At 46.1% G+C, this 140,187-nt stretch overlaps 1 protein-coding gene across 3 annotated transcripts; it reads right to left on the minus strand.

Annotated features, from left to right (window-relative positions):
- Positions 1–13,920: 13,920 nt before the first annotated feature.
- On the minus strand, positions 13,921–115,728 carry Pacsin2 (protein kinase C and casein kinase substrate in neurons 2). 3 transcript variants are annotated; one of them, XM_057792279.1, is made up of 11 exons: positions 115,590–115,728; positions 48,350–48,488; positions 34,168–34,324; positions 32,996–33,231; positions 28,569–28,724; positions 24,448–24,623; positions 22,511–22,631; positions 19,206–19,327; positions 17,345–17,467; positions 16,641–16,837; positions 13,921–15,426 (listed from the first exon to the last, which is right to left on the minus strand). In XM_057792279.1, exons 2-11 carry the CDS (start codon positions 48,407–48,409, stop codon positions 15,314–15,316), a joined length of 1,461 nt encoding a protein of 486 aa, XP_057648262.1. In that variant the 5' UTR covers positions 48,410–48,488; positions 115,590–115,728; the 3' UTR covers positions 13,921–15,313. The 3 variants fall into 3 exon arrangements, with proteins under 3 accessions (XP_057648262.1, XP_057648263.1, XP_057648264.1); XM_057792280.1 differs by lacking the exon at positions 115,590–115,728 and adding an exon at positions 79,070–79,173; XM_057792281.1 differs by lacking the exon at positions 17,345–17,467.
- Positions 115,729–140,187: the final 24,459 nt, after the last annotated feature.

Genomic DNA, 140,187 nt, shown 5'->3' on the forward strand with positions numbered 1-140,187 from the left:
AAAAGCTTCTATCAGGTGGCTGGAGAGATGGCTCAGAGGAATAGAGCACTGGCTGCTCTTCCAGAGGTCCTGAGTTCAATTCCCAGCAACCACATGGTGGCTCACAACCATCTGTAATAAGATCTGGTGTCCTCTTCTGTATTGCAGGATACATGAAGGAAGAAACCTATATACATTATAAATAAAAATCTTAAAAAAAAGCTTCTATCACACTCTCCTTGCCACTATGATAGTCTGCCCAAGCACGTAGATCAAGTGACTATTGATAAAACACACTGAAACTGTGAACCAAACAGCACTGACAAAAACAGACATTCCTATCTAGCAACTCCACTCTTGCCTATCTAATCACATTAGATATCTGTGCAACTATTTTCAAAGCAATATTACTAAATCATGGAAACAACCAAATTGCCAATTCCTAAATGAGAGGATAAAGAAAGGAGATGATGATACGTGCAGTGGGACTTTACTCAGCCTTCATTCAGATGAAGGGAATTTTGACCTCTTTCACATAAACATGAAGCATGAGAACAAATACTTGAAAGAGAATTAAGATGTTAAACCATGTGTTATGAACATTTATCACAAGAAGAAAAAACTGGGACAAATAAACTTGCACCAGCAACCAAATCTATCAAAATTTTAAAAAGAGACAAGAAGCCAGACAGTTGTGGCGCACACCTTTAGTCCCAACACTCAGGAGGCAGAGGCAGGCGGATCTCTTTGAGTTCAAGGCCAGGAATGAGCTAGTTCCAGGACGGGCACCAAAGCTACAGAGAAACCCTGTCTGGGAAAACCAAAATAAATAAATAAATAAAAAGAGACAAGAACATGACCATGCACTCCAAAATCCTTAGACCACAGTCTCAGACAAAACAGGATGACTGATAATCTTAAATGAGTAAGAATATGGAAAATTGCTACCCTTTCTTAATAACAACCTATTTAGCTATATGGCTATTTATCCTACCACACCTTTACAGTCTTTTTTAATTAATATTTATTATGTATACAATATTCTGTATATTCTGCCTGTGTGTATGCCTGCAGGCCAGAAGAGGGCACCAGATCTCATTACAGATGGTTGTGAGCCACCATGTGGTTGCTGGGAATTGAACTCAGGACCTCTGGAAGAGTAGGCAATGCTCTTAACCACTGAGCCATCTCTCCAGTCCTATAGTCTTTTTTTTTTTTTTTTTTTTTTTAAGTCAGGTGTGATGGCATGTACCTTTAATCCCTGCACCAGGAAGTTAGAGGGACGTGGATCTGGTCTATATAGTGAGTTCCAGGACAGGCAGCACTATGTAGAGAGAACCTGTCTCAATTCAAAGCAAAATTCCCAAAACAGTGTGACAGAAGTTTTTGTTAACAAAAAGGAAAATTATGTTGTAACTATCACTAGTTTTCATGTTATCATGTAAAAAGTCTCATCAATTTTTATCCTATGGGGACAAATGCTCCTTTATGGTAATCACATTGTGTCAATATTCCTTAAGTCCTAGCAACTACAACAAAAGAAATTGCTCCCACAGTTCTAAACAGCCTGTGTACCAGGTCCATTTCCAGAAAGGAATAGGGACAAGCCAGCTGCTGCAGAAAGAGGCACCAACCTGCACTCAAGGCAGCTGATGCAGACCTTGCTGACCTCAAACGTGACTAGGGTCCTTTTACTATTATTTCACTTCACTTCAGGGGCCCTATTCCTCCCACAATGGGGCTGTCTGCTCAGAGGGCAGCAACTCTGTCTGACATTCAATGTGGTGGTTTGAATGAGAATGGTTCTGACAGGCTCTTATGTTTGAATGCTTGGATTCCAGTTAGTTTGGGAAGGATTAAGTGTGACTTTGAATGGGTGTGACCCTGTTGGAGGAGGTAACACTGGGGATAGGTTTTAAGATTTAAAAAGCCCACACCAGGTCTGTCTGTCTGTCTGTCTGTCTGTCTTTCTGTCTCTCTCTCTCTGTCTCTCTCTCTGTCTCTCTCTCTCTCTCTCTCTCTCTCCATGATTTAGGATGTAAAGCTCTCAGTTTCTGCTGCAGCACCATGTCTGTCTGCTTCTTGCCATGGTCATGGACTAACTTTTTAAAACCATAAGCAATCACCCAATTATATACTTCCTTTTATAAGAACTGCTGTCTTAGGATTTCTATTGCTGTAGAGACACCATGACCAAAGCAACTCTTATATAAAAGAAGAAAATTAATTGGGGCTGGCTTAAAGGTTCAGAGGTTTAGTCCATTATCTTCATGGCAGGAATTATGGGAGCATGTACTACACAGACATGGTACTGGGGGAGCCCAGAGTTCTACATTTGGATTGGCAGGCAGCAGGAAGAAAGAGAGGCACTGGACCTGGCTTGAGCATTTGAAACCTCAAAGCTCGCCCCCAGTAACATATTTCCTCCAATAAGATCACATCTAATAAGTGCCACTTCCTGGTGATCAAGCACTCAAATCTATGAGCCCATGGGGGCCATTCTTATTCAAACCACCAGTTGTCTTGGCCATGGTGTCTCTTTTCAGCAGGAGAACAGTAACTAGGATATCTGCAGAGGTCCACAGTGTCAGAGTAGACTCAGAGTTGCCAATGCAGTCCAAGCCCTTGGTAAAGAGGGAAGACCTTCACATCATAAACATGTGAAACCACCAGCTAAAAGCTAAACAAATCCATCCACTCACACTTTGTCCTGCTAGGGGATTATACTGGATGTCATACCTGGTATGAGGACCCCACCTTCATGTGAACTCTCAACCTTGTATGGTGTGTACAAGGAACCTCCTTCTCTCTTGAGTGTTTACTCTGCACTCTTTAACTTCTTATAAGACACTGGAGGGAAAGGAATTGTTGCTTGGATATCCCACATCAGGCTTTTGTCTTTAATATCAGAACTTTATTTCTCCCAAGACCTCCACACAGGTCTGATAGAAAATGGCTCCTTTTTCCAGGTTATTAATTCATGAAAGATCACATTCTAAGATTTATTTTTATAGTTACGTGTATATGTGTGAATATGAATATGTGCACATGAGTTCAGGTGCCCATGGAGACCAAAACAATAGAGGCACTGGATACCCCTGGAGACGGTGGTCCACACAGGTGGCTGTGAGCTGCCTGATGTGAGTACTGGGAACTTATCTTGGGTCTTCATGAAGAACAGTATGTGCTCTTAACCAAAGCTATCGTTCCAGCCTGAGTGATGCAAGGTTTAAACCCTGCTTCACTGTTGGTCTGTCATTTTACTTGATGTCAAATCAACAAAATGCTGGGGCGTAATTGCACACGCCTTTAATCCCAGCACTCGGGAGGTAGAGGCAGGTGAATCCCTGTGATTTCGAGGCCAGCCTAGTCTACAAGAGCTAGTTCCAGGACAGCGAGGATTGTTAAACAGGGAAACCCTGTCTCGGAAAAAAAAAAATCAAGTCAACATAATACAAAAAAGCAAGGAAAGACTCACCAGATAAAACTCTAGTGAGCACAAAGTGACCCTGAGCAATTGATGAAAAGAAACATCCATTGGTTATGCTTGCCCCGTTGTGATTTTTGGCACTGCAGTCAAAACATACCTGAAATAAAATGGTTACATTTTGTTATATATTGCTAAGAATTAATTTATATTAACAGGATGGGTTATCCTATATAACACAACACACAATTAGCTTAGCAGCTGTCTAACATTCCCACTTTAAATTCTGATAACTAGGAAACATGACCTATTTGTTTGGTACTGTGGCAGCAAGATTATCCATCTCCTTCTCTGCCTGCTGTTTTCCCCTGTGCACCTACCTGGAACAGGCCATTAACTTTCAGCAATGACTTCCTGACTCCAGGTATCACTATTGCCATCTCCTACAGATGACTGTGCCCCTCATCAGGCAAGCCAAGCTGCTACTGAAGATAGGATGTCTACCCAGCAGACCATGGCTGATAAACAGTACACAGGCACCATGGGCTACACTATCTGCATCTCCAAAGAGTAGGATGTACTGTTTTCCTAGCCTGGCAACCTGGAGAATGTTACCTGCTACTTCCCAACACGTTCATGGTCTAGGATAAATACAGGTATATCTTCCTGGGGGTATGGACAAGCACACCCACATCTGGAGCTGGTGTGACAGCTACTGGCCTCTGAAGGCGCTCCCCATTTCACCTCCTGGCTAGATACTGTCAGAACTTCCTAGGCCGCTGACAGAGAAATTAGGCACAGACCCTGCCAGTTCAAAGGTCTGGGAGACTCTGGTGAAGATCACTAAATTAAATGGAATCTACTGACTTTAATAAAGCTTTGCCATCTCTGTTCAGGGTACCATATTATACTGCATGGAATAATTTAGTATATACGAGATAGCTGAGGGCATGCTGCCTGACACCTAGAACACAGACATGGCATAATTAGCTGATCACACAGATGGTTACGGCCAGTGTCACCTCCCATCTTGCTCACAAATGGGTAGATTCTGATGCAGTCTAAGGAGCTCCCATCTTGTATACAGGCAGTGGCTGAGCTCTTTTACACAGTACTGCTAAACTGTAAGAGGAAGCTTTTGTTTGAAATAATGTCTAACTCTGTAACTCAGGCCAACCTGAAACTTATTTAGCCCACCCAAACTAGCCTTGAACTTGTGACAGTCCTCCTGCCTTAGCCTCCCAAGTGCTGAGACGATAGGTATGACTCACCGTGGCATGCTCAGAAAGACTTCCAAAGGTTTGCGAAGCCTTCAAAGGCATGTGGTCCAACTTCTATGGCACAGGCAGGGCTGAAGAAAGTCACCTAGGTAGGTCCTCACAACAGAACCAGAACCAGGTATATGGGAAAGCACTCCACTATTAAATATGACAGATGAGAAATTCCAGTCTTGGTCCTGGTCAGATGTTTGGGAAGGAATCGTGTAAGGGAGGTAACTGTGACCATGTTTCATCATTGACACCTCATCTCATTACTGGAGAGTAATGGTATCACGGTGGTCTTCCATCACGAAGACCTAAAAGTCCAGTCACTTGTAGGATGTATTATGTTGTATTTACTTTTTTTTTTTTTTTTTTTTTTGGTTTTTCGAGACAGGGTTTCTCTGTGGTTTTGGAGCCTGTCCTGGAACTAGCTCTTGTAGACCAGGCTGGTCTCGAACTCCCAGAGATCCGCCTGCCTCTGCCTCCCGAGTGCTGGGATTAAAGGCGTGCGCCACCACCGCCTGGCTGTTGTATTTACTTAAAACCAAAAAAATCTTGTCTTTCTTTTGTAATAAGTGCCATTTCTTCTTGTACATTTACTTGTACAGCTAAATAGTATGTTCAGTCACATCCCATGCCAGGAATTCTAATGCAAAATAATATGAAAAGAAGAAAAGTGTCATCTAGGGTTTCAGAAATTTAAATTTAAATTTTGTGTGTATAAGTGTTTACCTGCATGTATATCTGGGCACCCCATGTGTGCCTGGTGCCCATGGAAGCCAGAAGAAGTTTGGGGTTTCCTATAATTGGAATTACTAAGGATTGTGAACCGCCACGTTGGGTGCTGGGAACTGGAGTAGCTACTACTCTTATCCACTGAGGCATCTCTCCAGCTCAATTTTTTTTTAGAACTTTAAACATTTGTAATAATATTGGGGTGGAAGAAGAGATGGCTCAGCTGTTATTAACACTGGCTCCTATCAGAAGACCTAGGTTTGGTTCTCAGTAGCCACATGGTGGGTCACAAACATCAAATTCCAGAGAATAGGATGCCCTTTTCTGGCCTCCATAGGCACCAGGCACACAGACATACATGCAGGAAAGCACCCATACATTTAAAATAAATTTTTAAAAATTTAAAAAACTGTAATGTTATAGCTATAAATTGGTTAGCATGTTTGATACATTGGCTTTGCACTCATGGCCCCAGATTGAGTTATCAACACAATTACTGTGCTGTATTAACAATACACTATTGTGTATGTAGTATGCACAGACGAGAGCTTGGGGTCTGTAAGCCACACCCTACACTACTCACCTCTTTAACATCCAGCTAGGAACCTAGCACAGAAATGAGTGCAGAGCAGGAACGTAGTCCCTCTGGGACACTGTCCCTTAACATCCATCGGGCAGTGGCTCTATCTCTTGTGCAATTTCTGCCTCACTTTTTACCAAGGTGCTAGGCGTGACCAGTGAAATGTGGCAAGAGCGTCAGGATACAACTTTCAAGATGGTAAACAGCGTACTGAAAGTCCCAGCACTCGGGAGGCAGAGGCAGGAAGATTTAGTTCAATGTCAGGTGGGTCTAAGTAGTGAGGCATTACCTTAAAAAAAAAAAAAAAATACTGGCACGACTTCTCTCTTCAGCGGGTCAATACTAAATAACCATGAATTGAAGACACTCGGACAGCTCTGTGAGAAGCTCAAGTGACCAGGAACTGGATCGCGACCAGCTCGCGCCTCTCAAATGAGGTGCCTTTAGCTCTTCCTGGGGAGACGCCACCAAACTCGGCTAGAGCAATGTGAGTGGACCGGACGTCTACCGGAGCACGACCGAGGGACCGAGGGTTGCTCACAGGCGTGGGCGAGCGAAGTCACTTCGATCCCGCGCGGGCGAACTCGGTCGTTTACAAACTGGCCGGCTCCGCCTCCCACGCCCGCCGCGCGGTCCCGAGCGCAGGCGGTTGAAGATGGCCAAGATGTCCTGATTGCCAAGGTCCCCCATGGCCACCCGAGGATCGACAGGTAGGGGGCCCTGAGAAGTCCTGAGAGAAACTGTCGTCGCCTCAGGGAGACCAACTGCCGACAGGTAGCGCGTGGCAGCAAGCTCCGCCCACGTCCCGCCCACACTCGGAGCTCCAGCCACTCTCTCCGCCCCTCACGCAGGCTGCATCTCTGGCCCCGCCCCCTGCATTACCCGCGAACTCCTCCTTCTGCTCCTTGCCTCCGGCTGCGAGCTTGGCACGCATAAGGTGCTCTGGTGCGCGTGCGCCAGGGAGCCCCGGGAGAAGTGTCTGGGGAAGTTGTGAGGTAGCTGACTTAGGTTGCTCCCCTCACACTGGATTGTCACTATTTTATTCTCAACTAAAGCTAAACCCTGAATCTGGTAGAAAATTGTTTGTTTGTTTTTTATAAAAGAGATTTTTTTTTTTTTTTTTTTTTTTTTTTTTGAGATAGGATTTCTCCGTGTAGCTTTGGAATCTGTCCTGGAACTCGCTCTGTAGACTACGCTGACCTCGAACTCACGGAGATTTGCCTGCCTCTGTGCTGGGATGAAAGACGTGCATCACCACCGCCTGGCTGTAGAGAGAATTTGGCGACTGAAGAGAAGTCTCAGTAAGAGTGCTGGGTGCTCTTCCAGAGGACCTGGGGTTCGATTCCCAGTATCCACATCTCAGGGGACATCACATCCTCTTCTGGCCTCCACAAGCATGCAGGGTACACAGTATATATTATATGTGTGTGTAGTGTATGTATAAATGATTTTTATTTGCTGCAAGAGTGCTTTGCATACACACACACAAATGAGGCAGCGTTTTATGTAGTCAAGGATAGCATTATGTACTCATAAACTCATGTAGCCGAGGATGAATTTGACTTTGTGATCCTTCTAGCTCCCCAACCTAAGTGTTGAGATGACAAATACACATCACTACCCCTGATGTTTTTTAATTAAAAAATTTTTCATGCAATATATTTTGACCACGCCCTCCCCAACTCCTTCCAGATCCTCCTCAGTTCTTCCCACCCAACTTCATGTCCCTTCTGTCTTGGAAAAGAAAAGAAAACGAACAACCCAAGATCCCCAATACAAAATAAAGCAAAAAGCCCACAAAAAATGCTATTGAGTTTGTTTCCTGTTGGCTACTGTTTTCTGTTAACTACTCCCGGGCATGGGTACAATCCCTGGAATGTGGCTGATATACCCAATGAAACATTAATTATGCAGGTCTGTGTGTATGCATGTGTGTACCCTGGGACTCCTGGAGCTAGTGAAAAGGAACTCAGGTCCTCTGCAAGAGCAGTAAGCTTTCTTAAACCATGAGCCAACTTCCCAGCACCCCCAAGCTCACCTAACACTTGGGGCTCCATCCCAGCCTTACACAATACAGGTAGCCTGAAGGTTGGAACTCCGGAGCAGGTGCCTCTTACCAGGGTGAGTACAGGGTAGTTGGAAAACTGTGGCCTCGGGTAGGGTGCTGTGGTAGCAGTAAAACAGGTTTGAGAGTCAAGTTCAGCACTGCCCAGCTGCAGCCCCAGTTCAGCTAGCTGCTTCCAGCATTTTCTTCTCTAGAGGTGCCATTTGCACATCTGCACTGCTCTCTTAACTCTTCCTAGAGACACATGTTATTCTCTCTTCACCCTTAGGGCACCGATGACAACACGGCTAGACAAGACATCAGACCCAAGGTCCACCCAAATCTAGCAGACCAAACCAGTGACTTCAATTAGGGTCACTGACAGGAGCACTGTGGTCGTGGTGGAGGAGGATAGAAAATTATCTCACAGCAAGTGAGCAATTATGGGCAGCACTGAAGAAAAGCTCCCACCCCCAGTAATCACAGACTGCTGCCCCAGCCCCTGGGAAGGGACTTGGCTTAATGGGCTCTGAGAAGTTGGGAGAAGTCTGGGGGGTCACTTTGTCAGCTGCACATGGGCCTCATGTGCACCGGCTCTTGGGGTTACTTAGCCCTCTCCCCTTCACCCGGGACTGAGACAGCAATGGCCTTTGTCATGCCCAAGGACAGAGAGAGTTTGACAATACATATAAAGGTTTAGCGCTGGAGAGCAGTTTCCGGTGAAGTCCTCCAGCGGCCTATGGCCCCCCATTTCCACTTCAGAAAATGGAAGACTGTTCAGTGACCAGTTGGTCCAACCGCAACCAGAATGAAAGGTGAATGTGTCTAGTCATAGACTGAATCCTCGGGAAGACACTACCAGGGACGAATGTTGAAAGAGACCACAGGACTCCTGTGTGGGTCAGACACATTGAGAAATAAACTCACTGAATTATGAGCTGCCTCGTTTGGCTCTGTTAACCTCTGTACTCTCAGGTGGTACACTCTTAAGACATTGAAAAATACAGTGATTTGCCAGGCAGTGGTGGCACACGCCTTTAATCCCAGCACTCTGGAGGCAGGCGTGTCTCTGAGTTTGAGGTCAGCCTGGTCCACAGAGTGAGTTTGTTCCAGAACAGCCAAGGCTACACTTGAAAACCTATCTTGAAAAACTCAACAAATAAACAAATTTAGTGATTGGCTGCTGGATTTAAAAAAAAAAAAAAGATTAGAAACTAACACCATTAGCCGGGTGGTGGTGGCGCACGCCTTTAATCCTAGCATTTGGGAGGCAGAGGCAGGTGGATCTCTGAGTTCGAGACCAGCCTGGTCTACAAGAGCTAGTTCCAGGACAGGCTCCAAAACCACAGAGAAACCCTGTCTAGAAAAACCAAAAAAAAAAAAAAAAAAAAAAAAAAAGAAAGAAAAAGAAAAAAAAAAAGAAACTAACACCATTACCTCTTAATGGTATGAACAGAATAGCTTCATTAGTATATTTGTAATTTGAGGCAAAAAATAATCAACATGAAACACTGACAGAAAACCCTGTACTTTTCCTCGGCGTGTGAGTGCATGCATGCACACTTGGTTATGGTAGCTCAAGGCGTTTCCCTAATAACTCTCCATCTTTTCATGGAGGCAGGGTCTCTGCTTTGAACCTAGAGCTAGCTCCCAACAGCTAGTCTACCGAGCAGCCTGCTCCAGGATCTGCTGTCTTCACTGTCTGAACGCTGAAATTATAGGCAGGCTGCTATGTCTATCCAACATTTTATATATAGGTGCTGGGGATCTCAACTCAGGTCTTCATGCTTGCAGAACAAATGCTTTATCCACTGAACCATTTTCCAAGACCCCAAATTCTGTCCTTAAGTGCTTACAACAGATGTATTTATTATCCTCAAATACTAAAAACAAACTAAATAGCCTTCAACTGGATGAATAAATCTGTTTTTCATTGGAAGTTTCTTATGCATAGTTATAGTTATCCATATGAAGGAACAAAGCACTAGCACACAAAACTACATGTGTGAATCTCAAAATAATAACATGAAAAGAAGACCAATTTTCCTTTTCATAAATATGTAGTATACATGTGTATGCAGGCTCACACGTGCAGATTGGTTGTATTTAAATATACGTGCATGTGGAGGCCCAACATTAACATTAGGATTCTTCCTCAATTGCTCACCTTATTCTTTGAGGCAGGGTCTCTCAACCAAACTTGGGTATTTTGACAGTTCTAGTCCAGCTAGTCAGCGTGTTCCTACCTTTTTTTTTTTTTTTTGGTTTTTCGAGACAGGGTTTCTCTGTGGCTTTGGAGCCTGTCCTGGAACTAGCTCTTATAGACCAGGCTGGTCTCGAACTCACAGAGATTCACCTGTCTCTGCCTCCCAAGTGCTGGGATTAAAGGCGTGTGCCACCACCACCCGGTTTACTACCTTGTTCTAAGGAAGGATTCTGCCTCTGCCTTCCCAGGTTTGAATTACAGGTGGGACGCCACACCTACCTGGCATGTTCTGGGAGCTCCGGACATCTTAGCTTCAATCCTCTCAATCACCGACCCGTGTCTCCATCCCCAAAGGCTACCTTTTATATGATCCTATTCATAATACATTTTGGAAATGGCAAGAACTATAAAGAGAAAATAGGTCAATACATGCTGGGCATGGTAGCTCATGCCTGTGAGGAAGCTGAGGCAGAGAGGTTGAGGTTAGCCTGGGCTACATAGATAAGACCATGTTATCCCCAACAAGGGGAGAGTTGTACTGATGGGCTCTGGAACTGGGGACTCTTGGCCTAGCTGGGTGACTTTTTTTTTTTTTTTTTCCAGACAGGGCCTATGTATCTAGAATTCACCACATAGATCAGGCTGGCCTCAAACTCAGAGAGATCCCCTTGTCTCTGCCTCCTGAGATTAAAGGTATGCACCCACCATGTCAGACTCCAAGTGCCATGGGAACCAGTGCATACAGGCAAGGGGCCCAGTACTGTGTCCTCCGAGGTAGGTGCTACCAGGCCAACAATACAGTCTAGCTTGAAGGAGCCTGGGCTATCATGCCTGATCTGAAGCTTACTGTTGGGTGGCAGCTTTTATACTTTGGTCAAGTTGCTTCTCGGTGATCCAGTCTCCTTATCAATACAATAAAGCTAACACTACCTAGTGTGCTGGGCTGCCATGAAAATTAAACAAGTCAGTAGATGTAAGAGTTTAGGATAGGGTATCACATGGAGTAAGATACAGATGTCTACTCCTAATGCTCCATCTTAGTGACAAGCAAAGCAAGGCCCAGGGAACTCCAGAGCTTTCTGCAAGGGCTCAGAATCCTGTCACACAACAGGATTCATGCTTCGGCACAGGATCCTGTCACACCCGACAGCAAATCCTAGCCACTTCCTAGATGGTGCTTCCTAGCCTCCTTTATAAGGGCACTAATCCTAAGACAAGGGCTTCCTTTGCCCTCACCTTTGCCAATATCCCAAAAACCATCACTGTGGCAGGATGTCAAAAAACAGGCATCAGAGACACATGTATCCTGTAGTGGTGGTGTTCTGGCCCTGAGTCTGGTACCCACAGGCTAGGCCAGATTGAGCTCGGCCTGGTATAGCCTGCAGTGTTTTGTAGCCATCTGTCTTGGCTCTGGTTCTTTCCAATGTAGTTAACTTGGGTCTGGTTCCATCCTGGCCCAGGACCCTTCTGCCTCTTTCTACTAGAGGGAGGACCACACAGGTGGGTCTGAGAAGTCGCTACCAACCCATTTATATGGGTGCCCAGGGTCCAGAAAGGGGCCTGTGTCTCCCTCCTGTAGGTATGGGGAATATGGATGGGGAGGCATAGAACTGCCCTGTCTCCCAAAAAGCTCTGTGGTATGGGGTCAATTGTCTATATTCTCTCAATTATGCTTTAAATAAACACTGATTGGCCAGTAGCCAGGCAGGACGTATAGGCATGACAACCACATAGGAAGTAGAGGTGGGTTAATGAGAACAGGAGAATTCTGGGAAGAGGGAAGCTCCCTCTGCAGTCCTATCTAGACACAGAAGCAAGATGTGACTATGCTGCTGAAAAAAGTACTGAGCCATGCGGCTAACATATATACTAGAATAATGGGCTAATATAAGTCATAAGAGTTAACAAGAAGCCTGAGCTAATGGGCCAATGAGTTTATAACTAATGTAGACCTCTGTGTGATTTCTTTGGGATTTAACGACTATGAGAACCGGGCAGGACAGAAAACCTCAGACAACAGCTCTGAGCGAGGTCTTGTGCAACAGAGCAAGGGGGAGAGTGCTTGACCTATGCAGAGATGATGGCGGTACAATAGGCAGCTCAAAGAGCAGGTGTTACCCAGGGAGCCAGCCTGGCACCCAGTCATTCTAACTGATCACCCTTTACAGAAATGAGGCTCAGGTACTTGCCAGGGTCAAGGTATTATCTGTCTGCAGTCCAGCTTGACCTCCTAATGGGGGAGTGGAGAGGGGAGAAAGGACTCGGATGCTTGGTACTGAAATTGGGGGAAAACAGTGTAAGGACCAGAAGTGCTTTGCCTCATCTGCCTATCTTAATATCTGGAGACTTCCAGAATCATCTATGACCAGGGACATTCTTGTCCCAGTAGAGGGCTGATTTGGCATCTTCCCAAGGGTACCCACTGGTTGTTCTATACTTGGGCTATTGGAGCCTAGTACACAGTAGATACTCAATAAATGCCAGGTGTGTATATTTATGAATAACTACTTCGTGGATAAATGAGTCCATCTCCTTTCCCATCAGGAGAGGCAACCTGCTCTATATGCCGTGTTGTTTGTTGTGTCCACGAGCAAGTCTCATCTTCCTCTCATGTGGCCTGTTTGCCCTTGAGCCATGGGGTCCTTTACAAACCTTCTTTACCCATCCTTATGAGTACGAGCAGTCCCCTATAGGCTTGCCCTAATAGCCTGGTATAACTCAGCCACACAAGCTTCTTAGGGCAGGGTAGGCCAAGCCAAAGCTCATGGTCCCAAATAGTTGTCATTAATCTGCAGAGACCTTTGAAGTCCAGTGTTTTTGCTCTGGCTGTAGCAGAACCCAACTCAAGTCAGGTCACTGGACCATGTTTATATTACAATAGGGAGGGACAGGGCTGGGCAGATAAGAGTTTTCTTTCTTTTGAACTCAGGACCTTTGGAAGAACAGGCAAATGCTCTTAACCACTGAGCCATCTCTCCAGCCCCTAGAATTTTCTTGTTAGCTCCCATGGAGCTCCTGCCCAGGTAGGGTCTGGGGCTCCCTACATTCTACCTAGAGTCAGCTTAGGGGCCCTAGTGCTCTTCAAGAGTAGTAACAGCTCTGATCCAGTGCAGGGGCTATGGGAGGCCAAGGGGATCCCAACCTGGGGGCTAGGCAAAGGGCAGCCAAAGGTAGTGATGGGTCCTGGTCCTCAGCCTATGTGATCATAACCGTGACAAGGACCTTCTATCTAGACTGGTCAGGGCTACCAAGTCCAGCTTTATTTCCTCAGTTGATCCCAATAGAAGACAGGGTTCTTGGAGGTTCTCTGTGCACCTAGCACCAGCTGGGAAGGGACCTGCACTGATCACATTACACCCAGAGAACAGCTATTGGGAGAAAACAAAACAGTGGCACACAAGGGTCAACACACAGTAGGTACACACAGGTATGGGGAAGAGTGGTTGCTGGTCTTGTTCTGTTAGGTCAGGGGAGAGAGTGGCACCAGGAATGCCCTCCACATGGGTGCCCAAGGTGCCTCAAGTCCTCAGTCTCTGGTGGCAGGAATGCTGAGACGTGGCCCTGAGAAGGGGTCCTGTGTACTCGATCTTGCCCAATTCCAGTTGGTGAGACCCAAAGGAGACAGGTCTCATCTATCAGCTGTGTGAACATGAGGGTGGATGCAAAGCAAAGGGTCTGTCAAACGCACAAGATCAACTGTTTATTGATTTTTTGTTGTTGTTCTAAAATACTACACATTTAAAGGAATTTCTAAAAGTTAAGGACTATAGCTTAGGAACAAGGATGTCTGTTGATAAGCTGTCATGACACACAGCCACAGTGCGACAGGGCACTCACGGCAACACTGAAGACACACAAGTTGCTGATGTGCAACACTGCCCACTGTCTGAGCTAACAAAATAAAGGCCCTCCCTGAGCTTATCCCTGGGGCTCAGGACAGTCCCATTGGACTTGAGAATAAGGGTACCCACAGGGATGTGTGCTGGGGGTAGAACCCTCTAACTCTTCAGTGAGTGGCACAGGGACTGTGCAGCCTGTGACAACTGCAAAGACCTAGGAGCTGGAGCTCTGGCCAGTGAGAATTAGTCTTCTCAGCAGCCTCCACTCAGAGGCCTGAGCCACATCTTAACTGAAAGGAGGCTGTCGGCCAGCCATGCCTGTGCCTCAATGTCATGGGCTTCAAGCAGTTGACAATACCTGCTGTCAGAAGCCACCAACTCTCATTTCAACAGTAGATGAACTTTATAGATCCTCTGATATCAAATAATATACACAGATATACATCAAGACATGAGTCTAATGTAAAGCATCTTAATCTATAGATGCAGCTGCTCTGAAAAGTTAGTCTTCTTTTAACTTTCCAAATCACTAATAAACTGTTAACTTGAAAAACTGAAGCAAGAATACAGTGAAAGTAATTTCTAAATACGGTGATGCTGGGGAATGCTGCATAACACTACCCCTGGAACTGGCACTGCCATTGACCCCTGCTGCAGCAACCCCACATCTGGACAATGCAGAGAATCGAAGACACCTTACATGGAGAACATCTCAGATCAATCTAGGCCATAATTTACGTGACTGGAAAAGCATATAAAAAAGTATAACTGTACATTGCCTTTAAATTAAAACCTCAAACTCTTTACTCAGAAAATGGCGTTGAAGTCTGTTCACTGAACTTGCAGGTAGGGACTCATCAGAGAAAACAATCAGTGGAACAAGAATCAGTGTGATCCATCATTGACTCAAGAGAGGCAAGGGCAAGAAGGTGCAGATCCATGATACAGAGAGCTGGTAGGAACAGGGAGGGGCTTGGCTTTTGCTGTTGGACCGTGTCTTCCTGTGCCTAGATCTGCCCAGATGTGTTTGGAAAGGGGCCAAGTCCAGTGAAATCACCAGCTCATCTGCCTTCAAACCACACCAGGAAGCCAAGAACAACAGAACCATCATCTTTTGCAGGTGGAGTGGATGCCTACATGGCTGCTGGGGGCGCTAGAGGTATCACTGCACAGGCCAAGGCTAACGGAGCTCCTGAATTGCCCATTTCCGTCTCTCCGCCAGCCTGCCCATGCATGGCCTGTCACTGGATCGCCTCGACATAGTTGGCTGGGTATAGGCCAACCTGGCCGCTGTCCAAGCGTCCCTTGCACCAACCCTGTTCATCCTCATCCTCTATCTTGGTCAGCTCATCTCCTGCAAGACAAAAAGAGGGTAGCCTCAGTGACAGGGCGGGTGACACTGACCACAGAAAGTCACCTGTGCATCCAAATCCTGTGTGGATATAGAACATGCTTCTACAAGAATCCTCAGAGGTTCTCCAGGGTGGAGGGACAGGGAGCCTCCTGAAGGTGGGACAAGACCATGGATATTTCACTACTAAACTGTACTCGTTGCTTTTGTTCCAGAGACCACTGTGATCTGAAAATGGCAGCTCTCAAAGTAATCCTGGAGCAACTAGCAGTCCAGGTGGTAATAGCACCAGCCTTGCACCTATCCTGTGTGCTCTAGGCTGCCTTGCTTAGCAACATGTCCCCATGTTTTCATTTTGTGTGGTGGTTCAAGGTATCCTCTGGCCCTTTGAGGTTCTGCTTCCTGAGCTACTGCTCGCCTGGCAGAGTCCTGGATCTTCTCCCTAGACAATTCCATTCGCAGATGAAAAGATTACCGAGGCCTGAGTGCTAACACACAAGGTGCCCAGAATGCAGAAAGCATGAGTGAAGGGAAAACTGTCTTGGCTCACAGTGAGGATATGGGCAAGGGTCTAAAAAGATTAGCACAGCAAAATCTACAGTAGCGAAGAGGATAAATGGGAGGACTAGTAGGGAGCATGAGATACCCAAGCTACACAGCTAAGAGGAGGGACAGAGTTCTGGATCAGGGATGGCATTCTAACTAGCCCCTAAAGGCTTTGAAGGACACACTTAAGTCACTATTGTCCTTTCTTATAATCTTGCTTCTAATGACAGGCTAAATTGCAAGCATGGCTTCTTGCAAGAGGATTCTGCCTAGAAAACCAGAGACAAAGAGCTAACAATGAGGTAAGTATCCAAGAGGGACTGTAGCTATAGTTTGGTGGCTTTGATAGTTAACCCTCTGCCATGGCAAAGAGGCAAGTTAACCACATAAACATCAGAACACAGAGATCTTAATATAATTAACAGCACACAGATACCTATAAAAAATAGCAGACAGTGAAGGGCAATGGCTAACAAAGCACAAGTCAGACAGCCTTCAACTGGCCCCAACATGAACAACACACTATCATCTCCCTGTTGGGACAAGGGATGTGTGAAGACCTGGCAGGGGGAAGGTACTGTAGTTAAGATCCACACATGAAACTAGAAGGAACTTTACAAGACTTTGAGAAGAAAAGACACCCAGGTTGGGTACCTGGGAAGGTCACCTACCAGCCTTGAAGCTCAGCTCATCGTGTTCCTGCCCCTCATAGTCATAGAGGGCCCGAACTCGCACTTCTGTTCCTGAGGTAGTATCCTCGTCAAATGGGTTAGAGTCCCCGTTGGCATCCGTGGACGAGAAAGGGTTGTTGGACTCATCGTCAGACCAGTCAGTAGGGTAATTCTGAGTCTTCTCATAGCTGCTGACACTGCAACAGAGAACACGACACGAGGCTCTCAGCATGCACAGGACTGAGGGAGGATATGAGGTCCCCACCCAGAATTCCTGCCCCAATGGCAGGTACAGCCAGGCCCCTGAGCCTTCATGCCATCCACACTCATCCTGGGCCCTAGAGAAGCTGGGGAGCTGCCAAAACCCCAGAGTAATGCCTGCAGGTAGACCTTGACCCCCTTCAGCAGGTCCCCAGCTTAGACTGCCTGTCTGTCTTCCTGTAGTCGTGCTGCTCAGGCCTTAAAGGGTTAACAAAGGACAGAGGAAAAGCAACCAAAGAGTGTTAGCTGTGCCCTCCCAGAGAGGTGGAGAGGCCTGACTGTCCCAGAAGGCCTGGAATGCAGAGGGCAGGTGCCCAGGTCCTGCAGGACTCATGCATTGCTGAAGTGCTGAGGGGTGAGACCCCAAGAGACCCCTGGATAGAAGAGAAAGGAGACACACAGAAAGCGAGGTGGAAGTCAGAGCGAAGTGTGTGTTCACCAACTTTTTGGCCTTAATGTCCTCCTTCTCACTGACGGTGCTGCCCGTGTCGTCCTCATCCTCGAAGGGGTTGTAGCTGGGCTGTAACTGCGTGGACTGGGCAGGGTTGCTCGGGACACTAAGGTTGCTATGGGGGAGAAAGAGAGCTTTCAGGGATCACAGTGTGGGGTCCACTGGGGGCCCTGGTGACTCCAGCTGCAGAAGATAGTGACAGACCCTCTAGAGTTATAGCAACTCCTCCCTCATCTGATAATGAGGGTGCTGTGTGACTAACAGATTATTTTAGTAGGATATGTGGCTATATTTCGATGTGTCACTATACTGCGATCATCTATAAGTCTACCACAGGTGCACAAGTACTTCCGGGCTCAGGGTTTCTCCAGTCTCCTATCCCCTCATTCCCACATAGGGCTTAGTCAGTAGGAAAAACTGATGGAGGAGCTCCTAGGAAGCAGTAGTCCTAGAAGGACTGTATTCATGGGGTAGCGGCCTCGCTAGCTCTCCAATGCTCCTTTTAACTACTAACTAGGCCAATGGCAGCTCCCTGGTGCTGGAGTTTCCACAGTCAGCACTAAACTTTTTTGCACACAAAGCCCTCTAGTGCTCTGGTGTCAAACCTTCCTTGTAACTTTGCCAACTATCTCCCAGCTTAGTGTTAAGCAGAGACACTAGATGCTAGGGAGCAGGCTGTTGGCGCTGCAGAGTGTAGAGCACTATCAGGGAGACATTACAAGAAAAACGTATAGAGTCACCCTGGCTCCCTCAGCTACAACTGCCATCCACACCAGTGGCCAGGGCTTTGGGCAGCATTAAAACTGAGCAGCTACCACCCCAGAGCCACCACAGGATGGTGGAAAACCCCTCAGATGCCAGAGTGACCTTGGCTGGCAGTGTGCTGGATACCACCTGACCCCTCTGCCCTCCTGGGCTCCTCATTCTAGCTGACTTTTCTGAGGGACTTGGTGCTGTGCACTAACTAGTGCATTCTCCACAGGATCTCCTCTGAGTCCCAGTTCCTTCCTTCCTACCCCTAGCCCTGAGCACACTGAAGAAAATGGTTTGGTTCTGAGGCTGAGACCTCAAGATAGAGCTCTCACAGACTCCAAACACAGTAGCTGAGCAGGGCCAGCCATGTGTGACTGGGGAGCCTGGGAGGGAAGCGCGCTTAGTGCCTTAGTTATACCCCAAGCCTATTAACTAAAACCTGAGCTATGGTGACGATTACCTAAGTACAGAACAGAGGCCTCTAGCCAAGTCCTACAGCACATACTTTGCAGAATGTTCTAACAACAACAGTTGGTACTCCTCCTATCCACAAGTCTTTTTAGACAATGAAGTCAGAGATTTCTGTCTTGAGGACAAGGGAGTGTTCTGTTCATGGTGCTGGAACTGAAGCCAGGGCCTTTGCTTGCCTGACAAATGATCTGCTACTGAGTTACACCCCAAGCCTCTTCAGAAATAACTATCACTACGTAAGGGGACATGTGAGCACTCCCCATTGTCCTGCATCTACTGGCACCCGAATACAGCAGTCAAGCCACTGGCATCATGTCTCTATCTGTTGTTTCCATCCAGAGCTGCACCATGGACATGAAAACAAGCAGTTAACACTAGCATCTCCCTTACCAGGACAGGTACAATGAGCAAAAGGCATTCTCTAGATCTTTCAGGAACTCCAGCAACAAGCAGAAAGAGAATCGAGAGATGCTTCACCCAGAGCTCAGAGTTCCCAGAATAATTGTTCTTGGGGTCTCTGTCCCATGTGGAATCATCCAAGTGTTCAAGCTGGTGGCATCCCAGGACCAGCAGATCCTCACTCCTGACCAGATGGTCAGTTTTGGACTGGAGCTGTGCCTGACGCTCACCTTTCAGGCTTGTTCTGCCCAGACTGGTCCCCTGTTTGGTTGATTCCCATTAGGGTGACACCATCAGAAGCCTTCTTCTTCTCTCTCCGGCTGAGAGTTCGATTCAGATCTGCAGACCACTCCTAGGCAAGCAGCAGGCCATGGGAAAGAAATGGGAGGCTCATTTCTGGGAAAGCATAGTGGTCCAAAATATCTGCTCAGCCAGCAGCTACCCACCTTGAGCTATTAGTAACATTCAGTCTTGTGGCCTCTGCTCTCCTGTTTCCCAGCAAACCTCAAACTGCCTCTTGGGCCTAAAGGCTATGAAAGTCAGTACCCATTTAACCACAGGACCCTGACAGGAAATAACAGACTTTATAGGACATGAGAGTGACAAAAGAACCAGGTCTGAGGCTAGGGAGGTAGTTCAATAGTAGAGTGCCTGCCTAGCATACAGGTAATCCGTATGGTCATGGATTCTACACACACACACACACACACACACACCACTGAAACATGCAACCATGGCTGATAATGCTTACTGTCCTGAAGAGCCTTCTAATCCATTCCCTACTCACCACGGCTCTTAGGCGCTATCACCCCACCATGGCATGGGCTCTGGGGGACTTGAGCCTCTCATGTAGGCAAGCCAACCCGGTGGGGAGCCTGAATGAGGCACACAGCTTAGTCTTTGAGGATCAAGGATCTTTTCCATTTATGCTCTAAACTCTAGGTCACAGGGTTGTCAGCTCTCTGAAGGGTCCTGAGAATGCCTGCCACATAGGAAAACTGAAGCCAGAACTACAAATAAAATCAGAGGCTAGGTGGCTATGGCATAGCAAATGAGACCGACAGGTGAGCACTGAATGATCAGGTCTCCAAAGGGGACCTTTAATCATGTTTAATCAGAGTGGCATGCTGGCAGCTAGCAGAGAAACATAGCGTTTGTGTCCCCACAGGTTTTCTATTTTCCTAACAAGGGACTTTCACCAACTGTTGAAACATATAGGTAAAAAGGGGGCTAGGTCTTGATTTTCCAGAAAAATCCTGCGGATTTATGCACTTAATGATTTCTTCTTACCTCCCATCTCCATTTATCAAACAAGTGTAATTATAACCCCGTGAGATGGCTGATCAGGTGAAACAGAAAAGCATTTGCCTAGAAAGAGTGACGATTCAATTTCTATCTCCAGAATCCATGTAAAGATGGAAGGGGAAAAACCAACTCTACAAAGTTAACTTGTGGCACTCTGGTGTGCCCCCACCCCCGCCACCACACACACACACTTTAAATTTAAAATTTTAAATCAAATTTGCTTTAGTGTACAGCTTTGTTCTATCTTACAAAATATTAAGGTCACAGGGCATTTTAGCTACATTAAACCAAGTTTTTGACTTGTCAGGTGGGCAAATAGAGAGGTCAAGAGAGATTAAGGTCCATAAAGAGTGGCTCATAGCCTTGGGCCACTGACCTCAATCCAAGTCACCTTATCTATTAATGGGTGTACTGATAGAAATAGTGAGAGAAGAATTCAGGTGGAATCTCAAGTTCCCCAAATGACCTCTGAATATGAGTGGACTCTCACAAGGCAGCTCTTGGGGACTGGTGGGATCAGTGCCAGAACCTTTGGAAGAAAGGACTAATGTCACCCTCTCTGCCCACAGAACTGGGGCCTCTACAGACAAGCGATTAAGTGGGCTGACTACATGCAGCAGGGAGCTTGGCAATCTATAAGTTAATCAAAAAACAGAAACTTACTTCATCCTTGTGGCATGAAAAATGAAAACAACTTCATTAGAGAAAGTCAGAGACAACCCGGCAACAACTATCAATGTGAACACAAGGAACACAGGAGGGTTGGTTCCCCAGCCAGGGCCCACAGAGTGGTCCACAGACTCTGGCCAGGGTACTCTCTCCAGGAGGACAATTAGCCCCATCTTCCTCACTGCTGCCCTCTTTGAAATAGTAACCACCCTGGAAGGAGCAGGAGACTATCACACACAACAGTGTCCTGCGCCACTCTACAGCAACAAGCAGACTGGAAGCGGAGTACGAGCTATGCCTCAGGTACCACTCAGCATACTTCTTCCCAGGGCTGTGCCACTAGATGAGCTGTTTCCTCTATGGCCACGCCTACTAGAAAAGTTCCTGGACTCAAGTGTCTCCTAGGGACCCTCACGGTCTGCAGCCTTTTGTCCAGTAGACAGATGCAGGGGACGCAATTTGGAGAAATCATATGAATTTCTAAAAAATGGAAGTGTGGGGGTGAGGACAAATACTGGTCAAAAAGGGCTGAGGAACTTGCAGGAGCCTAGGTCTATGTGACAATCTGACACAGATCAGGTTATGACTTTCAATAACCCCAGGTTGCTATTCCTACTTTAACATGGAAAAACTAAGCCACACAAAGGGGTAGTTGCTTGCCCAAGTCCCACTGCTGCTAAAGGGTAAGGACAGATGCAGTCTAGGATGTGGCTACTATCAGGCCAGAGAAGCCATAGCCACACTAGAGGCATGTGCCCAGTTTGGAAGATTCTTACTAGCAGTTGCAAGGTCAGGGCTCATACCACACCAAGTGAATGAGGAGAGAATGCCTTCCTTCAGAGAACATGGCTGGAGGGGCTTCTGTCCACTTTTACACAGCTGTCAGGGAGCTGGGTGGGCCTGGTGATCAAACCCTAGCCTAAAGATACACAGACCCTTGGATTTTGTAACATAAAGATACTAAGCACTAAGGCCCACAAAACCGGAGAACAGGCAAACTAACTTTGAGACAAGCTTCGTGGATTTACAACCTAAGGCAGGAAAAAGCCACCAAAAAACAGACAAGGAGAAAACCTCAGGGATATTGGCAGCACCTGTGGCCCAACATTTGGCCTGAGGGACAGACTGGTCACTTCAGTTCCTGGATACCTTGGCTGGGGGGTAAACACAAGGTTTTATCTGGGACAAGAGGGGATGCCAATGGTGAGTGACAGCAGCTGAGGACTTCAGATACAGCACTGGGACACTAGACACTGCCGCAGTCATGACTATTGCATAGACAAAGTAGGAAGTGAGAGCAACATTCAAAGCTCAAATAGAGGGGTAGCGGTCACTTCCCAGGTGGGGAGAGTTACAGGCATACAAAACCTCCTTAAGGCCGGGCGGTGGTGGCGCACGCCTTTAATCCCAGCACTCGGGAGGCAGAGGCAGGCGGATCTCTGTGAGTTTGAGGCCAGCCTGGTCTACAAGAGCTAGTTTCAGGAAAGGAAACAAAAGCTACGGAGAAACCCTGTCTCGAAAAATCCAAAAACAAAACAAAAAAACCCCCAAACCTCCTTACCTCAAACTGTGGCCAGTTCATGGCCATGCCTGGCCCATGGTTGGCTCGGAACCACCTAAGGTCCTCTACGGCATCAGCTGCTTTGATGTTCTGTTCCAGCTCTCGGTAAATGGTTTTGTAGCTAAATCAAGACAGAAAGGCAGATCTACAAAAGGCAGGGCCCAGCCATCATTCTCACAGCCACAGCAGGCCCTGTAGCCTGCATGATGGTCTCTGCAGTCTGCATAAATCTGTTTCCCAGACACAGGAATGCCATTCCTGGGCCGTCACATGTACAGATGTCAGACACCATCCTCCAGAACCTGGGACCCACTAACAAGTAAGTTTCACACCAAACCAGGTGGCACACTGAGACTTGCCCTGCGTCGGATCCTGGGAGTGCTGTGTGGGTAGCAACTGTGCAGTCCCACTGGCTCAGGTCATGTTGAGGAAGAAGCCATTAGAGGAGAATGTCAGAATGTCCCCTCCTCCATTGCTGTCAGGAGAGCTGGAGGTTTCCCTCCCCAAGTGAAAAATAGTCTGGGAGGAGGGCAGAACTACAAGTCCCAGTCCGGCCTCCTGGGGCAAGAACACGGTCTTGGCTGGACCTGATAGGTCACTTATTATCCACATAGGCGGGTCTTTACCTTTTCTGAGCCTCAATTTCCTTCAGTGCCGAATATCTAGGGATTGAATTGCATTCTCCAAAAATAATGACTGAAGTCTTAACCTCGGGGGGGTGACCTTTGCTGAAAACAGGGTCTTTTAGAGGTGAACAACTTAAAGCAGGTTCAGTAAAGCAGCCCCTTCATAAGGACAGCAGCCCTTATAAAGGAGGAGAAATCTATACTGGATAGTCAGGGGAAGATGGCCAGAGGACTGGAGAGAAGTGGGCAGCTGTCTGGAAAGCTGAGGACTGTGGCAGACTCCACAAGCTACAAGAGGCACTTCTAGCCTTCAGGGGGAGTGTGGCCACACCTTGGTTTTTGACTTGTGTCTTCTAGAACTGAGTGGCGAGCTTCCCTTGTTGCCTGCCATGCAGCCCAGATTCTGTTACAGCAGCCCTAGGAGTGACTACATCGTGTATCATCCCCCTCCCCGTGGCTTGGAACAGAGAGACAGGCTGTGCTGATTCAGGCACAAACACAGTGGAAGGTAGCTCACACATAGAAGAGCAGGACACAGTCCCAGCCCTGTCTCTTTTCCTGTCCCCTAAAAACTGTGTAGCAGCTCAGTTTCCTCATCAGCAAGATGGAGACAGTTCTGCCTACTTTCTAGGATGTCACAGAGATGAAATAATAGCAGAGCAGCCGTTAAATGACTGTTCGCCATCTTTTTAGAAGAGACAAAGGGGATGTCACTTTCTGCTGACAACAAGCTTTGACCTGACATTCATTTCTCAACGATTCTGCCAGACGGATGAAGGAAGTAGATTTCTATCCCATCATCTGTCCTGCTTCCTGGGTCTCTCCAGATGCAGGCACACCATGTCATAAGTCAAACTGGAGTGTCTTTCGTTCTGGCCTCCCCACGACCTACAGTCACCAAGATGTCAATGGTCAAGCTGGCAGCAGGGATGAGACAACATCTACAAGGGACTGTCCTGGGGGCAGAAGACTTGAGGCCTGGCCAATGCTGCACCAGCCCAGGTGGATTTTCAGAATGCTGATCTTGGCTGTGGCACCGGAACAGTTTCCCTTGTTGCCCAGACCCATTTTGAGCTGGCAACATCAAGCCCAACATGCCTGCCCTGCTTAAGCCTTCCGTGGCTGAATGTTGGTTCTGTAAATAGGCCCTCTGAGCATTCAGAAAGTCGTGTGAAAAGCCCTCAGGGTGACTGTCCCAACCCCCAAGTATGCCATGCAACACCCGAGTCTATTCAATACCAGCCTCCCCGTGTCTCACATGGATGGAATTTTTTTTTCTTTCTTTTTTTTTTTTGCCTCAGGGAAACTTACCTAGCCACATTGGACAGGTCCAAGTGCTTCTGAACTTCCAGTAGAACCTCCCGGAAGAAGCGCAGGCGCTTCTCTTCAAACTGCTGGCACTGCTCGAACACCTGCTCCATGTTCTCCATGTACTGAGGTGTGGTCTGATCAAGCTCCTTCAGGGCCTTCTCATATTTGTCCTTGGTCTATGTTGAAATTGGCACAGACAGAGGTTTGCTTCCATTACACCTCTGTTTAACCAAGGTGCCCCGTTGCTTCTCAGGCCTTCCCAGATTCCAAATGTGGAAGCAGGAGTTCTGGAGCCTAGCATTCTCCATCCAGTGAAGTCCCTGTTATTCTCCATGGCTAGTCACTCTCTCTAAGCCTGTCACTGGAGCCAAGTCCAAACAGGTAGATATGGGCGAGAGATGGTTAAACCAACACTCAGACGGGATACTGACTGGCTTATAAGGGCTCTAACTTCATCAAAAACTTCCCATCTGAATGGATTATTGGGAGGCAGGGCCCAGTTTGAAGAAGTCTCAGAGATCATGTCTCTGATGGATCTGTCTTGTCTCTCGATCCTTCCTTTCTGTGATGTTTCTGCCTGCCAGAGGTAAGCAGCCTTCTCTACCACATGCTCCCACTGTCATGGTGCTCTTATTTGCCATGTACTAGAAAGTACAGAACAACAGAGCCGGGGAGACCTTCCTAAAGCCTCTGAGACTGAACAAACACAAACTGTTCCTCCTTCAAGTTGTTTCTCATATATTACACAGAGTGAAAAGAACCGACTACCTGAGTGGTCAGGTGCCCGTGTACTGCTGATGGATACCTTCCAGGATGAAGTGAGGGACTAGAGTCTAAACACTGATTTGTCACAAGGTTTTACATAATGAGGCTATGAGAGCTGAAGACAGTAATTGGTATGCCTGAAACTACTTTTACTCTACACAAATGCACACACACTTTCAGGTAAACACCCAGGCCACTGGAACAACTTCCCTGTCTTCTTACATTGGGCAACAAATCTACTCTATCTACCCCAGGACTCAGACACCCCTTTCTGTACATTGTAAGGAGACTACTCTTCTGGGAACTTTTACTGACTTCCTGAGGCAGGTTCCACCCACATTTGGGCCCCATTCCCATTTCTGCCCATCTCTTGGCATCTGGTTCCTTGCTCTTTTATTAACTTAAAAATGGTCAAGCTGGCTGGGCAGTGGTGGCACACGCCTTTAATCCCAGCACTCGGGGAGGCAGAGGCAGGTGGATCTCTGGGAGTTCAAGGCCAACCTGGTCTACAAGAGCTAGTTCCGGGATGGGAACCAAAGCTACAGAGAAACCCTGTCTTGAAAAAAAACCAAAAAACGAAAAAAAGGTCAAGCTGGGTCCTCTATAAGGAAAGGTATCACTTATGCAAGAACATAGTTCCACAGACCCTCTGGCTACACCCTGACATCTTTAGCACTATCCTGTGCTCTAAACTGGAAGCACTGTGTAGGAATGCTTAACCCTACACATAAACCCTCACTCAGTACTGAGGAGCAGGAGCCTTCAAAGCACAAAGCTTCTAGAAGCCTTTGAAGAACCACAGACGTCCCTCTTACCGCATTCCCCTCTTCCCACTTGATTATACTGAGGCTATGTCCTGCCCACAACATTAAGCAGGGACCAAGCAGGGTCATCACTATTGAGAAAATCCACTAGCAGAGATGTACAAAGTTCCCAATGGCCCCTCAGAAATGCTGTACCCCTGATGTGATCCTCACTGCACGAACACTGCAAGATACATTTCCTGCCTAGCCAGGAAGGAAGTCTGTGAGCAACAGCTGTTGTTAGCTGGCATCCCCTCCAGCATTCTAGGGCTACATGGATCACTCAGGCTCTGAGACCACCTAGGGAGAGTGAATTCCAAAAGGGAAGTCACTACAAGTGTCTGTCTCCTTAACTGACACTTTCAAGTTAGACCTCTCATACTCTAGGTCTGTTCTGAGAAAGCACTGTACTGAGCAGAAGCACCTATCTCTGTATGGTGAAAAACAACAAGGCTTCTCTCCTTCCGTTACACAGAAAGACAGACACGCACATATGCATGCATGTGCTTTACTTTTCTTCTAAACACCTTCCTGGGCAGCAGATTCCCTGTGATCCTAACAAGTTCTTTAAGCATTCCCCAGGCCTTATGTTTCTTGAGCTCAAGTATCCACTCCATGGAGGTGCAGATCTCTCACCTGAGGCTGTTCCAAAAGTTCCTCAGTTCCTGACCCCCAGTGGGCTGTGGGCTACTTGAGCCACAGACCCTCATGGAGATGACATTTCCCCTTGCTAGGAGTGAAGGTTTTGAAAACAGTAGTGCAGGCTCTGGAGTCAGAATCCCTGCTCTCACATTAGAGAGCAGCCTAGTGTTTGTCCTCGTTGATCTTGGCTCCTTATTCACAAAGCAGGAATGCCTGCCATCACAGAATCCAAAGGGATGCCAAGCCTTATCAAGTACGGCAAGGGTATCAGGTAGGTAATCTGCTCAGCACTCCCACCTGACAACTGTTGAGACAAAGCCTGCTGTGAACCCCCTCATCTGCTCCTATAGACTCAGGCAGAAACATGGGACCTGCGCCATCACTTTTAGAGCAGTGGCCAGGGGAGTTTAGAAGTCCAGCCCCCAGGAACTTCTCAATGACAAGATGCCAGCTAGTATTTACTTTCTGTGACTCGGGGATCTTCGAAGTAAAAGCTCTCTCTGTACTAGTGAAGCACATCAGATTAGAAAGTGCTCTGACAAACTCATGTCCGTGTGACCTTCTCACTGAGATAGGACCACCTCACAGCAGAAGAGGAGGGCTACCAGGACATGACACTGGATATTAAGACGTATGTTCTCTCTCTCTCTCTTTTTTTTTTTTTTGGTTTTTCGAGACAAGGTTTCTCTGTGGCTTTGGAGCCTGTCTTGGAACTAGCTCTGTAGACCAGGCTGGTCTCGAACTCACAGAGATCCGCCTGCCTCTGCCTCCCGAGTGCTGGTATTAAAGGCGTGCGCCACCATCGCCCGGCTGTTCTCTCTCTTTTTAGCTAAAAGACACTGTTCTGTCAAACCTAGCTCCTGTAACCTCTGCTATTAAGGCTTGCTATTGGTGTGGTCACAGGACAACTGCCTCTCTCTAATGTCTACCTGATGTGGGAAGGTCATTTGTCTATCTGTTGATTTCATTGGTTAATAAAGAAACTGCCTTAGCCCTTTGATAGGAAAGAAACTTAGGTAGGTGGAGTAAACAGAACAGAATGTTGGGAAGAAGGGAAGTTAGGCAGACACCATGCCTCTCCTCTCCAGGGCAGATGCCATGGAGCCAGCCGCCAGGTCAGACATGCTGATTCTTTCCCGGTAAGCCACCACCTCATGGTGCTACACAGATTATTAGAAATGGGTTAATCAAGATGTGAGAGTTAGCCAGTAAGAGGCTCGAAACTAATGGGCCAGGCAGTGTTTAAATGAATACAGTTTGTGTGTTATTATTTTGGGGCATAAGCTAGCCAGGAGGCCGGGAGCCAGGTGGCAGGAACACAGTCGCTGCTTCTTCTACATCTACCTTCCTTATGAATTCCCAGACACACTCTCCTTCCAAGCTGCATCTAATCCTCAGATCTCTGCAGCCTTCCCTTCACATCTCGAACCTAGTCTGACCAGCCTTCAGCCACACTCTTCCCTTTTCCTTGGCTCCAGGTCTTCCTCAGTATATGCAAAGCTCCTAGATCTGCCTGGTTATGAAGAGCAATGGTCATTCTATGCTCTAGCCCTGGTTATGTGCTCATCCTCATTTCTGCACCCTGAACAAGCTGCTCTTCAATCTACCATCCCAGCTGTTCTCAAATGTATCTCCTGGGAAGCCACCCAAACTAACTTGTTCCCCTGAGCACAAAGACCACACTCTCCCACCTGTCTGGCACTTGGCTCTGTCCTTAGCTGAGGCAGATACAATGCCTATGCCAAGATGAGGCTCAAGTGCTCATCTGTAAGGACACGAGGACAAGGATGCTTTATTGTCATTTATCCTCATCTAGCCACCAAAACAAACAGTTCTAAAAGGCTCACTATGGGCTACATGAGAGAATAAGCAACACTGACCTCAACATGACAAAGTGAGGGTGGGGTTTACCTTCAGGACATCCTGCTTGCATTTTTCTATCTTGTCTTGCAGTTTCTTCAGCTGTTCGGGATTGAGAGATGGATCTGCTTTGCTGTTGGCTTCTCGAGAGATGGCCAGTTTCTCCTCTTTGCATGCTGTGTGGTGGGCTTTCTTTGCTGCTTCTACCTACAGGGAGAGTAAGTTCTGGATGCAACACTGTTGCAAGTTCAGGTCATCAAAGACTACACAAACTATAGAGCTGCATGTGCTTTAGGACAAGAGGGAAAGGCAGGGACAAAGTGTGCTTTGTCACAATAACAACTGGATGGAACAGGCCTCACTCTGTAAATATTTATCCATATGTGGTTCTAGGTACTGGGGACACAGGACAGAAGTTGACCCATGACTTAATTTGGAGATTTAAATTAGGTGGCCAAATGCAGGCATAATTAAATGTTGGGGTAAGTTGGAAGGGACTAAGTGTTATGGATGAAAATTAAGCAGGAGGGAGATACTGGGAACAACAGAAGTGTAGGGACAGAATTCTATAGAGAACAGTAGGAAAAAGGCCTGAGATTGTTTGGAGTAAAAGGAAGAGGTGTGGATACCCAAGAAAGCACATGTCAGGACAGCCAACAGAAGGAAGTTCCAAAGGAACCATTGCCTGGTGTGGTGGGGCATGCCTTTAATATCCAGGCAGATTTCTGTGAGTTCCAGGTCAGTCTGATCTACGTAGTGAGCCTAGGCCAGTCAGTTAGACCCTGTCAAAAAGAAGACCCTCGGTGGTGGTGGGAGAGAACGAGAGAACACGCTCACAAGAGAGCCCTCACATGAGTAAAATGGCTTAAAATGGACTGGCAGGAATGGGTCACAATTTCCGAGGATTCTTCTTTTGTTTTTGTGTTTTGTAGTTGTTTTGGGCTTTTCTTTTGAGAAAAGGGTCATATACAGTCCATCCTGGTCTCAAGGTCATGATACAGTCCATCCTGGTCTCAAGGTCACGAGCTTAGAGCAGTAGCAGTGGTTCTCAATTTTCCTAATGCTGGAACCCTTTACTATAGTTTCTCACATTGTGATGACTGTAAATCATAAAATTATTTTTGTTAGGATTGAGCCAGCGACCTGACGCAGAGTCAGCAATCTCCACCAGAGCTGGAGTGGGACAGCACAGCTACCTAGGACAGAGCGAACAAGCTCCACCGGGAGCAGAAGCCAGGAGCAAACCCAGTCCCGGGACACTGGTGGACAAGAAGAAGTCAAACTCTCACTGTTTGCTGATGATATGTTTACATAAGTGATCCCAAAAATTCTACCAAGGAACTTATACAACTCATAAACACTTTCAGCAATGTAGCAGGATACAAGATTAACTCAAAAAAATCAGCAGCCCTCCTGTACGCAGATGATAAAAGGGCTGGGGAAAAAAATCAGAGAATCAATACCCTTCACAATAGCCGCAAATAGCATAAAATATCTCAGAGCAACTCTAACCAAACAAGTGGAAGACTTGTATGACAAAAACTTTAAATCTTTGAAGAAAGAAATTGAAGGAAAGATCTCCCATGCTCTTGGGTAGGCAGAATTAACATAGTAAAAGTGGCAATCTTACCAAAAGCAATCTACAGATTCAATGCAATACCCAGCAAAATCCCAGCAAAATTCTTCAAAGATCTTGAAAGAACGGTACTCAACTTCATATGGAAAAACAAAAACTCCAGGATAGCCAAAACAATCTTGTACAATAAAAGAACTTCTGGAGGCATCACAATCCCTGACATCAAACTCTACTACAGAGCAACAGTACTGAAAACAGCCTGGTACTGGCATAAGAACAGACAGGAGGACCAAAGGAACCGAATAGAAGACCCAGATATCAACCCACACATCTTCGAACACCTGATTTTTGACAAGAAAGCAAAAAATATCTAATGGAAAAAAGAAAGCATATTTAACAAGTGATGCGGGCATAACTGGATATCAACATGTAGAAGAATGAAAATAGATGCACAAAACTCAAGTCCAAATGGATCAAAGACCTCAACATAAAGCCAGCCACACTGAACCTTATAGAAGAGAAAGTGGGAAGTACACTGGAATGCACTGGCACAGGAAACCACTTCCTTAAATATAACCCCAGCAGCACAGACACTGAGAAAAACAATTAATAAATGGGACCTCCTGAAACTAAAAAGCTTCTGTAAAGCAAAGGACATGGTCAACAAGACAAAAACGACAGCCTACAGAGTGGGAAAAGATCTTCACTAACCCCACATCAGAGATCTGATCTCCAAAATATACAAAGAACTCAAGAAACTGGACACCAGAAGATCACATAATCCAACAAAAAAAAAAAAAAAAAAAAAAAATGGAGTACAGACCTAAACAGAGAACTCTCATCAGAGGAATCTAAAATGGCTGAAAGACACTTAAGGAAATGTTCAACATCCTTAGTCATCAGAGAAATGCAAATCAAAACAACCCCGAGATTCCATCTTACACCTGTAAGAATGGCCAAGATCAAAAACACTGATGACAACTTATGCTGGAGAGGTTGTGGGGTAAAGGGAACACTTCTGCATTGTTGGTGGGAATGCAAGCTGGTCCAACCCCTTTGGATGTCAGTGTGGCGATTTCTCAGAAAATTAGGAAACAACCTTCCTCAAGACCCAGTAATACCACTTTTGGGTATAAATCCAAAGGATGCTCAATCGTGACACAAGGACGTGTGCTCAACTATGTTCACAGCAGCTTTGTTTGTCATAGCCAGAACCTGGAAACAACCTAAATGCCCCTCGATCGAAGAATGGATAAGGAAAATGTGGTACATTTACACGATGGAGTACTACACAGCAGAAAAAATACTGACAGCTTGAATTTTGCAGGAAAATGGATGGAGCTAGAAAACATTATTTTGAGTGAGGTATCCCAGACACAGAAAGACAATTATCACATGTACTCACTCATAGGTGGTTTTTAAACATAAAGCAAAGAAAACCAGCCTACAAACCACAATCCCAGAGACAATGAGGACACTAAGAGAGTCTTACATAGATCTAATCTACATGGGAAATAGAAAGTAGAAAAAGACAAGATCTCCCGAGTAAATTGGGAGCATGAGGACCTTGAGGGAGGGTTGAAGGGGGAGGGGAGATGCAGCGAGGGGAGCAGAGAAAAATGTAGAGCCCAATAAATATCAATAAAAATTTTTTAAAAATATTTATTTATTTATTATGTATACAATATTCTGTCTGTGTGTATGCCTGAAGGCCAGAAGAGGGCGCCAGACCTCTTTACAGATGGTTGTGAGCCACCATGTGGTTGCTGGGAATTGAACTCAGGACCTTTGGAAGAGCAGGCAATGCTCTTAACCACTGAGCTATCTTTCCAGCCCAATAAAAAAAAAAAAATTTTAAAAGGAGCAAAAAAATTATTTTCATTGTCATTTCATAACTAATTTTGCTACTGTTAAGAGTCTTAATGTGTGCTTTTTAATGGTCTTATTTGAGCTCTGTGAAAGGGTCATTTGACCCTTAAATGGGTTGTGACCCACAGGTTGAGAACCACTGGATACTCCTCCCAGCTCAGCCTTCTAAGTATCAGCAACAGTACGTGACTTCCAGGGTTCTAGCAGCTATTTCTCCCCACCCCCACCCTCTGTCTCCTACCTTTCCTCCCTCAAAGATACATACATACTTAAAAGTGACTTACATATTTGAACCAAAGTCATAGATTAATTTATTCTAGAAAAAAGAGAAGAGTGTAGTAATGGACCCATGGAGGGAAAACAGTTTCATTTACCAAGGCTCATGGGCAGGAAGAAAAAGACGGAGACGTGGTAAAAGTCAAGATGTAGAGAGAAGAACAAGCAAACATGAAGGCATGTTCTGGATGATTCTGAGCAAAGTAGCACAGCTCCTGAGAAAGGTGGAAGGGGCAGCATTCCAGTGAGAGGTGGAGAGCACACTACAGGCAGGAAGTGAACACACTGAGGTCAGAGTAGTCAGAAGACATCTACCAGTTAGTTAGCCAAGGCCATATAGGACTCATTGAGTTTGACTGGTGCTTTTGAAACAGTGGGGATCAATGTTGTATGCCAATTTGGGAGAAAAACCCATATAAAGAAAAGGACCATTCTGAATTAAACCTTTATACTAGTCCAAAGGTCTCCTGAATCTCTGGCACAGACAATTCTTTAGGCTGCAGAGAGAAATGGAGCTGGGTGAAAAGCATGAGCTTAAGGCTCTGCCAGTAATGTGAAGTTCTCGTCCTGTCTGCAGTCTATGATGAGCTGTATGGATTAAATTTAAAGAAAGCACATAAGGCAGGGTCTTGACCCAGAGATAGCCTGTTCTCCACCAGCTATGCTCTCTTGTGGCTAAGGTGAGTTCCTGGAAGTGTAGAAGGGAGCCCTGTCAGTGGAGAGAGGCACAGCAGGGCAAGAAAAGGGAGAGAGGCACCTCTTTCAGCTTCTTGGCCCAGGGCTTCTGGGCCTTCCGGAAGCCATCCTCTGCTTCCTTGGTCTCCTTGAAGCCTCCCATCATCTGTTTGTGAAAGGCTTCCTTCTGCCAGTTCTTGATCTTCTCAAAGTCTTCATTCATCAGTGACGTCTTCACTTCTAGGTGCAGCTCGCTCACCTTCTCTGCTTCGGACATGACAGCCATCCAGGCCTTCTCCACAGTCCCATACTGTGGTCCTGACACAGGAGAAGAATGTTAACTCGGTCTCTGCTCACAGCAGGGTTTCTGTCACCCCCATAGCTATCCACCTGGGAGCAGTCCAGCTACACACAACTTTTCTAAAGCCTTTGAGCTCTCGTGTGTGCGCACAGATATGTGCATGTACACGTGAGTAATGTGTATATTAGTTTCTTGCATCTGACTTCTATGTAGAAAGGAGTTGGGAATTAGGCCTTCTGTGTGCACAGTAAGTGCTTGTGCAGCTGAGCCAGCTCCCCTGTTCCCTCTGCGGTCTTTGAGACAACCCTTTCTGCATTTTGGAGATCTCACTTTGTTTAAGGTGGCCAGAAAAGGGTGAACTCTCTGAAGTGAGTTGCCAGCCTCTCAACCAAGAACTCTCTTGCTCCCATGACAGCCCAGGATTGTGAGTGGCCTCCCTCAAGATGGAACACCTTTATTCACTCCCATGAGCCTAGAGGATAATAGTGTCAACAAAGACAGGACAGGGAACATCTTGTAGTCCCCAAACCCCACTCCTCACTGGCTCAACTCAGATCAGAGACTGCTGGTTGCTGTGAGCACTTCAATGACGACGCAGCTGAGTTTCACCCGTTTCACCAATGGCTTTCTTCTTGTCCTTCCTACCCAGACCCCTTATCCAAAGTCCTGATTAAGAGTTCCCCTCCTGAGCCTTGGGGAATAAGAACAAGAAGGGAGTGAATTGACATAGTGTCCCTATACCATCCAGATATTTCCACATGGGCCTGTGTGGTTTCTCTTTCCTCTCTTCCCTCTCCCAGCACAGACTTCCTTCCCTTCGGCTGAGGACAGTCCTCTATCCTACAGGCACCCTCAGGCCCTCAGCAAGATGCATTCCTAGCCCACTTGTGAACAATTCATCAGGGGATCCCCGGAAAGTGAGCAGTTAGTACCCATGCCCAGGGTTACTTTACCTTTCTCCACAAGCTGCTTCCAGCGTCGGGCCCACTCAGTGAGCTGCTGTGCATATGCCTTTTCAATGCGTGCCCGCTCATGCAAACAGTTCATGAGGTCACCACACAGGCGGTGCCCATCATCAATCCGCTTCACAGTCCGTTTGTAGTTCCCGACCTGTGAGACAGAGCTTAGTGTTACGGTTAGGCGCATACTTAGGGTGGTTGTCCACCTGCTATACCCTCTAGCATGGTTAGCCTATCTGTTGCTATCATATATTATATATAGGGTTCCCTCACATCACTCTAAGGGTCATCCCATCTCCCCACCCTGATGGCTACCCCCTGTTTTATTACTAACAGGAATAAATAAGTCAGCAAACCGGAGTGTCTGAGTATATACCACCAGGTCATGTCCTGTAGCAGAAACCAACTGGGAGGTGAGGGAAGGAGGCAAATGAGCAAGGTGCAGGGCTGAGTGAGGCTGACAGGTCTTCAGGCAGATGGAGGAGCAGGGGTGGCTTCCTAGAGCAGGTAACATGCAACTAAATCCTCACGCAGGATTATTACTACTTTCCAATGACAGTAGCACATATTTTTTCCCACCGAGTGCCTACTATGTGCCAGGCACCTTGATAGGTATTTCTTTTTTTTTTTTTTGGTTTTTCGAGACAGGGTTTCTCTGTGGTTTTGGAGCCTATCCTGGAACTAGCTCTTGTAGACCAGGCTGGTCTCGAACTCACAGAGATCCGACTGCCTCTGCCTCCCGAGTGCTGGGATTAAAGGCGTGCGCCACCACCGCCCGGCTCTTGATAGGTATTTCAAGTGGCAGCAACTGCCCCTACTTCACAGATGAGGAAACAGGCTTAGAGATGCTAAGAACTGGCTAAGACTGCATGGTCACACTGGCTGGGATGAACTTCAAGGGAGTTTTCAAAATATTTTTAGGTAAGACAGCCTGGACGGCAAACCTCAGATTCTAATCTGCTTTGTCAAGGGCAAGTTTTGGCTACTCCTTTTCACATACGAAGGGAGAAACTAGATTACCTAAACTAGAAATAGCTATGAAAATATTTTTAACTCTGTGTGTGTGGTATATGCACATACATGTGCACATGTGGGTGGAGGCCAGAAGTCAATGTCAAGCATCTTCCTCAATTGTTCTACTTTTTGTTCTTGTTGTTGTTGCTTGTTTTATTCTTTGAGACAAGGTCTTGATGAACTTGGTGCTCACTAATGGATCTGGCTATATTAGCTGGCCAGCAAACCCAGGGATCCTCCTGTCTCTACCTCCCAGCATAGAGTTCCAGGCATGTACCATCACACCCAGCTTCTTATGTGGGTGCTGCAGAACTGAACTTAGGTTACCATGCTTGCCCACCAGTACTTTACCACCAAGTTAACAACTCCTCAGCCTGTTTCACCCTATAGCTTCAGCAGCAAGTCATAGGGGAAGGTCCACGGAGAACAGCACAGGAAAAGGACTAAAAATCAGTTGCCTACTAATGTGTTCAAAACTCTTAAACCACTCTCTTATGTTTTCTAACAGTCTCTACCCACTGACTCTCCAGTATGTTGTTCAGCCTGAAAGCCTCAAAGGCAGGCATGCCTGTGCCTGCTCTACAGAAAGGGCAGCCCTCTCTGCAGTGTTGCACTCCCAAGTCCTCCTTCTCCAGTGCTGAGCTAGCTAAGGGAAGAGAAGAGGTGCTGGAGATGGCCTGCAAGAGTTTGGAAAAGGAAAACACCTTTGGAAAAGGACAAACATGCAGGCACTGCATGTAGATGCAAAAGAGTGAGAGATGGTGGCTTCTGTACCTAGAGGGAAAGGCTGTCCCTTGGGCCAGGGCTCTAGGCAGGCTGAGGTGATGACCTCCTCCTGCAGGGCCCCGAATCCTGCTGAAGAGCTAAGACCCCCAGAAGTCAGACAGCCTAGGGATGCCAGAGGCCCAGCATGATTTTGGCCACCTACTAAAGGGTGGGACTCTTGGATCCACCATTAATCGTGTGCCCTCCACAGAGCCCCTTGCAGCCCAGGCAAAGCCTGACTCTTCTCAGCAAGGTTGGGAGTTCAATACATACAGCTGAAGCTGGGCTGTGACTTAATCCCCCAGCTTTTCCTTTTTCTTACTGCAAAAAGGAAAACAAAAACAATCTCCACAACCCACCCTGAAGCACTGACCTTGCTCTTCTTCAAATGGGCCTTTGTGGTCACTTTCAAATTTATAAAAGAAAAAAATAACAAAACTCAACTTAGTACTACTGGGGTGGGGGCAAGAGGAAAATCAACCTGATTGAGTTGCAATAGCCACATGGAACCACACAGAGACAGTTTTCATCTGTCACAGCAGAGCCAACTGGAGACAATCATCCAGATGTATATGTTAGTATCTGGAAACCTGTTCACCTCTTCAGTGTTCAAAGCCCAGGGGAAGACTTCAGGAAAGGAAAGAATGCCTGCTAAGGAGCTACAAGCTGTGCAGGCCAATGGCATGCAGCAGCTGTGACCATGCTGAAACAAGAACTCCTGTCAATTGAAGGACAGCCTCCTAGCTCCCAGGGTGGGAAGTGCCTCAGCAGGCAGACATTTCAGGTTATTAATGGGCCTTGAGGTGGCAGAGAAAACTGAACTGGTTCTGGGATTGCTTCTGGGGACAGGTGGTCATCTAGTCAGGCAGAGAGCAAAGGGAAGAAGGGAAACAACATTTAACAGTTCAAAGACTCAGGGAGAACCTGTGGCCCTAGTATGACCAGAACCAGGCAAGACCACTGTCAAGCGCATGTTCACCTAATTTGCCTTGGTCCTGAGATACTGAGGAAATTCCTACCTCACATGGAACCCAAACAGAAAACACTTCCTGAAACCCCAGAGAGGCTTAGCTGTCATGAGGCTGACCCACTGATCCCCACATGAGAAGGGTGGAAGTTCTCTTGCAGGCAGTGGTCTGGGACTCATGTCCCAGACTACCTACCCTGTTCTCCTCTGGCCAGACAACGGCCATCCTTGTCTCTGCCATAGCCAAACTCACTTCCTGCACATCAGGCTTGGGTAGATCCAAGCAACAAAAGCTTCACCATGCATAAAGCACCTACACCCTACAGCATGTGTACTGATGTCTCTGTCCATTTTTCTTTCTCTAGGCCGTCCACACAGCAGGCTTTTAATGAAAACATGAGCAGTAAAACCACAGAGCAACCAGAAGAGCATGTAGGCCAGTGCACCTCTGCAAGTTAAAGTGACACTCTTTAAATAACATTTCACAGATTTAAGTTACATGAATGCACATCCACTATCCCAACAAAAACCAAAGATTCAGAAACAGACATCCTAAACAACTGCAGACTTTAAAAACTATCTCCTAACTGTTACATCTAAAATCTAAAATCAACAGGGGGCGCTGGAGAGATAGCTCAGCCATCAAGCCCTTTCCAGACCAAGTTCAATTCCAGCACTCACACCAAGAGGTTCACAACTAACTAACTCCAGCTCAGAAAGAGAGAGGAGAAAGAGACAGAGACAGAGACTGTCTCTTAAAAATCTGCCAGGGATTTAAGCTGAGAAGCTGTCACCAAGTCCTAGCCACCATGATGAAAAAGGCAGGACTACTGCAAGGAGCACTCAGGGAGCTCCTTACACCCAGATGACCAAACCTCAGAGAGAAAAAGAAACCTCAAGTACAGGGCAGGGCTGGGCAAAGGCTCCTGCTGGATGAACTAGAAGAAAACAGACTTCTTCAACAACCAGGAGGTACTGAAGTCATTAGGACCAGCATTCTGTGTCAGGCTAATACCCTGACATTGCAGGCAGATAGGAGACTACTCCCTACGATATGAGATGTGTGGCACAGAAACGAACTGGAAGGGAGGACTCACCAAAGATTAGAAGCTGTTTATATAAATCACAAATGCTAGTACACAAAGCAGGGATAAAAAGCTTCAGAAATGTGACTATCAAATCTGCACCACAGGAAGGGAGGAAGCAACGGCTTTCCTGTTTGGGAAGTAGAAAAGTGCAGAGCGGGATCTGAACTGCCCAGCCCATAGTACCTTGTCTGACAAATGGCTCAGCCAGTCTTCTCCATGGATGCCTCCCTGGCAAGACCACCTGCGAGCACTTGCATCACCTGCATCCTTCGGCTGCTGGAACTGATTTCTCCAACATGGCTCCTGCCAAATGTTCCAACTGGGGACCACATGTGCCTTTGAGAACATGGTGCCCATAGCCACAGCTTCTCTGAGTTACCCCAGGTACATTGGCCTTGGCCCTTAGCTGGGCTAGACTCTCTTAGCAACAAGTGACACATCCTGTCATTATGCATTACATCACAATGTTTGTGTTTTGCCAGGCAGGGAGTGATAACCCATCCCATGCATTCTCAGTGGGTGGGAATATTAGTGTTCCCATCTAAAGGATAAGGAAACAGAACTGAGGAACTATGGTCACCCATGTTCATAGAGATAGAAAGAAACAGAGACTCACATACCACGTCCCCCCTTGGGTCAATCAGAGAGGGTAAAGAGTTGCAGGCTAGGGCCAGACCCCACTCCTGTTTCCACTGTATCCCAATGGCACTTCATCCCAGGAACCCTAAACTTATATGCTACTAAGACAACTTGCCAAGGGTAACCTTGGTTTTACCCTTGTAATAAAGGACTAAGAACCACACTTGCCCCCTCTCAACCCTGGAAGAGGAAGGCATCTGTGCCAAGTTGCTCAGCAGAAAGCTGAATGTCCCTCCAAGCAAGTCCATGCTCTGGAACTCAAATGTCTAACCCAACACACTGATAAAGGATGCCTAGAAACTGCAGCCTTCTCCACTGGGTTGGAAGACACAAGGAATGGCAGGCCTCTGGAGGGCGATGCTTAATTACAGCTCTGTAGGTGGCCACAAGATGGACTAAAAGACCTTCTGACTTTGTGTTCAAGCCCCTAGGCTCTTTTGGCCTTTTTTCTACCGTATCTCACAAGAGCAGCAGTACAGATCTGGCTCTGGCCCAAGCATGTGATCTGGCCAGGCCTTTTCTCTGCATTTCTGACTCTCAAGCTAGAAAGGGGGTGGAAATAGAGCACTTACATGCCAAGTGTCCTAGAAGCTTACACTCCAGGTTGGACTTCCTCCCTGCCAGCTCTACTCTTAAGTTGCATGGCAGGACCTAAGTTGTTTTCTGGCTATTTCTTCATCTTGTCCACACAGTAAAGGAGTGAAAAGCAGCTTAGGTGACCTCAAGAAGCCCTTCATGGTTCTGGAATCTTGAAACGAATCGTATCTGTCACCGCCATTAGCCAGCTAACTCCAAACAGCCAATCAAGCATTCCTAACTCTCAGCTTCTGATGTTCTGGCAACTCCCTCTTGCCATCCACAAAAATTTAATAAACATCTGCTGTGAGGCACATATAATATTACAGTGAGCAAACCATCACTACATTGGCCTGATGGGACTTATGGCTAGATGAATACCATAGTTTTGGAAAGGAATATTCCTCAAGTGGTCAGAGCTGGCCTGGAAACATGTGAGGTGAAAATGAAGGACCTTAGACTTCTGGAAGGCTTGGGACAGGAAGTCACAACCCACACAGCATGAGCTATGGACAGCACCACTCCTCTGACATCTATCCTGCAGCTCAAGCCACCCTGATTACCTTGAGTGGACATCTGCTGCATATCAAAACAGTGTCAATATTCTCTATTCTCCACGCCTATAGACTGGGCACTCCATAACGTCTTCTCAGAGCCCAAATCTGTCTTGGTAGCTAAATCTGGATTCTCTTTCCACTTGGAGAGGTAGAGGTCTCAGAAGTTGCTAGGATACTTCCCATCATGGATACTGAGGCATTCTGGAGTCCTTTTTCCACAAAGTTCTCAACCCAGGAGAGCTATAAGAGCCCTTCCCATCAACAGCCCAAAAGAATCACATTGGCAGATGGCAATCCCAACTATTACCGTGATGAAACACCATGACCAAAACAATTCGAAAAGTAAAGGGTCTGTTTCATTTACAGTTCCATGTAACAGTCCATCATCAAAAGTAGTGAGGGAATGAACTCAAGTAGAGCAGGAACCTGGGGGCAGGAGCTGATGCCGAGGCCATGGAGGGGTGGTGCCTACTGGCTTGCTCACCATGACTTGTTCAGCTGCTTTCTTATAGAACCCAGGATCATATGCCCAAGGGATAATACCACTCACAATGCGTTGGTCCCCCCCCAGAATCAATAATTAAGAAAATGCCATCATTATTAGGGCATCCCTGGCAAGATAGCAATGCCCAATAGTGGGTTGGTAAAAGACATGTAGATAACCTACCGGCTACTCAAATTACTTCAGAATTCAGTGTTGAGACTTCTGGGGTATGGTATGCCATGCTTTTTATATAGAAACACAGTATGCCAAGTAGACTAATTGCCAGGTCATGCCTGCATTTTCTCCTACAGGTCCCTCTTCTACATTATTTTGCCTTCCTAAGAGCAGATGTGCTGATCAATGAGTGGAGTGGAATATGTCAATCAATATATTACAACTAAAGAGATAATAACAAAGGTAAATAGATTAAAACCATTTCAAAAGCAAAGAAGGCATCTGGGGGTGGGAATGGTTATCATTCCAAATTATAGAATTTTCGCTTATAGGATCCTTATCAGGAAATAGGTTGGAGCCACTGGCAAACAGTTAAGGACAAGGTCCTCTGGCCTCCACCCCAATAACAAGGGAGGGTTAGGTACCAATGCCCAGTATTTTCAGTGCAGACAATATTTAGAGTTAGTAAACAGCAGAGCAGGATAGGTGTTTGCTGCTATCTCTTGCAGATGCCCAATTTCATCTGCTTAATTGCTGGTCTCAGCTGTCCAGGGTCTGGTGAGCCAGGCTGGGATCCAGATGGGCTGCAGAAAACCTCTCCCAATGGTAAGTAATGGGGCTAGTGATTGGCATTTACCCATTATTACATCTTTCCAGGTCACAGAGGTAAGCTTGTAGACCCTGACAAAGGTGCTCAATGTGTGTGTGTTGCTTCTTACTTAGAAACGCAGCATGCCAAGAAGACTGGCCACCAGGTCATGCCTGCATTTTCTCATATAAGAAAATGCCTTCCAGCTCTATCTTATGCAGGCATTTTCTTAATTGAAGTTCTCCTCACAGATGATTTTAGTTTGTGTCATGTTTACATACAACTCGCCAGCACATCCATGAAGGGGAGCAAGCCGCTCCTTAGCCTCCACACTGCTAGAAGAGAAGTGAAGGCACGAGTCAGCAGAAGGGCTCTGCTGATCCGCTGCTCTGTGCTCCAAGCATTACACAGTAAAATAGACTAACTCATGCGAGTAGTGAGGAACCCAATCTGCACCTGTCTTTTGAATAGTCACTATCATTTCTGTAAAAACCTTGTGAAGCCATAGCGTTCCTCCTTTCCATAGTGGGATTCATCCCAAATAACTCCAGTAGTGTATTAATTATTGGGCATAACTTCTTTCTGTATTGACAACTGGATGACCTCTCCCCACACTGTGGGGCCCTGGTGTGAAGTATGCACTCAGTCAAAGGAACCTTTGTTCTCATAGTCAAATCTACATAAAGTTAGTCCCCCACAATTATCCTTTATGGCAGGGCATCTGACAAGGAAAGGAGCCTTGCTAACAGACCAAATGAGAACCTCAAAGACAGGCATTGAGCAGGAGAGACAGCATGTCTACCCTTACTGAGAAACGATCTGGGAGGCCCTAAGATCTCTAACAGCTGACTCAGGAGAATGTAACCCACTGGCCTGTGCTCTACACTACTAAGTTATTAATATTCTGTATTTACTTTCACCTCGGTTTCACTGACACAAGATCTTGTTCTAGGAAACTGTTTGTGCCTTTACCCATAGAAATACAGGGAAAAAGTTTAGGTTGCTAAACAAGCCCCAAAGAAAGAAATTCCTTCCCGCCTGGGTGTCAGAGGATACAGCACCTGTAGAGTACCCTGTTGGTTAGCCCTAGGGGTTGGGGGGAGGGGGAGAGGTACACAGTGCTATCTGCTTTCCTCTTTGAGGCTTACACTGGTTGCCATGGATACCAGAAATGCTGTGTTCCCAGCTGTTGCTTAGAGAGTGTACAACAAGGTACCATTTTTCTTCCCTACTTCTTTACATTTATCAATTACATACATCTAGCGTAACTAGTTACATTCAAGAAATGCAGTTAGTATACAAAAAAAAAAAACCCTTTTCCCCCTCTTTTTAGAATTCTGTACTGATGTAAAGCCCCATCCTTAATTAATCCTCCCAGTATCTGTCAGGGAGCTTCACAGCCACGCCCCCTCTATGACATAAGTAAGACAATTGGCCACTTCTTCATCAGTCTTATCCATCTTGTTGGCCCTAAGAAATGCATGCTTGACATTATTGTTATTTACCAAGAATTGTTAATTATGTCTGTGTGGATATATAAACTAAAAACCTTGTGGAACATCACTGGGAGAGATCCTGGGAGAACACTAAAAGAGCATTGAAGAGAGCACTGGGGGAAGGTAGGAAGAATAAACGGGACATGATGAAAAGGTATATATGAACTGACATTTCTTTCACACTCGGGAATCTTTAGTCAGTCTTCGCTTTCCTTCTGAATCCTGAGAAGTTTAGAGGAGGTTGGCACCCCAACATAAACCTTGATACCTTGCTGAAGCCTATAGAATCTTTGGTGATATCTAGGGCCTGAATATTTTACCCCAAGCCCGCAGTATCTCAGTGAAGCTGGGAGGATTGCAGAACATTCTTTCTTCCTAATACTACAACCTGCAGCATCAGTCCCTGTCACAGATACAACATGGTATATACACCTACAGGGCAACCTCTCGTAAAGCACAGGGCCTCCATCTCAGCAACTTCCTACAACCCATTAAACTCCCACTGTGACCCTTCCAACAGGGATGAATCTTCTGGGTCTTCCATTCCTATCATCTTCTATTGATTTTTGGGTTTTTAACTCTGGGGCATTTGTGCTTAAAGAAACCAAAATGTAAGGGGGTATCTCTAAAAAAAACTTTCATGTCTGAATCTTGCTTTTCAGGGACCAGATAGAGCTCTCTCATCCTCATTTCTACAAGATTCTGCTAGTTTCACCCTGAACTTTCTTGTAATTTCCAAAGTGCCTCTACCTTGGAGAGGAGAACCTAGGGGCACCTTGGTAGGATGTTTTCCTGAATCACTGGCCTGTGTCATACCTCACTGGGTTCCCTATCTGCATGGGATGATGCTCCTTGCCTGCAGAGCCCTAAGAGAGCCCAAGGCTGAAGCTTATGCCTGGGTCTGCTGGTGCCTCTACTGCTTTACAAACAGGCAGCTTCTGTCCCAGCATAACAAAGTCTAAGACTTCACTTCTGTCCCAGATCCCAGTGTTTGGTAACAGCCATACGTTGACTGCTGCCATCCTGTTTCTGGAATTGGTCTTCAAAGGAAGGGGAAGACAATGGGGTTTGCTACCCAGCAAAGGAAAGGAAACAGAGTTCACTGCCAAGCAAAGGAAAGGGAAGGAAATTGGGTTCACTGCCCAGTAAAGGCATCACTTGCTCTGATTGTTTATACAAAACATGAGAACAACTTTGCCGGGCAGTGGTGGCATACACCTTTAATCCCAGCACTCAGGAGACAGAGGCAGGCAGATCTCTATGAGTTCGAGGCCAGTCAGGTCTACAGAGTGAGTTCCAGGACAGACTCCAAAGCTACAACAGAGAAACCCTGTCTCAAAAAACCAAAATCAAACAAAACAAAAAGATAATTGAATTATCAATCTTAAATCAAATGTTCAAACTGACAAACTTAAAAATGGATAAAGTGGAACCCTCTTAATTCTAGTTGCCGGATCCTAACTCTAAAATCAGAACACATGAAATAATAGGGAGGAAAGATGCATTTAAATAAACCTATTTAAAAAGTTCTTTACATTTATTATTTATTTAGTGGGGGAGGGTTGTATATGTGCATCTACTCGTGTGTGTGCGTGCGTGCGCATGTGCCTACAGAGGCCAGAAAAGGGCACTGGATTCCTGGAGTCAAGAGTTACAGACGGTTACCCAGAGTGGGTACTGGGAACTGAACTAGAGTCCTTTGGAAGAAGAGCCAGTGCTCTTAACCACTGAGCTTCAGCCCCAATGAACCTTCTCTTAACTGAGTTTCTCCACAAGGCTGCTGGTAAAGTTTGCTGCACACCAAGTCCTTGGTGCATGTGGTGTGGTGGTGTGTATCGTACAGTGGAGGAAGGTAGGCATCTGTGCCTATAACATGGACCAGATTTGCATGCCCCGCTCCCAAGGCCCCTCCTTGAACTCCAGGCTTCCACATACAGAAGTGTGAGTCCTCACTCACCCTTCAGCACACAGCCTAGAAAATGAAAAGAATATGTGACAGCTGTTGCCACAGGCTGGCACAGTGAGAGCCTCTTCCTAGTATTAAGTTCTCATGGAAGACCAGAACCACTCCAGTGTAGGAGAGACAGACACCCTGAAAGTTCTGTGACCCCTGGGATCCAAGTCAAGAGACATGTGGAAATGGGCCAACCTGTCATAAAAAGCCAAGCACCCTGGAAGGAAATCAACAGACTGAAAAGTGGGGTTAGGAGTGGGATAGTAGTCCCTTTAAGAACTCTTACTCCCAGTCCCTTTATCCCAACCCTGATTGTGATCCATTCTGGCCCTGGTCTCTCATGTCCAAGCCTGGTTTATAGTTCTCACTGCCTGCCCTCTCTCAGGCTATACCTGGCCACCCAGCTACCTTCCCGCTCTGCCAGCCCAAACCAGTATTTGTCCTCAAAGTCCCATGGAGCCAGGATGCTATGAGGAATCAATACCAAAGACCATTGAAATTCTAAAGTTTCCATGTGAAAAAAAAGATGTGACCCCAACAGCTTAAACAGGTGACTGAAATCCAAAGAAGAACACAAAAGATAGATAAGCTTCTTGACAAGCAACTGAGGGACAGCCCTCCCATCCCCCAGTAGCTGTCTGGCATTGGAAACCGTGTCTAGACAATGAAGGGACTAGACAGCAACAAGATGGAGTCTACTTCCCCCGTCTGTGTCTGTGCAATGCTCAGGTGTGCAGCTGAGGACCAGGGAATGCAGAGAAACAATGGCTCGGGAGGAACCTGGTCCTACCGGTGAAGAGCCCTGTGACCCTAGGGATCCAGGTACCCTAGGCACACCAGACAGCACCAACAGTGAGGAAGCACCCGGCATTGGTACACTATTGTAATCACAGAAACGCTATCACTGACTGGGCATCATGATCTATGACCATGCACATTAAATTCTGCATTAGATTGCATGACTGGATTGCTCTGACATCAGCAATGAGTGAGTGCATGGGATGATAATTGTATGGATGGTATATATAGCATGCCTGGTCCTGGGACTAAAATGAGACAGTTTCATCAGGTGGCACCCAGCCAAACACACTACCCAGATAGCACCCTGCAGTCTTCTTGAGGGGGAAGTAAACAGAATTGGAAGCAGCTGCGATTACCCTACCCCATCACGTCTACTAAATATGTGGAATAGCCAGACATCTAAAAACCAGCACCATATTGCTGAAAACAGCCAGTGCTCAGCTACCAAACTCAAGTTCCTATAGAGGATGTGCCAGGTTCTGCAGGATGATAACTCTTGGAAGACCCTCAGCCATTTATCTCACTATCAGGCCCTCAACTACAAAGTCCCTCCATGCACCATGCCCAGTGCTAGGTGCTGGGAACACAAGCTAAACAGAGTCACTCTGCTAAGTTACAGAACAAAAAGCGCCAACAGGTGTGGCAGGTATGCTAGGAGCTGGCACAAGAGTACTGCCATCACTAATGTGGGACCAAGAGCTCTGTGACAAGAACTATCCTTGTCACTTTCATCTTCACAGGAAAGCAGCAACACCTCAGAGTGTAGAAAAACAAGGCTCTTCAGGACAGAGTTCCAGGAGGCCACAAGCAGGGCAGGTCTTGGAGCTTGTTTTCCTACCCATGTGAAGTCAATCTGTCTGTCTGTCTGTCTGTCTGTCTGTCTGTCTGTCTATCTATCTATCTATCTATCTATCTATCTATCTATCTATCTATCTATCTATCTATTGGTTTTGGGGGACAGGGTTTCTCTGTGTAGTTTTGGAGCCTATCCTGGAACTAGCTCTTCCAGACCAGGCTGGCCTTGAACTCAGAGACCCGCCTGCCTCTGCTGGCCTTGAACTCACCTAGACCCGCCAGCCTCTGCAAGCCCGAGGGCTGGGATTAAAGGCCTGCGTCACCACCACCCAGCCCATTTGAGACTGTAAGCAGAGCTCACACCAGGGAGACAGCTGTGAGGACTGAAAGCAAGGCTTGGGTAGTCACTCATGATTTCTAAATGTTCTATGGGAGTTTGCCATGGCTGTAGAAAAGCACAGAGATCCTAACTGTTTCTGGGTATATGCGTAATGGGCTGTCAGAGTGAATGCAACCCAGCACAGAACACACAGAGGCACAAACAACACAGCTTCACAGGTGCTTCTGTGACACTAGTGGGTCATAGCTCATCTGTGGTCCAACAAGAAGGGTCTGCCTACCCACACACCTGTATCTGCAGGGGCAGAGGGCAAGTCCAGTCTTGCTCCAGATGCTGTCTATAGCCACAGCTCTAAAGCAGCTTTCAACCTTTCCAATATACCCTGCTGTTGAACAGCTGGCAATATATCTGTCCCTATGACCCTTGCTGCCTTAAATGTTTCCAGGGCAGAGGTGTCTCTTGCCATCCAGATTCCAGTTCCAGCCTCATCCTTACTAGACAGCCGTGGCCCGCTAGTCTGGGAAGATCATGTCTGCTCCTTCTCTTCCACTCACTCGGCACCTATAGCAGCAACTTCTTAAGTCCTAAGACTTGTTCTCTACATGCCCTGCCATATCCTCACAGGATCTCATACACGATCTGTTCAGTAATGCATACTCTGTTCTATTTTGTTCTGGGGCCAGGATTTTGCTGAGTTGTCCAGCCTGGTATCCCACTCGTGAGCTGAAGCAATCCTCTGGATTCCCAGTGCTAAGGACTATGGGCATAAAACCACTGCATCTAGCTAAGTGGGTACTTTTAATAAAATAAAATATTTAGCCAATCACAGTTCTTTCATTCGGAACACAGGAAAGAAAAGTGCTAGTGAAGTTTGAGTCCTCTATCTTCTAAAACCAGAGCATTAGTGATCACTTGTTTCCCTTAGCCTGTAACAGCAGATGACATGTTAGCCCCACAAACACCAGGACTGCACACTCACCTTTTCCTCCTCTGGAGCCTCCTGTCAAGAAGGCACCACACAGTGCTTAAGACTACAGTCCCATCTGGCAGCCTCTCTTGGGGGCCAGAGTTAGCCCCCTTTTACTCTGAGGCTCAGGTAAAGTGCACAACTTGTCCAAGGTCACATAGCTAGTGACAGCACAGCTGGGGTCAGGGCTGACATGCTACTTAGCTGAAAGCCCAGTCCTCCTCACCCTGTCCATGTAGCCCAAAATGAAAAGAAAGTTCCAAGGGTTTTTCCAAGGGGGGTTAATTACGGTCAAGACTTTACTTCCTTGGCTGGAGTGGAAACTCAGTGTTAGGACCCCTGCCTAGTATACATGAGGTACTTGTTGTGTTCCATCCCTAGTACCATCACTAACAACAACGAGAATACAGTTGGCTTTTCTTTAACTAGTGGACAGGAAAAATTAAGTGGGCTGGGGAGAATAACTTGCGAAAACAAAACAGGTCACAAGGTAATTTCATCAGGAAGGGAGTTCCCAGGACACAGGCTGGCAGGCAGATGCTCTTACCAAGATCCTGGCCCTTTGTTCAGCCCTCTAGGCTGCTTGCCTGCATTATGCAAAATAATGTCACATCATGGTCACTCATATGTAAAAGCTGCCTGTGAGATTGGGCTGGGTCACTGCTGTGTGTTGTCTATTACACAGCGCTAGACACCCAAGAACATTGGAGGGCAAACCAGCAAGACCTTTCACAGACACATCTAGTGAAAATCGGACTTTCCAGACAAGTGAACTCCCAACTCCACTGAGGGCTGGAGCATTCCCATAATCCCTAAAAGAAACAATGCCCTGTCTCTGCCACCACTAATTTGATGGGAAGTTCCTGCCTGATTTTGAATTAATGTTCATTTCGTTCTGACTCTACCAAAACCACAAAGGTACACTGGACGCCAGCAACCTGGGATCTATGTTCAAAAGAGGAGACATTACCTCCCAGAAGCTGTCACTGGACACTTCCACTCCCACAGAATCGTCGTAGGTGACAGACATTTTTGCAGAGGATGAGGGGATGGCAGCAGACACTCTGGTTCAGGGATTCACTTCAGATGGTCAAAATACGTAGACAGACCTATGAAAGAAAAACACAGACAGTTGTAGCTTCCCCATTCCAGGACAAAAAGCAAGGTATCACTATTGAATGCATGGCACCCACCTCAGCGTATTGGTATCTCCTACCCTACTTCAGCCAGCTTCTCTTCCCTGTCCCACCACTCAAGTCTCAGTTCACGTACCTCCCAGAGATGCCTTAGGAACTCAACTGACTACAGTGTCACCAGTGACAGACACCACAGAAGCTCTTCTGAGAGCCAGCCTTAGTCAAATAAGGATCAGGGCACATTACTCACATTGTATGAAGTTAGTTACTTGGTTGTCAACTTGATTACATCTGGAATTTACTAAAACCAAAAGGACTGGGTGCACCTATGAGGGATTTTTTTCTAAATTAAATCATTCAAAGCAGAAAGACCTACCTTTAATCCCAATCTTCTCAAGTGGAAGATCCACCTTTAATCCACAGCCACATCCTTGGTTATATAAAGGACATGGAAAGAGGCTTTTGCTCTTTGCCTGCATGCCATTGCTCTCAGTGGCAAGTCCATTCCTTCACTGGCATCAGAGACTACTTCTTCAGGATTCTGGTGTGTAAAGACCAGCTGAGACACCCAGCCTCATCGACCCAACAACTACTGGATTCTTGGACTTGCCATTGGGAGATACTATTGTTAGACTAGTTAGCTAAACCAGAGCCTTACAGGTTTAGCCACTCTAAAAAATCCTATCCTCTAGAGAAAAATCCTATCCTGTTCCTCTAGAGAAGCCTGACTAATATAGTTAGCAAAGACAAATAAGAGTTACTTGGCACACACCTGACACTCTAAAAGTGTCCATCCAGTAAGCTCCCAAAAGACAGTGAGAAACACTAGGGAACAGAACAGTTTTTACTGTTGTTGTTTTTTGTTGTTGTTAGTTATTGTTTCTGGACAAGCGTTTTCTCTGAGGCTGTCAGCTTGGGAGGGAACCAGTGGCTACCTGCTGCCAGGAAGCTTATATGCTTTTCATGCACACACTTATTTGCTGTGCATCAAGGCTGGCCTTAAGAAACACAGAGATCTGCCTATCTCCAGATTAAAAGGCATGTTGCCACCAGGCCCAGCAGAAAATGGTTTTCTATACACATAAATCCAGCCACTTTGCATTTACTATCTATACATCATATACATAGACACATATATCATATATAGAGACTATATCTAGACATCACAGTCCCACAGTCACAACTTATCTCCTCCTCTCTATGACTTTTCTTTTTCTTGCCTTGGTACACCAGAGGACTTCCAAAGACCAAGCTTTCAACACTTCACCAATGAGGAAGAGTGAGGCTCAAGTGGAGAATGCTGGCTCAGCAAGTATAAAGCCCTGTGTTCAACCCCAGCACAAAATGAAAAATAAGTATCTGCCATTACCTCTGGCTTCAGGTTTTATTTCTTCTAGCTCCTGGAAGGGAATGCTTACTGCTTTAATCCGCAGCCTTTCTCCTTTTCTTTTTTTCTTTTTAATATTTATTTATTATGTGTACAGTATTCTGCTTGCAGCACCAGAGAGGGCCCCAGACACTACAAATGGTTGGGGGTCCCCATGTGGTTGCTGGGAATTGAACTCAGGACCTTTAGAAGAGCAGTCAGTGCTCTTAACCTCTGAGCCATCTCTCCAGCCCCCTTTCTCCTTTTCTAAAATACACATGAAGAACAAGAGTCCCTCCACATAATGCAGGGCAAACTGGCAAGATTTTACAGGCAGGTGGTTCAAAGGTATGGGCAACGGGCTTCCTGTATATGGGTGGTCAAAATGGGTCAACACAAATCTCATCTCTAGAAATCTGCAATTGGTGATGTCATTTAAGTGACAGAATCAGTGCTCAGGATTCAGGATCACACAGGAGCATTCTGTAGCATTGTTGGTGGCTCTCATTCATTATCAACTACTGTTGGCGAGTCTCATTTATTCATCCAATAAATAAGTTTCTAAGTCTCAAGCTGGATATGGTGGCACACACCTTTAATCCCAGCACCCAGGCAACAGAAGCAGATGGATCTCTGTGAGTTCAAGGCTAGCCTGGTCTACAAAACTGAGTTCTAAGCCAGGACTGTTACAGAGAAATCCAGAGAGAGAGAGAGAGAGAGAGAGAGAGAGAGAGAGAGAGAGAGAGATTGATTCTAAATCTCAAGAATGGACCAGGGATACAAAGAGATCTACACCTCAATTCTCTTAAATAAAATCAAAAATATAGCTGCATGTGATACTGTGTGTCTAACCCCAAGCTTCTCAGAAAACTAAAGCAGAGGGACTCCCTGGATCCAGAGATTCAAGGTTAGGCTAGGCAACATAGTAAGACCCTTTTCAATCATAAATGTTCAGTACATAAATTAATTCTAGTCTAGGCTAGAATGGGAGCTAAATAAAGGACTAGATGTTAAGGTTAGTTAAATGCACACAGAAGAAAGGCTTTGCCTTTTGTGTTGTAAGTGAAATAAAACAGGTAATTATTGATACTTACTAAACTAAAATCTAAGGATGTGGGCTGGAAAGTTGAGTCAGTGGTTAAGAGCACTGGCTATTCTTCCAGAGGACCTGGGTTTGACTTCCAGCCCCACATGGCAGCTCATAACTGTCTGTAACTCCAGCTCCAGAGGATCCAACACCTGCTTCTGGCCTCCAAAGACACCAGGAATGCATGTGATGCACAAACATCACATGTAGGCAAACACCAATACTCTTTAAAAAAAAAAAAACTAGGATGTTACATATTCATACATGATAAGCTTATTCATAAAAATAAAGCAACATATTTATGTAAGACAAAAAGAGTGTGGTGGTTTGAATTTGTACAGCCTCCATAAGCTACATGTTTGAACACTTGGTTCCCAGTTGGTGAAACTGGTTGGGAAGGACTGGGTGTGGCCTTGTTGAAGGTGTTTTACTAGTGGTAGACTTTGAGGTTTCAAAAGACTTCTGGGATTCTCAGGTCTCCCTATGCCTTTGGTTGTGAATCAAGATGTGAGTTCTTAGCCTGGCACACACTCTTAATCCTAGTGCCCAGGATGTAGAGGCAGGAGGATTTCTGTGAATTTGACTCCAGCCTATCTTCATAGTAAATTCCAGGACAACCAGGACTACAAAGATAGACGCGTAACTAAGGATACCGAGAGCTGCAGAGAAACAGCTCTAAGGTAAAAGAAAAGGGCACAGGACATAACCACACCCCAAGAGAACAGGGTTTCCGGCACAAAACTCTGGCTCTCTCTTCTAGTATGGACCCTAATCAAAGAGCCTTCCCTTCTGGGTGAGAACCAGCTACCAAGAAGAACAGGTAGGTTGCATCCAAAACGAGCCACACTCAACCCTATAGATAGTCAAAGACCATCAAGGAAGGAACTAGAAGAGCTGTCTGATGTCAGGTGTTCAGTCACAAAGTAATGGCTAAATTATGCTCCCAAAGAAGGTTCTTTTTCTAGAGGTGGCCACATTTGTGTCAAATATAGCAAGGTTGCTTTAGCCAGGTATGAGTCATCTTTTGTTCTACCTGGGAGTACATGGTAAGAACATGGAGCTGCGTGTGCTGCACACCTCTCAGTACCAGCAGGTAGTCTATGCTGAGCTTTAAGCAGGTTTATTGTTCCTCAGAACCCCTATACACTTTGCAGGCAGGAAGCTAAATATCCAGAAAGCACTGGTCCAACACCTGCTGTGGTTGGGTATAGTACAGTATCCTCCAAAGGCTCTTGTATTGAAAGTTTGTTACTCAGCTGATAAGAGAACTAAGAAAACTCTGATGACATCAAAGATTAATCCCCCCAAAACTGTTTTGCTGTGTAAGATTGAGAATATAATAACATCACTGGGAGGTGGGCCCTACTTGGAAGAAGGTCACTGGGGACATGCCCTGGCCCCTTTCTCTCTCTGCTTCTCAGACCCTATGGAGATGAGCAGCTTTGTTCCACCACACCCTTCTGCTGTGATGCTCTGCCTTACCACAGGACCAGAAACAATGGAGCCATAGCCATGAACAGAAACCCTGAGCCCAAATAAACACTTATTCCCATTACATTGTTTGCTCGGATAACTGTCACAGTGGCAGATGCAAGGAGGGAGCGAAAACAAAACTAAAACGCTAAGACAGCCCAGCATCTAGCAAAAGTTTGCTCCACAATGTCTGTTGCATCTCCACCCGGTCCTGCTCAAACTCAGCTTGCTGCAGGCCTGGAAGGCCATTCCTTTAGAAACAGGCTGTGGTTTGGGGGCTTCCTACTGAAAGGGATCTCAAAAGCAGATGTCCTCTCATGATTCACACCCTCCTCTGGGGGTAGGATGTAACAGACCACCTCCTGAGGCACTAAGAGACTCAGATAGGCTTTAAGGTATGGTTGAGTGACAGAGTGAGGCACTAGGTTCAGGGGTACACTGGTGATAATAGTTACTAAAGAACTCTGGGCCGGGCGGTGGTGGCGCACGCCTTTAATCCCAGCACTCGGGAGGCAGAGGCAGGCGGATCTCTGTGAGTTCGAGACCAGCCTGGTCTACAAGAGCTAGTTCCAGGACAGGCTCCAAAACCACAGAGAAACTCTGTCTTGAAGAAAAAAAAAAAAAAAAAAAAAAGAAAGAAAGAAAGAACTCTGGAAAAGTTCTTCCTAAAGACGGGTGGGCCTGATACATGGTTTATGCAGTTCACACTGTCTGGCACTCAGAAACTGACTGATGACTTCATCCTAAAGAAACTGAGTTCTAATGCTTGAACAGAATGTTCAGAGTTCTGAGGACTTCCCAGTGCTGTTGGTGAGGGAGAAGGTTACTCCAAACATTCAGTATTAAAGATGACGCTAGCAAAATGATGAAAACACAAGGATCTGCCATTACACCGGTCGGGAGTACAAAAACACATTATACACTAAGAGTCTCAATACCAGTCTAGGCAGGTGAGTGACTTGGTGAATGCACAAGGGCTCCCAGTTAAGGGCTCCTCTCCTCCCTTTTGGATCTCTTAGACGCAGAGCTTCTGCGGCCACTCAGTGAGCTGCTCATCATGGGTAGGGCAATGGGCAATGCCTCACTCCAGCTTCTCCCAGAGGCCTTGACATTTAATATTCCAGTTAATTAAGGGACAAGAACAGCACAGGCTACTCTGCCCCTGAAAGGAGATGCTTTTCTACTTTTCTTGTTGCCATAACATAACACGAGACAAAACCAGCTTCAGGTGAGAAGGGTTTATCTGGGTCCATGGTTTGATGACACAATCCAACCCCAGTGTGAGCTAATTGGTCACACTGCACCCACGGCCAGAAAGGAGAAAGCAACAAATGCTGGTACTCAGCTGATTTTCTCCTTTTTTATTCAGTCTAGGACCCCCCCACCCACCGGATGCTGCTGCCCACATTTAGGGTGGGCCTTCCCTTCTCAGTTGAACCTGGTACACCCTTAGAGACACACCTAGATTTATGTCTCTTAGGTGATTCTAAATCCAGTCAAGTTGACAATAATGATACAATAAACATGCAACCTGAGAGCAAGAAAATCCTAATTATAAAAGCCAGGCTGGTGGCCAATACTTGTAATCCCAGCACTTGGGAGGCTGAGGTAATAGGACTGCTGGGTTCAAGGCAGCCTGGGTTGTAGAACATGCTCCAGGCCTCCTGAACCACAATGTGAGACTGTCTAAAGCCAGCACACAGTAAGCCCTCCAGAGATACTCACTAAACAATCCTGTTTTAAGAGGCACTCCTTTGAAATCCAGGAATAAGGATGGAGCAAGAGTAACTAGGTCCCTGCTTCCCATGACTTCTGCTGAAGGTCAATACTGGTCCCAAAGCCAGTTTTTTGCTAATGTGCAGAGGCTTAGAGGTTAACAGAGGATGTCACAGTTGCCCTTGGTCCCAGTGGAGGCTGGCACAACCTCCTTCTACCATTTCTGGCCTGATAACAGGTATCAGGTAAACAGAGGATGTGTTACATAAGACCTCTAGCTTCTCTTTAATCCCCTTAGTTCATTCCAAAAGGAAAACCAAGAGGCCATTCTTGAGACCTACAGGTTATTGCAGAAAGCAAGACCATCTAAGTACTGTGCTTGCCCGTCTCCCCTGAAAGAAGAGCAGGAAGCCCTCCTCTTTGATCTTTGCTAAATACTAGCTACAGAGGGAAGCAGATGTGTCCACATGGCCTTTCCAGTCTGTTCTGCAGGCTCATTGTTCACAGAGGTCTCTTTCTTACTCATGACCTGCACAGAAAATTCTTCTGTTACTAGGAAATGATTACAAATTTCTCTCTCTCTCCCTTTTTGGTTTTTTGAGACAGGGTTTCTCTGAGTAGACCAGGCTGGCCTCGAACTCGATATGTAGACCAGGCTAGTCTCGAACTCAGAGATTCACCTGCTTCCGCTTCCCAAGTGCTGGGATTAAAGTTGTGTGCTACCACTGCCCAGCTGACTGCAACTTCTAAGCTACTGTGCAGTCCTGGGGTGAGGGAGGTGGAGTGCCCACCATTCTTTAAACAGGGGCCCATTTACCCATTCATTCCATCTACCATGCACCAGGAACTATCCTAAACTGGTGTCAGAACAGTAGCGATAAACAAGACAAATTCTGTCCCTGCCCTCCTGGGGCTGAGACTGCTCTGGGATACCCTGGCATGCAGTTAAGTGAGTCACATAGTGTATCAAATTCTAGGACAGAGGAAAAAGTCTGAGGGGCAGAGGCTTGTTGAGATAAGTATGGCCTCTGAGGGCTTAGAAAGATAGGAAGTAGGAATAGGTGGTTCCTAGTAGCGAGACAGGAGAAGGTGACAAGCCTGCCCTGCACTGGACAGGGCAGGAGGACAGGGAGGTCAGTACAAAAGATCCAGTGAGGACCAATGAGGTATCCACATTACCTCTGTGCTTTGTGTTTCAAAACTAAAGACATGGTAATAACAGACATCAGGGGCCTTGAACCAAACCAGTGATTCCTTGCAAGAGCGCCTGCACGTAAAGATGTATGGATAAAGGGTTTACTGTGTCACTCACTCACCCTTGGAGTTTCTATGATGAGACTTTCCCTTCATTCTTTAAAAAAAATTTATTGTCTTATTGGGGCAGAGGGCAGATGTGAGGGGACGTGAGATGGGCGGGATCAGGATCCATGATGTGAAAGGCACAAAGAGCAAACAAAAAGAAAGTTAGAAAAATGCTTTTAAAAACCAAGTATGTGCTGGGCGGTGGTGACACACGTCCTTAATCCTAGCACTCCGGAGGGAGAGGCAGGTGGATCTCTGTGAGTTCGAGGCCAGTCTGGTCTACAAGAGCTAGTTCCAGGACAGGCTCCAAAACTACAGAGAAACCCTGTTTCGAAAAACCAAAACCACAATCACAACCAAAAAACAAAACAAAACAAAAAACAACCAAGCATGTGGCTAGGGATGGTTTAGCAGTTAGGAGTATGTACTGCTCTTGCAGATGATGTAAGTTTAGTTCCCAGAATCCATGTTAAGCAGTTCACAGTCACTGGAACTCCAACTCCAGGGGATCCAATGTGTTTGGCCTCCTCCGGCACCTACATCACACTCACATGCCCTCTCCCCTCACATATACATTCATATAATTAAAAATAAATCTTAAAAACCAAGCATGTATGTGTTTTGTATCTGTCCTTAGCTCTCCTCAATATGAGAAATTACTCTCTCCTAAGACCCATTTCAGCTGCAAGTTTATTTTACAGATGAGTTCAGCCAGGATAGCCAAGAGCAGGTGTTTACTGATAGACTGTGTAGCAGCAGAACACAAAACAAAAAATGAAAGCTACTTCAGTGCCATCAAATGCTGATACCAGAGCTAGGAGAAGTGACACAGGCCTGTGATTCCAGCACCAGGGAGGCTAAGGAAGGAGAACTGACAAGGCCAGCTTTCCCAACCAACAAGTTCCTGTCTGAAAAGGAAAGAAAAGACAAGAAATTTAAAAGAAAAGTATGGGACTCCAGGTAGCCAGTACAAGGGCTGTGCAGAGACAGGAACTAGCAGCAGCAACATATACCCCACCTCTGGAGGACAGCCCCTGAGATCCCAAAGTTCACAGATGCATAGTCCTCCGTGGACACTTGTGCCCCTGGTAGTGAAGGGAGTGTCTACCTATTATTTACAGCCTCCTAAGCTGTTTGAAATGTCATCTAACAGCACTAAATGCTTTTGAAATACAACACATGCAAAAACCAAAACATTTTGTTTCATGAATGACCTCATGTTGGGATGACAAGTGGTCCCAGAGGACCACATTCCAGGACACCCTCACAGCTTCAAAAAAGATTTTCCCATGCACTGTTAGGCTGGCCTCCCTCCCCTCTGTCAGCTCCTCTCCCCCATTTTCCTCTGGCATCATCACTGTCATCTGTCTCCTAGCATGTTCCCAGCACCCAGTCCCACTTCAGTCTGTTTTCAACACTGTGACCCTCTCTAAATCTATGTCAGCCTAGTAATACACTACACCACCTGCATGCCCCTGCAGCAGCCTCCACAGTAGAGCCTTGCTTACTTCTCACCAAATTGTCTAGTGCACAAGCCTCACCCCACCCCTCACCCACCACCCGCATTCGCCACAGCACACAACTCCAACCAGGCAGTTATTTCACTGGCGCTGGCACTACACCAGATACAGTTCACTCCTTCTCTCTGCCTGGACTGTCCTTCCTCCTACACTACAGACCTGTGCGAGGCAGGCAGCACGCTAGTACCTTCAACTCCCACAGCACGCTCAATTTCTTTTGTATTTGGGGTTTTATTTGCTTGTTTTGAGGCAGTCTTTCTAAATAGCTCCAGCTGTCCTGAAACTCCAAGTAGATTAGGCCAGTTTCGGACTCACTGAGATCTACCTGGCTCTGCCTCCTGAGTGTTGGGATTAAAGGTCTGCACTACCAGGCCACAAATGGAAACTCTTGAGTGGGCATGAGTCTGTATCACTGCCCTCTTTTGTTCACCGCCCTGACTCTAGCATCCCCAGTTCCTCGGTTACCAGTCACTCTGTTTAAACTTGCCAAAGGCTTTAGGGTGAGCTGAACTCAAGAGTCTGAGTGATTTTGACTCAAGGAGATGAGATCCCCAGAAGGAAACTAATGGGAGCCTTTATCTAAAGTGGAGACATCTTTTATTATTACAACTGTAACACCTCTCCCATTTTACTATAGGTCTTTCCTTCAATCCTCTAACTTTCTGGGCTCTCTTTCTTGAAGCCTAGGACTATTCTACTCATTACAAGTGGGTTTAGTAGCTCAAGGAAAAACAGGCATCTCAGGCTGGGGAGATGGCTAAGAGGTTAAGAGCAATGACTGCTCTTCCAGATGTCCTGAGTTCAATTCCCAGCTACCAATGGTAGCTCACAACCATCTAGTGCCCTCTTCTGGCATGTAGACATACATGCAGACAGAACACTGTATACATAATAAATAAATTTTAAAAAAGAAAAAAAAATGACAGCTCAAGCCCTGTTCAGAACTACAGCCATACAGGAAGCCCTATAGCCCTTCAGTGCAGCTGAGGCATTGAGCCTCTGGCTTTCCTCTGCTGCCGGCTTCAGCGTGTGTCCAGTCAGTTCTTGCAAGAAAGACAGTGTCTCCTGCATCTCTCTAGTCCTCAAGCCACCTTGCACACAGTGGGTGCTCAGACCTGAGCTGACACATGGCCTCATACTATTGGTTAAGCAGAAACACGTGTTTCAACTCAGCTATCTGCCACAACCTATTTGTTTCCAATGACTTCATCTGGAAAAGGGAACATTCCTTAAAGGAAGTGATAGAGATCAGCAAATAGTGACTTCTCTTTCTGGAATGCTGTGTAGAGCACTCGACTCAACAATGAATGGGAAACTATACATCACAACATGCTGGATTCTAAAGGTTCAGTCAGGCTGCCCAGAGCTCAATCAGTCTAAATAATGAAGGTGGGAGCATAGTTTTTAACTCTCTGCTTCCATGAAGCATCTCCCTGAAGACAAGAACTTGCAGTTGTCCTAAAAACAATCACCTAAAAATCAAGTTGGCTAGAGGCGGCTTTCAAGCCAGCACGTGACACAGGCGAGCCCAAACTACAGAGTGGGCTCGTAAGAGGCAGGAGATCTTAGGAGCATCACAAGGGCATGGAACCATTTTCCTGAAAACAAGCTCTTAAGAATCCCAATTAAGAAGAAAAGTGGGGCTTGCCTTATTTGGTTTCACTCAGCACTGCAGCGGCCTTCTTCCCACAAGGGAGGGTAGGCTGAGGAAAATCACACTTCCCTAAACTGACAAACCCAGTAAAGGTGTCCTACTGTCATATACAAGCTATTCCCGCTCAGGAACAACCACCTGTTTGTCTCTGCTCTTCCATCCGGCCATGGGCTAGGCCCATGACAGCTGTAATTCCAAATGGCAATGCTTGATTGGCATGGAATGGTCACACCAACACAAGGCCCTTCATTCTCAGTACTTGGCCCTTTCGGCCCATCTATGGCCAAATCACAAGCACCTAGCCACCCTTAGTCTGCTTTCCTTAACTGTACAAATTACCATTTTAAAAACCATCACTGTGGTCCTAGGCTAGACTTCAGGTCCTCACAGTTCAGGTCATTCCCAGTCAGAACTCGGAATCCAGACCGGGACAGTCAGGGCTTCTACAGCTTCCCATTTCTGTCCTGTTCCTTCAGCAGGTGTTCTGGCTTCAGCACTCCAGAATGTCGGCAAATCTCCCAGGCACAGTTTAAAGAGCAAATGTCTAAGTAACACCTTCCATTTACATTTTAAGGGCAGACATCACTGGCAGGAGAGAGGAGGAGAACCATGAAAACGCTACTGTCTCTTGAGCCCTTGAAGTCTTGCACTACCTGTAATTCGCTGTTTGTTATCTGTGTTCACAATAAAGCTGAGCATAACGGAGCAGGTACAGGAGATACTATACCTGTGATATTATAGATAAGGAAGAGGGACAGAAAAACAAAGAGAACAATCAAGCCTTCTTAAATTCTCCCTTATTTTAGAGGCTGGAGTGAGGGCTCAGCTACCAAGAACAGTGCCTACTCTTGCAGGGGACCCAAGTTCAGTTCCCATCACCACATGACGACTCACAACTGTGTCTAACCTCAGTTTCAGGGAATCTAATACCCTTTTCTGGCATCCATGGGCACCTGCACATACGTGGTATACATACACATAGGTAAGTAAAACACACATTTTTAAAAATTCTCCTTATTTCACTGTTGATGACATAAAGGAATCAGGTTGTTTTTGTTTTTAAGAAACTCAAGGAAATGACACAAAATTTTCGATATGAACCATCTTTAGTACAGTATTCACACTGTATATTCAAGAACTACTGTCCTTTCAACTCAGTGTGTTGTCCACACACAACTAAGTATAGTCATGTAGGTCAATGGGAGTTATTCAGTGTGCTAAAAGGGATTGTTTCATATGCTCTGCCTCAAATGTCCAGTTTACATTTGTCTGGGGACACAAAGTCTCACTGTGTCTTTCAGCCATTTTAGATTCCTCTGTTGAGAGTCCCCTGGTTAGGTCTGTACCCCAGTTTTTTTATTAGATATTTATTCTGTTGATGTTAAGTTTCTTGAATTCTTTTGGGGAATCAGACCTCTGTCTGATGTGGGGTTAATGAAGATCTTCTCCCAATCTGTAGGCTGTCATTTTGTCTTGTTTCTGATTTGTATCCCCTTGATTTCCTTTTGTTGTCCTATTGCTCGAGCTACAACTTCAAGTAAACGTTTTCTTTATAATACCTGCATGGTCAGTCAGGTAATGGTGGCACATGCCTTTAATTCTAGTACTCATGAGGCAGAGGCAGGCGGATCTCTATGATTTCGAGGCCAGCCTGAAAAACCCAGTCTCAAAAAACCACCACCAACAAGAACAAAATGAGTTGCATGGTCATGGTGTCTCTTCACAGCAACAGAAACCCTAACTAAGACAACATCTCACACCTGGGGGCTCCTGGGCATGCCCAGAGCATCCGACACGCCAGAAGGTCACATTGTTATGCTGCTTTTGCTCTTCTAAGAGAGCTGCCTGTGCAATCAGAGGAATCGAGCATGTGAGGAGTTAAGTCAGTTAGTACCAAAGCAGTCCTATCGTCATGCAAGCTTATAGCAGAACCTGAAAACATCTAGCCAGCACAGCTTCCTTTAAGACTCAAGCATATGCACAGAACCTAGTATGAGATTACTTCATGTGCTATCCCCAAACTAGTTACCTCTAAAGTACACTTTGAGGTGGATATAAACTGTCTCTTTCCATGCACCGTCCTCTGGAACTATCTTTAAACCCCAGACAATCACTTATGAAATACACTTTCTCCCAGAGCTGGAGTACAGAGAAGAGAAGAACCTTATAGAAAAATTTCAAATACATGGGCCAGAGAGCAAAGTAAATATGGTCAGAATGCCAGGGCTAGCACACAGGCTGTCTTTAAGGCTTCAGAGTCTCGAAACAAAGAACCTCCCCAAAGATAAATGGCCAATAAGAATAACCGAAAACAGGCATGGTGGCTCATACCAATAATTCCAACACTCAAGAGGGTAAGGAGGATTGCTAAAAGTTCCATAAACTTGAGTCTAGCCTCGGCTATATAATGAGTTCCAGGCCAGCCTGGACTACAGTGTGAAGTTATCTTTAAACAAAGTACAAGAGGGGAAAACAGGGCTGGAGAGATGGCTCAGAGGTTAAGAGCACTGCCTGCTCTTCCAAAGGTCCCGAGTTCAATTCCCAGCAACCACATGGTGGCTCACAGCCATCTATAGTGAGATCTGGTGCCCTCTTCTGGCATGCGAGCATACATGGAAGGAATGTTGTATATATAATAAATAAATCTTTAAAAAAAAAAAAGAGGGTAAAACAAAGAATCACTCATGTTTGAAGATCCCAAGAACCAAGGGCCTGCTAGGCATGCAGCACTGACATTCCCAAGTCAACCTGCCTGCCTATACCTAGAAGGAAAGGCCTTCACGCAGAGGGAAGATCTGCTCACTCAGCCCTGGTGAGAGACCTGGCAGGCAGTCCTGGGCCACATGACACACTAGCACCATCCACAGACCAGTCCATTTTTCCCAACATTAACAAGTACAGCAACAATGGACTCTTCCCACTTAGAAAGAATTGCTATTGCAGCTGGGGAAACACTGCTTCCTACCCTGACCAGGACAGCCTGAGGGAGAAGAAAGCCCACAGAGTGTATGAAAGCACAGGCACACAGACCTAAGGAAATATTATGGAGCCTTAGTAACAGAAACCATGAGGAAACTCTGCTTGCACAGAACTGTTTTAAAATAACTGGTACTGAAATACCAGCAGAGCTACAGTGACTCACACTGTCCTCAGTGTTGAGAGAACAGCAGCCCCTTGACACACTTGTCTCCTGGGCTTCTTTCCCAGTGGAGGAACAAGGAAAAGTAAAGAGAAACCCTGAGGTTTGTCTAATTTTACCAGATGAGTAAGATGTTTCATGTTTAGTTAGGAGTACAGAGATGGACATTCATGCAATAAACCTCAGCAAAGGCAAAATTCTAAAGCAGACCAGCACTGCGTGTGCTACACTGAGGATACCATGGCAGTACATCTGATAGACAGCACAGGCTCAGTCACACTCATATGCTCACTGCCACAAGGACCTCTTCTTGGACATGCACACATCCCTCAGCTTCACACTCTCTAACTGCTCTCAATGGCAGAAGACCCTCGGAGGACTCATACTATGGCCAGCCCTACCTCCCCAGTGGCCTCATCCTCTGTGAACATAGTCCAATACAACATACTGCTGCCCCAGATTGTCCTCTGGGTCAACTCCTACTCACCCTGCAAGTCCTGGTGTGAGGGTCAATCTCTCTTCTACCAGCCCAGTGAAGGTGGGAGCCATGTCAGCATGAAGAGCTCATGCCAAGGTAGGACAACCCACCCGACCCACAAATCCAAGCAAAAGGAAGATCCAGCATGCCTTGGAGACCAGTCACAGACATAGGGCTGGCTCAGCTAGGCAGTCCTGGACTTCTTCAAACAAAGTACACCCACCTACCCAGCAGATTGCTCAGTTCACCCACCCTCCGCAACCCATACACATACACCCAAAACCTCATTTTGCCAAATGCTTGTCTCACATCAACCTTACAAATCAATGACATTGAAACTGAACAGAACTGCAAGTATTTTTGAAACCAACCAAATAATACCTTGAGGTAGTTCTGGGAAGATCTGTGGCTATCACCTCTATGTCTGCATTAGAGATCTAGTTTCTAAACTATTTTCTGTCAGAAAAGCAGCAGATGTGATTAGAGAATATTGGACCTCAAAAGTGAAAAATGAAGATGGTTCTGTGATGAAGGAGGGTCATTTGTCTATATGTTACTTTCATTGGTTAATAAAGAAACTGCCTTGGCTTTTTGATAGGGCAGGATTTAGATAGGTGGAGTAGACAGAATAGAATGCTGGGAAAACGCCATGGAGCCAGCCACCAGGTGAATCTTTCCCGGTGAGCCACCACTTCGTGGTGGTACACAGATTATTAGAAATGGGTTAATCAAGATGTGAGAGTTAGCCGATAAGAGGCTACAGATAACAGGCCAGGCAGTGTTTAAAAAAATACAGTTTCGAGTAAAGCTAGCCGGGAGCCGGGCCACAGCCTGCCGCTCCTATCACTACAGTTCTGAAGCCCAGGGAAAGGCAAGTCAATCTGTTTACAGGAGGGAAATCTGAAGCAGAAAGTACTTGCTAAAGCCTCATCTTTGGAACCACAGCCAATGAAAGACGTGACCTTCCCTTTCTCACTCTTACAGGAAAGGAAGCATCACAGGACAGCTGCTGCTCTCAGCCCAGCAGGCTTCAGAAGTCAGCAAAGCTCCTTCTGCTGGACTGCGCTATGTGCCAAAGCTCATACCAAGCAGAGTCCATAAACACTAATGGCCCTGCTCTGCCAGGTCCTCAGGTTCAGCTACCTCCTCCCAACAGCCTGCCACAGTTGGCATCACCTTTGGGTGGATGCCTGCCCAACTACCCTGCTGCCTGTCTTCATTCCACACCTGGAGCCCACAAAGAGAGCTGGCTCTGTGCTGCTTATCTGTGCAGGACACAAACCACCAGACATTCAGGAAATGGAACCAAGAGGGAGACAGAAGTTACAGAGGGTGACAGGTTGTGAGATATCAGTTCAAAAAGAAGTTATGGATTCTTCTTGTAGTAACACGTGTTGCCTGGTGCCTTTTGTATCCTAATAGCACAAAGAAAACAAGCTGAGGAGCAGGTGTCTGTCATTTTCAGAAGGCCTGCTCTAGGGTAATGACTATCTCAGAAGGAATCACAAAGGTAGGAGGAAGTTCAAAATCAGAAGGTCTCAGGCCAGCTGTCAGCTATCAGCTCACCCACAGGATGTTACCAGGGAAGGTCTGGGGCTCTTATGTGGTCTCCCGAAGGCATTTTTCTTCTGTAATGGCAACAAGTCAGAGTCATGTCTAAGAATGATCTCACACAAATGTATTCTATACCTCTGGTTGGCAAGAGCCCTAGGAATGTAACTTGGACACTCAGCTGAAGATTTTTTTTAACCTGAATACCAGTTGATGCCCCACAGGGTTAAATGAGAGCTACTTTTTACTTTTATTTTTTTTGGTTTTTCAAGACAGGGTTTCTCAGTAGCTTTGGGACCTCTCCTGGTATTAGCTCTTGTAGACCAGGATGGCTTCGATCCGCCTGGCTCTGCCTCCCAAGTACTGGAATTAAAGGTGTGTGCCACCACCACCTGGCTCAAAATAGAGCTACTTTTAAAAGGACAAAAATGACACATTTTGAAACCTAGTATTGATACATAAATGCCAACAGTAATATAAGAAAATATACAGAAGGAATACAATGGAAAGAAAAATGCTGAGAGGTGACCCAGTTAGGGCTGGGTAAGTAGACTTAACTGCACAGATGCTCACAGCTCCTAAAGAGTCAACGCCATGAGGAAGCAGCTAATGCAACCTAGACAGTTTTCACTAGAAATATTCAATCACTTTTGCTCTCAGGGTTGAGCGGAAATAGAACCTTTAGTGCAGAGAATCAGGAAACCTGCACTCCAGGGCTTCACTTTGGCTTTACAAGCTGCCTAAGTAACTCCTAGGTAAGCTACTTTCCCACCAGCCTCAGACGCTCCTCCTACGGGGGAGAAATATACTCTGCCCTGCCTAGCTCTCTTCACACAAACGGAAGGTCACTGTCACTCCTCTTGAAGAGAGGAACTCACCACTCACTGTCACTAAGTACTGTCTCCTGAGTGCCTGTCTTGAGTTATTTGAGCATTATCAGACCTCAGATAAACTACTACAGGAAACTACTTAGCATCAAAACAATGGTGATTTTTTTTTAGAGGAGGTTTGGCTCAGAGGGCAGTGCTTGTGAATGGGCTTTACACTTACTACCAGGTGCTATCGCTCTCAGTCAGCTGGAAAGAGTCAGGGCTAAACCAAAACCAAAACCAAAAACAAAAAACAAACAAACAAACAAAAAAAAAAAACAGGGAAGCACAAGTTCACTTAAAACCAACTACTAAAAAAATAAAAATAAAAAATATTCTATTAGCCAGGTAGTGGTGGTATGCACCTTTAATTTCAGCAGGCAGAAGCAGGCAGATCTCTGTTGAGTCCAATGTCAGCCTGGTCTACAGAGTAAGTTCCAAGACAGGCTCCAAAGCTACAGAGAAACCCTGTCTTGAAAAATCAAAAAAAGAAAAAAGAAAAAATACACACACACACACACCCCGCACACACACACACACACACACACACACACACACACACACACACACAAAGCCCAACTACTGCTCAGTGGCTAGGATAATCACTTTCCTCCAAAAACACTGTTCTTGATGGAGGAAGGTCATTGGTTAATAAAGAAACTGCTTGGCCTGAAAGGTTAGAACATAGGTGGGTGGAATAAACAGAACAGAATGCTGGGAGGAAGAGGAAGTGAGGCAGATGCCATGCCTCTGCTCTCAGGGGCAGAGGCGATGGAGCCAGCCACCAGGTCAGACATGCTGAATCTTTCCCAGTAAGACTGTGTGCTACACAGATTACTAAATATGGGTTAGGCAAGATTAAATCACCACCTTGTGGTGCTATACACATTAATAGAAATGGGCCAAGCAGTGTTTAAAAGAATACAGTTTCTGTGTAATTATTTCAGGGCATAAGCTAGCCAGGCGGCCGGGAGCCAGGCGGCAGGAACACAGCCCGCAGCTCCTTCAACATCACCAGACTCATGACTTCTTCACTCCTGGTGGCACAGGCTTTGCTTAATGAGAATACATATTCCACAGAGGTCACCCCAACCCAACCCCACAGGAATAACCACCTCACACACCATCTCCTAAAGTCTACACCTTTAACTGCCATGGAAGGGGAAAAAAAGAGGATGGCTTTCCAGGCCAGGAAGTCAGTGGGAAGCAATACCAGAGACTCTGCCCAAGAATAGGAACAAATGCCCATAGGGACATGGCCTGGAGAGGGAGCCACTCCACAACCTGGGCTACCTGGTGGCTTCCCTTAGAACCGCAAAGTCCCACCCACTTCTGCTGCCACTGACTAAAACTTTGTGTTTAATACTGCAAATCAAAATTTGAGAAGTGCAAAAAGAATGGAATTCTATGTATATAAATGAAAAGGTCCCATTCACATTTGTCTAGCAGAGACCAAAGTCAGGATAGGGATATTACTCAACAGTAGAATGACTACCTAGCTAAGGCCCTAGCTTCAGTCTCCAGAACCATGCATGGGTAGAGGGACCAGTGAAGGGAATTATTTAGCAAGAGACTATTGAAAACAGCTATTTCTCAGAACAACTTTTCTAAGATACAACTTATGAATAATCTATTCATTTAAAATGAATAAAGTGATTTTTATGAAGTTCACAAGTTGTGTCAGCATCATCAGTCATTTTGAGAACATTTCCATCACACCAAACACATCCCATGGCCCTTAGCAGTCATGTCTGTTCCCTCTAACTCCTAACAATCACTCAGGGTTGGCCTCTCTTTATAATTCATATTAAAGGAATCTTACATGATATGGTCTTGTTTCTTTCACTAAGAACGCCTGTGAAGTTCTTAAGTATTGTAGCCCATATCAGTCTTTCATTCTTTTTTAATGCTAAGTAACATTTTATTGTATAAACAACACTCCCATTTGTTTATACTTAACAAGTTCTGCTCTTGGGCTATTATGAAAAGAACTATATTGAATAACTGTGTACTACTGTGGGAGTGCCTTCACCTCCTTCAGCCAATCACCTTTAAGATACCAGCCCACTTGGGCATGGTCTCATACTATAAATGCAGCTGTAAAGCATGTGCTCACGCTCTTTGCTTCTGGCTCTTGCTTCCAGCTGCTAGACGCTGTTCCTGTTCATGCAGAGGACTGTGATCTAGGACAGTGATCTGGTAGTCTCCCCTAAATAAATAACCCTTCATTGTACGTAATTCTGCACTAGTGTGGGAATATTTTGTATCTTCCGCCATCAGCGTACAGGTCTCTGCATTTCTCTAGAACGTACATCTTCATTGTACATCTTCATTTCTCTAGAGTACTAGGAACTGCTGGGTCATACTGAGAAACAGCTACCCAAAACCAAATTGTCTGACAACTCACTGGTTTGCATTACCATCAGTGGGATACTGAGCTGGAGCAGACAGAAGCATCTGCTAAACCAGGTGGTATGAATGACCCAGCCAAATGAATACAAAGTCTTAACACTGCCCTTTCTGCTGTGACCACCACTGAGGAGGCCTCAACTGGCAGCTATAGAGAGCAGGGTCTCCTCGATCAACCTGGCCCTAGGGTCACTGTGTACTGGACTGCACACCCAGGCACCACACAGGAACATGTGGGAGGGTTGGGGGAGGGGGGGACGAAAGGCCAACATTGTTGTCGTGTTCAGTACCTGAAAACTGGCACTGTTCACTAGTGAGGCATAACCTATACAGATGGGACACAGTGAAATATGGGATTAAACGGTCAATAACTTCTTGGGATGGAGCTATAAGAAACAGGAGTATACTCTTACACTGTTAAAAAGCTTTATGGAAAAATCTGGAAATATAGACAAGGCTGATAAGAGTTCCCAACCTCTGACTCTGTAGTTCCACTCTGGGGAATACGCCCTAAGCAAATAAACACAAAGGAAAAAATAGCTTGAACAAAATGTTCATCCCAGTAATATTTATAACAACAAAAACTGGAGACAAGTCAAATACTCCAAAGCTAAGAACTGACAGGACAGACACACACGGCCATCATAAAGGACAGGCAGGAAAGGGGTTGACATTTCAAACTGGATATACAAAGAACAGCACAGCCATCCGTTATTTGGGGACAAGGACTATACATTTTCTTCCTTGTCCCCAGTGCTTAGTATGAGGGACATACTTAAATATTAGTCAAGTAACTACATGTCCGAGTCAACTCAGCGAGTGAGTGACAAGCACTGGGGGAGACGTGTGGAAGAAAACTAAGGCCAGAGTATGGGTCCTAGAAAATGACTCAGTATATGCCTTACAAGAGAAAGGAGAAACAATATTCTTCCTTCGAATAAGAAAGCTGGGTGCGTCTACAAGATGGGCCAGGCCTTTCCACTGAGACACGCGCCTGTGGTTCATGAGGCTGGCAGGCCGCCTGTATCTGGTACAGAGGGAAAAACAGGGTGGGGCTCTGGGAGGTCCTTCCATGGGTTACCTGCTTTATGAATGTCAAAGTACCTCCCAGAATGTTGGCTACACACAACAGACATTCCTCTCTCCCTCAGACCTTGCAGGTACTGTCTTAAACCTCAGCGCTTGTTTTCAGAGAGCCCTATTGATAGTATAAAGCCTGCTTTTGTCACTGAAGAAACAGGTTTTCTTTTGAATTAATGCTCACATTCATGAGGAAGAGACACCAGAAATTCAAAGGGTTATAATGTGAAAATTCTTTCTCCTCAGTGTTCTGTGCTATGGCCTGGAACCCACCACATTTCTTCTCAATAGTCCTGGGCTAACCACTGCTACAGCTTCAGCCCCAGGGCACAGCAGGAGGACTGCCAGTTCTTTATGGTCAGCTCCTTCTTACCTGCCTAGAAAAAAAGCTACCAACCCAACTGCCAGCCTCTTGCCTCGTTCTGAGCAGCCTACTGGCAACACCCAGAGACCTCCACTCCACCTACCTCCCTTCTCTCTCTTTCTCTCCCTCTCCCTCAGCAGAGAACAAATAGCAATCAGAAGCCCCCCTTCCTCCCATTCCTCACTGTCACCTTCTCTGGCCAAGACTACCATTACTGTCACAGGCCCTGTCTCCCACAGCACACTATACCTGAGCAAACTCCTTCATTCCCATACATCAAACCACCTACAACCTTGTGTCCCATCTGTTCTTGGGTTAAATCACATATCCAACTGCTTTCTAGACACCTCCAATCAACCCTCTCACATCCCTGTAAACTCTGCCTCCCTACTTTGTTCCAGACAATGGATCAGTCTGAAAATCCCACATCAGGAAATGGTTCCAGCACTTGTAGGCTGCTCAAGCCAAAAGTTCCTCTTCCCACACCCACACCTTGCTCACACCCCTGTACAAGGTGGGATTGACTAGGTAACAAGAGTTTCTACAAGTTATGATTGCTTTAAAAGTGGGAAAGTATTCCGATCTAGAGGCACCAAATTCTAAATGCCATATTTTCTTAGCTTCAACAGAATATAGTTGATTGATGGGGATTTCTGCCCCCAATATAAGTATCCTATACAAACAACCCAAGTAGCCACATTCAACAAAGCTTGCATTAGGCTTAAAGAACTACTCGTTGGCTTACTAACATATCCACATAGCTTTTTTTTTTTTTTTTTAGGATTTTCGAGACAGGGTTTCTCCCTAGCTTTTTGGTTCCTGTCCTGGAACTAGCTCTTGTAGACCAGGCTGGCCTTGAACTCACAGAGATCCTCCTGCCTCCCGAGTGCTGGGATTAAAGTGGGATTAAAGGCGTGCGCCACCACCGCCCGGCTCCACATAGCTTTGTGACAATGTGTAAATCAGTCTGCCAAAAAAATGACGAGGTAATATTCCAACAGTATTAGAATCCCTTCACCAGTAGGCTAGAGAGGTGGCTCAGAGGTTAAGAGCACTTGTCGACCTTGCAAAGGATCTAGGTTCAAGTCCTATGTAGCTTATAATCTTAGGTAAACTCCAATTCCAGGGGATCCAACACATTCTTCTTAGTGTGAGTCCCAGGTACACTTTGGTATACATACACTCATGCACATAAAATAACAAATCTTAAAAAAAATTTATGTGTCAGGGCTCAATAGGTGGTTCAGTGGTTAAGAGCGCTTGCTGTTACCTTGAATCCCAGCACTCAAAGGTAGAGGCAGGAAGATCTCTGTAAATTCAAGGCCAGCAGGGTCTACAAAGTGAGTTCCAGGACAGCCAAAGCTGTTACTGAAAGAAACCTTGGGGGAGGTCGGGTCATTTCACCCTGCACACATCTGCTAAGGATCAGAGCTGAAGAGCACACAGGATGCACCAACAGCTCGGACAGCTTTTCTCTCACTTTAGAGTATCTTAAGATCAGAATCAACAGTCTTGAACAAGTGACAGAAGGCTACACTTACACAAGAGAGGTGTGTCCCGAAGCTGCCACCTGGGATACTAGTTCTGTGGACACCTGTAACTCCACTCCCTTCTGCCCCAGCCTGACAAACACTACCATAGCTCACTGTCAAGGCACATCAAATACTTCCCTGGAGATCCTCCAGTCAGGGGTGTCTGCTTAGTCAGTGACTTCTTCCTTAAGTTCTCATGTCCCACTCAAGAGCTTCATTTCAACTCCCAGAAAAGCCACATGGATCCATATGAGTCAGAAGGACTCCTCTAACCAAAGTGGGGGAAAAATACAGAATGGGTCAGGAGGTTGTCCTTTGTTCAGAGGGACAGAAAATGGGGACATTCACCAAGGGCTGGCAAGAGGGGAAGAAGGAGCGAGTTCTGTCTGCCAGAGCAAAAGGCTGCTGAATCAGGTTCCCAAGAGCAGACAAAGGGCATTATTAGCCGGGCGTTGGTGGCGCACGCCTTTAATCCCAGCACTCGGGAGGCAGAGGCAGGCGGATCTCTGTGAGTTCGAGACCAGCCTGGTCTACAAGAGCTAGTTCCAGGACAGGCTCCAAAACCACAGAGAAACCCTGTCTCGAAAAACCAAAAAAAAAAAAAAAAAAAAAAAAAAAAAAAAAAAAAAGGGCATTATTAACAACACACATGAGTCAGAGTGTCCCAGGTCAGCCCCTCTAGCTCCTTCCAACCCCTCCACTTTGAGACAGCCCCTCTAGGCAGGACTTTCTGTCATACAAAGGGCCTCTGTGGGCTGTGTCCACAGAGGTGGAGTGGATGCTTTTCCTGTGCACAGGCGGCAGTTTCAGAGGCCCTGCTCCAAAGAAAGGTCTGACAAAGCAGATGCCTCTAGGAGCTGCAGTTCTGCCTGCCTTAGAGGTGACAGTCGCTGAGTGGAAAATTAGAAACAGCAAGGGAAGGATAATGCCACAGCACATGACCAGGCAAGGTCTCTGAAACTTGTGAGTTTGATTCTTCAAAAGACCATTCCTTCTGGTGGTCTGACTGTTTCAGGCAAAATACTTCTGAGGCTTAAGGCAACGTTCATCTGAAAAGAAGAATCCAGTCTGTCTGGGATGCTATGTGGAACCAGCAGGATTCTGCTGAGGAGTGTGTATGGGGGGGGGGGGGGTCTTCCTGAGTGGTGACAACTAGTTCATTATGCCTGTGGCCCAGGTCTCCAGCACAAAGGGCTCTGTTCTCACAGGGCTCACAATCACAGAAAGAACTCCTTCCAACACAGTATGCAACCTCTTTCAAAAGCAAAAGCACCACGGGACACAGACAGGGTGTTTGAGGCAGGAATCTCACTAGGAAGCCACAGGCCGCAGGGGTAAGCATCCCGGGAGCAGGAACCAGTGTGACAGCAAAAGTTCTGCAGCACACAGTTTGGCTGGCTTTTAAGGCTACTTGGTGGGAAGGGGGTTACTGTTTACAAATAGCCACGTGCATGGGCCAGACACCAGACTCAAGCCACCAGAAATGACTCATGACCCATATACCTACCATGAATTTTCAAAAGAAAACAGCACTTTGGTTCAGAGCCCACCTCCATAAGAATGATAGAAAATGCCACAAAATCATAGCACTACAATACTTTTTAGAAGTTGTACCCAGAAAGGAACTACTCAAATATTTGTCTTGCCATATATCTTTGAAGCTTAAAAACAAAACAGGAAATTTTGGTTTGGTTTTTAAGTGTTATAGTGTTGTATAGGCACTGTATGCATCCAACTATAATGTCACTTTCTCAAGAACCCATTCTGCTCATCTGCACATACCAGCTGGAGCCCACAACATCCCACCTCAGAGAAGATTGCTGGACCAATTTGCAGCTGGTGCTCACAACACAATGAAAATTGGAGGGAGGTGGACAGAAGGGGTGGGGGTAAGGGGAGGGAGGGAGGGAGGGAGGGAGGGAGGGAGGGAGGGAGGGAGGGAGGGAGGGAGGGAGGGAGGGAGGGGAGTTCTAACTTGATACTGATGTTAGTTAAAACAAACAAAACCAGCAGTTTGGAACAGGAAACTCATTTATCAAGCAATAATCTGAAACGAACCTAAGCAAAGCCTCAATCAGTAGCAAAATCCCCTTTCCATGAGTAAGGTGAGAAGAACTGGACTCTGAGTCTTGGCAACAGCGGTGATGGGGTAAGGTTTAACTTCTAGGCTTTATTCCCAGCTGTAAAATGTGGGGGAAACAAGGCTCTATTTCATGCAGGAAGTTATAAATTTCAAAGACACGTGAAGTGTGAATGCCTTCATGTCTGAAGCACTCTACAAACGTTGATCTCTCAAGTTCTCAACCTGCTCATCCTCAGGGTAACTTCTGTCAGCCTCTTTCGGCCAAAGCCCACCCACAGGACAGATGTCACTTAGCAAGTAGAACATAAGCACCTTGCATCAAGGTTCTCTGAAGAAGCTGCACCAAAGATCCACTCTAAAGCTGGTGCAGACTGCTTAAATCTGGCTGGGTAGAGCACTGTGATTCTGGTGAAATGCTATAGGAAGGCCCAGAGCTAACTTTAGTGGTCATTTCTCTTAACTTCTGCATCTTACTTAACATATATGACAAACAGATATACTTCTCAGAAAGCACCACTTAGCTGACCTTTAGACTCAAAGCCTAAAGTTAAGAATTCTACGACATTCTAAACCTACAGAAGAAACTTTCCACCTTGGCTATGAGCTGCCTATCTGATGCTCCCACCTGATCTAACCAGTAAATGTCCTGATAGTCTGTGACTATACGTGCTCATGTACCCTCTTCCATGCTGAGACATGGCATCCAACAAAGGCTGGCTGCATTCCTGAGCTAGCATCACTCACGGGGGATTCTGAGTAGACTTTCCTTACCTTCCTTTAAAGTACAACTGTTGATAAACACTGAAGATACAATGACAACTCCAGGACACAAAGCCTTCACCATCAATTCACACACTACCTTCCTAGAAAGCATTCCTAGTGATCATGGTATGAAGGAGAAAAGGGAATCCCATTTCCACTCACAGCAAAGTGCCTAATTACCATACTTGCCCTACCAAGTAATAACTGACGAGTCCTGAAAAAAATATCTTGGTTACTACCACAACTTCAATTACAATACACATCTCTTCCTTCCTCCTCTTCTCCCTGTCTCCTCCCTTCTTGTTCCCCCATACTCAGTAAAAACTTCACTGGTTTAAGAAATATCCTGAGGGCTGGAGAGATGGCTCAGAGGTTAAGAGCATTGCCTGCTCTTCCAAAGGTCCTGAGTTCAATTCCCAGCAACCACATGGTGGCTCGCAACCATCTGCAATGAGGTCTGGTGCCCTCTTCTGGCCTGCAGGCATACACGCAGACAGAATATTGTATACTAAATAAATAAATAAATAAATAAATAAATAAATAAATATTTTTAAAAAGAAAAAAGAAATATACTGAGCCAGGCATGGCGGCATATGCCTTCAACCCCAGCATGGGGAAGAAGAGTAGGCGGATCTAAATAGTGAGTTCCAGGATAGCCAGGGCTATGTAGAGAGACCCTGCCTTGAAAATAAATTAGATGAATGGATGAAGGGAGGGAGGGCAGATGGATAGACAGACACACAGATAGCCTGTGTCCCACTTTTTACATATTTTCAATAAAAATTTTAATTTATTATGAAAGTCACAGAGACCCTCAAAAATGAAGAAAAGGGGAGAAATAGAAGAGCAGCAATAGTAGAAAGAGATACATTAAGAACAAGAGACAGCAGTATTCAGAGATAATTTTGCAGAATAATCAAAGACACTAAATTACAGATCATGGAAGCCTAATAAGCCCAAACAAGATTTTTAAAATAGCTGCACAGAGACAAGTTAAAATGCAGAACCATAAAGAGACATAGAAAAATCAGAAAAGCAGTCAGAGAAAATGACAGTTTGCTCTCAGAGAGTCCCAACTAGACCAGTACCAACAGTGAGAGCCAGAAAACACTGGAGCAAGACATAATGTGCTAAGCAAAGACAACTGCCTAGTAAGAACCTATGTCCAAGCTGGGTGGTGGTGGCGCACGCCTTTAATCCTAGCACTAGGGAGGTAGAGGCAGGCAGATCTCTGTGAGGTCAAGGCCAGCCTGGTCTATACAGTGAGTTCTAAGACAGGCTCCAAAGCTACAGAGAAACCCTGTCTTGAAAAAAAAACAAAAACAAAAACAAAAAACAACAGAGAGAGAGAAGAGAGAGAAGGTCTCAATTCGTAGCTCTAGATGACCTGAAACTTAGAATATAGAGCATGCTGACTTTGAAATCAGAGAACCATCTGCCCCTGCTTCCCAAATGCTTAAAGACATGGGACACCACATCCAGCAAGCCCCTACATTTTTTTAAGAACCTAGGTCTACAGTAACACAGTGGTAGAGCACTTGGCTGACATGCTTGACTTTATTCCCCAACATACATACACACACACACACACACACACACACACGCACACGCACACGCACGCACGCAAGCACGCACACTCTTAAATCTCTACAAAAAGAGGACTACTGCAATTCATTAGCTCCCTCATTCTTTCATCCACACCACTGACTTTTGTTTTTCCTATTACTATCTGACATACAAGCATATTTCTCTGTCTAGCACTGAAGCCTGAGATAACTAAGTCTGAAAGAGCATTTTGAGGCTATCACTGGAACAGTCTGAAGAAAAGCCCCATAAATATAGATGTGCAGAAAGCCCAAATGTTGGGAGCACAAATTCTCAGTGACTTCAGCAAATCAGCGCAGCAGGAACCTCACAGCCCCACCTGTCTCTGACTCTTCGAGGACAAAGTGGGCAGAAGCTAAGACCACAAAGAATGTGTGTCACATAGTACTGGCTGACTCCAACAAGAGCTGGATCAATTATATTATCAGGAAAAAGAAGTCAGGTGAAATAGTCTATATGACACACACTAAAACTACAAAAGGAGCTGGAGAGATGGTTCAAACATTAAGAGCACTGGCTGCTCTTACGAGACGCAGGTTCAATTCTTAGTACTCACATGGCAGCTTGTTCACAATCATCTCTAACTCTAATACAAGGGGATTCCGTGCCATCTTCTGGCCTCTGAGGACATCAGGTATGCATGTGGTGCATAGATACACATGCAAGCAAAACACTGATACACAAATAAATTACACAAACAAACAAATCATAAATAAGTTGAAAAACCTTAATGAAAATACAAAAGTCTAAAATACCGAGAAACAAAAGTCACTAAGGGTGGGAGCAGATGATGCACTGAGAAGCAGTCTGCTCCTGGCCTTAGCCTTGCTCTTTAGGCCGAGGTGTTATCATCAGACTCACAGTCCGGAAGCAACAGCCTTTCCAGGGATACAAAAAGTGCCCATTACAATGGCAATGAGAGTCACAGCTCCGTCCTACAGCATGAAAGTATCACTCATGGAACTCATTTCATTCTTGGCTTTTATAGATTACAGTAAGTAAACATTGATTAAATTAAATTTTAAGCACAAATTAAGATATTTATAAAGACATCCATTTTCCTGGAATGTATATATTTCAGAATTTTTAATTTGTTTATTTGTTTGAGCATGGTCTTTTCAGGTCCAAAGGAAACTCCAGTTCCCCAAACTCCAAAGACAGTCCCCTATCCAGAAATGAGCTCTACCTGAACTACAGGAGGATTTCTGGAGGTTAGATAAAGGCCAGCATTCCTCAGGAACTTGTGAAGCCGGTTCCCCTCTACCAATAGGGGTCATTCATTTCCTTACCTCTGGCAAAAGGGCCATATAGCTACATGAGGTGCCTATCAGCATATCAAAGCGCATGTTGGTATCATAAGCATCTCTCACACATTTCAAAGTCCATCCTAATCCTAGCCCTTCTCACCTCCTCCGGCTCACAGGCTCCCCCCCCCACACACACACACACTCATTCTCCTTGTAACCCTGCTGTTCTCACTGTTCGCTCTGAACTGCTCCTGCTTCTCTCCCTGTGTTCACTATTCTCTATCCACTGCTATCTCCCTCTCTCACAGATGGCTCTGGTGTCCAGTCTGCTGGCCGTGTCCAGTTCTCTCTCTCTGCTCTGAACTCTTCCAGACCCTCTGGCTGTCTCTCTCTCCGATCTACAGTAAAAGCCTTCCCCTTAGCCATCATGTTTATACAGACCTCACTGTAGAGCCCTGGCTGTTCTGGAACTCAATATGTAAAACAGATAGGCCTGGAACTCACGGAGATCCACCTACCTCTACCTATCGCGCTGGGGTTAAAGGCAAGTACTACTACACCCAGTATATTTCAGAATTTTTTTTAAGGATTATACTCTAAATTAATCTTAAAAAGTAAAAATAAATGTCTATAACCTCCCCAAGAGTACCAGAAGTAAGTACGTTTTGGACAACATCAGGGTGTTATAATTTTGCTGGCCTTCCCTGTCAGTACCCTTGTTCTCTTAAAGGGTTAAGAGACAAGCTCCGCCCACTCCCAATCCTCCCCTTCCTACCAAGGCAAGCTGATCTCTGCTCCCTCCCTCCCTCCCTCCCTCCCTCCCTCCCTCCCTCCCCCCCTCCTTGCTGTTCTTCTGAAGAGGCAGCTTTCTGTCTCTCTCCCCCTTTCCTTCTCTCTCCTCTCCTTTCTCTCTCTGTCCCTCTATTCCTCTCTTACCCCATAACCCTCTACCCTTATACCCTCCCAATATCCACTAAAGAAGCTCTCCACATCTAAGCTCTCTCTGCATAGAGTATCTGTCCCTATCTGCTGCAATCCCCCACACCAGCAGTGAGTGGGATCTACCAGGGTCACTCACACAGTAAATCATAACACAGGGAGCCATACCCAAGTAGAGGGAGTCATTCACTGTTTTCAGTCAGTCTGTGCTTGTACCTGAATTTCAGGAGGACTCGAACCAGTTTTTACAGAGAACTTTGTGAAGATTGGGTTCTAGAGATTGAACCCAGGGCCTCACACACTCCAAGCACTGGTCTGCCCCAAGAAACTTTAAAGATTCTGAAAAGCAGTGAATAAATTCCATTTTATTAACTAAATCATTTCTTTATTTACATTATAATTTTTTTAAAGTCTCTCATGCTGCCAAACCTGTCTTAAGAGTTCAAAGCTGTTAGTATTCCCATGCAGGAACTGAAACACACAAATACTAAGAAACAGGAGCTTGTGTTCGGGGTTTTCCTGTCATGTTTCCTCTTTCAAAGAAGAACGAAGCACTTGTCCATTTCTTTTACTAGATGTGATCTCAATAGGGTTGGCAGTCTCATCTACAGATAACACATAATGGGGCTCACTTGGCTGGGACCTAATTTAGGAGAGAGACAGGAAAAACTATGAAATAGAGAACTCTTTATTTTTAAGAAAAAGTATCTCTCAAAGACAGAACTGTCAGTGCCCTTTGTACTGATAATGACCTCATTATACATTATATTCTATATTAATCTACTTTATTCATTATGCATTTAAGCCAAATAGTACTCATCAAAACTTGTTATTTAATAAAAGCTGAGTGTTTGGAAATGAAAAGAAGAAAATGAACTTTTGGGGTCAGGGCTAAGGCTCATGAGTCCTCCCGCCTTGCACTGATCTGAGAGAAGAGGGGCCATCCAAGGTTTAATGTTGAGAAAGCAGATTGTCTATCATACAAAAGTAGTGACCTAGGGAAAGGAACCTTAGCTTCCAGACTCAGCTAATAAGCTGTGTGACCTTGAACGAATCACTATACTTCTTAGTCTCAATTCCTTTGTCAAAATGATAGACCTAGCCACAACTGCTCCAAGAGTCCTCCAAGCCCTTTGAAATTAAGTCATCAAATAACCTAGCATGTGGGTGAGCAAGAACCAAACAAAAAGAAGGAACAAAGAAGGCATATTCTTACTTATTGGTGGAGCTCTCATACCTGCAAAGCACACGTGGCTTGAAGTTATGAAACTGCTTTGTTATTTTCACAAGTGTATCACTTAAAGAACATTCAGTAGAATATTCTATGATCAAGAAGGTTTAAAGAAAGAGCTGGCCACAGCTACAAGAGTAAAACTAAAACTGATGGGCCTGGTTAAGTTCTAACATTTATAATTTATATACTGTGGAAGAGTTTCCTGTGACCCAAACAGTGCTAGACATATGCACAAATCACAGCAGGTGAGACTCTAACAAGAATGTGTTGTATTCACGTGGTGGCAGAGCCTGCCCCAGCAGAGTGCTTACAACAGAACCAGGCCACTACCTGATTCAATGTTCATGGCAATGAGTGATCCAGTAGAATAAGCCATGCAGGGAAGGTCACTTACGCAGCAAGTTTTTTTGTTCAAGCTTTTAATTACAATTACAGCACTACAAAAAGAAAGAGAGGAGAGTTATAATTTTCAGTTCCAGAATATGACTTTTGAGATAAGAAATAATTTTAAATGTGTATGAAGCTGCTTGGTTTTTAAAATAGAATGTCAGATATCCGATAAAAGCATAAAGTTTCTAGCACTGGAGTCAGGGCACAGGGTCTAAGAAATGAGAAAAGAGCTGACTCAGGCGGGGAGGAAAAGCTTATTTGTGTGCTTTTTTCTCTGTGCCTATAGATTAGCTCTGGCTTTTAAGAAAGGAACAGCATACATAATAAACACATCATCTGAAAGTCAGGAAATAAGAGCCCTCTAGTAACAAACAGTTAACTCAGGTAACTCATTAGCTAGGCAGTTAGAGGTATGCAAGCTGGCAGAAACCATGCTGAAGCAGGCCACAGTGATCCACTGGAAAAGGAACCATGTACAGAGTCAAAGATTATAAAGCACAGTCTTCATTTTTTGCTCAGGTCAAAATCTAGCTCAAGAGAATCAAGCACTTACTGTCATTTTCTCAGGGCATGCAGAACAAAACATTCCAAGTTGGTTAATGTGGAACTGGCTGAACACTTCTGTCAAGAATCTCTCAAACTAAGTAGGCATACTTACAAGGTGAGACTGCTGTTAATCATACGACAAAACAACAACAGAAAAAAAAGCACAGAAATTCTACTTTCAGACAGGTCTACCTTAAATATCACTCACGTTTCTTTCAGACGCTGGCTGCAGCCGCCTAACTTGGCAGATCTGCTTAGTACCAGCCTCCTTCCTTCCGACCCTGCCGGTAGGTCTGACCTCCCTCTCCCAGCCGAATTCTCCCAGCACATTTCATCATTTCCTGTTGGCTGCTGAGATAAGGTCATTCCTCACACTGCTGCATTCACAGTCCAAGCACCAGGTTCTGACTGCAGCTGGCTCCTGCCTGCCTGGGCCATCACAGAACAGCTCTCTTTTCAGAAAGTGACCCCTGGAATCGCAGCATTCCCTGAAAACCAGGCAACAAATTTATGCTACTCCTCCAAACCAAAGTGTGTGCTCCCCAACTTACACGACAGACTCGCCTTGTCTTTCGGGTCCAACTACTTAGGACAGAAAAGAGGGATTGCCCTATCCCAGAAGCAGGTATAAAGTGGCCTAAGTTCCCCACGGTTTGTTTATGTGGGTGGGCTTACCTTACTATTTCATTTTAGCACTCTGCTCCCATGCTGCACTCTCTAATGCAAAGTAGCTAGTTAGTGGGAGACAATGGGGAACTGGATGCAGAGGACAAGTCGGGAGATAAGTATGGTGCAACTGTCTCCAAAGAAGGAGGGTACACAAATATGCAAAATGAACAGAGTAAAAAGCAAAAGCCACCCCGTTTCTTCTACTCTGACAAAGAACTAAAAGGAAAAATGATGTTAAAACCTTGGGTACAGTATGTACACAAGAATGCACAGCCATGAGCCCCTGCACAAAGAGGCTGGGAAGGGGGGCAGGATAGGGAAGTGGAAAGGAACAGAAGTTTCAGAGGGTTTCTGAGTCTCTGGTTTGTTTTTTTTTTTTTTAATTTCCTTTCAGTACTTGAGACAGAACCAGGACCTCACAACAGACACTGACTAGACCTATTTCTGGTTCTTGAACCATACGTACTATGCATGTAAAAATCCATGCATACTTATGTCTGGACACTTTTATGTACACATATTATTCACCAATAAAGACTTTAATTATATGCAAGATGGCTAAGCAGGTGGAGAAACTGCCTCTCCATGCTTCCCTCCCAGACAAGTTCAACCCCTTCCATACAGTCAGCTAGGACACTATGTCTAAATGGCAGTGGCTGGGAAAGAGTCACTTTAGGAATGAGCCAATAGGAAGAATGCAGTAAAATTAAATTAGGTGACTGGTGAAATAATCCATTGCAAGGGAAAATGATGCACATGAGCATTTGGTTATTAGTCAGTGTTACTGATGTCACTGTTGACACGAGCATTTAAAAGTCACCTAGTCTCACCTTGTACAAATTAGTTAAAGGTCTCTTTCTGAAATCTTGTATTGGAAACCTCTTAAAAGAAAACATCAGAGCCGGACGGTGGTGGCGCACGCCTTTAATCCCATCACTCGGGAGGCAGAGGCAGGCGGATCTCTGTGAGTTCAAGACCAGCCTGGTCTACAAGAGCTAGTTCCAGGACAGGCTCCAAAACCACAGAGAAACCCTGTCTCGAAAAACCAAAAAAAAAAAAAAAAAAAAAATCAGAAAAGACCACATCAACAGAAGTTATCACTTGACCTCAGAAGGGAAAGGGGAGGCAAGGATACCCGGCAGCCTCGCCTTGACAGACTTCATTACCTCCCATATATCTGGGTCCCTCCCTGAACTCAGCAAGCCCAAGACACAAACCCAGGTAGTTAGCTGCGCTGGTAGTAGGAGTTCTCCAACTACGGGTCCTAATTTATTAGCATTCCAATTGCCACATCTGCAGAAAGGAGACTAGAGCAAGCCAGCTGTCCCAGGACAGGCCACCAGGATATAGCTGTTCTAGAACAGTAGTTCTCAATCTGTGGGTCATGACCCCTTCCGCAAACCTCTTATCTCCAAAAATAGTTACATTACAATTTATAACAGTAGCAAAACTACAGTTATGAAGTAGCAACGAAAATAATGTTCTGGTTGGGGTCACCACAACATGAGGAACTGCATTAAAGGGTCACAGCATTAGGAAGGTTATCAAACCACTGCTCTAAAAGGACTGAGACCCATGGTCTTGTCTTTCCTTTCTGTTGCCCTTTCTTCTTCTTTCTTCCCTATCTGCTTTCCTCCTCCTTCCTCCTTTCCCTTTACTGAAATAGTGATTTGCATAGAACTGAGTGCATCACTTCGTGGCACTGACAGCGTGTGTCTCAAGCCTCAAGCTCCCTGTGGCCTTTGTAGCATTCCCTGGCTTGGCAAATACTGATCTATGGTTTTTAAAGAGTAGTTTCTCTTGTTGAAACATAACCTAGCCACACAGCCCAAACTGAGCTCGAACTTGGGATCTCCCTGCCTCAACACTGGTATCTGCCTTTCCGCAGATACAGAGAATAGAATCCTAATAGTGTAAGTCTGTGGAAGCAGGAGCTCTCCCTGGGCTCCTGCATAGCTTTTGCCATTCTAGGGGAGTACAGCTCCAGTAACAGAACTTCCCACCCAGTGCTACTTCTACGGTACCCTGGAGACAACACTGACCATGAACTGCACTGCAAGGGAAAAACTTCATAACATGTTAGCCTAAGTATATTGTATTGAGACTCAGACCTTAAAGTGACTGACTCTATCATACACCAATGATTCTGATGAACCAAATAGCCCACTTTCTAGCCAGCATTATTCAGCTTCTCTACATTGTCACATGAGAGCCTTGCAGAGGCAGAATTCAGTGACAGACTCAATGGCTACTAGGCAGGCAACAAAGTGATCTGGTCTTGTCTTCAAATACCAAGTAAATATTCAATTTCAGAAACTTACTATATTACTAAGTAAAGTCATGTGGTGTTAGATCATTTGGAGAGAGGAAGGTGGTGGCTAATTTCAAATCTTAATGTTAGTCTTTCCTATTTTTCAGGAACCAAGATATAAATGAGTCATCTGGCTTTATTCCTCCTACATCTATGCCAAATTTCTAACAGCCTCTATAAGAAATGCACCAGAACAAAGCTGAACTATCTTTGGCAAAGTTTTTTTTTAATAATAATCTTTTAAAAAAAGGTAAAATCTCTTACATAATTGTCTTTGCTTTTCTGGCAATTGTCCAGAGAAGGAGAGGCAAGGGGCCGGGAACAGAATAAAGAAGCAGCAACACCAAACTCTTTAAGCTGAAAGCCCAACTAAGGAAAGTTTCAAAGCACCAATGTGATAGAACATGCTGCCCCCAACCCATACATAGCTTTTAAAACCCCCAGTGCCATCAAGAGAAACAATACTTGACTCTTATGGGTGTTGTGTGTGCACATACATGCATATATGTTCAAATGTCTGCAAATATGTGTATCTGTGCATCCATGTGTGAGGCCATCAGGTACTGTCTATTTTTTTTTGAGACACCATCTCACAGGCCTGGAGCTTGTCTAGGAGGTTAAGTGGCCAGTAAACCCCAGCGATCTGCCTGTCTCCTCCTCGCCGGCAATGAGATTACAAGCACGTGCCGCCACATCCAGCTTTTCACATGGGTTCTGGGGTCAAATTCAGGCTCTCAGCTTGTAAAGCAAGGACTGTGCCAACTGAGTTATCGTCTCAGCCCAACACATACATTTTTAAGCTAACATCTTGGAGGTAAAAATGTCTTTTTGGAGGGTTAAGATTTCATATGACCCTATGAATAAACAGTGTATGCACTCTTTGGGCAATATATTGAAAACCGAACACAATTCAAGAAGGAAGATCTGAATCAAAAATCAAATACCACGTAAGTTTCAGTGAGTTTGGGGACATTTGCAAGTGCTTTACCGGTATGATTTTTACCCGTTTACTTAAATTGTAATTCCACCATCTGCTATAGTTTGGCTGTTAAGGTCCCTGAAAACCATGTAATAAAGACAGTCCTCACTGTGTCACTACTGAAGGCTTACAGAAACTTTAAGAGGGGACATGTCTTCAAAGGAACTGTGGGACCCAGGTTTCTTTCTTTTTTTTGAATCCTAGACATTGGGTATCTTATGCTCCACTATGCTCCCACCATGTGGTACCTCCTCAACACAAGCCCATAACGCAATGGGCAGTCAACTGTGCACTAAAATCTCCAAACTTGTAAGCCAAAATCACCCTTTCCTCTTTAGAGGAGGTAGTTGTTACAGTGATTATATAAATTACTTTCCTCAAAGCTGCAACAAAAGCCGGGCGGTGGTGGCGCACGCCTTTAATCCCAGCACTCGGGAGGCAGAGGCAGGCGGATCTCTGGGAGTTCGAGACCAGCCTGGTCTACAGAGCTAGTTCCAGGACAGGCTCCAAAGCCACAGAGAAACCCTGTCTCGAAAAACCAAAAAAAAAAAAAAAAAAAAAAAAAAAAGCTGCAACAAAATGTAACAAAGGCAACATAAGGAAGGATTATGGTACAGCCAGCACGACAAGAAGGCAAGAGACAGCTAGTCACACTGCATCCCCAGTGAGGAAGCGGAGTTTAATACTAGTGCTCAGCTCCCTTTCTCTTTTATTCAGTCCAGAACTTCAGTTCATGGTATGGTGCCCACACTCAAAGTGGGTTGTCCCACTTCAGTAACACAATCCAGAAATCCCCTCAAATATATGCCCAGAAGCTTGCCTTTCTGGTGATTCTAGCCTATCAAGTTGGCAATTTACACTAACAGTCACAGTGGTAAAGAGCTGACCTTCCACCTGACACTGTATGGAGGATTACAGGAAAGCAGTCTGGAAAGGTAAATGGACAAATACCAAAAGAGTCACACAGAGTGACAAGCACCGTATCTAAGGACCTAACAGGGAGCCAAGCTAAGCCAAGGAGTGAGGAAGAAAGGTGGACAACTCCCCAGAAAAGTGCCCCCCAAGTTGAGGGCGTCATCTTTAGCAGCCACCTCCAAGGAGAGCTGGGCATTAGCAGAGCTCCTGACTGCATTGGCTAGTGCCTTTTAACGAAAGCAGGGAAGCAGCCACCTTTATTTCACTAAGGACATGAAGGAAGGGGCTTGTTACCTCCCAATATTTTATCGTTCAAGAGCTCTTATTAATAAAGCCATTCTGGGTTCGGAAAGTAGGCTTATCAGGTAAAGATCACTTGCCACCAAGACTACCAGGATCCACATGATGGAATATGAGAACTGATTCCTCCAAGTTGTCCTCTGACCTTCCTGTGCTACAGGGCACACACACATAATAACATGAAATAACTTTTTAAACCATGTCTGTTTGTGTGACTGTAAAGACATGGAAAATGTACATTGAGATGCTAAGCTTATTTTCTTCTGAACACCTGCATCTGTATTTTACACCATGTATTTACTGGCTTTAGAAAAGAGGAATAAGTGGAGTTTCTGAGTCCTCTAACTGGACAGACATCACTGAGACTGAGCCAAGGGCCAACCTTGCTGCTGTGCAGAGAGGCTAGGACCACTAACTACACTTCAAAGCCACAAGCCAGCTCCCACCCACAGGACTTCCATAACATCCACCAATTTCAATGACAAGTTACCACCAACTAAAGCCTACCATTCTGAAACCCCTGCTCCAGAGGGAGGCTTGTCACCACAGCTGGCTTTCCTGATTGTTAAACTTCATTGGGAAACAAGAACAAGGTCATTCCACACCATTTACTCCAAAAAGCCAAGTGTGAGATTTTATGACCCCTTCCGGAAGAAGCATAAACCCTAGGTAAGGTTAAGACACTCAGCTACACCCAAAGGCAGACGCACACCAGCCCAGCATGCAATTTCACATATGGCACACAAGCAGACATGGAGCCCTATCACTGGAAGGTTCCCTAATCTCAACAACATGAAGGAATTCCATGCAAGGGTAGGTATGAGAAGGAGATTTTCATGAATAAATTAAGACTTAACTTTACATGGCATACTCAGCATGGTTTGTAATGACACTGGCCACAGTGTCTCCAACCCCCAAAAGAAAACAGTCTATTTAAACTCTCAAAGAAAGTAAGAACCTTGAAATGAAGAAGTCCCTCTGTAGCTCATAATCAGACAACGTGATCAATAACTGCATGTGACTAGTAATTAATGAGAATGACACAAGTGGCTTTTAAAGCATGAGGTCAAATCTACAGGATCTGCAGGCACTGGTCAAGCAGTATCCCAGGTGGCTCCCCGCACCCCTTTTTCTTCCCCAACAGACCTCCTCTCCCCAGCCTGTCCCTACAACAGTGCTCTTCATTCTCAGCGCAGTTTGAGAGTTGTCTAGCTAACACTAAGCTGAAAACAGAAAAGGGAGCTGGTACCTCAAACTACCACATGCCATCTAAGCTTATCAAAAACTTACTGAAGAGCTGGATGGTGGTAGTGGCACACACTTTTAACCCCAGCACTTGTGAGGCAGAGATAGGAGGTTCTCTGAGTTCGAGGCCAGTCTGGTCTACATAATGAGCTACACAGAGAATCCCTTTTTTTTTTTTTAAAAAAAAAAGCTTGTTTTAGGATTTTTTTTTTTTACTAGTACTACTAATAATAGTTTATTCTCGTTTTTCCCCCCTCAGACAGGTACTAAGTATGTAGCTTTCTGTCTAGAACTCCCTGTGTTGTATTTATGGACAATCCTCCTGCCTCTGTACAGTGTGCCTCCACAACCAGCTTTCAACTAGGGAAAATGAACTGTGACCATAGCCATGCACTGGGAACCCTGCAGCCAGGACCTCACGTGGGCGAGATAGAAGCACTCAAGCAATACTTTACCTCTGGTCTTTCTTACCTAGAGACCATGCTCAGAACCACTAAGCCTACCAGTTGCTTCAGGCTGGTTAAGAATTCAGTCATGCTTTCAATTAAGTAGCCTTAGGTGGGGTTTCTCACAAAGCACCTTCCTCCATGTGAAATAGGATAGTTTCTAGAAACAAAAGGAAGTTTTGAAGGGATGGACAGCATGTGAGGACTTGAATTCCTTCTGACTTAGATTTAAGGTGATTTTGTGGCTGAGGTCAGGACAGAGGTAAACACCTTTAACAGAACTGCAGACCACTGCCTTGGAACTCAAGCAAACACATCACTAGTGTGGCCTCTCTAGCAAGAATACTCGTGATCCTGTTTCTTCATTTCTTCAACTATCACAAAGACCAGCCTCTCCTACTTCCCAGGTTCCAAGAACATGAAATAACCTATGTGTCAGTTAGCTTCTCATTACAGACACTACATTTTTCTTGAGAGATGTCAGAAGAAAAGATTTTCAGATCATACTTCCAAAGAATTCAGATTCTTGGCTCTGTTACTGGGCCTGTGGAAAAGCAGGGCATCATGACTGGAGCAGGGAGGGGGGGCTTTTGGCAGAGCAAAGCTGTTCAGCTCATGGTATCTTAGAAGCAAAGAAATAAGAAGGGAACAGGGCAAGATAAAGCCCCCAAGGAGATGTCCTTTGTGACAGAATTCCTCCCACTAGGCTCTATGTCAAAGAGTTTCTAGAATCTCCCCAAACAGCACCACCAGCTGAGGACCAAACTTCCTCACTCCAAATCATGTACCTACCTGCTTCTGTCTGTCCTCCATCTTGCCCACTGACGTGGTCTGAATGAAACATGTCCCTATAGGCACTGGTGTTTGACTATTTGGTCCCCAGTTGGTGGAGATACTTGGGGAGGTCTAGAAGATGGAGCCTTCGTGCCGTTTCTTCTATTTGCTCTTTCCGCTTTGCGCCAGTAGCTCAAGATATGAGCTCTCAACATCCAGGCCCACCTGCTGCCTCTACCCTGCCACTTGGGACTCTAACCCTCTAGAACAGTCCGCCAAAACAAACTCTTCTGTATGTTACCTTGGTCATGGTGTTTTATCAGAGCAATAAAAATGTCACTCCTACACACTAATGGCTCCACCCAATGAATGGCACAGTCAATCCCACCAAGGACATGAAACCTTTGACTTCTACCTACAGCACTTTTGTTTCAGTTTCCAAAGTTGTCTTTGAACTTGAAGCAAACTTCTTGCCTCAGCATCCCAAGTGCTGGGATTACAAATGTAAGCCACCACACACAATTCACACGGTATTTTCCTGTGAATGCCAGAAGATACGCACCATGTCAGACAAATGTTGTGGAATATTAACATAAGATGTGCTACACATTTCTTTATGTTGTGGAACTTTTGTTTGATGATGCACAGATGTGCTATATTCTTTTATGCGGCATTTGCTTAACTCTGTGAAGCTGTGTAACTTCGCCTGCTTTAAACACCTGATTGGTCTAATAAAGAGTTAAACAGCCAACAGCAAGGCAAGACAAAGGACAGGTGGGGCTGGCAGGCAGAGAGAATAAAACAGAAAGAGAAATCTGGGGAAAGAAGATCTAGGAGAAAAGGGGGAAAACACCATGGGCCACCCACCCAGCTACACAGCCAGCCAAGGAGTGAGAGTAAAAGATATACAGAAGGAAAAGGCCCAGAGGCAAAAGGTAAATGGGATAATTTAAATTAAGAAAACCTGGCTAGCAACAAGACAAGCTAAGGCCAGGTATTTGTAAGTAGTAATAAGCCTCCTTGTGTGATTTATTTGGGAGTTGGGTGACAGGCCCCCCCAAGAGCCAAAAGAGTAAAGAGTAAAAAACAATCACTTACAAGACAAATTCACCTATTGGATATGATTTTTATTTGTATTTTACCTACTTCCAAATGACAAAGTAGGTGGCCTGCTCCTGTCACCTAAATTCTCTTTTGTTCATGAGCTGACTCCTCAACACAAAATAATAGAGAGTTCCTCCTGGTGAAGGCAGAGAGCAGCTCAGATCACCCAATTGAGAGGTCATTACGTAGCAGGGTGTGGTGGCACACACCTTTGATCCCAATACTTGAGAGGCAGAGGCAGGCAGCTTTCAGTTAAAGGCCAGTGTGCACTACGGAGTGAGGACAGCTAAGGCTGTTATACCGAGAAATCCTGTCTCAGAACAAAACAAAAAATAAAGGGGGGTGTCATTAGGCAATAAAAGTGTAGCTTCTTTTCCTTCCTTCTCCACCCACTGTCAATCCAAGGCAACCATGTGGTAGATGGCCAAAGCTATCTGCTTTGCAGACCAGCTGACTTTTAAGAGGACTGGGCCTAGGCTATGGATAACAGAATGAGCAAACCCCCTTACAAGTACTGCAGATAAACTATATTCTACATATCCTTTATATGCTGAGCACACACCACAAGCAACTGAGTAAAATCTAAAAAAAAAAAAAAAAAAAAAAAAACACATGTATCCATACACCAATAGATATGCAGAAAGAAGGCTCACAGCCACGGTGCTCATCATGGTCGGATACTGAAGCAATCCAGTATCTGCTGACAAAAGAATAAATTGTGGTCTGTGCATGTGATGGGGAGTTTTTGTCAACTTGACTACACCAAATATTTGGTCAAATAACTTCTACAAGAGATGAGATCAACATTTTTTTACTTAAAAATTTTTTAATGATTCTTAATGTGCCTTTTAAATTTGTGTTTTGCTTGTATGTATGTCTGTGTGAGGGTACTGGATTCCCTAGAACTGGAATTTCAGATAGCTGTAAGCTGTCGCGTGGGTGCTGGGAATTGAACCTGGGTACTCTGGAAGAGTAATCAGTGCTCTTAACCTCTGAGCCATCTCTGTAGGTCCCTAAGATGAACATTTTAATCCGGTGATTTCAGATTGTCCTCTCCAGTGTGGGGAGGAGGTTTCATCTAATCAGCTGAAGGTCTGAACAGAAAAAAACCAGCAAAGAGATTGCAGCCTGCCCACTTTTGGACTGGAACTGCTTTCCTGGCTCTCCTGAGCCACAGTGCACATGGGAACCCCATAAATGCATGAGCACATTCTTTATAAATCCCAAAAAGACACATGTACTCATGTGTATGTGTGCACACACATTTAACTGTTTCTACATAAAGCATTAATACAAATAAATGCAAAAAAAATTACTCAGCAAGTAAAAATGAAGTAATTTGCAGATCATTTATGAGTTGTGCTTTATAAAGCATGTAAGAACATTAAATATAGTAACCGCAGATATGTACTTAAATATATAGTATTCTCTGAAGAGAAAAAAGATAATCAAGAGAATGATGAAGGATCTAGACCACATTTATCTCTAACAGCATAAACCACTTTCTCTGAAGTATACACAATGGTTTCCTTCTCAAGCTGGGAGATTGACCCTCAGGAACTCACCAATATGCTTCAAGATCTAGCTATGCAGAACTACAGAAACAGCACAGTAGTAAGCACACTTGCTTACCTCACACAGGCCTGAGTCTATTCCTAGTGTCAATACACCTGAAACATAAAATAAATACACCTTGCATATACATCTCTTTTATTTTAGGTAAGTTTTAAGTTGTTTTAAATAAAATATTTCCAAGCCAGGCATGGTGGCACACACCTTTAATCCCAGCACTCAGGAAGTAGAGGCAGGTGGATCTCTGTGAGTTCAAGGCCAACCTGGTCTACAAAGAGAGTTCCAGGACAGCCAGGGATGTTACACAGAGAAACCATGTCTCAAAAAAACAAAAATCAAGACAAGAATTTCTAAAACTAGAAGTAGATGACAGAAATGTCACAAGACAGACACAGGAAGAAAATCCTGTTTAGCAAATGCAGAACCAAAAGCAGGGCAGTGTTGAGACACCCCTAGCCCCCAGCATCCCACCCTCAGAGCTTTCGGGCCAATCTGACAATCCAATCTGTCTGCAGTCCTCTAATTCTTAGGCCTTCCTTCCCTCTTTCATTTTGAGAACATCCACTCTCTTGTGTGGAAGTCAGAAGACAACCTACTTTCAGGTCTCTCTCATTCATTCATTCATTCATTCATTGTGACCCACTGAATTTAGTTAGGGTTGCTTGCATGAGCATAGGTGGAAGATATTTGTTCTTGAGATCTTAAACTGAGACAACCATGTAAACTCAAGGGAAATGGAACGATCGAGTTTCAGATTGATGCCCACTGAAGCTTTGTCGTTAAGGCAAGTATGATGTAAGAACCTGCAAAAGACACCCTGATTCTGCTACACAGTCGGCTTGGCGTGACCTGAGCTGAGTCTGAAGGCTTATTACCATTACCACCTCTGCCTTTATCTTTTATTTGGCATAAGCATATAGTAACAAGTGTAGTAACTTGTAACTAAGAAATCCAATGAAATGGATGAGGAAAATATGGTACATTTACACAATGGTGTTACTACACAGCAGAAAAAAATAACAGCTTGAATTTTGCAGGAAAATGGATAGACCTAGAAAACATTATTTTGAGTGAGGTAACCCAGACACAGAAAGACAATTATCACATGTACTCATTCATAGGTGGTTTTTAAACATAAAGTAAAGAAAGCCAGCCTACAAACCACAATCCCAGAGAACTTAGACAACAATGAGGACACTAAGAGAGACTAACATAGATCTAATCTACATGGGAAGTAGAAAGTAGAAAAAGACAAGATCTCCTGAGTAAATTGGGAGCATGGGGACCTTGGGGAAGGGTTGAAGGGAGAAGAGAGAGGCGCAGAGAAAAATGTAGAGCTCAATAAATATCAATAAAAAATGTATAAAAAAAGAAATCCAATGAAAAACACTGCAAATAGTCTTTGTTTCCATGCAAAGGACATAGGGACCACATCAGGATGGTGGCTAAGAGTCTACTTTGTCTTGCTGACAACAAAGTAGGATTCTTGGCTCCCAGGTGATGACATTCCTTTGCCCTTCATTCATCCACCCACATGGGGCAGAACTCAGGGAGGTTTCCTTGTGTGCACAGACAGTAAGATCAGGAATGCAGTCTGGCTACATTTGTGGCATTCCTAATTATGAGGTATTATGGTTAGCATCCTGGACACAGCCTGGTCTGGTCTGTTACATCTCCCATTGTGCAGGGGGCTCTACTACATTTCCCAAAGCAACTCCATGCCCAGCACAGTTCTTCTTCCTCCTGGCACCAGCACTTCAGTTGGGCTTTAGGGAATTCCCTACCCTGTGGAAAAGATAGTCCCTCCCTGACTCCTTTTCAGGTTTCCTGCATCTGTGAGGTCACCATACCCAGTGTCTTCCAAGGACTGGCTTTATGCTCAAACTCGCTTAGATCACAAAACCCTTATCAGCTTTTTGTATTCGAACAGAGTAGAATTCTTGACTCTCTTGACCAATCCCCCTGCACTACAGCTCTCAGACCACAGGGCTCTACAAAGAACTGAAATACAAAAACTCCCAAAGCACCTGAAATGCTCTGGCCACTGTCCAATGCCTAAGTACAGAAACGTGTTTGCATCTCTACCCAGGAACTGAGAGTCAATTAAATATAAAGACAGTCAAAAACACGTAGATAGATTTCAATGACCTTGGCTAAATGCCTCCCCTTCACTATGCTGTGACCCTTCTTGCTGGGAGTAATACATTCAATTAAGGCAGTGGTTCTCAACCTAATGCTGAGATCCTTTAATACAATTCCTTGTTGTAAAGATCTCCAACCATAAAATTTATTTTCATTTTTGCTGCTACTTCATAACTGTAATTTTCTACTGTTATGAATCATACTGTGAATATCTGTGTTTTCTGATGGTCTTAGATGATTTCTGTGAAGGAGTCCTTTGACATCACTCCAGGGGTAGCAACCCACAGGTTGAGAACCTCTGACTTAAGGCATCTGCTTAACACACTTGTGGTATAGGTATTAAACTCCAGGCACTACTCATGGGGTATGGAACTTCCTATGAGTAGACTCTCCTTAGCCCACAGACCACATGGAAGAAAAAGATCTCCATGTTGTCCCTAAACCTCAGCTTATGACAGTTTTGCTGGTGTAAAATTCTACATATGAATATATACATAGATAGTGCAGTTGGGAGTTGGCTCAGTATATGAGTTGTTGCTGTGCAAGCATGAGGACTTGAACTGGGATCCTAGCACCTAGGTAAAAGCTAAGTGTGGACGTAACTCCAGTACTTATGTGGAAGATGGGGAAAGGGGGTGGCAACAGGAAGATGGTTGGAGCTAGGTCAGTCTAACAGAAAACTAGTGAGTTCCAGGTTCAGTGAGACCTTATCTCAAAGGAACAAGACAGAGAATGATAGAGCAGCACGCGCGCGCAAGCACACACACACACATTCTCATCTCAGATTCCACACACTGATCACACCACCTGAAGTGACCCACCCTACCGCTCCCTCCCTTGCTGACTATACAAGACTCCTCTAGAGCCGCTGTATCTTGGGCTTTACTTGTACCACCAGTGCAGGGCGCAGAAAAGATCGAGGTCACCTTGCCTGAGCTTTGGTCCTGTTTCACCCTCTACCTGGCCCAACCCACCCACCCCTTCCACCACTACCCACCCCCCCCCGCCCCCCCCCACACTCCCAGTCTACCAGGTAAGCCAGAGGCTTTCTTTTCAAGGTCAACAATCATTTGCCCTGTAAATCTCAGTCAAGTAACCTCTAGCTGGTTTCCATTTTCTGTGAATTACTACAGAAAGAGTGAGCGTTAGACAAGGGGAGGGGAGATATAAAAAAAGATCAGAAGCTACCCTAGAGATTATGAAAGAGGAACATGACAGCCGCGAAAAAGAATTTGCCCAACATAAGAAGAAAAGGACCAAGGCTCAGTAAAGCAATGCTGCTATTGAAAGTGACCCCCTCTGGCCACCATCCCAGCCAGTTGGGAGAAAATAGTGTTCACTCAACGGCAACAGCACAAGTATGAGCCAAAGGCAACATTAATCTGGTCAAATGAAATTAAACACACCAAAGTGACCTTTCGTTCCATCTCCCTGGCTCCCACTCCTTGCAGCCAGGTTCCAGATCATGATCTCACAGCTCTCACACCTGGGCTGCCCATTCACACCAAGTACTCACAGAGGAACTTTCCTGGATACAATATCCAGAGAACAGAGGACACAGAAACAGACAGGTCCTGTTTGCATGATATGACCACCTGATGGAAGAATCAAGAAACTGTAAAACTCATGTGAGAACAGGACGGCCACATAAAGGAGGAGTGACAAGGCCCTGAAGAGGGGCACACTGTCCTGAAGGATGAGAGGAACCAACTGCGTGAAGAATGTTCCAGTCGCCCCCTCACAGGTACCGGCCTCTGCAGAGCATCTCTGTTCCTGCCTGTACATGGTAGGAAGACCTTTCTGAGGCTCTGGATGATCTCGCCCCACTCTTCTACTTAGAAATTCCCAGATTCCCACGGTCTGGACAACTAAAACACAGACTGTATGTATGAGTTTTTTTAATACAAATGACCAGCTATAAACACATATAGATGCTAAATTTCTGCATAAAGATTCTAACAAATCTTTCCCTTATGGCCCACAAAGACTATGACACCCAATACTTAATTCATAAGCATGGGGAAAGATGGAATCCTGAATCTGCACACAACACACTGAGAGTAACCCAAGTTCAAATATTGACTCTGTCACTTATTAGGCATGTAAGTTAACAGACTTATTGTATGTGTTCATGTGTGTTTCTCTGTCACATGTGTGTGAGTGCCCCTGAAGGCCAGAAGGTGTTGGATCTTCTGGAGCTCAGAGTCCCATAGGAAGAACTCCACCTCAAGCATCTAGGCAACACTCCTCAACACAGCTGGTTTTCCCTCCAGGACTTCACGGGCTACTCATTTACACCTTAAGACCCCCAAGAATGGTAAATACCCATTTCCAAAGAACATGGAAGAGGTCTAGAAATGTGGGTATGCCAGGGAGAGTAGAAAGGTTTTTCTTATTTACAATCTATTTATTTGCTTGTTTGTTTGTTTATGGCTAGAAGCAGAATTGACAACAAGGTAAACTTGAAGTCAAGTATGTACACCCCAACCTTCTTCGCCCCTTCATCCCTCCTACATCCCTTTCCTCTTCTACACCCCTAACCCCTTAGCCTCCCTCAAACACCAGGCAGTCAAATGAGATTGTTCAATCCTGTCTCCTAGTAACTTAAAGAAGATACTATGCAGTGAACTGAAATAATCTGGTTCCAGGGTCAGAACCCCAAGAGCCTGCAGGAGTGTGGCTCAGGAATGTAAGACAGCAGTTGCCCCCCCACTCAATCCTTGAACTAGAGCAGCGCAAGAACTAAGCCAGGGAGCTGTAACGTTCCTAAGCCAAAGCACCAAAGCAGTGAGCCCCAGAGACACGGGTCTTGAGCCATGCTAGTCAACTGTGGCCCAGTCCCTATGTTCCAAAGAAACACTGCAAAAATTCAAATAAATCTTTGAGCTTGCCTTCAAATTCTAATAGCAGACACATTTAGAAAAAGCTGTTGGACCAATGAGATGGCTCAGTGGGTTGACATACTGTTAGGAGGTTCTGAGAACATGAGTTCAATCCCACATCCCACAAGGTGGCAGGAGAGAACCAACTCCAAAGAGTTGACCTCTGACTTCCACAGGCAAACTGTGCCACATGCATTCCTGTACTCACACACATACACACAAAAAAATATATGTTTGTGTCAGAGATACCAATTTTTGAATTGTTACAAGAGAGAAAAAATAGGCTAGGCAGTGGTGGCGCACGCCTTTAATCCCAGCACCCAGAAGGCAGAGGCAGGTGGATCTCTTTGAGTTTGAGGACAGGCTGGTGTACAAAGTGAGTTCCAGGACAGCCAGGGCTGTTACACAGAGAAACCCTGTCTGAGAGAAAAGAGAGAGAAAGAGAGACAGAGAGAGAACAGAGAGAGAGAGAGAGAGAGAGAGAGAGAGAGAGAGAGAGAGAGAGAGAGAGAGAGAGAGAGAGAGAATATACTTAAAAATCCATGATCTAAAAAAGACAACCAAGGAGCTACGTGCAATGGCTCCTTGTACTAATCCCAGTACTCAGAAGGTATAAGCCAGAGAACTGTCACAAGGGTGAAGTCATCTGCTACACACAGTGAGTTCCAGGACAGTCGGACCCTATAACACAGTTAAGACCCTGTCTCAATAACAGGAAAGAGAGAAGGGGAGAGGCAAGTGGAAGGTAGAAAAAAATAGAGAGAAAGAAGAAAGTCAATATAATTCCCATTTAAAGAAAAAAGCAACAAAGCCAGCTCAATCCAGACAACCACTTCTCAAACCATGAGATGGTTCCCACGTCAAGAGTCCTCATGGTGCCCATGCATGCATGCAGAGCTAAAACCTGGGTTCCATTTTTAAAAGAAAGATGCTGCAGGCCCTCATCTTCCTCAGCAAATCCTCTGGGAAGGGAGGAGCACTACATCACAAGGCATCCTGGGAGGGGACTGTAGAATGAGGGCAGGGGCTGAAAGGATAGGTGGAGAAAGAGAGGGAAGTCACCTCTAACACGGACGGAGAAATGCAGGAATGTGGCAAGAAATGAGGTAAGCAGTGAACATTCTACAAGTCTGGGCTATCACTGTGAGGATGACCAGAAGCCTGAAGAACTGTTATCCTTGCTGCTGATAAGACCAGGATGGCCTTGAGACCACAATTCTGAAGAGTACAGGAATAGCAAACCAATCAATCCTTCAAACTTTAGTAGCCAAACACATGCCCATGACATGTGTGCTCTGTTTCCGTGTCATCTGCTCAGAGGGCCATATGAGGCTGGCAGAGTGTGTAGAACAGACAGAGAGTGGCACTGGCTGGACCATGGCCTGTGGACCACAGCCACACCACACAGGTCCAGGGAACAGCGAGCCTAGACACTGCTCAGGGCCTCTGTGACTGAGAACAAACAGAGAACTTGTCCAGTCATTCAACTGGCAGAGAAGTCAGACCACGGAGAAGACAGGTTCCCCCAGCCAACAAGCAGGTCATACCACTGTTAGGCCTCTCCCACCCAAGGTGGCCTCCAAACAGCCACATCCCCAGCCTAGGTTGCCACCCTACCTACACAGACACAGAAAGCTTATTGTACCCTCACTTCTCTATCCTGGCAGGCCTCCACAGTCACCTCTGGAAATGAGACACTGCCCAGAAGCCACCAACTGGGATATTCATAAAGCTTCTGTGTCCAAGGCTCTATGTAACTCTGAGTAGGGAGAAAGCCCATGTACATCTGACCAAGCATCATCCTGCCCCTTTATAACTTGCTTCACGATGACAGGGCCCCTGGCATCAAGAACCAAAGACACTCATGAAAGAAAAACACCCTGGCTACATGAAGCAGCCAACAGGAAGAAAACTCAAGTGCCCAGAACCACAAGTTCCATACCAATTAGAAAATTTCCCCTTAAAATTTTGGGAACATTTTAGTAAATGGTGCTGAAAAACAAGATGGGGGGGCCACAGGGGACCTTCTTTACATATCTCCCACTATATAAAAAAAAGTGGTTCAAATGGATTACAGACCCAAATATAAAACCCAGACCTGTAAGATCAGCAAGAGACAATGTTTGTGATCCTGAATTCAGCAAAGATTTTACATGAAACTTATCCCAAAACACACAAACCTGCAAACATCCACTTCATCTAGTCTTTTGCATTTTAAAGCAAGCAGGCCAGGCAATGGCTTCCTACCTGGGGAAGAAGAGGGGAGGGGTAAGAGAAGGGGCTACAAGACAGCTGAAGGAGGCTGTTAGCTTGTGGGAATGGCAACAGTGTATGCCATGTCAAATTGTATCACACAGTAGGCTTTAAAAACACACAGCATAGTACGTAGTACTGTCCGTTATTACAACTCAGGAGTTTGAAATTTGAGGCAAGAACAACATAAAACACTAACCTTTTATACTGTCATACAACACAACATTCTTCAAAAGCCAGCTCCTGAGCCGCGCATTGTGCCACAGTCCCAGCACTTGGGAGCTTCAAGCAGGAGGGTCAGGAGTTCAAGGTCATCCTTAACTACACCAATTTCCAGGCCAGCCTGAACTAAGTGAGACCCAATCTCAGCAAAATAAAATCAAAAAAACACTACCTCCTAATTGCCAACGTTAAAAGGCTTTTTCAAATTAAAAGGATGCAACAGTACTCTAGTTATTGTCCAGAAGGATCCTCCCCACTCCCCTCTTTGCATTATACTCCAGGTTTACTTTCAAGAAAGGAAAGAGAAGGAGAAGGGGAAGGAAGGTGAAGACAAACAAAAAGACCAAAACCACAAAGGTTTCCATTTTCTACTCAAAAAGAACCCTCCTAAGACACACTGAAGATTCCATTGTCATTTTCTCACACTAGGGAGGGCTCAGTTTCTGACCACTTTCCATGACCTCTGGACAGAAACATACAGCTCACACACACCTCGCAAGGCCCAGAGCAAAGCTCACTTGGGTAACTGCTCAATCTTTAACCCACAGTTCCTCCTGGAAAGGTAAGCATCAGAGAAGGCCACGTGGACTGTAGGACAGAGACACTGTTTCCCTCCCCTACAGAACACAAGAGCTAAGCAGTGATAAAATGTAAATATTTAAAGAACTCGCAGCTGCTGATGCCAGCAGGATAACAGCTTGCAAACTTCCAGTCAGAATGACTGTTATATCAAGCGCTGAGTCATGGCTGCAAATGCTGTTTCCTTCCATTCTTCATAAAGGAGAGGAGATTTTTAAAACAGCTTTCAGAAAGTTACTATGCCCAGTCACAACAAGAAAACACTGGGGAAAAGCCAGGGTGTACCCAAAGCTCTGCAGCCAAGAAAGGAATAATACACCATCCACAAGGAATGCATTCAGACAAGAAAGAGACTGCTGCTCAGGTCTGTAAACAACAAACAGGTGTATCTGCATCATCAAGTGCTGAGGTCCACCACACAAAGGACTGACGCATGTCTCAGACATTCCCTCTCTTTGCTATGACAAATCCTGATTACAAAGAATAGAGCTGGTCCAGCATAAACTGACACAGTGCACATGCTGGCATTTCTGACTCATCCTCAGGTCTGCCTTCCAAGTTCCACAACAGCACTCAGATCTCAAGCACGTGCTATTCTTCCAGATATGAGACTTGGCACTTTGCCTAAGCTCAGTTTCCTCACCTGACCTGAGAATGAGCATAACTGGGCAAAGAGAAGCAGGGGGTCTGGCGCATCAGCCCCAATAAACACTAAACTGAAAATAACTGTGGCAACCATAGTAAAATAAAAACTAGGTCAGGGGTCCATGTGATTGTACACCCCTAAAATGCCAACATTCAGAAGACTGAAAAGTGAGGATCACTCAAGTCCAAAGTGATCTCTTAGGGAAAATGGGAGGGGAAAAAAAACGTTAATGGTCCAACCTGGGAATGTGGGGTTTGGACATCGCGGAGTTTCAGGAGAGGTTGAATCCCTTCCCAAGTTAGTAGAAGTCCTGTCTGATCTTTGCCTATATGCAGACAGATTCCTCCAGACTGCAGCTTCAGAGACTGGGAGGGGTACACGAACAGTGGGGGATGGGAACTCAAGGCCCTGGGCACTGTGCCACCCTCCACAGTGAGGTAGGGACCCACAGACCCCAGTGTCACTGGACAGCGTGGTGGTATGGTTAATGACTTTTGCAAATGACATCTCTCAAAGACTGAAGGGCACTAAATTAAACAAATACAGCTAGCTTGAGAGGTCCATCACGTGGTCCAGGAAGCAACTTCAATCTCCCCAGAATCATCCTTCACTGGACAAAGGGATTGAGCCCCAAGAATGATGGTAACTTCTCGCAGGTCACATAGTTTCTGAAAGACAGAAGCTACTGTGGAAAATGCCAAGTTTATTTATTTAAATTCAGGGAGCCTGGATCACTACAGAACCACTACAGTACTGAGCTAGAGCATAGGTCCTAAGAGTCAGGAAACTTCCATACACATGTATGTTCTACTGTGGGATCACACAGTAGACAGTGTGCTACATGAGTTGTGTAAGAGCCAACCATGATAAGCTAAATATGAAAAGATCACCCAAAGGAAGTTCTTTACATCCAACCATTATCACCTGCCAGAGTAGGACTTAGCAATTGATAAGTTTAATGGAGGTCTGAGTCTCAGTAGTTTACCCTGAAGCAATACCTGGTAGCAGGAAGAACCATAAACTGAGATTACCAGAACACCACCCAAGAACAGACCATCCAAAGGAAATGCCTAAAGTTCCAACCAGTAGATAGGACCACCTGCCAGCACACACTCACCAGGACATCCCTGGACAAATGTCAGTTAATCAGGGGTCCTGAACCTCAGAAACCCCTCACCCCCACCTTTACTACTATAAAAACCCAACTCTAACTGAGCTCGGGGCTCTGTTTATTCCAAAAGTTGGACATGCGGAGAGACCGAGTTTGCAAAGTTGTATAAAATAAAGGCTCTTTGTTTTTACATATGGGACTCGGTCTCCTTGCTGGCTTTTGGGGGTCTGCGCGGATTTGGGCCTAATAGCGTGGTGCAGCAGTTATTTACCCAAGCATATGATAACCCCATCAGCACCCCACTAGAAAGGTAAAGTGGGGGCTGCAGAGGTGGTTTAGCTGTTAAGAGAGTTTACTATTTTTTTTTTTTTTTTTTTTTAATTTTCGAGACAGGGTTTCTCTGTAGCTTCTTGGTTCCTGTCCTGGAACTAGCTCTTGTAGACCAGGCTGGCCTCGAACTCACAGAGATCCGCCTGCCTCTGCCTCCCGAGTGCTAGGATTAAAGGCGTGCGCCACCACCGCCCGGCAGTTTACTATTTTTTTTGTTTGTTTGTTTTTGTTTTGTTTTTTTGAGATAAGGTTTCTCTGTGAAATAGCCCTGGCTGTCGTGGAACTTGCTTTGTAGACCAGGCTGGCCTCAAACTCAGAGATTCCTCTGCCTCTGCTGGGATTAAAGACGTGTGCCATTCTGCCATCACCCAGCAGGCTTACTGTTCTTGAAGAGAGCCTGGGCTTGGTTTGCAGCATCCACATCAAGCAGCTTATGACTGCCTCTTACTCCAGTTCCAGGAGGCCCACAGCCTTCTTCTGGCCTGTGGCTACCTGCACAAATGCCAGGCATATAAACTCACACAGGTACACATAAATACAAATATACAAATGAGAAGTAGATCCCATAACAAACAGTACAGCTAAGGTGAAGTCAGAGCAACCTAACAGCGGAACTCCTAATGAGACACCACACACTCCATACTCCAAAGCATCCAGCTGTGTCAAGACCCAAACTCAGAGGCAGCTATTAAATTTGGAAACATGACCCTCCTACAAGGTGAACAACCTAGGCCCTCAATCAGGACAACCCCCCCCACCAACAGCAACAGTGTGCAGAGAGGGTGGGAGTAACGTTTGCAGCTTTTGTAGGTCCTGGAAGGACTGGCAATTCGCCAACTCCATGCCAAAGAGGGAATCTATACAGTCCCCAGTGGGCTGAGCTTGTACTCCAAGTTTATACTGCCTTTTGGAAGGCAGGGTTATGAGAAGTCCCTCTACACTCATAAGAAAGAGCATAAACTATCATAATAATAAACTATTATATAATATTTAATAATATTAAATTATTTCTAAACGTCATAAACCTAGACGTTCCCAGCAGAAGTAGAAGACAGAGCAGCTCAGGTCCAAAACAGTAATTCTGGAAATGAACTCAAAGAAGAACTTCAGGGAAGACAGGCTGGCTGAGCTTTTAATATAGGTGATAAACAGCTCTCGGCTCCAGCTCCCATCAAGCAACTTAGAATTTACACCTATAAGAGTAAAAAGAAATTCAAAATGAAATACAAGCTGCATGTTGTGAAATAACAGAATTGGTAAGTAGAGTCAGGAGGTAAAGACACTTGCTGTCAATCTTGATGACCTGAGTTAGATCCCATCAAGAATCATCTCTACATGTGAGCCCTGGCACTCCTTCATTCACACACATATATAAACAAATACCAAAAAAAGTTTTTAATGACAAGATAATAAAGGATAATATTTATTACAGGAACCATTTCCCTTGGTCTTCTTAGAGGAAAACCCATCATGGACTCCTGCGACCTCACCATACTCATTTCCTCGGGTATAGCCTTCAGGTATAGCCTTCTAGACTATAAGGCCCTGTTTCCATGACAGACCCAGCCTTTAGGCCTAGCTGTTAAGAAGCACAAGCAGCTTCATACAATAGCAAGAGAAGTCCTTGCCCCAGTACAGAGCAAAGCCTCCAGCTTCAGCAAAGAGCAAAGTCTGGGTTAGGAGCTGCTGGAGGACTGGGTCCGCCCTGTCCCATGCCATGCTACCCTGTTGAGCTGAGATTTCTCAAGAAAATAAAATGGTCTCTAGAGACAGCCACAGGGAGTGCCACTGGCCATCCAATTTAGCTGAAAAGTTCCCACCCAGCCCCTGCCAGAGCCTTTGCCACACACAAGCAAAGTTCAGCCTGTTGCTAAGGCAACAGAGACTCAGACATGTTTAGGCATCTGTAGAAACCAAGCCAAAGTACAATTTCCACACTTGTGATAAAAACACAGGCTGCCAAGCACACAGCCAAGCATTACTCTTAAATTTGGTCTTACTGACAGAATAAACAGGGTGGGGAAGCAGGAAGCTCCCAGTGCCTAGAAGAGTCAACAGTCAGGCTAACCCCAGAGTGCTGGCACTAAAAACCTGCTTGTGCCAGGGAACAAAGGCCTGTTGTGCCCCTGTGTTGTCTGAGATGGTTTCCTCTCGTTTTACCTCCATATGGACTAGTCTTTTGCTTCGGTTCAGCTGTGAACACCAGCTTTATGAGAAGAGGAACTAAGATTGAGAGTTTTGCCCATGGTGAGGTCAGTATGTGAAGAAGAAACTGCTTCCATGGGAGGGGTGGATGTGGGAGGCACAACTGTCCAAGGTGAGAACAGAGGTGGGCTAGTCTGGTCATAACCTCCATACCAGGAGCCCCCACCCTAGCCATCCATGAAACACGCGCATGCGTGTTCACACACACACACACCTTGTCCTTTGCAAACCCTGAGAAATGAGCAAATAGGACACTTCTTAGTCTTCCATAAGACAGTAAAAGGTGAAAAAGTCAGCCAATGGAAAACGACACAGTAGACTTCAGCAAAGAATGAACAAGCAAGCAAACAGTAACAACAGAAACACTAGCAGGTTACATAACTCTGGTAGAGTGCCTATCTGTAGCAATGAAGAGAAGCTGCAGCATCTGTGAGAATGGCACCCCTGTCACAAAGGCAAAGTCCAAAGGATTATGTGACTCCAGGCTGCCATGACCTCTGAATGATTCCAGTGCCAACAGCCTTGCCCAGTCCTTCCCAATTCACAGACTGCAAATGTGGAGACGCAAACCAGGACAAGCACGATCAGCTACTGCGGTTCCAAGCAGTCTGACCACTCACGGCCTTCGGGAAGAGGGCCACTTGCTCACCTCACTGGTAAAAAGTACAAGTAGCAGTAGGACTTCTTCCATCTTTTCAGTGCTTAGTGCTAGGAACTGACCACACTCACAGAAGCTCTACCACTAAGCTACAACCCAGCCCCCTCCCCCACAAAGGGCTTTGCTTGCTTCATGTTAGTGAAAGGAAAGCATCCCCTGCAAGAAGAGTCCACCCAGATTAGGAAGGGAATGTGACTCATTCAAGAAACCCTCATGAGAATTTATCTCGTAGATACTGCAAGTTCCAAAGACCAAGACACCCAACAGGAAGAAATCCCCAGGGTTTTCTTTAGTCTACAATTCTAGAAAAACAGACTTATAAGAATTCAGTTCTCAAAGCACTCTAAAGCGTGTATAGCTTTAAAGCCATTCCTGGGGATTTCTTTTCAGGAACTAATTACATAGACAGGAAGGAAAGAAGGGAGAGAGGAAGGAAGGGAAGGAGGGAGGGAGGGAACAAACTCAAATTGTCAACTACAAATTCATCTAATTAGCAAAAAAGTGGAAATAACCTAAAATGCCCAGCACCAGGGAATGTTTCAATCTCATACAGCCAACAAGATAACACTGGAAATCTTTTAAGGAGCTGGAGATGTGGCTCTCTTGGCAGAATGCTTGCCTTACAAGAGCTAGGCCCTAGATCTGATCTCCCAACACTGCAAAAGAAAAAAATACTCAATGAGGGCATTTAGGGCAGACATGGTGACATGGGGGAAAAAAAAAGAAAAAGAAAAAGGCATGGGCCATCTAGTATCTAGATTCTAGGCAGTTAAGCAAATAAGGGCATTTGTTCCCAAGCCTGAAAATAAGAAGCTGAGCCCCAGTACCTCCATAAAAGCAAAACGAAACAAAAAAAAAAAACCAAAAATTTCTGCAAGTTGCCCTTTGGCCTCTGCATGGCATACCATGGTAGACATGCATACACATGCACATGTACGCACACAGAGGGGAGGGGGAATATAATTTTTTTAATATTCAGTCATTTGGAACAAAAAATGGCAATTAGTTCAAGCATAACCGTCAAGTACCTGAGCCAAGTGTGATGATGGCACAGGCCTGTCACCCCAGCAGGATCTTGAGTCTGAGGCCAGCCTGGGTTGAACAGTGAAACCCTGTATCTGTAAGCAAAGCTATGCAGTCAGAACATACGCTCTCAGGTATCCACCCAAATGATCATCTAACATCACAAGGCAACCAAGTGAGTTCTCCCTCAGCTGCCTCCTCAGGACAACTGTGGAAGATGGAGCAACAGCACCCACCAGGCCTCTGGAACTCTGAGAACCCTGTTCCTCCACCCTCTGACCTCATCAACTGGGAGAGATGCATGTGGCTGACCTAGTCCTAGCTTGTGATAGCTCCCTTCCTACCCTTATAAACTCCCTGGTTTTGTAAGCTGTGAATTTTCAGGTTTTCTTAATTGGGTTAGTGAACATGGCCTGCCTTAAATGAAAAACACATAATTTGCCCCATTTCTATGTTCCTCAGAGGCAGGGAGGAATTTTTAAAGATCCTTTTCATAATTAAGGGCAAGTGACTCAGAATATTTACTCAAGGTGGCAAGATAAAGGAACACTGGTATGGGCTTCAGGGTCAGTTCTGACAGCAACCCTCTGAAGGTCACTTTTCTGACCTTTGGGTTGATTACTCCTGGATGAAGTGGGGTGTTCACCAACTGGTTGTAAGAACTCAATGGGCAGAAATATAAAACTTTCACGGTCTCTCAGAAAATCCAGAACACAGTGTACCCCATGGCTACTGGTTCTGTCACCAACCATGCCAATCTTCCCATGGCACATGCCCAGCCTCCTTATCTGATGATATATTTGCTGGTACAGAGGTCACAAGCGCTTAATTAAAAACATCATCATACTCAAGCTAACTGGTGCCCAGGCAAGCCAGCTTCAGCAAACCAGTGAGCTACAAAATCCACTAATAGCGGGCTTGGAGGTCTGCGTGGGAAGAGAGCCTTACCACAATTCATAGTCTTGGCACACTCAGCTAGAGACAGCATAATTTGATATAATGAAACACAAACATAGTTTGAAGTCTGAAAATGTTCACAAACTACAATTTGAACATCATTTTAAAACAATAAAATTTCATTTCATTCAGGAGACAACTTAGAAAACTACTCACAGCTGATTCTAGACACCATAGACTACCCTGCAGGTCCAGACAAAGGCCCTGTAACTGTCTACTCCTCATGTGGAGTCTAGGTCAGTGGCCTCAGAGAAGCCACTGACCCTTCTAATTCTACCTCTTTTTGTCTTTCTTCTGAATCATGAACAAGGGAAACCAACAACCAATAAAGTTGTTCTGAAATCAAAATGAAAGCTATAGGAAAGTTCATAGTCAACTACCCATAGTGCACAGCCAAGTTACAATGATAACACACTTAACCTAAATTATAAAGTCAATTAAAACTAAAACATTAATTCTGAAAGTAAAAGGGTAAGAGCACAGTTCAGAACCCCAATTCCACAGCTTGAGCTACTGCTGCTTCATGTAAGTTTAACCCTATTTCCGCCATGGATCCCTGTGCACACAGCTTGATCCTTGATCTTCTCAAGTCTTTTTTTATCTTGGATGTCCCATTCACCCAGTCACATTGCTCCCTTCCCCCTAAACACTAGGTACAATCGCAGCAACATTTCTTCATCCCTGGGACAGGCCTGTATGACTATCACATTAAACTCAAGCACAGCATCATCAAGCCAGGAGGCAGGGCAGGGCTGTCCTCAAACACAGGCAGGATGCACCCATCTTCTGTTTGTTTTGAGACAGGGTTTCTCTGTGCAGTCATAGCTGTCCTGGAACTCACTCTGTAGATCCACCTGCCTCTGCCTCCTGAGTGCAGGGATTAAAGGCATCCACCACCACCACCTGGCTAGGATACAGATCCCTAGTCTCACTCCCATCAAGGGGACAAAAGCAAACAAAACCTCAGAGTAGTGCAATGAAGAGAACATATGTCCTGCCAAGGTCATGAGATTCCACAAAGGGGTTCACCCATCCTGGTGACCCTGATAGCATCCCTGTGACCTTGAATCACCAAAAAAATGTCCTAATGAGTACTCTGGCTCAAGAAAGAATAATACATTTGTAAAAGAACTGGATAAAATAAATCCAATACAAGTACTTTAGGGTTTTACTTAATTTACAAATTTACCTAATGATCATGCTGAGTGATACAAAATGACTAAGTACCATGGACTGAGCTCTGGGTCTGTGACTGCACAGCACCTACCACAATCCAGAGGGACCCACTCCAAATTCCCATACTCAAATTCTAGTGTCAATATCATGATATTAGGAGGTGGAAGCTAATTAAGTCATTGAGGTGAAGTCCCCAAGAATGAGCTCAGTGCTCCTTCTTAAGAGGGTACTCAGGCCAGGCAGTGGTGGCGCATGTCTTTAATCCCAGCACTCAGGAGGCAGACATACATGAGGGTCTTTGTGAGTTTGAGGCCAATCTGGTCTACAAAGCAAGTTCCAGGACAGGCTCCAAAGCTACATAGAGAAACCCAGTCTCAACCCCCTCCCCCAAAAAAGAAAAATGAAAAAAGAAGGAACTCAGAGAGCTCCCTTACCCTCGTTCAGCTGTGTAAGAGTAGCACCAGAGACTGGATCTATACCCAGAAGAGAGCCCAGCACTACTGCATCTTCACCTCAGGCTTCCAGACTCCAGAACTTTGAGGAACAAAGGAACAAGATTTGTGTTTTTATAAGCAAATGCTAGAACACTATGTTACAGCAGTTCAAAATAAGACACCTAGTTTCCGAAACGTTGAACCATTTGACCAGGCGTGGTGTCTACCTGGTGGCAGACCTAGACCAAGGGTTGCCTGGCTCTAAATCCATGCTTCTGACCTCTAGTTCGTTGCTGCACTGTTGCCTTCTCTCATCTGCAGGAGCCAGCCTTACAGACTTGTGAGAGTAAGCCAATCAAAACAAAAACAGGACCCAGGCTATATGAACACCTTCCCCACCCCAACAGCATAAGTGAACATTTAGACAATGGAGTTGAATCAATGACTGAGGTCAACCTCCCTGGAAGCCCCTTTCTTACAAAATTAAACCACTGCCTTCTAGGAGCTGCCAAGGCAATCCTCAAGACTTTGAGGACACTGGTGAGCACTAAGAGAAGGAGAAATCAGATTCACACTTCTCCCATCCACTCCCCGACTTCTCAACTGGCCTCAGTTCTGCCAAGATCATCCTGCCCATACCCTGGAAGGCTCCCCACTGAATCTACTCTCCGGAAGAAAGTCTAGACCCTAGCCATGTCCTACAAAGAGCACATCCTGAAACTGTCCTCCCACCACACTCAACAACCCCCCACACCACTTGCATCCACATTCTTGATGACTCTGGAGCTGCTCACTTCCGGCAAAGACCTCCTTGCTGGAGTTAAGTTCTGCAGAACGCTGAGCACAGCCAGACCAGTACTTCTCTATATCTCTTTTCAGGTCGACCCATTTCTATCTGGTACTGTCATAGTAAAACATAATTATTCTAGACCCAGCTGTTTCTATAAGGCTTGAGACCTTAATCCTGGAATCCTAGAGCTATGAGCTGAACCAGACACCAAGATCTTTACATAACAGTAGTCAGAATGCACCCCTTCAATCCACCTTGCCTATTCTCCCTTCACACACAGATGTCCCAGACAACTAAGATATATCCCAAATGCTCTCAGACCAAGGAGAGTTGTCAAGTAAAACCCCTCTGATATAAACTCTAAAATCGTTAAGACAAGAAGACAAGTTCAAAGCCTGCCAGGCTATGTTCTCTCTTAAAAAAAAAAAAAAAAAACAGGGCAGGGGCTGGAGAGATGGCTCAGCAGTTAAGATGGCTCAGCCTGCTCTTCCAAAGGTCCTGAGTTCAATTCCCGGCAACCACATGGATTGGCTCACAACCATCTGGATTGAGGTCTGGTGCCCTCTTCTGGCCTGCAGACATACACACAGACAGAATATTGTATACATAATAAATAAATAAATATTAAAAAAAAAAAAAACCAGGGCTATTGGGACTGGACTGGAAAGACAGCTCAAGATGGCTCAATAGTTTTGGTTTTTTGTTTTTGTACTTTTTCTGTTGTTGTTTTTGGTTTTTCGAGAAAGGGTATCTCTGTAGTTTTGGGGCCTATCCTGGAACTAGCTCTTGTAGACCAGGCTGGCCTCAAACCCATGGAGATCTGCCTGCCTCTGCCTCCTGAGTGCTGTGATTAAAGGTGTCTGCCACCACTGCTTGGCGAGACGGTTCAATAGTTAAGAGCACACATTATTCTTCCAGAGGTCCCACATGGAAGCTCACAACTGTCTACAATTCCAGTTCCAGGAGCTCTGACACCCTCTTCTCACCTAATTGGACCACAGTCAAACATGTGTTACACATATACATGCAATCAAAATACTCAGACATAAAACAAATAATTAAAAAAACAAAGGGACTATGAAGATGGCTCTGCATAAGGGTAATCAATACAGGACTGACAACCTGAATTTGATCCCCAATCACACTAGACAACAAATAAAAAACCAGGTTCCCAAGGGTTTTCCTCAGACCTCCACAAGTACATGCCTGCAGAAAATCACACACACATTAAAAACACAAAGTAAGCACATACCTTTAATCCCAACATTCAGGAGGCAGTGGAAGGTAAATCTCTGTGAGTTTGAGACCATATGCATCTAAGAAGAAAGCAGAAAGCCCATAGAAGGAAAAAAAAAACAATGTATGGTGTCAGTTCCTGACGAGAGTAAGTGGTTGTGAATACAGTGGAGTCAGTGAAGGTTTGTGGCAGGTGCATTCTGCACCCTGCTGCATAAGAGCAGCAGACTGGTGCTCCCAGGCTGTTTCAGGTCTTACTGTCAGGTAGCCTCACTTCCTCACCAGGCTCTACTTTGGATAATTATCTACTGCTTAACGTTTCAGAACTGACTGTTTGCCATTAACCTCTAACAAGTTTCTCTGTAAGGTAAATCCTTTCCTGGGGAGGCTTCTCATCTCATAAAGCAGAACTGTATATGATTACTCTGTCCTCTCTAGTATTTAAGGAACCCACCTGAAGTGAGCAGATACAGACACACCCACACTTTTTATTTTATGCACATGCATGTTTGCCTGCATGTGTGTACTACATGCATGCAGTACCCACAGAGGCCAGAAGAGGACGTCAGATCACCTGCAACCGGAGTTAACAAGAGGTTGTTAGCCACCATGTAGGTGCTGGGAATTGAACTCTGGTTCTCTGGAAAAGAAACAGTGCTCTTAACCACCGAGCCATTTCTCTAGCCAACAAACAGACACTTTTTCCATGCCACAATCACGAACTAGTTGGTTGTCTCCTGATAAGCATCAGGATGACATGATAGGAGGACAGGGGACTCCTCCACACTAACATTGAGGGAGACTCTACTCAATACAGTACTACAAATGCCAATGCCTGAGTAACCAACACATCTGACAAGGTTGTTTATTTTCATCAGAAATAAGCCAGTGAAATGGTGTCTTAGTCACTGTTCTATTGCCGTGAAGAGACACCATGAGCAAGGCAACTCTTACGAAAGGAAGCATTTAATTGTAGCTGGCTTGCAGCTTCAGAGGCTTATCATCACAGCAGAGAGCATGGTGGCAGGCGTGGTGCTGAAGAAGTAACTGAGAGCTACATCCTGATCCTTATGCAGAGCCTGAGATTGGGCCTGGCATGGGCTTTTGAAGCCCACCCCTAGTGACACACTTCCCCCAACAAGGCCACACCTCCTAAGCCTTCTCAAATAGTGTCACTCCCTGATAACTAAGCATTCAGCTATATGAGCCTATAGAGACCATTCTTACTCAAACCACTACAGATGGCTTGGCAGGTAAATACACTTGTTGTGCCCATAACACACACATACACACATGTACACAGAATAATATTCTTTTAAAAATAAGAGGAAAAAAGTCATTTAACCTGTGCAGTTTTTAAGTTTCCTGTCCTTTCTTAAACACTTGCTTTTTATACAGTTGAGACTCTGTGCTATAATAAACAAAAATCTGTAAAGCACTAGCAGCCTGACACAGTCCCAAGAAGCCACTGTTGGGTCAGTCATGGTCACTGGTTATTTGAATGAGAAGGGCACCCTTAGACTCTTATGTTTGAATGCCTGGTACCCAGTCTATGGAACTGCTTAGGAAGAATTAGGAGGTGTGGCTTTAGGAAGAGGTGTGCCACTGGGAGAGGGTTTTTAGCTTACAAAAGCCCATGTCACCATTCCCAACACACACACACACACACACACACTGCTTCCTACTTTCTGATCAAGATGTGAGCTCTTAGCTGTTCCTACCACCATGCCTTTGCTCTGCCATCATGGATTCTAACCCTCTCTTTCAGTAAAGTTGCCTTGCTCAAGGTGCTTTAGCACAGCAACAGAAAAAAAAAATAAGACCAACACAATTCATACCCAACTTCAAACTACTTGGGGATTCTGGCTCAGGGAGGCCATACTTGGGTAGGTCAACTCCATAACTTGAGATTTGTTTTTGTTTGTTTCAAGACAGGGTCTCACTGTGTAGCAGTGGTTGTCCTGGAACTTACTCTGTAGACCAGGGTGGCTTCCAACTCATAGAGATCCACTTGCTTCTGCCTCCCATGTGCTGGAATTTAAAGGCGTGTACTACCAGGTCTGACACAATTTCTAATTTCCACTTAACATTTATTAACTTCACAGCTTTTTCAAGTGTTAAGCAACTGAGAAGTAATCATTTAAATATACTCTTTAATCAACAAAAATTTAAAAAAACCAAACATTAAATAAGTCTGCCCAAAGCCCTCAAATTCTACAAATTTTCCCCTCTGAAAAAGGCTAAAAACAAAAACAAGGGGGCTAGAGATGGCTCACTAGTTAAGAGCACTGGCTGTTCTCTCAGAAGACCCAGGTTCAATTCTTAGTACCTATATGGCAGCACATAACTGTCCATAACTCCGCTCCAGGAGATCAAAACACACACATGGTGCAAGCAGAATACTAATATACATAAAATAAAAAGTAAAGGTTAAAAAACATTTAAAAAAAATAAAACAAGTAAGTTCTTCATTGTCAAGACAGCAAGGTGTTTAGGATTCAAATTCCAAAGGAAAAGCTGGGCGGTGGTGGCACACGCCTTTAGTCCCAGCACTCGGGAGGCAGAGGCAGGCGGATCTCTGTGAGTTCGAGACTAGCCTGGTCTACAAGAGCTAGTTCCAGGACAGGAACCAAAACCACAGAGAAACCCTGTCTCAAAAACCAAAAAAAAAAAAAAAAAAAAAAAAAAAAAATCCAAAGGAAAAACAGTCCTTCAGTGGACGAACAAAACTTCTTTTCCAAATGACATTCAGTGCCGGGCGGTGGTGGCGCACGCCTTTAATCCCAGCACTCGGGAGGCAGAGGCAGGCGGATCTCTGTGAGTTCGAGGCCAGCCTGGTCTACAAGAGCTAGTTCCAGGACAGGCACCAAAGCTACAGAGAAACCCTGTCTCGAAAAACCAAAAAAAAAAATAAATAAATAAAAAATGATCCAAATGACATTCAGGGATATTTATGATGCCAACAACTCATCATTGCAACCACCAAGGGAACAGAACATAAAAGAAAAACCCCAACGTGGCATCCAGGAGCCCAAGTTCTGGACCCAGAATGGACTCTACAACACAATGGCCAGGACTGACACCACTTTCTTTAACACAACTCAAACCACTCAAATGTCTGAGTACAAAATAATGGGAGGACAACCCTTTGGAATGTGTGTCCTCCAGTATGTATATCATCGTTATTATTAGCTCCAAGATGTCAGGGAAAATAGGATTACAGATTCTCTGAGGCAAGAGGTAGCTTAGGAAGCTATGCTCACCACCCCACCAACATGTCAGGAGGAAGACAGCTTAGGGCTGGAATGTGGCACTCCTTACCCTGGATGCTGGCCCTCAAGTTGTTCACACATGTGCTTCTTTTCCTGGGGTGGGGAGAGGGTGTCTCATAGCTGCTGTCAGAATTTCAAAGGTTAAGAACTTCTAAGTCAGGCTGGAGCGATGGTTAAGAGCACTGGCTACTCTTCCAAAGGTTCTGAGTTCAATTCCCAGCAACCACATAGTAACTCACAACCATCTGTAATGAGATCTGGTTGCCTCTTCTGGCCTGCAAGCATACATGCATGCAGAACACTATATACATAATAAAGAAATAAATATTAAAAAAAAAACTTCTAAGCCCCTCATCTTACAAATATAAATACTGAGACCCTGAGATGCATATCATCCTAACCTCATACTGGAGGGAAGGCTATAAAGAGTCCAGGGTTTCTGGTCTCCATCCATCTCCCACTCTGTCATCTGGTATTCTAGGAATGGAGAAAAATTACATTAAAGTAGATGTAACAGTTCAAGCCTGAAATGTCAGCACCTGAAGGGCTGAGGCGAGAAGACTGACTTGATTCTGAGGCCAAGGACAGCCACACAGTAAGTTCCTCAATATCCCAGCAAGGTTCCTTTCTAAGATGGTCACTGAGGACTGATAGCTGTTACCACTGTATCCTGCTGCTGAATCTCCTTCTCCATCTAGTTCAGTGCCTGGACCCAAGAAATGTGTGAATATTTGTAAGACTGAAATTCTTTTTTTTTTTTTTTTTTTTTTTGGTTTTTCGAGACAGGGTTTCTCTGTAGCTTTGGAGCCTGTCCTGGAACTCCCTTTGTAGACCAGGCTGGCCTCGAACTCACAGAGATCCGCCTGCCTCTGCCTCCCGAGTGCTGGGATTAAAGGCATGAGCTAGAGGCACAGCTTGGTGGCAGATAGCTTTCCCAGTTCCAGTCCCAGAACCGAAGCAGAGGAAACCTGGGGGAAGGCGAGGAAAGAATAAAAAAGCAGAGGTTGGGAGTATGGTTCAGAAGGTAAAGGTACCTGCCATCAACCCTTACTTACAACCCGAGTCAAATCCTCAGAATCCGCAGGGTGGAAGGAGAAAACTAACGAGAACTCCTACAGTTGTCTTCTGACTGCCACACGCACACTGTGGCGTATCCAACACACACACTAAATAAATGTATTATCTTTTTCAAAATAGAAGTTTTTATTTTTTTAAATGAAAATTAAAAATCTGGACAGGGAGAAAGAGTTCAGCAGGTAAAGACACTTCCTGTCAAGCCTGACAATCTGAATTCCATCCCTGCTAACCACATGTAGAGGAGAAAAACAACTCCTGTATGCTGTCCTCTGACCTCCACATGTACATCATGGCATATGCATAAATGCATGTATGTATATGAGCATGTATATATACATACTCATGCACACACACACAATAAATAAAATATCTTTTAAAAAGATGCAAACCTGGGCCAGGCGGTGGTGGCGCACACCTTTAATCCCAGCACTCAGGAGGCAGAGGCAGGCAGATCTCTGGGAGTTCAAGGCCAGCCTGGTCTATAAGAGCTAGTTCCAGGACAGGCTCCAAAAGCTACAGAGAAACCCTGTCTCGAAAAACCAGGGGGAAAAAAAAAAAAGGATGCAAGCAAGCTTCTTGATCTTGATTTAACAGCTGTCTCAAGTAGTTAGTAACCACACGGATGCTAAAAAAAAAAAATGTCTGGTTGTGTAGAATACCTGGAGAACTATCTTTGTTGAGATAGGGTCTCACTACACAGTCAAGCTGGCCTCAGACTAGGGTAGGATTACAGGCAAGTGGCCAGTGGGAGAACTATTCTGTGTGCGTGTGAGGTTGATGTCAGGTACCTTCCTTGATCACTGTCCACTGCATTTTTTTAAAGATTTCTTAATTTTATGTGTATGAATGTTTGCTTGCATGTATGCATGCACATGCATCATGTACATGTCTGGTGCCCTCAGAGGTCAGAAGTGCAAGGTCCCCTGGGACTGGAGTTACAGATGGTTATGGTACCATGTAGGCACTGACAATTAAACCAAGGTCCTCTCTGTAAGAGTAACAAATGCTCTTAGCCACTAAGCCATCTCCCTGCCCCCTCCTTACTGTTTTGTTGAGAGTTAGAACTCAGGTGTCAAGTTTCCTGACTGCACCATCCCCCCAGCCCTAGGAAACCTATTCTTTTAACCAATGAATATTAAAAAATCAGAAAAAATTCTCAAACAGCCATCCCAAAAATCACCACTGAGAGCCACCAGGAACAAGTTGAGGCCCACTTAGACCACACTCTCAGTTACCTTCAGGTGTGAGGAGGATGAGCAGAGGTCATAAAGGACTCTGTCCCTAGTATGCAAATCGACTCAGTAGTAAGCCCTGCCTTCCTTGGCTGCCTTCAGGTATGCAGCTGTGGTTCCAAACAACTGGAAAAACACTGAGCAGCCACTACAGCTCATGTGAACACAGTTATTACCTACATAATCTAAAGGGTGGCTTCCAGAAGGCCAAATACAATGGGATGGTAGATAAGGCAGGCCAGAAACACCTGGGTTTCAGGTGATGTTGGCCAGCAAGCACTTTGGTCTGCTTCACAAGGTGTCACAACAGTTAGCCATTTTACTACTATTACTTGATATTCCATAACATCTTGCAAGGATCGAGTGATGACCCTTTTCAGAAGCAGGAAGTCTGAGAATCAGGCCTTAACCCATGAACATGGAGTTTCAGGGAAGAGAAAAGAATAGGAAGATTAAGGGTGGCCAGGTATGGTATTACACGCATTTAATCTCTGTGAGTTCCACGTCTGCTAGTCTACATAGCAAGACAGTGTCTAAAAAACAAAATAGACAAACAAACAAACAAACAAACAAAATCCCACAAAACTAAGGGAAAATGCCTCTGCTTCCCCTAGAAACGCCTGGCCATCAGAAATCTGTGCTAGCTCTCAGTACCAAGGGAAAGCCTCTATCAGGCAGGATGGAAACCTAGATGTTGTATCTTACATACACACACTTTTGGATTAATTATTATGTTCAGAAGTAACAAGTTGTAGATCCCCAAAACACACGAACTAAAGTACCACTTCTCTTCAAATGAGTAGTTATTCTTTAAGAATCTCACACAGTTATGGGGCGGTGGTGGCACATGCCTTTAAAACCCCAGCGCTCAAAGGCAGGGGCAGCCGGGTCTCTGTGAGTTCGAAGCCAGCCTGGTCTACAGGTCGAGTTCCTGGACAGCCAGGGCTACACAGAGAAACCTTGTCTTGAAGGGGGAGGAAAAAAAAATCCTGCAGAGAGAATTGATCTAATCAGTGCTCAACTCCTTCGTGATCAATTACTTTCCCAAGCAATAAGTACCCATCAGCCTAATGGTCAGTTTCTTTAACATCACACAAGTTTGTCTTTGTAGTGGCCTCATGACTCAAGGAGCATAGTTTCACCAAGAGACCGCCAAACTCTACAGTTAAGTGTAAATGCACAGACCAAAGCGTTCCAAGTCAAGAGAGTCCCAACTACACGGGAACTCATTCAGTGTTTCTGTGAAAAGGTGACTCCAAATGCCCTGCGACGGAAAACGAAAGCTAACACAAAACACTGCCCACCTGGATGATCCCTTTGAGAGGGGCTCCAATGCCCTGTCAAATGCCAGGGGCGCAAGAACAGAACTTAAGCAAACGGAAAAACCTGCAGTGGGGGGAGGAAGGTGTGAGCTCACATCCACAACACAGGGTTAAATAGATTCACATCAGGACAGAGCGGGAGTGTTTGTTAAACAGCGTAATGAGTAGCCCTGGAGACCGTCAGCAACCTACTCCCCTTAATCACAAAACCTCAGGACAGCTGCGGTCAAGGAAAGCCGGCCAGAGCCAGGAATGGTGTGCACACCCCGGACCAAAGTCATCTTCCCTTGAGAACCCAACAAGAACGCAGCATCCCTGGGGTGTGTCTCCTTCCAGGTCTAATCTCTAAGGCCGTGAGGTCCCCAGCCAGCCCCTCCGACCCACTCCTGGGGGGGGGGGGGTGGAAGCAAAGCCGACCATCTCAGAGGGGGGCCCGCAAGCCTGGGGAGAGAAGAATGCGGCTTTTGAGTTCCACGGGAGGAGAGGTAAATGACATTTCGGATCCAATGAGTCTAGAAAACTATCAAAGTCAAAAGGACAGCATCCAGCCTTTCCTGTCTCGCCACACACCCCTAGGTCATGTTCTCCAAGCAGGCTTGGTTCTCACCACCGCGGACACCGGAGTGTGGGAAGGACGGAAATGGAAGGCGGACAGTCCGCAAAGCGCCCCCAGGAGTGCGTCCGCGTGGGTCCCGCCCGCTCCGGCCGCCCCACAGACCTCCCCGGCTCCGCCCGCCGGCTCGTGGCCCCTCTCGCGCGGACTAGAAGTTTCGAGCGGCGCGGCCCCGCGCTCGGCCCCGGCGCGGCCTGACAGGGGTAGGCGCGGCCACCGACCCGCGTCCCAACCGTCGCAGCGTACCCCTCACCTCGGCCGCCGCTCGCCTCGGGTTCCGCTACGCACGCCGCCCCGGCCGGGCTGCAACTCCGACCCCTTTTCCGTTCCGCTCCGGCCGCGCTGCCCGGCCCTGCCCAGACCCGCCGCCGCTTCTGCCGCCAGCCGAGACCGCGCCGCCCCCGCCGCGCCCGCTGTGCTCGCCCTATTGGCTGCCTGGATCCAGGCCCCGCCCTACAACTCCTTCGGCGCTCCGGATTGGGCAGACCAGAGTCGAGGCGGCACGCCCCCGAGCGCGCTCAAGGGGACTACCCTGGGTGAGTATTAGCGGCCTCCCCTGTCAGTCAAAGAGGAGCGCCTACTTAAGCCGCTGAGAGGCCAGTACGGGTCACTGCCCCGGAGCCGCCCGGTAGGATTTTCTTAGGCGGGCCGGAGTTCTGTGGTTTTCCTAGCACCCGGGAGCGTTGCCGTGCCTGACTGGGAATTCAGATAAGGTGAACTTTCAGAAAGTTTCCTCGGATCTGGAGAGAGTGCTGCTTTTCCAGAAGACCCGGATTCCATTCCAAGCACCCATAAGGCGATTCATCACCATCAGGAATTCCAGTCCAGGGAATCTGACGCCCTCCTCTGGCCTTTGTGGGCACCAGGCACGCACGTGGTGCGGACAGACATAAGCAAACATACACATAATTCTTTTTTATTTAAAAAGTTTCCTCCGGGCCAGGAGTGGTAGCACATGCATGTAATACCAGCTATCAGGAGGCAGAGGCAAGAGGATGTCTTTGTGTTCTGGGTGTTCCAGGCTAGCCAACGCTAGCTAACACGTAGTGAGCCCTGTCAACAAAAAAGAGGAAGTGGAGTGGAGAAACTTCCCTCCAGAGGACAGAGATAGTGGCCCTCAGGGCACCAGACAGAGTACACACCTTTTGGTTCTTACAGTAGCCCTACTAACCTGATAAGGCCTTAGCCCCTGGAGCAGAAGGAAATGCTACCGAGTCAAAATGGCTAATGACTTCCTGAGCACTGCCTCACGCGTCTGAGAAGCTGAGAACAGGTAACTTTCTGGGTACTGTGGTGTAAAGAGTTAAATTGTGGATAAGGGCTTCTGATCCCAGTACTCAACAAGCTAACACAGAAGAATGGCTGAGAGTTCCAGGCCAGCCTGAGAACAGAGTAAGACGCTGATTAGAAGAACGAAGAGGAGTAAATGTCCAGGCAAGCCAGGGTTACATTGCAAGACACTGACAGAAAAGAGTAAATGAGGCCCGGTGGGAGGTGCCTTTAATCCCAGCACTTGGGAGGCAGAGGCGGGTGGGAGTCAGAGGCAGGTGGATCGCTGTTCGCTGAGGTCAGCCTGCCTGGTCTACAGAGTGGGTTCCAGGATAGGCTCCAAAGCTACACTGAGAAACCCTGTCTCAAAAAAGGAAAAAAAAAAAAAAGTAAATGAAGCTAGATTAATTAGATTAATCCCAGCACTTGGGGAGACAAAGGAGAATCATTGAAAGTTCAAAGTCATCCTGGGATACGTAATGAGACCCAGTCTCAACCTCGCTGCAAACAAAACTGTACAGAAAAGGCAGGTGAGCCGGGCGGTGGTGGCGCACGCCTTTAATCCCAGCACTTGGGAGGCAGAGGCAGGCGGATCTCTGTGAGTTCGAGGCCAGACTGGTCTATAAGAGCTAGTTCCAGGACAGGAACCAAAAGCCACGGAGAAACCCTGTCTCGAAAAATCCAAAAAAAAAAAAAAAGAAAGAAAGAAAGAAAAGAAAAGAAAAGAAAAGAAAAGAAAAGAAAAGAAAAGGCAGCTGGGTGGCACAGCAATTGGGAGGTAGAACAGAGCAGGGTCAGGAATTCAAGGTCATCCCAGTTACCTACCAAGTCCAAGCCCAACTTGGGCTAGAGGAGACCCCGTCTTAAATGAAATGTGCTGGGGTTTTGCGCACTCCTTTAGCCCAAGGCAAAGGCAGGTGAATCTCTGAAGCCAGCCTGGTCTATGGATCAAGTTCCAGGACAGCCAGAGCTACACGGAGAAACCCTATCTCAAAAAGCCAAAATAGTAATAAATAAATAAATGGCTGAGGAGATGCCAAAATAGTAATAGATGGATAGATAGATAGACAGATAGATAAATGGCTGAGGAAATGCTCAGTGGTTAAGCACTTGCCATGGACATGGACGAGAGTTTGAACCCCCAGGGCCCACACAGAAGTCTAGCCAGCACAGCCTGTCTGAAGAGTCAGGGCTGGACTAGCTGAATCAAGAAGCTCCAGGTTTAACAGGTGATCTTGCCTCAATGAACAAGAAAGAAATCCAATAAGGAAGATAACTCAATGACGACCTCTGGTTTCCACAGGCATGCACATATGAAGTGCACACAGATGCACACCACACATACACACGGAGAGAGAACAGAGATGGAGCTCAGTAGACACAGTAAGTGCACACAGGGGGATCTTGAGTTTGAGGCTATTCTGAGCAAGGTCAGCTGATGATGCAGATTCCTGTCCCTGGAAGTCCAAAGTTTCTCCCAAAGGCCCAAAGGTCTCTAACTCCATCACTGTCTAATCATCATACCTGTCTCCATTACACACTCGAATAATCTTGTTTCACACCAAGGCCTGGTGAGTCTAACCTCATCTGGACACCGGAAGTCACGGAGAAGTGTCAAGTCTAGCGCAGCCCACCAACCAGATACTTCCTCTGTCAGATGTAAATGTCTGCACAGACATCTCACAGTTTGGCCAAGTCCCCTCTACTCACATCCAGCAGGTCTACCTTTGTCCCTCCAAAGGATTTTCCATACATCACCGACGCTCTCGGCACCTCAGCGTCCTGGTGTGTGGCCGGGACAGAAGACAGAACCAGCTTTTCAGAGTTTGTGAGTAGGCGCTTGGAGAATGGCTCTTGGTCTCCATCTGTGACTGCCCTGTGTCTGAGGGAGTGACCACACACCCACACCCCTTTGCCACATCCTTCCCACATAAAGAACCCACTGTCACAGAGCTGTCAGGGTCAGAGAATGACAAAGTTAGTCCTTTATCAGCCATTTTACACGATATAGCCTGGATTAAAAAGTCTAGTTAAAAAAACACTTTGGGTTTTTTGTTGTTGTTTTGTTTTGTTTTTTTGTTTTTGTTTGTTTTTTGAGACAGGGTTTCTCTGTAGCTTTTTGGAGCCTGTCCTGGAACTAGGTCTTCTAGACCAGGCTGGCCTCAAACCCACCTGCCTCTGCCTCCCAAGTGCTGAGATTAAAGGCATGCACCACCACAACCCAGCCTAAAACACACTTTCAAGAGGCTGGCAAGATAGCTCAGAGGTAAAGGCACTTGCTGCCAAGCCTAACTGTAATAATCTGTCCTGTCCCTTTAAGAGACAAGCCCCCCCCCCACACACACACCACCCCCACCCCTGTTCACTGAGGCAGGCAGATCTTCCTTTCTGCTTGCAGCCTGAGTCTCTTCCTTTTTTCCCTATCCCTCTCAAAGAGGCTTCTGTCTCTCCCCACTTCTACCCTTCCTCCTTCTGTCTCTCTCTCTGTCTCTCTGTCTCTCTGTCTCTCTCTCTCTCTGCTCTTCTCACTCTTCTCTCCTTTCCCCTCCATAACCCACTAAATAAATATCCAGCCTCACTCTGCATGGCATGCCTATCCATATCTCCTGCCCACTGTGTGGCTCCCTGCCTGGGACCAGTCACCTTCAGAGACCTGCAGTGTGATCCCATGGCGTGCCCATCTGTCTGTCTCTCCTTGTGGCCTGCTGCAGCCACTCAGGGAACTGCACCATCCCTGCCTGAGACTGGCTGCTCTCAGGACCCGCTGTTTGCTGCCTGCCGCCACATGGCCCACTGCCACTACTTGGGGACCTGCAGTGTTTCTGCTGCTGCAGCTGCCAAGGATCTGCAGCATTTTTATTTAATCCATTACACTAACAATCTTAAATTTGATTTCCAGGTCCCACATGGAAGGAGAGAACAGACTCCCTACAAATTATCCTCTTGACTTTTATCAATATATTATAGTACATGCATGGCTACACACACACACACACACACACACACACACACACACACACAATAAATAAATAAATAGATAAATAAACAAATAAATAAATAAAATGCAATAAACTAAAACAAAATAAAAAGCAGGTTTCAGACTGGACATAATGGTGCCTGCCTATAATCTCAACACATAGAAAGTAGAGGCAGGAAGATCAGGAGTTCAAAGTCATTCCAACTACACAGAGAGTTCAAGGTCAGCCTAGGTATGTGAGACTTTGTCTCAACCCTCCCTCAAAGAGAACCCACATATTTTCACAGTGACCAAAATATTTTCAATAAATAAATAAAACACCCTGAGAAAGTTGTATTGCTGGTAAAATAGTCCCAGTAATTCCAAAGTCTAGAATAAGGAGAGATAGCCAAGTATAATGGCATGTGTCTTTAATTCCAGCACTCTGGGAGGCAGAAGTAGGCAGATCTCTGTGAGTTCCAGGCCAGCCTGGTCTACAGAGTGAGTTCCAGGTCAGCCAGAGATACACAATGAGACCCTGCTTCAACTAAACAAAACAAAACAAACAAACAAACAAAAGAAAAAGCAGGGGGCGGCTCTCATGTGTTTGGTGACTATAGCAAAGACAAGGAAGGGACAACAATATTAAACACAGTAACAGTTTACTGCCCAAAATTGGGTAGAATGTGACAAAGAGCAAAGGTGACATTTTACTGCCCCAAGATGGTTAGAATATAACAAAGAGCAGAGACCTCCCAGAAAGCAGTGAGCCCTACAGGGAGAAAGGGGTTCCTCTTGGCTGGAGCATTTCAGGCATGCAAGAAGCAGGGGTGCCTGGGTAGGGAGGGTAGCTTGGCAGCAAACAGCCACTCCACCCTGCAAGTTCCTTCCCTTCTTTGGGGCGCAATTTTCTCAGCTGTAAAACAGATAAGTCCAGGAAAACCAGGACTCGTGAATTTAAGCCTGCCTTGCTCTGAGGATAACCTGCAAGTACTGAATATGTCCCAGGAGCTCTACAGCCTGTAAAACTACTTCCACCTTTACTTATTTTGTTTGAGGTCAGACTTCAAGCTCAGAGAGATCTGCGTCCTAAGTGCTGGAATTGAATGAAACTCTACCCAACTTTCAATTCTTTTAAACTGGGATTGGCATCAGGAGGGATAGCTCAGTGGGTAAAGTACTTATGATGCAGACGTGGAAGCTCTGAGTTCCAGTTCCCAAAAACCATCTAAAAAGCCAGATGGAGTAGCACGTGTGTGTGATCCCAGTGCTAGGAGAGAGGCTTTAGAAAGATTCTGGGGAGCCGGGCGGTGGTGGCGCACGCCTTTAATCCCAGCACTTGGGAGGCAGAGGCAGGCGGATCTCTGTGAGTTCGAGACCAGCCTGGTCTACAAGAGTTAGTTCCAGGACAGGCTCCAAAGCCACAGAGAAACCCTGTCTCGAAAAACCAACAAAAAAAAAAAAAAAGAAAGAAAGATTCTGGGGGACTTTCTAGACAGCCAGACTAACTGAAAGAGCAAGCCCCAGATTCAGTGAGAGACCCAGTCTCAAATAACTAATAATTAAATAAATGGCTGACTGATTGGATAAATAAATGAAAACTGGAGGGTGGTAGAAGAGGATACCCAAAGTTAATCTTTTGGCCTCTGTACATGCATACAAAGGTCAGGGCAAGTTGAATGCACACATGGACACACACACACACAGAAGACTGGAAAGTGAGAACATGGCTCAGCCCACAAGACCCTTGGCTCCAGCTCCAGCACCCACTAACCAATTGTTAAGATTCTGGAGACACTGAAGTGTTAACTGTTGGGGCCGTCCCTGGATCTACCCAGGAATGAAGCAGGCTCCTGCCGAATGTGCGGAATGAACAGTGTCACTGATTAGAAGGCAGTCGCCCAGCCCCCACTGACTTAAATGTTTGTTCTTTGGCCTGTGCACGTAGACTCAGATGTAATTGTACAGGCGGGTACAACACTCCACTCTCATATGCTGTAGGTCACTTGCCCTAATCCATCCAAGGTGGAGGGGCAGGGCACAACCTACGGGATAGCCTAAGAAGGTGTGGTTAGCAATTGATAAGCCAGTGTCCTTCCACTTGCACACAATCCTCAACTGATTCTTTTTTTTTTCCATGTATCTGTATGTGTGTGCATCCCACAGCATAGGTGTGAAAGGGGACAATCCACTGGAAAAAGTCTGTGGCAGAAATTCATGCTGGCCTGGTGCCAGAGGGTTAGCAAGTAACCCTTGCTGGCCATGAACTCCTGCTGGGCCATACCTGGCCTAGCTCTGGAGTTAACACTCAGCCCCTTTGTGTTACAGATACCTTTTGTTGCTCTATTTGCACCTGGCATTGTATTTTTGGAAACTTCATTTAGGTTGTTCTAAGCATATGGAAATCTGCTGGATAAGAGTAAATATGGCAAAAAAATAAATAAAATCAAATAAAATAAAAATGCCAAGAGGAGAAGGGAAGGTGCATGTCTCTAGTACAGTGTTACCATCCGTGCCAAATTGGACCAGATAAAACTTGAATGAAGATGCAACGAGGCCCAGACTTTACTTGATAAAAGATAAAGATATAAATTCCCCGAGACGCTAGTCATGGCGGTGCACACCACAATCTGAGCACCACACAGGTGGGAGCAGGAGGAACAAGAGTTCAAAGCCACCCTGAACTCCTCTGCCTCTAAAGACAGCAGTCAAGTGTGGTAGCAAAAACCTATAATCCTAGTATTTGGGAGGCAGAGGCAGGAGGATCAAGAATTCAGTTACCTGTTGGGGGAAGGGGCTACTCGTTGGTCCCAGCTACCCTGTCATGAAATAATCACACAGAAACTTTATTATTTGCAATACTGTTTGGCCAATAGCTTAAGTATATTTCTGGCTAATTCATATCCTAAACTAATCCATCTTTATTAATCTGTGTATCACCACATGGCAGTGGCTTACCGGGTAATATTCCCAGCGTCTGTTTCACACAGAGAATCCATGGCTTCTCCCTAACTCTGCCCTTCTTTTTCCCAGCATTCAGTTTCGTCTTCCCCACCTACCTAAGTTATAGGTCCAAAGCAGTTTCCTTATTCATTAACCAATAAAAGCAACACATAGACAGAAGGACCTCCCACACAGTCACCGTCTACTACATAGCCAGGTTGGGTTGAGGGCAGTTTGAAGCTTCATGTGACCCTACCTTAAAGTATCAGAGGATGGAGGGCTGGCTCATCAGTTGAGAGTGATTCCTGCTCTTCTAGAGAACCTGAGTTCTATTCCTAACACTCTCACTGGGTAGCTCACAGCCACCTGTAAGTCCAACTCCATGGGATCTCATGGAGTACCTACCATCTTTGAGGGTACCCAAACACACACTTTTCAAATTTTTTAAAAAAATGTCTAGAATAATTTCCTCACATTCTTTCAGGGCAATTGAAGATGCTCTTCAGGCCAACCGATATGGAGCCTGCAAGTCGTAAGATGACACTTGGGACTCAGAATGGAATCTGTGTTGGCAGGTCACCCTCCTTCTCCCTCCTTATCAACTGTCCCTGCCAGCACTTTGATTCTAAGCCTCCAGAATTGCAGAAGAGTAAACATCATTGTTTTAAGCCACCCAGGTCGAGGCTGCAATCCTCTGTCAGGCAACTCCAGGTAACATTTCCACAGCATAGCAACACGAGAAAGGCCAAATGTTTGTCCTCAAATCTTCTTTTTTGCCTCCCACATAGTCTATAATGAGCAATGACACCTTACGGAAGGAAGGCAGAAGGTAGGGACGGGGAAGGAAAGAGAGTAAGAGAAAATTGTGCAATAAGCCCAGGCCCAATAGTTTCACTGACATTCTGGGACAAAGGTGAACTTCAAAGCCTCCCCCATGATTCCTCATCTAAGACAGGAGACTTTGGGCAAGCCTGTCACTTCTCAGCATCTGTAGACTTGTTTGATCAGGAGAATGAGCACAGCTCTGCCTTTCTCCCCGGGTTGGCTGTTGAATGAAGTTCTACATATATGGAAAGTGCCTAGTACCATGCCCTTCATGCCCTGAAGGATCTACCTACCGATAATGGGTGCTAGCCCATGCCAGGATGCATCTGTGCCTCACAGCCACTTCCTGGCATCTACAAGGGCAGAGCAAGCAGCGGAGGCGCCCTCTTCCCTCTCCTCACCCATACTCCATGCCTCTTAAGAGTGGCCAGAGCTGGCCTGCCTAAGCCAACACTACCTGTTTGCTGTCTCTCACCACAGAGAAATACCATACATCTCTTCTTCCTCCAACTTGTCTGACCTGTCATCTGCATTCCCACTCCCACAGCCCTCTGTCCCTCCCCTTGGGAGCCTCCACCTAGACTGAGACTGCTGAGCACCCACGTTCCACTTCCAACAGTCCTGTGGGGGCAGCAAACAAGAGAGACCAACTCCATTTTAAGTTTAGGGTATTTTGTTTGATTTTTTTTTTTTTTTTTTTTTTTTTTTTTGAGACACGGTCTCTCTGTGTAGCACTGGCTGTCCTAGAACTTTCTCTGTGGACTAGGCTGGTCTTGAACAAATGCTGGGATTAAAGGCACGCACCGCCACATACAGCTTCCATTCCACATTTAAACAACTCTACATGCATGAATGCCTGCTTATGGCTCCCACTTCCTTTTCTCTCTGGGTCTGGGGAAGCTAATGAACCTGGGTTAGGGAGATGGTTCAGTGGGTAAAAGGTGTTGCCCCCGAGGCCTGAGGACCTCAGTTTAGTTTCCAAGAACCCATCTACCAGCTGGATATAGTAAAAAGCATCTTCAACCTTAGTGCTCCTGCATATAGGAGACAGACACAGGAGAATGCGGAGAAGCTCTCAGACCAGCTAGCCTGTGACAGACCCACAGACCAGCTAGCCTGTGACAGACCCACAGACCAGCTAGCCTGTGACAGATCCATAGACCGGACAGCCTGTGACAGACCCACAGACCGGCTAGCCTGTGACAGATCCACAGATCGGCTAGCCTGTGACATATCCACAGGCTGGCTAGCCTGTGACAGATCCACAGATCGGCTAGCCTGTGACAGATCCACAGCAGCAAATAACTACCATACCCTGTCTCAAGTAAGCTGGAGGGAAGGCAAGGACTGGGACCCATATAATGCACACACACTCCACAGATCCACATACACATACCACAGACATACACACACATGCGCACACACATCAAACATTCACACAGATACATGGAAAGATTTCTGAGGCTGAGGATGTGGCTCAGTTAGTAGAGTGTTCGTTTGCCTAGCATACAAAAAGCCTGAGTTCAATCCTCAGCACCACATAAACCAGGCATAAACCAGGTCTCCCACTCCTGTAATCCCAGGATTTGGAAGGTGGAAGTGGGAGGATCACAAGTTCAAGGTCATCTTTAGATAAATATCGAGTTTAAGGAAAGGGCAGCCTGGGATACAGGAAACCTACCTTAAAGGGGGAACAAAGGGAAAGGAGAAAAAGGAGGAAAAGAGGACAAGAGAAGACAAGAATAGTGGGCCCAAGCAGGGTGGGATACCGATGGGTTTTCAGTCATGTGACCTAGAGCTGTGCCCCACTCTGCTGTCAGGATCACGTGATGGTGGATTCCCCCTTCCTCCTCAAGTGCAGGAACAGTGGTGAAGAGCATTTTGCTGCTTTGCATAAGTCTTGGGTTGGGTTCCTCAGCATCCACACGGTGACTCACAATCATTCATAGCTCAGTTCTGGGGGATCCAACACCCTCTTCCGACTTTTGAGGAACCCAGGCATTGTACATGATGCACATGCGTAGAGACAGGCCAGACACTCACACACGTAAAAATAACACATCTAAAAAAACACACACAGTACCGGGCGGTGGTGGCGCACGCCTTTAATCCCAGCACTCGGGAGGCAGAGGCAGGCGGATCTCTGGGAGTTCGAGGCCAGCCTGGTCTACAAGAGCTAGTTCCAGGACAGGCACCAAAGCTACAGAGAAACCCTGTCTTGAAAAAACCAAAAAAATAAAAACAACACACACACAGAGTGAAAGTTCACACCAGATGCCACTATTGGGTAGTTAGTGACAGAGAGCCCCAAGAGGAAGATGTATTCAACATTTGGGATTCAGAACCACAAAGCCAAAAGACCGCAAAGATGACAGACCAGACAGCCCTATCATCCTTCCTAAGAGAGGAAGTCAAGCCTGGAAAAGTCGCAAGAGCGGCCCCCAGACCCACCCAGTAGTCAGGGACCCCTTGCAAATTTGCCCCCACTCCTCAAGTTCTTCAGTGTTGTTTCCCTGCCCTCCTTGTAACTGAATTCAATCGACACATAAGGCCGGGTCCCTGGCTCCACAACCCACCTCCCAGCAGCCGCTGCTAACTGGGGCAGCAGAAGGGAAGATAGAAGTGGGCAGGGTGAATCAGGTCCTGGGAGAAGCCAGAGATAAGCAAAATCTGGAAGGCGTTTAAGAGGCCAGAGGAATGTGAAGGGTTGGTGCTCCAGCACTTGACCCTCCTTCCAGGGTAAAGCCAAGCCTGGGGAGGCCAGAGAGCCCAAATCCAGCACAAGGTAACCTCAGCAGCCTTCCTCTAGGCTTCTGACTCCTAGAAGCTCCCAGGTGGCCCCGGGGGGGGAGGCAGGGGAAGGCAGAAGACAGGCCAACATCCCCCCCCTTCATCCCAGCTGTCCCTTGGCAGGTTCTGGAAGTGCCCTTCCTGTTGTGACAGCTCTATTTTCTGCGCAACTGGTTCCAGCCGTGGCTCCGGTTTCAGATTGCAGCACGTGCGCTCATTAAGGCTGATGGGAGTATCATATGGGCACCAGGGAGAGCCCGCTGCTGCCAAGCCTGGCCAGGCTAATCACAGGTCAGGACATTCCAACAGTGTGCCCAGAGAGCTAACAGCCAGTGCCAGACCCTGCCTGGGACTGCCAGGACCCAGCACCCATATGGCAGCCCACACAGATAGAGCTTCACGCAGAAGTAGCTGACATTTCCTTAACAAAGCCCCACAAAAATGAGAATGAATCCAGCCAGCCCTGATCTGGCCCGAAAGAGCCCCTAATAACCATCACTAAACTTGACTGAAGTCTCCTAACCCAGCACAACATCCCAAATGATGTTTTGACAGTGGTTTGTTCCTTGAGGGTATATATCACGTCATTCACGACCAGCTTGCATCGCACCTAGGAATTCCATGATAGGAGATTCAGTGACAGCTGAGGCCTCTGGCGAGGGAAGAAAGGCACTGATACGGGAAATGCGTCCTCAGAGGAAGCACAGGCGTGGCTGGGACAAGCATCCTCTGAGCCATAGAGAAACAGGTGTTTTTCTTTTATCAATGAACATCTTAAAAAATGATTTATAGGGCTGGAGTGATGGCTCAGAGGTTAAGAGCAGTGACTGTTCTTCCAGAGGTCCTGAGTTCAGTTCCCAGCAAACACATGGTGGCTCACAACCATCTGTAATGAGATCTGGTGCCCTCTTCTGGCCCGCAGGCAGAACACTGCATATATGATAAATAAATCTTTTTAAAAAAATAAACAGGGCTGGAGAGATGGCTCAGTGGTTAAGAGCATTGCCTGCTCTTCCAAAGGTCCTGAGTTCAATTTCCAGCAACCACATGGTGGCTCACAACCATCTGTAAAGAGGTCTGGCGCCCTCTTCTGGCCTTCAGGCATACACACAGATAAAATATTGTATACATAATAAATAAATATTTAAAAAAAAATAAAAAATAAACAGCCGGGCAGTGGTGGCGCACGCCTTTAATCCCAGCACTTGGGAGGCAGAGGCAGGCGGATCTGTGTGAGTTCGAGACCAGCCTGGTCTACAAGAGCTAGTTCCAGGACAGGCTCCAAAACCACAAAGAAACCCTGTCTCGAAAAACCAAAAAAATAAAATAAAATAAAAAAATAAAAAAAAATAAAAAAATAAACGACTTATAGATGGATGTGGTGGCGTACGGCCTTTAATCTCAGCACTTTGGAGGCAGAGACAGGTAAATCTCTGTGAGTCTGAGTCCATACCCTCTCATTAATTTTTCTGTAAACCTAAAAACACTCTTTTTAAATGGTCCATTAAGGTGCTGGAGTTAAGAGTTAAGGCTTGGCAGTTAAAGAGCATTTATTGCTCTTGTAGAGGACCAGAGTTTGGTTCCCAGTACCCACGTCTGGCAGCTCACAACCACCTGTGACTCCAGTCCCAGGAACACTCACATGCATATACTACCTATAATTAAGGGTAAAATAAATCATTTTTAATTTTCATTGTTGGTTTCTTCTTTTTTCTTTTTATTTCTTCTCCTCCTCCTCCTTCTTTTTCTTCTTTTTCTTCTTCTGATGGGGTCTTTCTACAAAGTCCTGACTGTCCTGAATTCACTTGTGGAGACCAGACTGGCCTCCAACCCACGGAGATCTGCTGGCAGCATAGCTCAGTATAGTGCTTTCCTTACCCGCACAAAGCCTTCGATTCTCAACATCCCATAAAAATGAGCATGTTAGCAGACAACTCCAATCCTAGCACTCAGGATGGGGAGACAGGAGGAACAATTTCAAGTCACGCTTGGTTATGCAGCAAGCTCATGCTCCCACCCCACCCCAGGCTACATGAGACCCTGTCTCTGCCGGTCTCTGAGGCTGTAGAGGGGGAATATAGAGGTGATTTCCCACAGGCCTGCATTAGTTTCCTCTTATCTTCCTTCTACCCCTATTCTCCTGACACTTAGATCTTAGATCAGCGGGCATAGCTGTAACAAATGCCTGGCCAATGTTAGGTGATCACTATCGACTAAAGTGCACAGCGCACATTGGGGTTTGTCGTTTGTGCTGTTTTCCATGGAGCTTGACCATTTCATGAGTTCTATTCTTACCTTATCCCACTGAGTTCTTCCACTACCCTAAAAAATCAGTACTCTGTGCTCACAACTATAATTCCAGCACTGGGGAGACAGACGTAGGAGGATCGTGAGTTTCAGGATAGCCTGGGCTACCTAGTAAGAACTTTTTCAAAAAGATTTTTTTTTGTAAATATTTATTTATTATGTGTACAATATTCTGTCTGCATGTATGCCTGCAGGCCAGAAGAGCGCACCAGACCCCATTACAGATGGTTGTGAGCCACCATGTGGTTGCTGGGAATTGAACTCAGGACGTTTGGAAGAGCAGGCAATGCTCTTAACCTCTGAGCCATCTCTCCAGTCCCTCAAAAAGAATTTTTAAAGTAAAATTGAGAATTAAAACTCAGGCATGCGGTGATGCATGCCTCTTATCCTAACACTTGGGAGATAAAGGCAGGAAACCTAGGAGTTCAAAGTCATTCTTACCCACATAATAAATCCAAAACTACCCACTCGGGAGGCAGAGGCAGGCGGATCTCTGGGAGTTCGAGGCCAGCCTGGTCTACAAGAGCTAGTTCCGGGTACAGGCACCAAAGCTACAGAGAAACCCTGTCTCGAAAAACCAAAAAAAAAAAAAAAAAAAAAATCCAAACCTACCTTGAGCTATGTAAGATCCGATCTCAAAGAAAGAAAGAAGGAAAGCAAAGACAAAACAAACAAAAAACACTCAAAAAAACCCTCAAAAACCCTAAGATGGGCTGGTGAGATGGCTCAGTTGGTAACAGTTACTGTGTGTGCTGTCTAACTTAATATCAGTTTGACACATTCTAAAACGAGAGGGAACCTCAATTCAGAAAATGCCTCCAGAATATGCAAGCTTGTAGAGCACTTTCTTAATTAATGATTGACCTGGGGGAGCTCAGCTCATTGCGGGTGGTGCCATCCCCGGGCTGGTGGTCCTGGGTTCTATAAGAAAACAGACTGAGCAAGCGATGGTGAGCAAGCAGCACCCGTCCATGGCTTCTGCATCAGTTCCTGCCTCCAGGTTTCTGCCCAGCTTAAGTAAGTTCCTGTCCTGACTTCCTTCACGGATGAACAATGATATGGGATGTGTAAGCCAAATAAACCCTTTCCACCCCAACTTCCTTTTGGTCATGGTGTTTCAACACAGCAACAGAAACCCTAAGACACTGTGCAAGCCTTGACATCCTGACTTCAATTTCAAGAAGACACAGAGGAAGGAGAACTAACACCGAAAACTGTCCTCTGACCACACACTCACGAGCCCCCCGTACACACGGAATAAATAATGTAATTAAAAAAACCCAAAAAACAAAATTTAAAACTCTTCAAGCTTGAGTAGGGAAAGAAAGACAAGTCTGGCCTGGACACTGGCATGCCGGGGCTTCCAAGGTCTGGAACCGCAAGGATGGGTAGGGACAACGGCAATGGTGCTTTCACAGAAGATGGCGGAAAGCCTTGGCAGCAAGGTGTGGTTTTAATTGGGCCTTAAGGCAGAGCAGGATCCTGTAGGGGGAAAGGAAAAACATGCCAGGAAGAGGATCAATGTGGGCTGTGACCCTAAGGCAGGGCAGCGAGGGCTGCTGGGGACATGGATGGGGAGAGAAAGGGATGTCACAAGAGCTGGCTGTATCTGCAACCGGGAAGCCACTCCAGACCAAGTGACCAGCCAGGCCAGGTGTGGGCTGATGCTAAGCCAGGGCAGCTGCTGGGCATACATCTCCACTTGTCTCCCTGCTTCCTGCAGTCCTCAAAGCCTTTCTGTTTGAGCTCCCTTGCTGGTGAGACAGGAGATACAGCTCCCTCTCTGCCGGATGTGGGTATTTGGTGTCACCATGACAGACACACCCCCAGCTTTATGGCTCTGACTCAGCCTTCACCCAGCCCAGGGCTCTCCCAGCACAGGGCAACACCCTCTCTTGGCTCCGCCATACTGGCTGTTTGTAAGCCAAGAGCCGTGGGCAGGGTCTAGAAACTGCCTGCCCAGGGGACAACGGGAAGGGAGAGGACAGCTCCTACCAGCAGGTGTGTCATTTTCTCTGCTAAGAATAGCAGCGAGGCAACAAGCCCTGAACTGGCTCAAGCATACAAGTACAGCCAGCGCTTCTGCCGGAGCAGCAGGCAGGGATAACTGTCACTCTCATGTCGCTGGCCCTCCCCAAGGAAACAGACTCAGAGAATCTGAATTGGCATGGGGGTCACACAGCAAGAAGGTGGTAGAGGGTCCTTCAGGATCTCTTTAATGTCAGGGTCCAGGCTTTGAAGTTATATTCAGCAAATGTCTACTACTTCGTGCTGGCAAATGGGGAAAAGGCCCAGCCCCTGGTAGGTGGACCCACCCCTGGGCTGGTGGTCTTGGGTTCAATGAGAAAGCAGGCTGAGCAAGTCATGAGGAGCAAGCCAGGAAGCAGCATCCCCTTCCCATGACCTCTGCATCACCTCCCGCCTCCAGGTTCCTGCCATGTTTGATTGAGTTCCTGGCTTGACTTCCCTGTGTGGGAATGGAACTAAAAGGCACTGATGGTCAGGGTGGATACCAGGGAGGTACTGGGCAGCTAGGGCTCTGGCCGCAGGCTCAGCAACCTTCCTTCTAGAATGGACTAAGATTCAGCAGCTCAGCCCTTGAGATCCTGGAGCAGTTCAGGCACTGTGGAGCACACGCCCTTTCCAGACAGGGAGGACTCCCCTGTGCCCAGCAGTCAGCCGAGACAACCCGCACACAGCTGTCACACCTGAGACCCCTACCCTCCTCCCTCAGGGCTGTCCCTTTCTCACCTGTTCCCTTGCAGCAAAGACCTGGCTGCTTGTCCACAGCTGGGCCAAGTAGGGAATGGCCCTTGCGTCGTGGTCGACAAAACGAAATATAAACAAAACTGAAAAACAAGCCCCAGTCTTTTGCTTGCTGGGGAAGAACTCCTGTAAGCCCAGATTCCCATCGACTGTTTTGTTCAAATTTGCTATATAGTTAAGGATAAATGACTTTGAACTTCCTGTCTTCACCTCTGAGGGGCTGGGATCACAGGCATGTACCAGCCACCAAGCTCAGCCTAGATAGCCTTTCAGTTCACCCTGAAAGTACTGATTTCATCTTAATTAGAAGATTTGGGAACTGATTTCCTCGTCATTAGGTCGCTACCTTGAAACAGTACTATTTTGTAACCCTGAGCAAATGACCTCTCCACAGGAAGTCCCTTTGTGAAAGTCATTTCTTTGAAGGTGCCAACCCCTTTCCCACGCCTGCCCTCTGCTGGCAGCTGAGGACTGCTCCCTTCTGTCTTCCACATCCGCAATCTCCCGGGGTGGAACTCCCTTCTCAAACCCCCGGCTTCCCAGCTGCCTTCACTAAGGAGCATTCAGGCCCACCACCCACACCCTCACTCACCTCTCTAAGAACACCAATCTTGCCACTCTTGTTCCTCAAAAACATTCCATGGCTGCCGAGTGCCTACAGAAAGGGTTCAAATTCTTTAGCCCGCATCTAGCGTCTTTCCTAATCTGCCCCCCTTGTCTTTGTGAAGCCATCTAGTCTCCCCCGCTCTTTCTGTCCATTCGCTGTTATGCAGGGCACAGCCTGAAAAACCGGCTGTATCCATAAGTCACCCCAGACAGCCCACTTCACTCCTGCTGCTCCGACCCTGCAGTCTGCCCTGTTTTGTCCACATGTAGCTGGGCACCCTAGGAGGTTGTGCATCAGGGTCTTGAAAGCTTGAGAAAAAGAAAAAAAGTAACTGGGGCCGAGGACTGAACTCATTCAGTATAGTACTTGCCATGCAAGCATATGACCTGAGTTTGAACCACTGAACTCATGTGAAAAAATTGACAGCTCTCGGGAGGCAGAGGCAAGCATATCTCTGTGAGTTCGGCTTGCTAGTCAGCCAGCCTAGCCTTAACAGTGAGTCCCAGATCCCAGTGAGAGACCCTGTCTCAAACAAAAACCAGTTGGAACTGGCGAGATGGCTTAGCAGGAAAAAAATTGCTGCCAAAGCCTGATAATCTGAGTTCAACTCGCTGGTTGGGGGAGATGACTGACTTGGGAAGCTAGTCCCCTGACCGCCACACAAGCCACTGGGCATGAGCGTGCCCACACATACACACAGAAAGTAAAATGAATTAAAACAGCAAAGCTAAGACAGACGACTTCTGAGGAAGGATCACCTGAGGTTGTTCTCTGGATGCACACACAAACAGGTGCACACACTCTAACACTTTTTGTTTTGTTTGTAATTTTTCAAGATAGGGTTTCTCTGTGTAGCCCTGGCTATCGTTGAACTAGCTCTGTAGCCCAGGCTGACTTTTAACTCACAGAGATCCACCTGCCTCTGCCTCATGGGTATCGGGATTAAAGGCATTTGCCACTGCTACCAGGCCTGTTCCAGCACTTTTTAACTTGTCTCTTCATGTGAAGCAGGAGAGCATAGGCTAGCTTCTGTTTGGCAGATGAGGAAGCAAAGCTACAAGAGGCTTAGTAAGTAGTTTGCAGTCACATGGTAAAGCAGGAGGAAACCGCAGGTCTGTAGACGCCTGCTCCTGCCCCTGAGCCATTAGCACTAAAATCTTCCCCAGGCATCTTTCTGTTTCCAAACTCATACATGGTCCCTACCTCACTGGGGAGGGTGGCACAGTGCCCAGGGCTGCCTTGCCATCCCATCCCCCACTGTTCATGCACCCATCCCAGTCCCTGAAGCTGCAGACTGGAGGAATCTGTCTACCTGCAGGCTAAGACAGGGCTTCTGCCAACCTGGGGAGGGATTCAACCTCTCCTGAAACTCAGCAGTATCCAAACCCCACATTCCCCGGTTGAACCAATAAAGGTTCTTGTTTTCTCCTATTGTCCCTAAGATATCACAAGGCGTAGGCTCATGACTGACAGCTGTCAGAATGCACAGATTGAAATCAGGGTGTCTCAGTACAAGGAGGGACCCACTGTAGGCTCGGAATAGTCATTGTAAAGCTTGGAGAAAGTATAAAGTCAGGGTTCTGTTCCTGAGTGGTGCTGTGGGTGGCAGGCAGTTTGGATAGACTGTTACAACCTTGTCCACAGGGCAGGAGCCCAGAAAAGAGGCTGGGGACTGATTGGTAAGCCAGCCGTGGTCCCTGTTAGCCTAGCTGGGGTGCAGTGGGCCACCAAGGCTTGGACGGTGGTCACACTGTTACCTGCTTTAGCATTATAGGATTAGGGGCTGGAAATGTGACTGAGCAATGGCTAGTCTTCCATAGGACGCAGGTCCAGTTTCCAGCACCCATCTGATGGCTCCCAATGGTCTATAACTCTGGTCCCAGGGAATCCAATGCCCTCTTCTGGACTGCACAGACAATGCATAAGCCTGGCGCACATATATGCATGCAAGTCACCCATACACATAAAAATACACTTTTTTAAAACATATTTATTTATTTTGGATACAATATTCTGTTTGCATATATGCCTGCAGGCTAGAAGAGGACACCAGACCTCATTTCAGATGGTTGTGAGCCACCATGTGGTTGCTGGGAATCGAACTCCGGTCCTTTGAAAGAGCATGCAATGCTCTTAACCACTGAGCCATCTCTCCAGCCCCCAAAATACACTTTTTTAAAAAATTACAAAAATAAAAGAAGAATCACTGGATGGTGGAGGGGGTGGTCTTTGTGTGGTAACCAACGTCCCAGGGCCACCTTGTTCAACAGGACAACTACCAAGCTGGGAGGGCCAGGATGACTCTTGGCTCTCAGTGCTTTCTTCTTGAGAACAATGTCCCTTTAATCCCAGCAGAGGCAGATGAATCTCTGTGAATTCAAGACCAGTCTGGTCTACAGAGGTATTTCTAGGACAGCCAGGACACAGAGAACCCCTGGAGGAGTGGGGAAGAGGGAGGGAAGGGAGGAAGGGAGAAGAGCATAATGTGTCAAAGGCCAGGAGCCTCCCACCCATGCTTTCTCTACCTGGAGCAGCCCATGGTGCCCCCCCCCCCCCCCCCGCCGCATGGGCCCTCTTGGTCTTTCCTTCAACTCACCAGCTGACATTGTTTGTGGCAGTTCCAGGCAGCGAGGGCTTGGAGCCTAGAACAAAGGTTGTGCAGGACAACTACAGAATAGGACAGGGGACAGAAGGGACAACGTGGGAAAAATCAAGGCAACTTAGTTCCTGGGTAGAATTCAGAGGTAAGGAGAGAGAGAGAGAGAGAGAGAGAGAGAGAGAGAGAGAGAGAGAGAGAGAGAGAGATCCGGTGCCATGCACCTGGAGCAAGGTGCCCAGCAGGCTGAGCAGCCTAGTAACGTGACCTGCCAGAATGGAAATGGGCCAAGAGGTTTCGCTTGAGATGAGTCAGCTAACAACTTGTTTTCAGGCTGCCAAGACCATAACCACAGCAGCAGGAGGGGTGCCCTCAGGGAAGAAAGATCCTGCCATTCCTGCCCATGCCCTCTATCCCCTTGGAGGGCTCAGTGTCCCCAACCGCTGCATGAGTGCCACCAGGTGTCCCAGAAATAAGGGCCTGCCAGTTCAGAAGGGAAGGGTGGGGCTGGAGGGAGTGGGAGAGATGGGGCATGGAGATGGAGGAATGGGGACAGAAGGGACAGCATTAGGGTAATAAAAATCAAGAAAACTTGGTTCCTGGATGGAGTTCAGAGGTGTGCGTGTGTGTGCGTGCATGCATGTGTGCACGTCTGTGTGTGTGCACGCGCGCACATGTGTACGTGTCTGTGTGTGCATTCCTGTGTGTGTGTGCGTGCGTGCATGCATGTGTGTATGTGTGTGTAAGAGAGGGGTGCACTGAGATCCCAGAAACCCAAGGCAAGAGGCAAATGGACCAGGGAACCAGCTGCTGAGAGCGACAGGGCAGGGACACAAAGCATAAGCTGTCAGATTTGGACGTAGAAATTCGGCCTGTATCAACAGTGTGCTGCAGGTGACTTCAGACACAGAACCAGAGGCAGGGGAACTAAGCTTGAGGACATGTGGACAGACCAAATCAGGCATGTCCACAGTCACTAAGCAGAGACTGCCTCAGGGACAGTTTCTGGAGACCCGTCTCTCCTTCTGAGAAACCAATGCCTACAAACATTGGGCCCTAAAAACCCAGGAATATACTTGGATGGTTCAGGAGGTCTGAGGCCCATAACCTGGTGTTTACAGGGCACTGTTCCCTCCAAATCTGTCTTTGTTTCTAGGCAACAGCAGCTCCAGCATCCCTTGGCTCATGGCAGCCTCACTTAAGGTTCTGCCTGTCTTTGCTTAGCCTTCTTCATGTGTGGTATCCTCTCCTGATCAGTCATCAGGTTTTGAGCTAGTTACATCTGCAAAGTCCCCATGCTGAAGACATGAGGGTTTTTGCTGTTGGTTTTGTTGTTGCTTTTGTTGTTGTTGTTGTTAGTGGGAAAGGGTGTCCTGAAGGCTGTACCTTGCAGAAATAGACTCAGGGGCCAGGTTCAAGATATTTTGCATGGCAATGGGGACTCCATGCCACAATAACAACAAATACAATGAGAAAGCTAAAAAGAGAGCTGGAGAGATGGATTGTGGTTAAGAGTACTGCTACTCTTCTGGAGGTCCTGGGGTCGATCCTCAGCACTCACATCAGGTGGCCCCCACTTGCCTGTAACTCCAGTTCCAGGGGAACCCATCACCTCTGACCTCTGTGGTCATGTGCACATACCCCCATACACACAATTAAAAATAATACGAATAAGCCAGGTGGTGGTGGCGCACACCTTTAGTACCTGCACTCAGAGGCAGAGGCAGAGGCAGGCGGATCTCTGTGAGTTCGAGACCAGCCTGGTCTACAGAGCTAGTTTCAGGACAGCCAGTGCTACACAGAGAAATCCTGTCTCAAAAAACCAAAGGCGGGGTGGGGTGGGGGAGAATATAGCTGCTATTACCCTTGGGGTCTCTGTCCTGGACAGGCTTCCAGTGTCCCTGTGCAGCTGGGTGACTGAGGAGATGGAAAGGCCCTGGTGACCCTTGATACCTAGCTCTGTGTGACAGCTAGGCCAGGACTGGATCTCCCCTCTCCTGCACCCAAGCTGGTGCAGTGGCAAGGCTGCACGGCCGTACGGTCGCTGTGCTGGATCCCTTGATGCCCACCTGGGCTAGAGCTTCACTCTGACCCCAGAAACGAACACCATTCAGACTTCACTGTCCCATAAAAAGCTCTCAGAGGGCAACCTTGTGGGCTGGTTCTCTCCTGCCTTTCCATGGGTTCTAGGGATTGAACCCATGTTGTCAGGCTTACATGAGTACCTTTGTCTGCTGAACCTTACCAGTGCCTTAAAAAATCTTTTTTAGATTTTTATTTTTATTTTATTTGAGACAAGGTCTCTCTATGTAGCCTTGGTTCCCCTTGAGTCCACTAAGTAGACCAGGCTGGCTTCAAGTTCACAGAGATCTGCCTGCTTTTGCCTCCCAAGTGCTGGGATTAAAGGTGTGCCACCAAGTCTGGAATTTTTAATTGTTTTAGGTTTATTTTATGTGTACAAGTGTTTTGCTTGGATATGTGCATGTGTGCCACATGCGTATCTGATGCCTGTGGCGCTCAAAAGATGGTGTGAGAGCCCCGGGAACCGGAGTGGCAGACAATTGTGAACTACTGTGTGGGTGCTGGGAACTGAACCTGGGTCCTCTGGAAGGCTGAGTACTCTTACCTGTTGAGCCATCTCCCCACCCTCTCCAGCCCTATAAAACAATTTTTTAACTCACAGGGCATTTTTATATAAGAAAAATCACCCAAGCATGGGGACTCTCACCTGTAATCCCAACCCTTTTGGGCTGAGGCAGGAGGATTGCTGTGAGTTTAAAGTCAGCTTGGACTACAGGGTAAAACTTTCTCAAACTCCACTACCCTGACCCTCAAAAAAGTGGTAAAGAAATGAGAAAAAACAAATTAATTAAACCTGGTGTGGCAGGCAGGGCAAGCCTTGGCTATGTGCAGGGCATACTTCAGACTCAGGGGCTGGCTCCTGCTAACAGCTCCAGGTACCTTGGCAGGGGACAAAAGGCTGCCTTTCTTAGGGTATAAAAAAGGAGGACTTCTTGTAAGCCCTTAAATTGGTTTTCCTTTATACTCTGGGTTAGGTAATGTTTTATTCCATAAAATAGCATGTACTCCTGGAGAATGCTGTTTTTAACTTCAAAGCATTGCAGATCCAGCTGAGGTTGGCAGAACCCACAAACGAAACAGCCGCTGCTACCTCGCAGCAGGCCCTAGGAGGTCGGGACACTCGGCAGGTCCGGTTCACGGTTCACGTTAAGTAACACAATGAATACCTGGGTGCTAGGCCAAGGGTAGAATGTTCAGGATCCCAACGGCAGGGCATTTCAGGTCTACAGCAGACCCAGCGGGCACTCCCCGCACCCTCCTGCCCCCACCCCCAGCATGGCCTGACACAGAGGTGATAGCATCACTCAGAGGGAGGGTGCTGCTTTGTTGGAGAAGGATGGCCCATAACCCAGGCAGAGAAGAGGTGGGTAAGTAGGAGGCTGATGACACTGTGCAGGGAGGACAAGCATGCAGGAGGAGCAGAAGACCAAGGACAGTAGAAAGAGCATGTTGGTCAAGTGTAGTCCCAAGACAAATGGTTACTCTAGCAGAGACTTGGGCATCAGAGAAGAAGGGAGGCAGAGTGAGGGGGCTATCTCAGGGCCTGGGGGAGAGGACAGCTCAAGCACCTTGCCGACGGGAAGCAGCCCCTGCGGGAAGTAGGTAGACAGGTTAGCTCTGGGACAATTTACACGGATCAGGTCACGGACATAACTAGACTCTGTTGTTCAGGTTTGGGATCCACCCAGCATGAGGGGAAAGTAACAGGACTGTCATCCAGGACAGTCCCAGAAGGGGTGAGAGCCTGAACTGTGGGCTGGGTGATAAGCAGTCCTGTTTCCCATCGCTTGGTTCCTCAAGGCCTGCTCTGATACCAACACTTCCTCCTGGTGTGTGTTCTGGAAGTGTGCAGAGGAAACATCTGCCCCAGGATGTGCTATCACCATGGCAACAGTCAATCTCACACAAATCTGTTTGGCAGGGCCTCACTTACACCTAGCAACGCAGTCATCAACAAACCGCCTATCACATATTCAAAACAGCTGCGCACCCTCAGTCCTTCAGTGGGTCAGCTTGCTTGGCCAGGAACTCCCCCACTCCAGACCTCCTGAGAAGCAGAACCGTAAGAACCAAGCAGGCACACAACTGGAGAAGCTAAGCGCGAGGTGTCTCATCACCAGGTACAGGGCAGAGGTGGAACCATGAGCCTTGCAACTCTCGGAGCCAAACCATGAGGGAAGTGAACCAGGTATAGCCTGTGGCCCTTGTTGCTTTTTGTGTAAAGACATCTAACCTCCATTCTGCGGTTGTGGAGTCTGAGACAGAGTCTAGCCATGTAGTTCAGGCTGGCCTTGAAATTGCTATGTAGCCCAGGCTGACTCTGAATGCATGGTGATTATCCTCCCCTAACCTCCCCAGTGTGGGATTATAGCCTTGTGTCACTGAATGAAGATGACATGGCTGCTCCAAGGTATGGTTGATGAGTTGGCCTCGAACTCACAGAGATCGACCTGTCTCTGCCTCCCGAGTGCTGGGATTAAAGGCATGCACCACCACTGCCTAGCTGGGCTGAAGAGGTTTAAGGTAGGGGGCAGGGTGAGAAGCTGAGAGGAGCCACAGGTACTGAGTGAGCCTGGCAGCCAGTGTGCACTTTGGTACGCTACCAGGCACCCCTGTTAGACTTTTGTCCTGAGTTTCTTTGGGACCCGGCAGTCACCACACCAGGTTCTCTTGTTTTATATTGTAAAAAACCCAAGTTCCCACAGGATCACACAGAAAGCAGCTAAGAAACAGAGCCAGGGTCTAAGCTCAGTTCTGGGTCCCATCACCAGCACACAGCACTGCTCCTATGCTGCACAGGGCACACAGAGGGTGACCCAGGAAGTCACATGGAAAAATCCCATACCCCAACTGCAGCTTTTTCAGATTCTGGCTGAATGCCTGCTGAATGACTGAGCCTTTCACCTTACATGGCCCCAAACACACTGAAGACGGCTTTTCCTTTATTAGCAATGACACATTAAAAATATGCATACATGTATAGGGAGACATGGGCACACATGATGTGACATCCATTGTCCAACACAGCTGAGTATGGGCATCTTTTTAAAATAAATTCCAGGTAGTGGGGAACATACATACCAGGCCACAGGTATCAGATGTGACTATGAAAAACAGGCTGTGGTGCCGGGTAGTGGTGGCACACAACTTTAATCCCAGCACTCGGGAGGCAGAGGCAGGTGGAACTCCGAGCTTGAGGCCAGCCTGGTCTACAGAGCGAGCTCTAGGACAGCCAGGGCTACATAGAGAAAACCTGCCTCGACAACCAGACCAAACTCCACTTGCAAGCAGGGCTTATGTACGTGACTGCTGGTCCTCTCTGCCCATACGACTCCCTGGTATCCAGGGGAACTCCTTGCAATCTGCCACCAGCAGCCAGCCATGCTGACAAAGCCAGATGCCTTAGCCACACAACCTCCCCTCCGGATCTGTCTGCGCTCACATGCTTCACTGTGCCTTGTCTCCAAACTGAAGGGACAGCAGCAGGGGACCTGTATGGATAAACGCCTGTCTGCCCCCCAACGCAGCGGGAGTGAGGCGGAAGGGCTGATTAAGCTTTTTCACGGCAGCATCGCTCCATGAAACATGTCACATTTAACCTTTTGGAAAAGTGTTTAACCTTCTTTAAAGTGGAAAGTTTAATGAATAGGAACCTTTCAAGAAGCTGCATCAGGGGGCTGGAGAGATGGCTTGGATTTACGTGTACTTGT

The sequence above is a fragment of the Chionomys nivalis genome, chromosome 17 (genome assembly GCF_950005125.1).
Source record: "Chionomys nivalis chromosome 17, mChiNiv1.1, whole genome shotgun sequence".
Lineage (NCBI taxonomy): Eukaryota > Metazoa > Chordata > Mammalia > Rodentia > Cricetidae > Chionomys > Chionomys nivalis.

What these genes read in the sequence shown, in the direction of transcription:
- Pacsin2 (XM_057792279.1), bottom strand. Translation starts at nt 48,409, where the DNA reads ATGTCTGTCACCTACGACGATTCTGTGGGAGTGGAAGTGTCCAGTGAC. An exon ending in GAAGCAGCTTGTGGAGAAAG is followed by an intron (nt 33,232 to 34,167) that starts GTAAAGTAACCC and finishes CTCCTGTGTCAG; the next exon opens with GACCACAGTATGGGACTGTG. An exon ending in GACCTGTCCAATGTGGCTAG is followed by an intron (nt 22,632 to 24,447) that starts GTAAGTTTCCCT and finishes GTCTTGATTTAG; the next exon opens with CTACAAAACCATTTACCGAG.